Source organism: Pinus tabuliformis, chromosome 4_1 (genome assembly GCF_031772625.1).
Source record: "Pinus tabuliformis cultivar Carrire ecotype Pingquan chromosome 4_1, CPIR1, whole genome shotgun sequence".
NCBI classification, from domain to species: domain Eukaryota; kingdom Viridiplantae; phylum Streptophyta; class Pinopsida; order Pinales; family Pinaceae; genus Pinus; species Pinus tabuliformis.
The window spans coordinates 857,912,648-858,056,826 of NC_142303.1; positions in this window are offsets into that span (position 1 = coordinate 857,912,648).

Sequence of the window (144,179 nt, forward strand, 5' to 3'; positions counted from 1 at the left end):
AGTAGCAGGTACATCAGATGAAGCAACAAAATTGGTTAGAGTTATGGAGGAGATGTCCATACAGGCAACAAAAATGAATAAGATTAAAGAGAAGATGTTAAGCTTGGAATCTGATTACAAGCTTGCCAAGATCATGCACAAGGAAGAAGTTCAAAAGGTTGCCAGAATGATTGAAAGAATAAAAGCCATGGAGAAGGACCTAACACTAAAAGAACCTCTTGGCCAAGCTAAGGAATTGCTATGGGCCAATATCACTGACTCTGTCAATTATATTTTGCCATCTATTCAGGTGATTTTTGAACATATAGATTTAATCAATATGGCTACAGAAGCCATCCAAAAGGTGAAAGAGGAATTGGGAGAGATGCCCGAAGATGCCACCAGAATCATCCAATTCCTTAACAGTAAAAATAGATATGAGCTTCAGGAATTGGAAATTGAGGACAAAACTGAAACAATTTTGGAAGTGAGGAAGGTCCTTTCCAAGAGAAACTTGATGTTAAACTTGGAGGACAAATGTCAGAATATGCAGGTAGCCATTGATAGATTTATGGCTAAGTTTCAAATTTTGAGAGAGAAAGGGTTACCCAGTCCCTTAGTCATAAATGACAAGCTCATGACACAACAAGATTACAATAGCAAACTCAAAGAGCTAGCAAAAGACCAAGTGAACACATCTTCAATGAGGGCATTGCCAATAAGGAAAGTACTATACTAGACATATGAAAACTTGTTTTACCTTCGACATGAGGTAAAGCACTTGTTTGTCAATAAGCCTACTTTTTCCAAGTACATTGAGGCAAATGAAATACACAGAAGGATGCTGAAGATCCAATTACCTGATGTTGAGACATGGGAGAAATTGACTGATTTACTATGAGAAATATGCAGTAAAAAGGTTAGTGTACAGTAAAAGTAAAACACCATGGTGAAAATATGAAGACAGGTCAGCATAGTCAAAGAGTATCAGATGAAAGGAAAAAGCAGATGAAGCTTCCAGAGTAAAAGAACAAAAAACAAAGTAGCATGAAGGGCTAAAATAAAACCATAAAGGCCAACAGTACCACAATAAGAGGGATAGCATGAAAGCAGTTCAATAGTTGTATCTATCTTCTTGCCAGATGATATTTTTATTTCGTAGATTAAATCTCAAAATAGTTTTAAATATTTTGTACTACGTTTTGTATAAATACTTCAAAATTCAAAGTATGTAGGTGTGGATTCTTAGACATTTCTATAGAATTTTGATCAAAATGACTGTAAAGGTATTGGATCATTGACTGAGCTAGCAAGCTGGATTGATGAATGAAGTCAAGATATTTCACAGGATTCATGTGTTGAGCGAAGCGCAGACAAGTATTTTCATATGTTATTGTTATCTTCCTTAAAGTTGTTCCACAAACTTTAATGTATTTCTGAATCTGAATGCTATGACTGGAACAATATCACAGAATTTGTTTAATTACACTTTGTTTTAACGTTTATGCATATCAATGTTTTCAACTAATATCTAAGTTAAGGAATTCTTAATTGCTCCTTAGTTTAGGTTGTTTCTTGCTAATCCAGATCAAAGGACTCTTAGTTTCCCTTTTCTTTCGATTACCCTCTATTCCTTGTTTATATTCGGTCTGAGAACCCTTAATTTCTCTCTCAACCTGATTAAAACCATTCCACCCCACTGTCCCAAAGACCTACACTATACTCTACTAGCTTGCCCTTTGAACATTCCCTTTAGTGAGTTGATCAAGTTCTATTGCCCTTCTGTTGACTCCATAGCCCAATGGTCTAAAGACATCATTCTATCCATCTGTTTCAAGGATTCCACAATCCAATCTTGAATACAAATAAAAAAGCCCTAGAACATTCATAACTGGCCTAAAATCCAAGCAAACAAAGCTAAATCATATAGAGAGAGCCATCTCTAGGTCTAGGTTGGCTAGAGCCTATGCTCCAAAGTTGCTTTCTGGTTACCTCAGTCAGTTTCTTTCCTCTAATAACTTCCAGAGAAATTTCTGACTGATAACAACCCGAAGTGACTATGGGAGGATGTAGAACTGGGATTTTGTAGCCTTGAAGGATTATGAGATGTGGCATTATTATGTTATCTTATTCTTAGAATTTATAAATCACTTCAATGTATTAAATTAATCACTTGAACATTTCATATAAAACCCTAAACCATTACTTTGTTGAAGTAAAATGAAACTATAATAACTACTACTCTATAATAGATAATTAGTAGATATACACGTTAAGATACCAAATTACCATGGTTCACCTGAGTGTGGGGTTACGTCCACAAGAACTGCTTATTAATATAATAACTCTTGGAACAACAAACAGTTCTTGGCCTGCACACTAAGCTACAAGATGTATATGTGCTCAGCAACACAACCTTGCCTTCTTCACCAAATTATAGATCACAATCATTCACCCATAACACTGATTTGGATCTAACTCAAGATGATTCTCTTATTATTTACACTCTATATACTATTACATCAAAGGGTTACATCATAAAAATACCATGGATTCCATAAAACAAGCAACTATGGTCCAAAAACCATTGATCCCTTACAAAATCGCGCACTTTTACAAAAACGAGGGGCTTCGACTCACCCTGAAGCCCTTACAACACCTCATGGTATATTACAAATTCTCCACTGTGTGATCCACTTCATGCTCCATTGTGCACTCCACTACGCACTCCACCCCACAAAATGTGGGGTATTTACCAAAATCTAGGCCAGGTTGGATTGTGCCCAACATGGTGCACAAGTCAAAATTGGACAGGATCCTTGGCTTGGCACTAGGAAAGGATATCGATTTCCACAGGAGTTGGTTGGTTTTTTAAATAAGGGGGGTCATTGCTGTAAACCAAATCATAGACTTACCCTCCTCAAATATCTTGAAATGAGGTTGGTCCTATTGTCACTCAGATTATACAAGCACCATGACAACCACTTAGGGCGGGGGCTATCACTCTGATTCCCACCTACTATGTTCTAGCTATCTCCCAACAGTAGGCTATGGGGGTTAGTCCCTATGGAATGAAGTGCATGAAAACAAGTTGGAAACCATCTTGTTTGGGAGACATAGATGAGTGGCCTAGTTACTAGACTAAATTTAGAAAGATTAATGATTAGATTAGAGTTTAAGTATGAGACCAGTGCCTTAAAGAAGTCAAAATTATTTCTTATAGAAATTTGAAACCAAGTGACCAGATGTACACCCTTTGATTGAATGATTAACTATCCTATATGGTGTGCAAGTCTTGGGATCTATGTGAGATGTAGTAATCTTGGTTTATTTTAATTATATGCATAGTCCAAGTATGGCCTTCCCTTGACTATTTTGAAGCTAGGCTCCAAGGTAGGTTGTGGGAAGGAAGCTAACAAGAAGAAGGCTAGGGCCTGATTAACGATACTTTTTTTGTGCTCTTATCACCTGATGCCTCAGGTGTTGCAGAGACATGGCTCTGATGACTACAAGGTCACCGTGTCAACCACCAAAGCGTTTCCAAGCCTTTCAAGCTGGGCGAGAATGGTTTCCCTAGATTTCTATCAACCTAGCTTATGCTAGGAGGATATTTTTAATGCAAGCTAGATATAGGGTGCTTATGCAAGAGATTATGAGTGAGATTATCTTGAATTAAGATTGTTTAAGTTACTTAAGTAATAAATGTGAATTAGCTTATAGCAAGAGTACTTAACAATGATGAGATGACAATCTTGAACAAGATAAATTTCTTTAGACACACCAGTGCAAAACTTCAACAAATTCTCACAAGATGTAAAATGTCATTTTTTCAACAATGTTTGATACCACTTTAAGATAAACTAATCACCATTCAAGATGGCCAAATGAAAAATTAGATGCCAAGATTTAGAGTGATTACCAAAGACAAATATGCCAATTATATTCCAATTATTACAAGATCATATCTAGAGCTTAAACGTAGGAGTGCTTTAGGTTCCAAATTCCATAAATTTTACAAACATAGAGTAAACCACATGTTGTAGCTTATATTGTGTTTTTAGCTTTATTTATTAGTTATATCGCTATAGGGGTTCAACCTCAATGAAGCTCCCTTATTTTCTTTACATCCGCAAAGTCTAAAAGTAATGAAGTATTTATTTGTTATAATATATCAAAATTTCAAAAGAAACAAGTGTAAGAGAATTGGCCCATGCGATCAAATCAAATTGAAATATAAATAATTATATGGAGTCATAACCAATATTTATATATATGTGTGATAGCAATGCGATTAGATCGCAATCGCAAAACACAATGGGCATTCATATGAAGTACTACGACGCAAATCACCGATTTCTATTTGCAATGAGCAGTTAATGAAACACTGAATAGGCTCACCTGAAAACATATATATATTATATTTAAAATCCCGTCGGGTTTGACGTATCCCATAGCATGCCAGCTTTTGCCAATTGTGATTCGTGATAGCTAGACCTAAAACATATATACATTGTGTTCAAAAATTTCGGCGGGTCTGTTGTATCGAAAAGCCCTTCATATACATGTATATGGGTTCCGCTGATTGCAATTTGCGATGGCGGACCCGAAAAACTATATATTGCATTTTATAATTCCGACAGGTCCACAAGGTGTCTTATGCATATGTGTTAGTTCATTCGCCGATTGCAATCTGTGATAAAGTTTATGGACCCGATAGTCTATACATTATGTTTTATAAGTCCAGCGTGTCCGTTATATCATGGTTTTGTTAAGAATTGGGTCAATACAACGTTTGAAAGCGCCGATTGCAATTTGCGATGCGAAGTCAATGAAACGCTAAACATGCAGATCCAATGGATTTATGAAGCAGAGTTAATTCTTTTTCAGTTCTGCAGTTACCAAAGGTTTGCGTTGATTTTGCTGGGTAAAGGGAAGAATCAATGTTAGAGCCGAATCTGAAGAAAAGGTGACTGGTCAGGTTTATTTATGTTTTGCCAATCACAACACTCCCGACATATAAGCACCCCCCTTTCAAAGCTTCTGGTGTAGTTTTACATTTGTTATGAGTTTCAATATTTTATATGTAATAAAGCTGAATAATCTCAAATAGGAAGTAGTTTTATAACTGTTATAAAGCAGTTTATTAGCTATTTCAAGAAATCAGTTTCCAAAACTGATTTGATAGAAGAGATAAAAGCCTGAAAAGGGAATTGTAAGGGGGGTTCGAATTTTGGAGAACGTGGAGACTAAGCCACTGTATTCCTGATATAGCTGTTGATTAATGAAAGAATCAGAAGTTTCCATGAATTTTTGGGTATAATTTTGTAACTTCTCTGTCATGTGTCATCTTATGTTTTCTTCTTTCAAGTATAGTAATGAAGCTGCAGGTCTTTATTTGCTTATGTAGATAAAGTTAAAATCCCTTAAAAGAGCACTCCTATACTTGAAGTTTTCATCTTCCTTTCTAAGTTATAGATATTAGTTTCTGTGTAAGGCAGCATATCATCTTTAACTTCTCCAAGGGTCGCAAATAATAGTTTTTGTGTCAAGCAGCATATTGTCTATGATTCAGTTCTCATTTTCATAATTATTCTAAGTGACGATAGTAGGTTCTATGTTAAGCAGCATCTTATCTTAAACTTATCCTTCAAGCTTTATTCATTCATCATTTATATCTAGCAACAAATGGCATTCTGAGATTTTCTAGTCACATATGTATTAAGGGTTAAAGACCAAGTTTTCTAGGTTCTTCATTTAATAATACAACAAACAATAAAGTGACAAATAGTTGACAACAAACAATAATCATTAATGTCTTAAGCACATTTTCTCCACAGCCATGAAATTGGTTTCTTAAGGTACAACATTAATTGGCACCGTTGTTGGGGAGAGAAGATAGGAACAATTTTCCCTGTGTTTTCAATATTTTCCTCTAGTTGTTCAGTGAGGAGGAAATATTTGGTTGTTTTGAATAAAAGCAATTGAATAAGAGCACTTTTCCTTAGGTTTATTAAGTTTGAAGCTGATTCTTGAGAATGACAAGTTTCAGCAGTTGGTTGTACATTCACACCTGTGATTTTCACTTACAACATTGATTGGCAACTCCACTGTACTTTGAAGTTTTCTTTTCTAGGTTTTAATGGCTCTCCCTGCATTCTTAGTCCATAAATTTGATCCATTTGATTTTACTAGGATCACCGGCTATCCTCATGATATGCCTGCGTGGAATAAGTATCTTCCAAAATTTAGTAGAATGGAATATGAAGGTTCAGCTCAGCATCTCCAAGAGTTTCATGAATGCATGGAGTAGCAGGGCATCCATCATTCATGAAGATGTGAAGATGAAGTTGTTTTTGTTTTCTTTGGACCAAGAACCTAGGGTTTGGTTCAGGTCTTTGCCTCGTTCAAACATTTCATCTTTGAAAGATTTCCATTCATGATTCAATTGTTATTGTAGATCTTATTATCCACACAAGTTTCTTTTTGAAGGTTGTTGTGAATATTATGATTTTAAAGAAACTTTAAAAGCTCAAGATAATCCTATTGAGGAAACTAATGATCTTGTTGATAATATATCAAGCATTCAGAGAAGTTATAGCTAGATTAACTATGAGCAAGTCTCTGAAAGCGAGGAACTATCATTTTCTCAAAATGATGCGGAGAAGTTTATAAAGCATTTCTCTTCAATAATCTCCCAAGCAGAGAATTGGTTGACTATGTTTCAAGTAGATTGAGCATCACTTTCTCAAAATGATGTGGAGAAGTTTATAAAGCATTTCTCTCCAATAATCTCCAAGGAAAAGAATTGATTGACTTTCTTCCAAGCAAATCAAGAGAGTATTCAGATGGAGGAAAGTTCAAACATGCATCAAGAATTTCTACTCAACAGTCGAGAAGAGGAAGAAATAATTAAGTTGCAAATAAATCCCCAGATTTCCTATTTTGTTAAATTTGATGATCCTCCTATCTATAATGAAAATGGTTTAAATGGGGAACAAGATGAAGCTCTTCAAGTTCATCAGTTGGGTGTTGAACATACAGGAAGAAACCAGCAAGTGGGATATGTTGGAAAGAAATATATTGAGCCATCTATCATAGCAAAAGAGACTATCTTATGTAAAAAGAAAGCTGATAAAGAGATTGTATATCATTGCATTGAAGAACATAATCATGCCCATGGATCAGAGGTAAACAATCTATTTGAGGTTGATAATATGTCGTATAGTAATGTGAAAACATTTCTTTTTGTTCCTGAGGTTAGAATTACAAATTATTTTCAATCAAAGCTTAGAGATGAAACGTGGAGACATGGAAGTGACATAGATCATTTTCTTAAAGATGTTGCTGATTGTTCTTTTGAACATATTATCCCAACAGAAGGTTTAATCGAGTAGGAACCTTCATACATAGAGAATTTCTTTTTTGGAGCTGATCAAGAACATATTTTTTCTTATACTTTTAAAGATCCTGTGAAAGATTACATGGAAGAATTTATCAACAGTCTACACATATCATTTTGTCGATATACTCCTAATTTTTGTTATGAGCTTCTTTTATGCATAATTTATTTTTTGTTCAGGATGAATTGCATTTTCAAGATTCACTGGAAGAATGGTTCTAGATTAAGCACCCAAATGCTAACCTGGTACCATTGGAAGATTGACTTCACTTAATGGAGATCAATCATGTACATATGTAGGAAATTGTACATAAATAAGCTCAGGTGTTGAGCATTTGGTTTCTAGTTGCAGTTCTTCAGTTTAATCATTAGTTGATGAATAAGGGTGACTTTCCCATTTAGAAACCGGGTTGCGGAGGTTTCAGACTTCAAGAATGTCAGGTTTCAGTTTGTCAAATTTCAGGGCTTTCATAGTTTTGGACTCCATGCCCAACTAAAGCTACTGATCTCCAATTCTCAATATTTTGCTATCAAAGCACAAGCATCTTATCACTGCAGATATTGGCGTGGGTTTACTGTATAAATTTTTACACAGTTAAGTTTGGCGAAGCAATGTATGACTCCATGCCCGAGGATAAGGCACTGATCTGTGGTTCTTAGTGCTTCTGTGGCAGAAGCACTATCCCCAGTTGGAGCCAGATGTTGTAGCTTATATTGTGTTTTTAGCTTTATTTATCAGTTATATCACTGCAGGGGTTCAACCTCAATGAAGCTCCCTTATTTTCTTTACATCCGTAAAGTCTAAAAGTAATGAAGTATTTATTTGTTATAATATATCAAAATCGCAAAAGAAACAAGTGTAAAAAAATTGGCCCATGCAATCAAATCAAATCGCAATATAAATAATTATATGGATCCGTAACCAATATGTATATATATGTGTGATAACAATGTGATTAGATCACAATCGCAAAACATAGCGGGAATTGATATGAAGTACTACCATGGGAATCATCGATAGCGATTTGCGATGAGTAGTTAATGAAGCACTAAACAGGCGGACCCGAAAGCATATATATATTATATTTAAAATCCCAGCAGGTCTGACGTATCCCATAGCACCTCACCTTTCGCTGATTGTGATTCACGATAGACGAACCCAAAACATATATACATTGTGTTTAAAAGTCTCGTCTGGTCCGCTGTATCAAAAAGCCTTTCATACACATGTATATGGGTTCTTCCAATTGTGATTTGCGATGGTGGACTCGAAAAACTATATATTTTGTTTTATTATTCTGGCAGGTCCGTAAGGCGTCTTATGCATATGTGTTAGTTCATTCGCCGATTGCGATCTCCAATAAAGTTTCTGGACCCGATAGTCTACAGATTATTTTTTATAGCTCAGGCGCGTTCGTTATATTGTGGTTTTGTTAAGAATTGGGTCAATACAACGTTTGAAAGCGCTGATTGCGATTTGCGATGGGAATTCAATGAAATGCTGAACAAGTGGATCCGATGGATTTATGAAGTAGAGTTAATTCTTTTTCAGTTCTGCAGTTACCAAAGGTTTGCATTAATTTCACTGGGTAAAGGGAAGAATTAGTGTTAGAGCCGAATCTGAAGAAAAGGTGATTGGTCGGGTTTATTTATGTTTTGCCAATCAGAACACTCCTGACATATATGCGGCCCCCTTTCAAAGCTTTTGGCGCAGTTTTACATTTGTTATGAGTTTCAATATTTTATATGTAATAAAGTTGAATAATCTCAAATAGAAAGTAGTTTTATAACTGTTATAAAGCATTTTATTAGTTGTTTCAAGAAATCAGTTTCCAAAATTGATTTGATAGAAGAGATAAAAGCCTAAAAAGGGAATCGTAAGGTGAGTTCGAATTTTGGAGAAACTAGAGACTAAGCCATTGTATTCTTGATATAATTGTTGATTAATGAAAGAATTAGAAGTTTCCATGAATTGTTTAGTATAATTTTGTAACTTCTTTGTCATGTGTCATCTTATGTTTTCTTCTTTCAAGTATAGTAATGAAGCTGCAGGTCTTTATTTGCTTATGTAGATAAAGTTAAAATCCCTTGAAAGAGTGCTCCTATACTTGAAGTTTTCATCTTCCTTTCTAAGTTATAGATAATAGTTTCTGGGTAAGGCAACATATTATCTTTAACTTCTCCAAGGGTCGCAGATAATAGTTTCTGTGTCAAGCAGCATATTGCCTATGATTCAGTTCTCATTTTCATAATTCTTAAAAGTGGAGGATAGTAGGTTCTGTGTTAAGCAGCATATTATCTCAAACTTCACCTTCAAGCTTTCTTCATTCATCATTTATATCTAGCAACAAATGGCATTATGAAATTTTCTGGTCACATATGTATTAAGGGTTAAAGACCAAGTTTTCCAGGTCCTTCATCTAAGAATACAACAAACAATAAAGTGACAAATAAGTGACAACAAACAATAATCATTAATGTCTTAAGCACAATTTGTCCACAGCCAGGAAATTGGTTTCTTAAGGTACAACACCACACAAGCATTAGATATCAATAGTTAAATTAGCAGTAGTACTTCAGAAAAATTCACCACTTATTAATGTTATGACATGAGTAGAGACAACACTCTAAATTATAAAATTTGCCCAACATATGAAGTATGAAACTTTCCAATGACCACCAAAAGTAAATTTATGTGTGTAGCTTACTTTATGAAGATATATTTAGTAATATTTCATACCTATAATAAGTTATTATAGAATTAAATTGACCCGTAGATCAATAAGCTAGAAATGTCAGAAACAATGCCTAATATAACAAAAAATAGTAAATTTCACCCAACTTATTAAAAAAATAAATAAATAAAAAATCAATTTTTAGGGTTTTTATAGAGTGTGATTCAACAAATTTCAGATATGATCTATTTACTACATCAATGAATAATTCACATATCAACAAGCTAATGCAATTGCAATCAATGCCAAAATTGCCTAGAAATAGAAAACTTTACCGAAAACTAAAAATTTCAAGTTTTAGACCCTTATTAAGTGTATGCTTCAGAAATTTCAGATCTGAAATCTTCAGTTATGTAGTAAATTCCAACAAGCATAAAATTTAGATTTGGGCTAGATATGGAATGGCAACTGGCCAAAATTTATGAAACTGAAGATTTTGAAATTTTAAATATTTTTGAACATGTAGCATGTGATTTTAGGGCTTAATTATTATTTCTTTGACTAATGTAATAAATAAGAGATAAATCTAGTGTTTAGAGGTCAAACCCTAGGCCCAAGGCGTTGATGATTACTTGCCCAAATTTGTAAAAATTCGTCCAATGTACTTGGCACTTGAAAACAAAAGATTTGACCCAAAATTATTGCAAAACAAATTGTTAGAGAAAAATGGAAATGCTTTGAAGAAATCCTTGTTTGCAATGAGATATAGCCCTTGTAGGGCTTATGGTCTTCTTAATTCTTGCAAAATATATCCCAAACACTAGCCTTTTAGGTTGGGTAAGGGCTAAGGCCTTCCGAAAATGGGTCAACCTGCAAAAATAGTCTGAAAACCCTAGATGTCTATGGTTTCTGAGGTCTCCAGTGCCAATTTATTCCTTAATCCCAAAACAAATTTAGAATAGAAACCCAACTAACCAATATAAAAAATTTAAATTTCAAAACCCCAAAACCCCAAATACTGTACAAAAGTTCAAAATCACAAATATATACAAAAATACTAAAAATCCCCAAAACCAAAGTTAGAAAATATATTTTACAAGTTAGATTTACAAATATACAAGGGTTTAAAAAAAATATTTCAGAAAAATATTTTTATGGAGTTCTTTCCTTTGAAGAATGGTTAAAAATACTTTAAAAACCCCAATGTATACTACATCCTTAGCAAATATTTAATACACCATATAAGTATTTGGAATCCAAGCAATAGTGATTCTTCCCCAAGTTTGTGAACTTGGAGGCCAAGGACTGAATTACATGCAAGCACTATAAATTTATCTCAAAATAATTTGTTAGATCACATGGGAATCAAACCACCTAAGATTATCCTGAAACTATCAATAGTATGGTTCTATCTCTATCTAATGAAAAAGCAAATCTTACCAATATTCAACACAACATAGAGATGCTCGTAGTTAGCACATACCAAAAATCAATAAGCAAGAACACCTTCAATTGCACCTCAACATCTTTATTATAAGTGAAAAAATAGTTCCTCGTAGCACAATAGTTAAAAAGTTGCTTCAACAGAAATTTTCTAGCTAGAGATCAAGATGCTAGAGACTCAAATGACTCTCTAAGTTATAGATTTATCCTCAAAGTGGAAAAATAACGGCCAGTTTCTTTGATCCTTGTTAAAATAATCTTGGTCGTTGATAAACACTTGAAGATCTTTTCATCTTGGCCCTCGATATTTTATTTTTGAGGAATTTTTGAATTTATCATTTAATTCCATTTTTATTAGCTCAAAATTAATTATTTTGAGCCATATTCCTCAAAAAATTGACTTTGACTTTACCACTAAGTTCCATGGGTCCAAATTTTCTTGAAATATACAATATTCCCTTGGTGGAGGACCTTTAAAAATTGATTCCTTTAGGACCCACGAATTTTTCCACTTGGAGAATTTTTTTTTCCTAAGACAATTTAATTTTGACTCTAAAAAATTAACTTTTTGGCTTAGGATTTAATTTTACTTTACGAGAAAAAATAATTAATTTACACATGAGGGGATTTAATTAATTTTCCACCCTCTAATACATAAGATTTTACATTTTACAACCCTCAAAGGGGGAATACACATTTGGCTTAGACCCTCAAGACACATAACCCATCTCAGAAACAATATGATCTAGTAAACCAAATGATTTGTAATAAAATAATTAAGCCAATTAGCTTAAATTATTCTCAAATCACATTTACATCAAACTCGACTAAAAGCACTAGGACTCACCTAACATTTTAGCAATAAATTTCACCCTAGCTTTGGGATTTAAGCTGGAGGGAAAAACTCTTTTGATTAGTCGTGTTTAGAAACACACATAATCAGTGAGGTAAAAAAATCTCCTAGGATGAAATTCTTCATCAAAATCATAGGCTTACCTAGGTTGTTACATATATTCAAGGCTTTACTAGGATCATTAACATTAGATAACTTGGAGAATGGGTTTACAATGACATATAGATCACTGAAAAATGATCTGATCTTGTTGAAAAAATTTGGCACTTCTGCTTCCTTGGAACTTTGACAAATCTGGTGCAACAGGGCCTTGGTGAGGAAATTAGGCATTTTGAGTGCCTCATTGATAGTTTCAATGACTACATCATTGAGCTCAGGTTATTTCATATTAGGTTGACAGAAGACAAGGATGATCTACGATGGAACTTCTCTCCCTTTTGGGATTATACTCACAAATTTGAATACCGACACGTCATCATTGATTTGGTTAGAGATGAACAAATTTAGTGGTTGAAAGACCTTTGTGAACTCAAGGGTTCAACTAAATATTGCCTTTTGATGTGGTATGTAATGAGGAATAAATTCCCTACATGGAATAATATCAAGAAAAGGAACCTTGAGGAGCTCGACTGGTATACCCAATGCAAGAATGGGGACGCATCTCTGGTACACTTATTTCTTCATTTCCCCTTCTCGAAAGGGGTGTGGAATGAGGTGCACATAAGTTAGGCTTAAAAATATAGTAGTAAGGAGACTCCCTTGTTGTTGTTTGGTAGGCTTGGGCATAAGACAAGACTATCAAAGTATATGTCTCAATCCCCCTCCTTATCTACTGGGGACTTATGATAACAAGGAATAATGTTATCTTTTAGGGAAAAACCACAACTATGGATAGATTTGCAGCTAATGTGATATTTATCTTCTCCCTATTACCACACTCAGCTAAACCTCAAGGCCTTCTAGTTTCATCAATGGAAACCATCGACTTCTCTCAACCATGGGTTGTTTTTTATTGGGCATGTCAAAGCCCTAGTAGGACTTGCATGGGTGGGGTTATTCTATATCTCTCACAACATCATATTGTTACATTATCTATAGGTCTAATATCATGCACTAACAACTATGTAGAGTGTATCGATTTGAAGCTTCTTATGGTATTCTCTATCGAACAAGGATGTAGATCTATTCAAAAATTTTGGGACTCTATGAATGTTGTCAACGACTTCAATGGAACCCAAAGATGCTTAAACATAAATTTGTTGGTGCTAGTGGAAGATATTTTGAAAATCAAACTTAATTATGATAAATGCTCATATTTCCATGTATACAGGAATATGTATATGCAGGAAGATTCATTGTCTAAGGATGTCTTCTAATGGATGATGGGCAATCACTCATAAAAGAAAATAGAGATGGAAATCAAATTGAACTATATCACTTGCCTTTTATCGAAGAGGCTCCACTAGGCCTTATATTCCAACATGTTTTCGCTTGAAATGTGCACCCAAGGTTCAATGCTTAGAGTAGGAGTTCTCACGTTCATCCATACTCACTTTGTTTAAGTTATCACCTAAGCAGGATAAGGGGGTTAATACCTAAAAGTGAAAATGGATGAGGAACTTATTGAGAATCAAGAATTCTAAGAGTTATAGATGAATATATGAGCAACGTGTTTGGAATAAATGACAAGTAAGATTATTGAGCGCAATAAAATAGATTAAATTAGATCCTTAGTAAGACACCAGTTCATTATGGATCCAAATTTTGAAATATCCATGAAAAAATTATCTAATCTTCTTTTTTGATTTATGTACTCGAATGAAGTTTCCATACTCTATATAAGAACAATTATATATTAATACAATTAAATATTGAATCTCAATCAAAATAATCTATAAACTTATACAATAACACATTTGATTGCATCTATAAAATATAATTTTCATTTTATAAATAGAAATTAAAAATTTCCATAAAAATAAAATAAAATTTTATCATAATAAAATTTAATTAATAAATATAATAAACCTTTTTAAATATCAACCTAAAACTTTATTAAAATTTAGTAATAAAACTTATTAATAAAAATAATAAAATAATTCACATCGCTTAAAGTTTGTTAATATTTATTTGAATTTGCAATTATTGTTATCATTGTTTAACCTAACACAATGTAATAGGCATTTGTATTGCCATTAAACTTGTTGACCCCGGATAAATGAACTCATAACGTGTGGGTATGTGTTAAACTTTCTCCATAGTTTCACTTTTGTAAATTTAGTATTTTAATATATATATATATATATATATATATATATAATTAAATAATTATTTTTATTTTTTTAAATAAAGTTTTTAAGTTAATTATTTTTTGTGATTCGTAATGTTTTTATATATTTATCAATTTTAAATTAAATTTCAGAACTAACCAATATGACTTATCATTAGGATAAATCTGATCCAACCCTAATGTATAAAATTAAATAAGGTTGTCAACCTATATAGAGCATATTTTATTAAATTTCAATCAAATTTTTGATATTTTTAATAAAATTTATAAAAATACAAAAATCAGAATTCTAGACAAATATTTTCTAAATCTTATCTAATTCTAGTGAATACGATTGAGTATATTTTATTAAATTTTAAATCAAATTTTTGGTATTTTAAATAAAACTAATAACTAATACAACCACATTAAAAATATTAATATGGTCGATATAGCTAAAAGCTTCATAAATATAACCAAAAAAAAAGAATGCCTTACTAATGTACACATTTCACTGATTAACCATATATAAAAAGGTTATGGGTCAACTTTAAATTAAGAAAAAAAAGGAATTATAAATTAATGTTATAAACAATAATGAGAAACTTATTCAAATTGGAATAATTTCAAATCCCTAGGAAATCGTGAGGAGCCACATAGCATGAATCTAATTTTTAAGATTTATTAGAAGCGATGGACCATTTTGCTAAATAAAATTTGCTTATATATAAAAGAATGTTATAAATAATAATGAGGAACTTATTAGAATTGAAATAATCTCAAATCCATAAGAAACTGGTGGGCAAGAAGTCAAGTGACATGGATTTAATTTTTAAAATTTATTAAAAGTAAAAAAATTTAGTACACTAAAGCCATTAATAAGCATTAGGACTAAGCATATGCTCATTAACATATTCCCTTGAAAATCAATCTAGACTCTCAATTAAAAAAAAATCAACAAGTCGTCATCCATTTAAAATAAAAATCAATCTAAGCTCTCAATTAAAAAAGGTTAAACATAACTTCATCCATTTGAAATAAAAACACTCTAACAAAAATATAAAAATCTAAATCCTAGAACAAAAAAATGCTTTGTTTATTCCCATGAAAATAAAAAAATGCCATCCCTCCAAGATCCTCGCACACTCCTCCAGGTTTATCGCAAGCTGCATCACATTCACCACCACTAATATTAATAATATGATACACATTAAAGAATATAGTAGATATACTAATCGATAATATTACTTAAGACAAGCTACCTTGCATGTCTTGCAATCTGGGTCGTAGTTCTTTTTTTTTCAACCAGGGAAAAAACGACTATCTTTTATTGATAAGAGAGGTAGTTACAATCCCATGCTTCTGAATATCTCATAAAACAGAGCATTTCTTTACATATTGATCGTCTGTGTGCCCCAAGCTTCTTTCTATGCAATCTAAAAACAAATAGTAACTTTCCTACTTTATAGCAATCGATGTCGCAGTTATAGGAACAATTAACAGGGAAATCATATTCATATCCATAGCATCTCTTGTACCATTTATTATTATTGCATACGTTGCGTTCACCGTGAACATGAAGCAAACAACAGCGATGATAGTCATTAATTTATTTGCAGCGATGATCGATCAACCCAGTAATTACAAGGATTTGTGGTCCTTGCCTCGACTCAGTGCATTGTGATAGATTTATGGTTGAAATTATGTAGATGGTTGATTTTGATAATAATTTAGAGGTTTAATAATTAATTTTTCTATTTTAGAATATTTTAAAATTTTGCAATAAAAATCTGCAATAATATAGAGATATCCTTATTTTATAATTGGTTTAGCTTGACTGTTAATTTGCTACGGCTTTCACTAGGACAATTGACTAAGAGATACACAGGCTCTCACCAGCTCCATCTAATGTTCTCGTTTGCATAATAGGCGCCCGACCAACTCCATCCAGAAAATATTGTGGACTTCCAGAATATTCTGAAATCCAAAAGCCATGAGCCAGGTCAAATGAGCGAGATCAAATAATTGACCTCACCATGTTGTTAAAATCCCAGATCCGCATTCGACATAACGATGCTCAGTTCCATCCAATACAATACTCGCTCCCTTGTGGATGGGACGAATTAGAGAGATATTGGCATTTTCGTCTTTTTCTGTTTTCAAGCTCTGCACTGGGTGCCCGGGTATTCTAATCCGAGAGACACAATATTCGTTTGCTGATTCAATTTCCATGATATGAAGTCGTTTGCTGATTCAATTTCCATGATATGAAGTCGTTTGCTGATCATTATTTGCATCGTATTAGAGCTGCATGAATTCGAGTTTTCACCCTAGATTACGGAAACCCTAATCACCAGATAGGCTATGCATTCCACCTGGGCAAACCTGCTCATAAACCCCTGTATTCACGTTCATGAACCTAGGCGAATCTGGGATGAACCTGCAAATCAAAGCCTGCAAAACATTAAATACTGATCTGACATTGCAAGCATTGGGCATTTAACAGCATTTGGAGCATAATATGCAATCGATACGATAAATATCAAATGAAATTGATACATGGATTCCTTATCATTATAAGCCATATGATCAACCGTTCAGTAAAACTGGAATGGAAACGATTCATGCAGATTGAAACAGTAAACCAAAAAACCAAAAGGAATATACTCCAAAAATGGAATTCTGATCATCCACCTATTTTTCTTCAAAAACAAAATTTAAAATCAGAAAGACGGATTCCAATATAACACGCTCTCTTCCAATTAAAAACTATATATTTCGGAATTTAAAAATTATTATTATAAAATATTTATTTATAATGTTGTTTATGAGATTTAACCTATTTTTCATCAAAAATCAAATTTAAAATCAGAAAGATAGATTCCAATATAACACGCTGTCTTCCAATTCAAAACTATATATTTCGGAATTTAAAAATTATTATTATAAAATATATATTTATAACGTTGTTTATGAAATTTAAATTAATGGGAGGATAGATGCATTATTAATTGTATTTATTGCACAATAGTTATTAATTCAAAAGTTATCAGTATGTCCACCATTTAACCTTTATCTATATATATATTAATAAATATTTTTATATCATATAAAACTTATATCTAAATTTTAATAATTATTGTATTTAAAATTATTAATGTGATTAAGATTTTTAGATTAATGGAAAGAAAAAGATTAAAATGTTTATATCATCATGAATTTGGAATTAATTATTTTAAACATTTTCAATTTTTATTAGAAAATAAAAATGAATCTTTAAAATATTTTATTTCAATCCATTTAGCGTCCGTTTAGCTCCAAGGAATATGAGAAGGTTTGATTCACCCATTGATTTTTAAATCTATCAATCTTAATTTACTCCCTTTATTACCACATAAGTGTGAAATTTATTGAGATCACAAATAATATGGAAATATGTTATTGAAGAGAACCCTTCAACTTCTTTCCTAATTCTTTTCATAGGACTTTCTAACATTTTGTCCTTCTAAGAGGAGCCCTTCACCAATTGTTGAATAAGGAGGGAGTCTCCCAAAGCATTGAGAGAGGTTACATGTTTCTCATTGACTAACTAAATCCCCTAGTAGAGGGCATAAGCTTCATCATAGTTGTCATGGATCCTAAAGACCATGAATATTTTGCGACTTTAACTTCCTTGGGACCCTAGAGCACCCCTCCCCCTCCTACCACTGTTTTGCTTACATTTTATAAATAAAAATAATAAAAAATTGTTGTTTTTAATTACATAATTAAAAATAAATAAACTACTAAATAATAAAAAAAGAAATTAAAATGTACATATAAATTGAAAGTGATAAATGATAATTTATATAAACAATTAGAAGGGTGTCTACAAGCTAATTATACTCTCTTATGATATGTTAGGTGCTGGGAATCACGATGGCCGTTAGACCAAAATCTGCAGGTGTTAGTCAATGATTGCATTGTCAGAGTTAAGGATCCACGAGAGGCGGTTAGTCCATGTCGTGAAACACACGAGGAGCATTGGTTTATCCAATGTCCAACAATCTCCCCCTCAGCATGAGCCAAGTGTGTATTGAACTCGTGACCTATTCTTTGGTACTACTTGTTGGGAATCATGATTGTCATTAGACCAAAACCCACAGGTGTTAGTCAACAATTGCATCATCAGAGATAAGGATCCATGGGAAGTGGTTAGTCCATGTGACAAAACACATGGGGAACGTTCGTTTATCCAATGTCCAACATGAGAGGCAATGGAAAACTAGAAAAACAACATTATGTTAACTTGGAAGTGAAATGTGATGAAGATATAGTCCTACCAAGCTTACAAAAAATAAACTTAGAAGTTCAATGAATTTGAAGATGGTGTAAAATAATGAAATGTAGCAAAATGGGTTATCTTTCCAAATATATATTTTTTCTTTATAAAATATGTGTTTAATTATGTGAATTTTGAGTTTTCCTAAGTTGGTGTGCTATTTTCATACAAAATATAATGCATATTTTTCTGTTAGTGTAATCTTCGAGTATACATGATGGAATATTGCTACAAAAACTTGTGGAGTTGTAGATAATAAATCATTCTTGTGCATAGCTATTTTTCCAAAATTTATAATCTTGATTTTATATTTTTTTCAAAATGTAAAATTCATTAAATTCTTGAAATTACAAGGTCTAACATTAGTGCATCCTAAAAAGGTCTTACAATTATCAATTATTGTTTTCTTTTATTCTTCCTAAGAATGTGGGTTGTAATGTCCTCTAGTGTGCCATATAATTGTTTCTCCAAATCGTTAAAGACCCAAAAAGTTATAGTAGAAATATATGAGGGATGTATTTTAAGATTTTGATATATGTTAGGAGAATAGTGTACTAAAAATAGTAAAAACTATTAATTTAAAAAAAAAAATCATATATGTAGAATTTACACAGTCAAACTCTATATGGGTATGTAGTTTCAAGGACAACATATTTCACTGGTTATTGAAAAATAACATCAAATATATAGAGATATACATGTCTTTTCTCAAAAAGCGATATTTTCATGTATTTGTTGCCCAACCACTAGGTTCATGATATGAAAACTATATCCAAAGCAACCACGCCACCATACACGTAGGATTTCCATGGAGAAAAAATTAAATTAAAAAAAAACATGCACATTCCTACTATGTGTACTTTTTTAGTGCCAGCAACACATTCATGTGTCCAAAAACATGTGTGTGTTTCTAGTGCTAGGAATGCACACACATTTATTACAGGTACTGCTTTAAACACATGGGAAAGGATTGGGGTGGATTTAGATGGATGGGGAGGATGAGAGAGGAAAGAATAAAGGGTCCAAGAGAGATAAAGGGAGAAAAAAGGAGAGATATATAGAGAGAGGGGGTCAGGAAAGGATGAGTTGGTGGGAATGGTTGAGGTGGGTTTAGGGAGGTGGGGAGGGTGAGAAAGTGAGGAACAGAGGGGCCGAGAGAGAGAGAGAGAGAGATGTGGATATGAATTGTGACAACCCTCTTAATTTTGTAATTTGAAAATGTGATTGTAATGCCATAGTGGGCACATTATCCATGATTGGTTGATATAATGTGTTTTCAACATTTAAATTTAATTCTTATAACTATTGATTGAAGTAGAGGGAAACCTTTCAAAACCCCAATGTCTGATGGACTTTTCTTTCTTGAAAAGCCATGAAACGAACCCTAAACTAAAATTTTGAAGTTAATGAACCATTGCTTGCAAACCTGATCAAGCTACTTATTGAGTGTTAATTTGGAATATGTGATTAAAGGAAGTGAAAAATTGATTGAGCCACTTACTGATATTCAATATATGAGATATGATTGGAGGTGATAAAGGAGAAAATAGTTCCCTTTCCCCTATTGCATTAAAGAGACAGGTGTGTGGTCTCTCAATGCACAAAAGGACATTGTAAACAAATTTATAAAGACACAACTGAAGAGAAAAAGTGGTTGGATCTCATTGATTGGTTCTCTAGCTCTCACAATATATCTTGTTCATTAAGTTCACTCGAGTTCTCCCCTGGGAAAAAAAAACTCCCTTCTGAGTGCACTCAGTTGATTCATGTAGCATGTAGGAGTTGTTGGGCATTGGCTGTAGAAGAAATCTTGTTATTTGAGCTGGTATATAGAACCCTATGCATGAGGTACACCAAGCCTGTGAATTGAATCAAATTTGTCATGAACATTGTGCACATGCTATGAAGTAGTGGATAAAGTGGTCCCATCCCATGCACATTCACTATTATAGGCCAATATTGAAGAATTGACCTTGTATATTCATGAGTTAATTCCTTGTGAATTATGGATGCATCCCATGTGAACTATGTGTGAGGCCACTAGAGTGCTTTTTCTAAGTTTGTGTAGATTATTGGGAGGCTCAGTGTAATATTGAATCATTGTCTTGCTTGATGTGTAGTTTATAAACCACTTGGACAAGGAATTCTGAGGCACCATAGTGCTTGCTAAGTAGTTGATAAACCACCAAAATAATGGAAACTAGGCCCTTGTGGTGCTTGCTATGAAAAGAAAGATGAGAAATCACTTGGATAGTGGATTTCAACTCTTGAAACTAAGGAATTCTCCATATGAATTTTGGGTGAATACCTGCGAATGAACTTAGTGGAAAGAGTGGATCACTGTGGTGCTTATTGCTAGTAAGTAATTGATAAACCTTACTATTGCTTATTGTATGTACAACTAATAAACCATATTGGTTTTTTTTGTTATAGATTTGATAAATCACTTAGACAATGGGCACTATATTATGAGTGTTAAACCAAGCCTTCGGTGTGAAATTCCCGAAGTAAGTATTTCCTTAGACATTGGATTTGGCTTGGGGGTGATTTGTTGAAACAATGTTTTTTTGTATCTTGTCTATGGGTGGGTGGAGAGTGGAAGTCCATCTTTTCGTTTCCAGCCATTTTAAGATATAAAGATAAATATATTATAATTTCATTTTTAAATCATAATCCATGATGTTCAATGTTATTCCTATAACCTATATGAGATCTTGTGTGTCTATGAATTATAACGGATGTTTGCATTGTGTTGTTCAACATTATATTTATGGTTGATATGTGAAATTATGTGTTTATTCTCTCTTCGATGGGAAAAAAACTCTTCCTGCATAGTTATGATAACTAATGTGATTATGCTTAGTTAATTGATAATCATAGCTCTCTAAGCAAGTTTAATTAGATTGCAAGAGGTGAGTCGTCCTCAATCACCAATTTGCCTCCATCATCTTCCATCATTAGAAACTCGTTTTGGCTACATAACTTGAGTGTTGACCAAAGATATAACAAGATATTCTATCGTTGCAACAAGGAAAAAAAAACTAACAATTTCAACAATGGAGTGGCAATTCAAGAGTTACACCAACTTCATTGGGTCACGGGTCTGTTGCGGCATGGTTATACCTGTGAGTGGCAGTTTTGGAGATGCAACAAAAATTAGAGCTATATAAATTATGTGTTACAGCTAGAGTTGCAACATCTATGTCCTGCAACGGGAGTTTCAACAACATAGGGATGTCATAGCACTTGTGCTCATTCGGTGTCAATGGAGTTGCAACATCTATGTGTTGGCTAACAGCACTTGTTGTAGTGCCGATAGGGAATTGAAACACTTGTTATAGATTTTTAGCTTATTTCCTAAGTTTACAAATAGACTTGCAACAACATGGAGGAGTTTTAGCCACTAACTTTTGCTCTTGTCTGATGATATTAACTTGGGCACCATCATGTAACTATGAAAATTGTATGGGTAAAGGTCCATTTGAATATGAATTCCTTATATAAGTCTATATATTTTCAATGACATATTGCTAAGTTATTGGATCTGACATGCAAAAATTCTCTTTTTCCACCTTACACTGGTAGTTCCAAGCTCCTTGAGTTATGCACACAACAGAGAATTTTGGGATTGTTGTAACCCCATCTTCATAAAAAAACTTGGATATTAGGTCAAAAAGGTAACAATCATATAGCTTGAGATAACATAAGGGGTCGTGAGGTGTTCCAGAGTGGTATTAGAGTGAGTTTGAACACTATATTTAAGGGGCTTACACCGAGAGTATAATTTAATTTTATATGGATGAGTAAATTAATTTGTTAATTGAGTTTTGATTTAAACTAGTAGTTGATGTGATCACTAACTTTGATGGAATTATTACTTGTCCCTTTTCTTTTTGGAATATGTAAGTAGCAATTTTGGTTGTGTGAACAACTTCCAGTCAACATACTTAGCGCTGGTATACCAAGCCTCTGATTAATATGTTTATGCTTGATTTAACTTACAATTGTGAGTGTGTGTGTGTGTGACTTAAAATAAGAAGGCATTATCTACAATAGAAAATAGAGGAATGAGAAGTAGAATGGTGCAATACAACATTGAGAAAACCTTTCCTAACTAGGAAGAATATTTAGTTGGAGAGTTGTCAGAAGAAAATTACCTTGATTGGATGGACCCCCTCAAAAGATTGAAGATGAAGTGAGGAGCTACAAGGATGAAAATGAAAATATTTTTAGATTTAAAAAAGGATAGCAGAAGTGAACGAGGTGATAATGTGAAGTTTATCATATGTGTAAAGAAAAAGGAAACATGAACCTATTGCTAGTTATCAGGATAAACATAAATCCAAGAAAAGCTCATTTGAAATTTAGAAGCATGGATTGGAAACCAATAAGGTAGAAGGTATAAATGACAAGAAGAGGTACAAGCATGAAAGTTGATATATTATGGGAAGATATTAGACATGTCAAAGGCATAAGAGAAAAGGAACTTGGAAATTATTCGATAAATATCTTCGAGAATGGTACCTTTCTAAAAGGTACTATGATAGTAAAATCAAAGACTTTCATGAGCATGAGTTGGAACAACTCACCTTGAATGCGAACACCAAACAATTTTTGGACTACTATGGTATGTGCCCTACAGCAAGGTCACAAAAATTAAGATTTGGAAATATCTCAGTGGTTTATCATAGTCCTACCAAGGCATAATTGAATGTGATGAACCAAATACATTAGATGACACTATTAGGGAAGAAAAGTTTCGGTGTGATCAGTCCAAGCATATGGTTGAATTTCAAACAGATTGGAAGAAGAAAGGAGAAACCATGTTTAAATGGAAATTACCACAACCTTTAAGGTCCAAGAAAATGGGGAAAATTTTCAATTTCAGTACACCTACTAAAGGTGAGTTCCAATAGAACTTACTTAGTGCAAATAGAGATCAGCATATAAAATCAGTAAGGGAAGAGGCAAAGGAACCTAGGAAGAAGTCAGAGTAGTGTTAGGGATTTGGAGAGGGTCACATGTCAAAATATTGTCCTCACAAACAAAAGATAAAAAATAATTTATACAATGTATAAGAGGCAACAACAACGAATGATGTATTGAAGGAACTTTAAGAAAAAACTTGGACTTTTTAGTAAGATGCGAAAGAGAGGTTCTAGGGTTCAACAACAGAGGAGACAGGGTTAACAGGCAACCATGGCAGCGCAGGGAGGAGGGAGCTCCACTCCCTCCTACAAAAATGTGGTTTCAAACAGAGGAAGAGCAGAGAATAGGAACAAGCCTCCACACTCCTTGAGGACAAGACAAGAATTCCTGAAACCCAGAAGGAGGAAGGCAGCAAAACCCATGCAGACCAAGGGACCCATGAGGAAGGCCGACAGGAGGATAAAGCGGAAGACAGTGGTCAGGGAATAGAAAACAGAACCAAGATGGGGCCCTGCAAACCCAAGACCAACACTAAACCGCGGGTTATACTAAATGATCCTGCTCTTCAAGTGCACAGGGATCATATGACAAACTACGCTATCATATGCAAGTTTATGGGAATCTGGTCGACAGAGAAAGCATTATACACTTGGATAAAATACAACTGGAAACCAAAAGGGGAGTTAAATATACATCTTGGATCCAAAGGTTCTTTTACAGTGGTTTTCATGAACATGGAGGATAGAGATAGGATTTTTCAAGGAGGACCATACTTCTATGCGACAGCGAGTCTCTATATGCGCTTGTGGATGATGAACTTTGTGCCGGAGCAAGAAACTTTCACATCGGTATCGGTATGGATTAGACTCTACTCCTTACCCTTAGATTATTGGATGCCAGAGTCTTTAAAAGCAATAGGCAATAAATTAGGTCACTTTTTAGAGATTTCAGAAGCAACCATATGAGGAAAGTATACCTCCTATGCTTGTATATTTGTGGAAATGGACCTTTCTAGAGCTCTTCCAGATGAGGTCATTCTTGAAGTCTATGATGAGGAATGGTTTCAGGCATTTGACTATGAGTACATCCCTTTCAGATGTCGCAAATGTCATGAGCATGGACACCTATTCAGAGATTTCCCTCTTAACAAAAGGGAGGAATACCAAAACACTAATAAAGGGAAAGACCATATGGGTTTAACTAAAGTGGGAGGGAAAGGTAAAGGAAGGGCAAGGAAGACACAAAAGAACCCTAATGATAACAAACCAAACAGTCACAATAGGTTTGAGATCTTAGAAGAACAAGAAGAAGATAAGGGAAATCAAATGCAAACAGAGAATCAAATGGAAAGAGGGAAAGGAAAAGAGACAAGTATGGAGTTCACACAGGAACAGAATGAACACATAAAAGACCCATTGAGTACCATGGAAATAGAAAAATACCATGAAATTACTCAAAGTGAAAGTGGTACAGAGGACCAAGACTTACAGGAGATCCTGGAAAGGGAGTACCTGGAGTTAGAAAAGTTTCTAAAACAAGGAGGAAGCATGTGTATTAACTCCATACCATAGGAGGAAGTTGACAAGGTTCAACGAATATTCCTTAGCAAGTCACACCAAACAACTCTATGAGTAAAAAGAGGACATGACAATCAAAAAAGCAAAGGGGTTTCCTTACCAGGATTAACAGCAAGAAAATTAGCGAAAAACCCAGGCAGAAAGAGAGGAAGAAAGAGATAGAAAGAATTTCTACTAGAATGTGGAAAACTCATGATTGACTAAGGAAGGATGAAAGACCTGTCCAGTTACTCCTTCAGAACCCCACCTTAATGAAAATCACAACCTGGAACATTAGAGGACTAGGGAGTAGAAGGAAACAGAGGAATCTAAGCAATAGGATCAAAGAGGAGAAACCTGACATAGTGTTCATATAGGAAAAAAAATGCTCTATGGAGAAGATCAGAGAAAAACATAACAAATGGTTAAATAGATATGAATATCTTGAGGTCAAGGCAAATAAATCGGCTGGTGGCATTCTTACTCTATGGGATCCTAGGAAATTTGTTATACAAGATGCAGAGGTGTCTAGACATCACCTTTCCTTGATCATCCAACCTATGGGTGACAGGCAGTGTTATATGATCACCAATGTCTATGGTCCCCAACCAGTGGAGGACAAACCTTGGCTCCTTACTACACTGGAGGATATGAAGAAGAGATACCTAGCTTTACCCTGGATTCTAGGGGGAGATTTTAACATGATAAAATCTCTCACGGAGAAAAAAGGGGGAACTAGAACACTTGGTCACGAGTCAGTTGCCTTCCAGAACTTCCTCACCAACATGAAACTGGTGGATATGGACACTAGCAATGGAATTTTCACTTGGAATAACAAAATGGGGGCCTCTAACCAAGTAGCCTCAAATTTAAACAGATTCATTATTTCAGAGGAACTTCTACTCATGGGAAGAGGTCTAGCAGCGTTCATCCTACCTTTTGGTGGTTCTAACCATTGGCCCATCCAATTGGAAGCTTCTCTAATTGGAAAACCTAGGAACAACCCCTTTAGGTTTGAGAATGTATGGCTCATGCACTCAAATTTCCTCAAAAAATTTGAAAGATGGTAGAAAGAAAAGATTCCCCTTCAAGACACAAAGATGTTCCTTGTTCATTACAGGCTCAAGCACGTTAAAGGCAGACTCAGAGACTAGAATAAAAATGAATTTGGTAACATCTTCAAAGCTAAAGGAGAAGTGGAACGGAAACTAAAGGAAATAAACCAAATTCTTATCACAGAAGGCTACATAGAGGAAAGGAAAGTGCTTGTAGATTCACTTCAACATGAATGGGAGAATAAACGTCTACAAGAGGAAATACTCTGGAGATTGAAATCCAGGGTCCAATGGATCAAGGAAGGGGAGAGGAACACCAAATTCTTTCACAGATCTACTATAGATCACAGAAACAACAATAGAATTATCAAACTTATTGACCATCATGGATTTTAAAGAAACACACATGAGGAGATGGAAGAGGTTCTAGTCCATCATTTCCAGAAAATCGCTGAGGAGTCCACTATAGACAGATCTTAGTTTACGAAAAGATTTACACAATACATTCCTAAATTGGTCTCCAAAGAAGAAAATTACAATCTCAACAGACCAGTAACAGAGGAATAGCTTGAGGAAGTCATCACAGAGATGCACAATGGGAAAGCTCCAGGCCCTGATGACTTCAATGTGGACTTTTTCAAAGCTTGATGGAGGATTGTAAAGCATGATATTCAGTAGGTGGTGGAAGACTCATGCAGTTCTAAAACAGTCTTGAGGGCGCTTAATGAATATTTCATTGCCTTAATCCCCAAATAGGAAAAGGCCACCTCTCCGGATAGATTCAGACCTATAGCCTTATGCAATGTGGTGTACAAAATAATATCCAAAGTAATTGCCAACCAACTCAAACCACTCCTCCCTACCCTGGTGTCAGAGGAGAAAATGGGTTATGTGGAAGGAAGACAGATTCTTGATAACATAATTCAAGCTCATGAAGTGGTTCATTCACTTATTACCAATCAGCAGGCAGGGATGATAATTCAGCTGGACATAGCGAAAGCCTGTGACAAACTCAGCTAGACTTACATAAGAGCAATGCTTAAAGCTTATGGCTTTGACTACAACTGGATTAGTTGGGTCATCGCTCTAGTTACTACTGCTAGTTGTTCTATTCTTCTCAATGGCTCTCCCTCCAGAACCTTCAAGCCTACAAGAGGTCTCAGGCAAGGTGATCCTCTTTCCCCTTTCCATTTCATTCTCATGATGGAAGGGTTGGGTAGAGAAATAAGAGTTGCCAAGGGGGAAGGCAGAATTCAAGGTCTGAGACTCACTTGAGGGGGAGACACGGTGACACACCAGCAATTTGTGGATGATACTATGCTTCAAGGCACTCCCACAGTCAAGGAAGCCAAAGCATTTAAGCAAATTCTGTATGAATTTGCAATGGAAGTGGGCACTAAGGTAAGTCTTACTAAATCAAAGATCTTCTTTTTCAATACTAACATTTTGATTCAAAGAAATCTTTCCAGAATTTTGGGCTTTCAAAGAGATTCATTTCCCTCGAAGTATCTGGGAGTTCCCCTCACTGACAAACCATTACATAAGGACATTTGGGAGCCTGTTCTAAATAAATTGAAAGACAAAGTCAGTAAATGGACAAACAGAGCCCTAAATCTAGCTAGGAGACTAACTCTCACTAAGGCTATCCTCCAAACCATCCCTATCTATATGCTATCAGCCATTCTTACACCAACTGGAGTCAGTATTCAAATAAGAAACATTCAAAGAGACTTTCTCTGGGGGAAAGGTGAAGAAAAGAAGAAATGGGCTTTGGTGGCTTGGGAAAAGATTTGCATGCCTAAATCCCATGGCAGCCTAGGTCTCCATGACCCAACTATTCTGAACAGAGTTCTGGGAGCTAAAGTCTGGTGGAGATGGCTAAAGGAAATACAAGCCCCCTGGGAAAAACTCTGGAAACAAAAGTATGCAATGAATTGACCAAATATGAACCTCATAAGAATGACAAGACAAGTAAAAGGTTCACAAGTTTGGAACAGAGCTTGGGCAAACAGGGCCTTAGTTCAAAAACACAGTTTCTGGGAGATCAGAAATGGAAATTTGGCCTGGTTCTGGGAGGAAAATTGGCAACATGAGGGCAATCTTAGCAGAGAGGAATTAGCAAGTATTTAGATGGATACCATCAACAAAGGCTTAAGAAGGGTAAGTGACTATTGGGATCAGTCAAGGACCAATGAAAAATGGAGAATATGGAAGCTTCTAGCCTACAATGAGATGAACATGTTGAATACTCAAGCTAAGGTGCTCCAAGGTATTCTGGAAAAGAGGCAAATCTTAACCTCAACCTCGCATGATCAATTACGATGGGGGAGGAATAAGGTGGGTCTCTTCACCCTTAAAGAGGCCAAAATAATTGCTACAGGGCTTAACTCTCCAAGCACTGACAAGACATGGAAAGAACTCTGGGATAACCCTCACTGGATGAAGGTCAAACTATTTAAATGGTTGGTTCAACAAGGTAAAATTTTGACATGGGATAATCTAAGAAAGAGAGGCTTTATTGGCCCCTCAAGATGTCACCTGTGTGGACAACAGGAAGAAACCACTAATCATCTCCTCAATAGTTGCTCCTTCACTGCCACACTATGGAACTGGGTTGGAGATGTCTTCGGGCAGACAGACAGGCAGGAAAATGACATCATTGCTACGCTGAAAAATTGGAGGAAATTTTTTTTGGATAATGAGACAATAAACTCAGCCTGGGCTTTGAGCCCAAGGTTTTTGATCTGGAATGTATGGAATGAGTGCAACAACAGGATTTTCAAAGATAAATTGGGCCCAGTGAGCAGCATCATTAAGCTAATCCTCAAGCAACTCAAGGAGACTGTCCACATCTTGGGGAGATTTTCCTCAGAGAAACCCAGAGGAAATAGAGAGGCTAGCATCCTAGAAAAACTGGAGCTTCAAGTACATCTCGCTCAGAGTCTTGTGTAGATCACCAAGCATAATGCATAAGGAAAGGCTTTCTGGCGACCCCCTTCCCAAGGTTTTTTAAAATTTAACATAGATGGAGCCTCAAAAGGAAATCCTGGAGACGCAGGGTATCAAGGGGTCATGAGAGATGAGGAGGGCAACATACAAGTAATTTTCCAAGGGAAGGAAACCAACAACATGGCTGAGCTCATGGCGATGGAGCTATGCTTGGAAATACTACGTAAGTACAACACACATAATGTCATCATAGAGGCTGACTCGGAGTTAGTCATTAATTCGGTCAAGAGGCTAAGCACAGGAGCAGCACCAGAGAAAATTTCAGGTCACTGGTGACTTCTGCAAGTCTACCAAAGAATCCAATCACACCTAAGAATTCTAAGAACTTTCAGGTTTGTTCATGTTCGCAGGGAAGCCAACAAAGTGGCAGACTGGCTAGCTAATGAGGGGGTTAGAAGTAAGCTTACTAACATGTGTTGCTGGTGGGAGGAGGTAACAGATGACAAAGTGAGAGATGAATGCTCCTCTCGGGCCCTCATAGACAGACAACACTATCAGAACAGACAGAGAGATAGCATTTCACTTTATGCAAATGAGGAATAAGTTCACTTTAGGCAGATTCTCAGTGGAGGTTCACTTTAGGATTGCTTAGGATTTCAGCAAAGTATACAATAGCCTAGGTGCTACTGGAAGTTAGGATAGAGGAATTCATAGGGAAATAAGCTATCCGTGCAAAAGGAAAAGCTCTGAGGAAATGGGCTACCGAGAAGATCAACAATGGCTGCCAACACAAGTCCTGGTGTTTTCCGTGCAAAAGGGGACCCTTTAAGGCATGTATTCCTTTGGCAACACATTAGGAACCAGGAGAGTTGAGTACCAGAGTCAAAAACTACTTGGGATATACCACCTGCATTGGGCGCCCTTTGACCAGGAAGCTATTTTCCCGGATGGAATGCAATTCCACTCAGCAATCGACGCGTGGCGAAGGAAGAAGAATGAATACCGCCCTCATTGCACGGAAATCCTCGAGCTTATGAGATGTGAGGTATTGATTAGGGTCGTTGGATCAGGATGGGGAAGATCAACGGCCACAAATGGTCATGTAGGTTTTTCGGACTGAAAGGTCAAAACCTATTATGGTTTACCACCTTTATCGGGTGCCCTCAAACCCAAAGATGGTTTTTAGGAAAATCTAGCGATGCCACTCAGAGAGCAACATGTGGTGGGGATCGAGGAAGGAATACCACCCTCATCGCGTGGTATTCATCCTGCTTCTAAGATGTGCGATATGAATACTAGCCGTCAGATTAGAAGGGGAAGATCGACGGCCATAATGGGTCGAGCACTTTAGTGGTTTTTCACGGGCCTCTGCTCCATGTGTTTTTTTTGTGGATCGTCTGATTAAAAGGAGAAAAATCATGAAAGGCTACTTGTGAGTGAACTATATGGTTCTTTTAAAAAGAAAAAAAGTGCGTTTTAGGGCGCATTGTTTAATTCTCCCTCTTCCTGGTGGGGGTTTGCGCTTTTCAGTGCTTGTCGTAACATATGTAAATTATTTTCTTTCTTAAGTCAATAGAAGGACCATCTCTTGCTTCAGAAAAAAAAAAAACAACGAATGATGTGGATTAAAGCATACATCAAATTTATGCAACATTGGATAACAAACAAATGGATCAATAAGCCTCGATGACCAAAATGGAAGATATGGTTACCAACCATTCTATTTAAATTTTAATTAATGTAGGTTCCAATTTAAATTATTCCAACACCAAAATTTTAGACATGTTCCTTGTAGATGAAACGATATGTCAAAATTTTGTTGGTCAATCTAGTCATAGGAGCTAAAAAGAGAGTGATTGATTCAATGGAGTCATGCCACCTAGAAATAAGAATCATGCCCACAAAAGTCACACTTAACATTATACTAAGGGATTCATATGATATCTTGATTATATTGTATTAGCTACTAACCTACAGGAAAAAAGTCAACTATTATGATAAATTGTTGGAATGGCTTTGTGATGAATGAGAGGAAAATATATTGCAGGGAATATGAAATCCTATTTGTATAAGACAAATTGCAATGCTTCAAGTGAATAAATGAAACTAGAAAGGGTGTTCCTTGTTTATGATTCAAGTAACCCATGTAATCTAGGAAAACAAACTCAAAATTTAAGATCACCCAATTTTGAAATAACATGGTGCTGTATTTCTGGAGGAAGTTTCAGGATTTCCACCTAGGAGGGAAATGAATTTCTCCATTGAATTGATTCTAATTTATATGATAGTTTATAGAATACCATATTGCATGAACATCTTAGAGTTGGTGGAATTAAACTTGTAGCTAAAATAAATGTTGGATAAAGAAAACATTAGACCTAGTGTATCACTTTGGGGAACCCCAACATTGTTTGTAAAGAAGAAATATGGTGTACTATGATTATGCATTGATTACAGATAGTTAAATAGAACTACATTGAAGAATAAATACCTGTTTCTCATTATCAATGATATATTTGATTAACTAAGAGGATGTGTTGTGTTCTCAAAGATAGATCTAATATATGGATATCGTCAAGTTAGAATTAAAGATGAATACATTCAGAAGACATCTTTTAGGACAAGATAGAGACATTACAAGTTCATTGTGGTACCATTTGGACTCACAAATGCCCCAACCACATCCATGTTCTGGATGAACAATGTCCTTAGCTAGTATTTGGGCAAGTTATTACTAGTATTTGTTAATAATTTTTTGTTTTACTCAAAAACTAGAGAAGAACAGAACAACACTTGAAGGTGATGCTACAATTACAATGGGAACACAAATTATATGTCAAACATAGTAAATGTGATTTATTCCAATAAAAAGTACAATATTTGAGACATTTAATCACAAAGTAAGGAATATTTATTGATCCAAAAAATATCAAGACAATAATGGAGTGGTCTAATCCATAAAACGTTACAAAATTAAGAACTTTCAAGGGATTGGATGGATATTACAGATGGTTCATTCAAGGTTTTTCAAATATTTGACATCCATTCATATTTTTATATATGAAAGGAGTAAAATTTCATTAGACATTGGAGTACACAACTATCTTTGAGAAAATTAAGCACTTACTCACATATTCACATATTCTCAGGATAAAAAACCTAGAGAAATATTTCCTAGTTTCTACAGATACTTGCGAGGAAGGAATATGTCATTTCCTAACGCAAGAAGGACATGTAATCTGCTATGAAACAAGGAAAATAATGGAGCATGAGAGGAACTATGTTATTAAATAGTAAACTTTGAAATCAAGCACATTAATTGGAAGGAAAACTTTGTATTAGATGCAATTAGTATAAGTCGACAAGTAGCTCACTGGGTAGCCACAAGAACTTGTGAAATAGACACCAAAGAAGATATTAAAGAGGAATTGCACATGACGATAATTTCTATGTGAAGGAATTCTTACAATAATAACTAAAGAGAATAATAAGTAATAATTACAATCTAATTGATGATGATATCCACAATTTGTGATCAAGTTGGAGAAAGTCATAAGTGATGACTTTCACAAATAACCTCATTTAGGTAATCATGGTAATTATAAAATGATAACAAACATAAAAAAATATATTAATGGCCAAGAATGAATATGGATATAATTGAATATATTTCGAGGTGATTGGAATGCCAAAACTTCAAAGTAGCATGTAGAAATCCAACATGATTACTATATATAATTCCAATTCCTAAGTGGAAATGGGAAGTCATATCCATGGATTTCATCATGGGATTTCCAAAGACATCCAAAAATCAGGACGTCGTTACAGTGGTAGTGGACGAATTAAGCAAGGTAGCTCACTTTAAATTTTTTAGTCCACCCACAAAGATATTGACATAACTTAGAAATTTATGAAAGAAATATTTAGATTGCATGGCATACCCAAGAAGATCATTTCATATCATGATGCCAAGTTTACTTCAAAATTTTGGAACACATTATTTGCAGGATTTGGGACTCATTTAACCTTAGCATGGCTTATCATCCTTAGATATATGGTCAAATTGAAAGGGTAAACTAAATTTTAGAAGACACACTAAGGATGTATGTCAAGAATTAATTGAAGAGGTGGGAAGAATTCCTCCCATTAGCTGAATTTGCATAAACTAATGGGTACCAAGAGTCACTGAATATGAGCCCTTTTGAGGCACTGTATCGTAGAAAATAGTCTTGTTAACTTGGATGGACCTTTGAATAGCTTAGTACATGGACGTAATGTGCAGAGATAAATGGAGCAAGAAGTGATTAATATGAAGCAAAACTTGAAAGTAGACTAGGATAAGCAGAAGAGTTACGTAGAGTAGTAGAGAATGCACAAAGAGTTCCAAGTGGGAGATCATTTATATATTTGCATTAGTCCAAGGAAGAGTTCAATAAAAATGGGGTCATGTGCTAAATTAGTGCTAGAAATACTAAGAGGGGGGTGAATAAGTATTTCATTCCCAATCAAATTTTATTTATGATTTTATCTTCTTTAACCATTAACACATTATGTTGTATATCATAAAAAGTATGATAAAGATAAGAGAAGATATTCAACACATACCCAACATATCAACACATAGGGACACCAATCTTTTTAGGTGGAAACCTAGGATGGGAGAAAACCATCATTGTTGTTTATCCTTTGTCTTTTTGTTATTAAATAAATATTCTTTACAATTTTCACTTGTGCATGATTTTTCCATTGTGTGGGCTTGTACCCGCTGAAGGCTCCTACCTTCCCTAAGTTTTCTAGTTGCTACTAGAAGGAAGTAACCACTCCCTCTTACTTCTAGTGATCCACTTTTCACAATGTTTCAAACTGGGACCACCTGCAAGACATCTAAGATATTTATGCTCTCAAAATTTGTTCAAAACAAATTGATAACCTTCAACATCATTACATCAACTCCTAATATGCTTCAAAAACCAATAATCAGTAAAAAAATATAAGCAACACAATAGCATCATGTCATGAGAAATGATTGTCTCCAACTTTTACAAACTTGGAATTTGTCCCTGCATCCATCACCATTAGTTTATTGCCACTAACTTTTGATTTATGCAATATTATACCTCTAATCTTGTTCAGTACAAAAACACTTGTCTTCATACATAGTCATAATCATTTATATTCCTTTTGCAACATAAGAAAGAGAGATATAACGAGATCATCTGCAAATACTAAAACCAAGATTTCATTGTTATGCATATGGAATCAAATTGTCCTCACCAATTTGAAATACCCTTCAGTAGATACTGTAAAATGACTTAAAATACTTCTAGTTTTTTTAGAGAATAAAATCAATTCTCAATTAAAAAACTTCTATGAGTATAACAAGATCTTCCTTTCCACAACAACATGCAACCTCACTGTCAATATGAAAAACCATTAATAATGACAAGTAGTAGTATAAACATCCATGTATTAAAAATTTTATACCCCTAATAGGTATCAATAGTCCTTAGATGAATTACGATCCCCTGTTCAATCTTCTATTCCATGCATAATCAATGTAGATCAATAATAATGCCATCTAGACTCTTTTAAGTTTGTAGTCAATCTAGTAGCATGCATTCAATTTCATATAGGCTCATCAAAAACACCTACTGAAAGTATCAATATGTTGTCTTCATACTACAAACCACTTCATTCATAAGGAAATTCATGGCATACACATTCTTATCTATGCAACAAATATATATTTGTCATAACATCAAAATAATATCTGCATATCACAAATTAGTGAAACAATTATGACCTTTGTTTAGATTTGTGGACGCAAATAAATCAAAACCTCCCTTATTCAATAGCATCAAAAAGTTCTTTCTGTCCTAGAGAAATAGTATTTACTCAAAACCATGTAACATTCAGTTACTAATCTTCTACCAATATCATCAAAAGAACATGTTGTTACTGTGAAGCATAAATCATTGAGCAATGGCCCAACAATTTCTGAACACAAGTGCAATGGAACACATTCCAAACTATAGGAAACATTTAAAGTCATGGATGCAATATGTGCATATATATCTTCATGAAATATGGAATTGATCATTCAAAACATTTATCTTTGTGTATGAGGTCAAGTCAACAGATCACACATTGAACATGTGGCCTTCAAACTTACAACTTTATGATGTGCATGTCCCTCATATTTATGCCTTAAACATTGCTTACCATATGAAGGTTGTGAAATCAATCAACCCTTGTCACGCCCTTCTATAGATTTGTTTGAACCAAAACACACTAAACTCAAGAAAAATGCACATACCAATGCTCTAAATTGACACTCCTTTATATCCATATGATCTCCAAATACCACATGAAAAAAAATGTATTTTTTGTTGGTAATGTGGACCATGTCAATTCCATCTTATGAGCACAAATTCATGCACGAAACCTTGGTTTTTCTCATGGTTTTTATTTTTCATTACCTACAGGTACAAGCACAGGGATGATGAATATATTTCATGGCTATAGACACTTTGTTAATATGACCTTCCTGGCAGTTGGATACCTATAGCCACACTATTGAGGTGTCTTTCCTAATGGTTGTGGCTTTATTTAGGGAAAATTCTTCTTTTATAGTTCCAAAACTTGACATAATTCATCTTCCTAGTTTGCAACACCTATACGAGTGATTGTATCCTCTACAATCATCTTAGAAATCATATGTATACCTCATCCAAACCTATACTTCTTCTGGGACTATAGCTATTGACTATCAAGCAATCCATTCACACATCAAGCAATCATTTTATGATTTATCCATCAAAGAATACATGTATGCATCAAATAACCATATTGCGGTGAGTGTAGGTTAACATTAAGGACAACACACGAGCCCTAACGCAAACAATATCTTCGTTTAGACTTGATTTAAACCACTTGTAAAACACAAAACCCTTCTCTCCCCCTCTTACATCAAGGGAAAAGGGCAGAACCAATGGATTACAAATCTAACATGCTTAATATTACAATTCTGATTTGCTGAGATGAAGCAAGGAGTTGAACTGCAAGATAAGATCATAGGAGCATGATCCTCCTGAGCATATGCACGATAAGAAATTACATAATGGTAAATAAAGACATAGGACTCAAACATATTTGTTCTGTGAGCCCAACATTATTTTGATGACTGAATACTTGCAAGGCATGAGTGCATTGTGACCAAGACATTGTATCTGTTATAGACATTTTTGTGCCTTACAGCATGAAGCATGAAATGTCCATAATCTAAAGGATCCAAAGTCCCTAAACATGTTGTTCCTACCCCTAGAGGAACAAGGTCAGCAAACCACAGCACTGAATAACAGTTCTCCACCTGAAAACACTCAAAAACAAGCAAATTCTGGATCATGTCATCTGCTCCACTGAGCATCTGCGCTGAATGTCAAGTGCTCCACTCTGTACCTGCGCTGAATGTCAACTTCAAAGAAGGCCACCTGCGCTGAGCATACTTGGACAAGTGGCACAGTCATTCCTCAAGGTGTCAGCGCCCAGGAAGCTTCCAAAATGACACTTGGATCAAGGAATTCGACTGGTGATGAGTAAGAGGGTCTAGATCTCCAAGTGGAAGCAAGAACCTCCAAGTGGACTCAAGAACTGAAGAATAACTGAAGTGGGAGAGGACACTAGTCAGCTCTCAAGCTGACTCATCCTTTCTCCAAAAATCCTATATATAGATCTCTCTCATGAGGTCTAGGGAGGCTGGAATCTTGTGAATGTAAGGAAGTGCTGTTGGTTTGAGTTTAGAGCTATTGGGTGATTTGCTTTGAAGGAAGTGAAGAGGAGATTTCTTTTTGCTGGGAAGGTGATGCTGGATTGGGCCTCTTATGGTTGTATCACTTCCTGAACTTTACTTCTTCCATTAATAAAGCATTTGAGGTTCTTCTATATGCATGTGTCTCAATGATATATTGTCATACTTGTGTATTTGATTTATTCTAATCCTTGAATCAATTATGAATGTATGCTTCTTGTAGTTTCCCTCTCTTGCCATTTTGCAGGATCTTGGTGTAGCTGGGCCAGTGAAAGAGCAAGGAGCTGGGAGCAAGCAGCAAGGAGAGAAGATTGGATGAACCATTAGCGAAAGATATCGGTTAGTGGATCTCTTTCTCCCCTATTTTACTTTCATAAAGAAGAAACCTTAGATAGCTTTGCTTCGATTGTTGCTGAGGTACTATCACCCTTAGAGTGGGATAGGGTCATTCCGTGTTGGATACTTTTCCCAACAACAAATTGGCGACTCCACTGGTCATTGGTGTATACCTGTCGCCGGAAGTGAGAAACTTGCCATTGAGACATGCAAGCTTCAAAGTACTGGGGGTTTTGTTCCTAGATCAACTCCTTGGATAATGAGCTGAAGTCGACAAGAAGCGATCCGTCAAAGGAGGGCCTTAATGAATCCCACATCAGTGACACGGAACGGAGCTAATGATTTTAGTGGAGGTGAAAACAATCTGTGACATATGATTCAGGGAGGCGGTCATGGATGGATGAAGGATAATGTATGGCAGTGGATGGGACACGGTTGACTCTTTCTGAACAACATCTCTTGAACATATAACGACACTGATGCGATGGATCGGTAGCATTACCCCAAATGGATGGTTTGGCGAGACCATGGTGATGAGACCAGTGAATGAAACAACCCAACCCGATGTGGTACGGAGGAAAAGTGTCATGTTCAAGAGTGACTTGCTACCATTAAAGCTTTGAGGTTCTCCCAATTTTTCCCCAGTCATTTCTGACCAGTACCTCTTTATTTTTGTCAAGCTTGAGGAGGATAACATATGCTTGTTCTATAACCTGCCCTTCGGGCAAGCCCATCGCTATGTTTTAACGAGCCTAGCGATAGGGAAACTCGTTCTCGTCTAAAGACAAGTTTGTCGCTATTTAATCATTTTAACGAGTCTAACGACAAGGAAAACTCGGTCCTTTTCATTTTTAGAGAGTCTGAAAAGGTACATAAAGTTAACTCCAAAATTCCTTTTTCGTCATCTAATCCCTTAAGTCCGAAAAAGTGTAAAACAATACAGAAGGGATGAGTTTTCGATAACTTTAACGAGCCGAATAAAACAAGCGCTCGACCTTTTTGTGCAATAATCCCTCAGGTCCAAAAAGATTAAAATCTAGAGGAGGGATAGCTCTTCCGGTCACTTTAACGAGCTGGAAGGCCAAAACTCGGCAAAATTTTCATATTTTACGAGTCAGATGAAAAGAGCTTAAAGAAGACTCGGCTTTTGAGGAACGAGTGATAAACAGGGATAACAACTGATTCCAGGTACAGGTTGGAATTTTCCAATCACGGCAGTGTCACAAGGATGGCTAAGTGAAATCACTCTTCGCAGCTGTTCCTCAAAATGGGTAAACAATCATATGGAGGTGAACGATCGGCCAAATGACGGTGGAGGTGGCAGGTGCAAACACGACCAAGGCTTTTATGGCTGATAAATTTACGATCACGGAGGTTATTTACCGGAAAATAGGTTCATTTTTTATTTAAAAATGAGCTTAAACTCTGGGGGAAACATTGCTCACTGCTTTTATTTATTTTTTAACGAGCATGAAGACCGCGTTAAAACTGCTCGGATCTTGCGTTTATTTTTTAACGAGCATGAACTTTATGCTAAAATTGCTCGATTATATGGTCAAATTTTGATTTTTTACCATTACTAGCTTTTCTCTTTTCACGGATAGTACTGCATTCTCAATTGCTGCAACAAACTTTGTTAGAAATGAATAATATTTGTAGGAAAATGAGATTATAACCCTAATATTTCACTTTGAACTACGTAAAATCCATAAAAAGGTGTTTTTACCTCTCATTTTACCATTTCATTTGCATTTGGTTTGTTGGAGCTCTGGAGGTGCCTCTTCCCCCTTGATTTTCACCAGCTGATTCCGGGAGATTCTGCGGACGATTTTCAGCGCCGTCTGGACCAGGTAGGAGCTAAACCCTAGCTCTTTCTTTTCATGGTTTCCTTTTCTTATTCTGTGCCTGTTTCCCAGCTTTTCTGAGCCTCAGGGGTTTTGCCAGGGTGCCCTAACTTCAGCGCAGGTTGCCCATTCGAAACCTGCGTTGAATGTCAAGCTGCCTTAAGGCAGCCTGACCTTCAACGCAGGTAGGACACTGCCTGCCTGCGTTGATCTCAAAAAACTGAGTTTCCAGCACATTTTTTGATGAAATTTCACCAGTGTCTCATCAAATTCAGGATCTTACTCATTCTCTTGTTTGTTTTGAAGGAACCTTTGAGAAAATGTCCCTTACATGGCGAGAACGAGAACATGAAGAAGAAGATATGATTGCTCTCCATGATCCAGTCACGGTGAACGCGTTGCGGAACTGTGGTCTGCTGAAGTTTTTCCGTATCTCTAGCATGAGAGCACAGATTACTTTGCTGCAGTACATGCTTGATGCTTGGGATCCTATTAACCAAGTATTCCAGATTAGGGGAAAGTCCATCCCCTTGACCATAGAGGACATGTACTTCTTGACTGGATTGTCAAGGCGAGGTGCCCCCATTTCCTTGTCAGGTATGGCCCGGGGGACTGATTCCGTGAGAGATTATGTCCGCCAGTATTGCAGGGAAGGTTCCCAGCCGAGCAGAGACGGCAAGGTTGTTATCCGTGAGATTACTAACAGGTCTCTCAGGTCCATTCTATATACCATTGGTAGGATGGCCAGTAGCGCAGCTCTACATGTTGCCAACAGATCTTATGTGCAGCATGCCTTGGAGTGTCTCCAACCGAAAGTATTCAACTGGTGTGATGCAGTACTTGTTCAGATGAAAAGTCAGTTGACCAAGGTGAAGGACGGGAAGCTAAAGAACTTTGGATCCTCCTGATAAACCATTTCACCCGATAAACGACCTCATACTTTAGGGGGCAACTGTTATAGACATTTTTGTGTCTTACAGCATGAAGCATGAAATGTCCATAATCTAAGGGATCCAAAGTCCCTAAACATGTTGTTCCTACCCCTAGAGGAACAAGGTCAGCAAACCACAGCACTGAATAATAGTTCTCCACCTGAAAACACTCAAAAACAAGCAAATTCTGGATCATGTCAACTGCTCCACTGAGCATCTGCGCTGAATGTCAAGTGCTCCACTCTGTACCTCCACTGAATGTCAACTGCAAAGAAGGCCACCTGCGCTGAGCGTACTTGGACAAGTGGCACAGTCATTCCTCAAGGTGTCAGCGCCCAGGAAGCTTCCAAAATGACACTTGGATCAAGGAATTCGACTGGTGATGAGTAAGAGGGTCTAGATCTCCAAGTGGAAGCAAGAACCTCCAAGTGGACTCAAGAACTGAAGAATAACTAAAGTGGGAGGGGACACTAGTCAGCTCTCAAGCTGACTCATCCTTTCTCCAAAAATCCTATATATAGATCTCTCTCATGAGGTCTAGGGAGGCTGGAATCTTGTGAATGTAAGGAAGTGCTGTTGGTTTGAGTTTAGAGCTATTGGGTGATTTGCTTTGAAGGAGGTGAAGAGGAGATTTCTTTTTGCTGGGAAGGTGATGCTGGATTGGGCCTCTTATGGTTGTATCACTTCCTGAACTTTACTTCTTCCATTAATAAAGCATTTGAGGTTCTTCTATATGCATGTGTCTCAATGATATATTGTCATACTTGTGTATTTGATTTATTCTAATCCTTGAATCAATTATGAATGTATGCTTCTTGTAGTTTCCCTCTCTTGCCATTTTGTAGGATCTTGGTGTAGCTGGGCCAGTGAAAGAGCAAGGAGCTGGGAGCAAGCAGCAAGGAGAGAAGATTGGATGAACCATTAGCGAAAGATATCGGTTAGTGGATCTCTTTCTCCCCTATTTTACTTTCATAAAGAAGAAACCTTAGATAGCTTTGCTTCGATTGTTGCTGAGGTACTATCACCCTTAGAGTGGGATAGGGTCATTCCATATTGGATACTTTTCCCAACAACAGTATCCATAAAAAAATAGAAGGAAAATACATCACCAGCAATAAGAAAGACATCCAAATTAGGACAGAGTGAGAAAAACATAGATATCTTCAAATAGGAAGAAATGCATAAATCAATAGCAATTAAAAGTCCTAATGAAAACAATAAACCATGGGAAGTGTAGAATATTCTCCCCCTAAATTTGTACCAATTCTGATAATAATAGTTGTACCAAATGCAGTATCGAGCAACATATGAAATCACCCTGCATGGCTCCCACTAAGAGCCTACATCTATTTAAATTAGGACATTGAATAGGTAGATATCATCCCTAACCTTTGGTGAATATATTCAAATGAACCATGGGGAAGAGGTTTGGTGAAAAGATCTACAACTTGTTCCTTTGAAGGAATATATTCCAACTTGATTTTATTTTCTAAAACTTTCTCTCTAAGAAAATGGTATTTAACTAGAATGTGTTTAGTTTTTGAGTGCATGACAGGGGTTTTAGAAATAGTAATGGCACTTGGCTATTCACAAATAATAGGCACAAGTTGATAACAAGTGACTTGGATACCTTATAGTGTTTGAATCATCCAGAGTAGTAGAGTACAATAGGTTGCAACTACAATATATTGTTCTTCAATAGTTGATAAGGCTATACAACTATGTTTCTTACCAAACCAAGAGACTAAACAATGTCCCATGAAGAAGGCTCTTCCACTTATACTTCTATGGTGACCATCAATACTACATGTCCAATGCACATTAGTATAGGCTTGAAGCGAAAAATATGTGTTTTTAGGATACCATAGTCTAATATCTTGAGTGCCCTACAAATACTTGAATATTCTTTTGATAGCTTTGAGATGTGTCTCTTTAGGATTTGTTTGGAATCATCGAACTATGCAAATTACATGCATAATTACTGGTCTAGTACCTATAAGATAAAGTAAGTTACCAATCATAGACCTATATTCAGATTGATCAATTGTCAAGGAGTCATCACCTTGGATGATATTACATCCTATTACCATAGGTGTGCATGCAGGTTTACAATTTTCTACTACATATTTCTTCGTGATCTACTTGAGATATTTAGTTTGAGAAAGGAAAATATCATCCTGAGTTTGATGTACATATACACCAAGAAACAATGTCATCTCACCAAGTATAGATATTGTAAATTCATGGTGCATGGTTGAAGAAATCCCTTGGCTCATTCAATCAACAGTCTTCCCAAATATGATGTCATAAACATAGACAACTATTACCAAGAGTTTTTCGTTGTGTGTTTTGATATATAGATTACTATTTGCAAAACCTTTCTTGAAACACTATCGCTGAAGATACCTATCAAGACGATAATACAAAGTTGGGAGGAGTTTGCTATAGCTCATATAAATCCTTATTAAGGTTACAAAAAATATTCTTATCATTTATAAGCATAAATCCTTAAGGTTCCTCAATATAGACTTGTTCTTCTAAATCCCCATTTCAATAAGAAAATCTAATATCGATTTGATATACCTTAAAATTACGAAAATTGGAAAATACAGTGAATATTTTAATGGCTTCATGTCAAGGTACATGTTCAAATGTTTCTTCAAAATATATTCCTTCTTGTTGAGCATAGTCTTTGCAAACAAGTTGTGCTTTGTTTCTAACTGCTACTCCATTTTCATTTAGTTTGTTCTTAAACACCTATTTGATCCTAATTACATTTTATTTTGAGGCCTTGGAACTAGCTCCCATGTATGATTCTTTTCTATTTGGTTAAGCTCTTCATTGATTTCCTTAATCCAGCATTCATCTTTTCTTTCTTGATTCACATGTTTTCATTTAATAGTGGATAATAAAGCTAAGTGGCTAGATGATCCAAAAAATGTTCTTCTAGTTTTTATTCCAGCCTCTTTGTCACCTAGAATTTGGGACTTAGGATGATTTTTCTCCATGTACCTGGATGGAGTCTTTCCTGGAAAAATTACATTATGATTTTCTTCTTCTTATCCTTCTTCTTCTTCTACACCTACAATTTATTGGACGTTAATGAGGATTTGTTCATTATCTAATTGTATCTCTTATTTGGTACCAACAAATCCTTCATTAACTACTACATCTACACATTCAAAAATATTTTGAAGCCTTTTATTATAACATTTGTACCCTTTACTTCTGGAAGAGTATCCAAGAAGAATTCCTTCATCAGCTCTAGGTTCAAATTTTCCAAGATTATCATCATGTATTTTGATAAAACATATGCTTCCAATGATTTTAAAGTATTTAATAGCTACATGTTCACCATACAAGAGTTCATGAGGTGTTTCTTCACTGTTGAATCGTATATGACCCTTGTTGAGGATATCAACTGTTGTTTGTATTTATTCTCTCCAAAAGGTATGGGATACTCTATATTCATCAAGCATAACACATGCCATCTATTGAATTGTCCTATTCATTCTTTCTTCTACTCCATTTTTTTGAGGAATTTTAGCTATGGAGAATTGTATTTTCATACCATGTTGCTCATAAAAATTGAAGAATTCATCTGATGTAAACTCCCCTCCTCTATCATGCCTAAGAAATTTCATTTTCAATTCCAAATCATTTTCAACCATAGCCTTGAATATTTTAAACTTTTCATAGGCCTCGTCTTCAAACTTCTGTAAGCTAACCTAACACATTCTAGTGAAATCATCAATTAATAACATGTTGAATCCTCAAATTTCACTGCAACAACATCAAGAATAATCACCCGATCTAGACTTTAAAAGCATCTCCTTTTCTATTTGGTATAGTGGCTCTGACTGGGGATAATGGGACTAGTTTCCCAAAGAGAATTGATTTGATAATGTTGATGGGATGATACAGGATGTAACGGGAAATGATTCAACTAAGTGTAATCTAATCTAGCTACTAAACATATTCATATACCTTAATCTAACATTATCTAACTATAAATTTACCCGGGAATAAAATAATACATGCGATCTACAATGATGTCTTACAGCAATTGGTAATAAAGATCATTCAATTGCCATTAGAAATGATATCGTTTAAAAATAATTGTTTTGGATAAATAGTTAGACAAAACAATTGAGAGAAATATATTACATATAAAAATTGTTCATGTATTCAAAACGGAATCAGACTAACATCATATAGAAATGAGATAATGTAGAACTATAATCCTGACTTTCATACCTACAACAATCGAGAGAAGGAATATTGGTTAATACATAAATAAAACATAATCATACGATAAAAGTACCATATATGATAAGCCCTTCTTATGTGCTTCAGCAATATTGACCCAATTTCATTTAATCAAACACATTATAAGAGTACAAAATTTCATTTGAGTAGAGCATTCTAGATATTCAATGAAAAATAGATCATGTTCTATTCATTTCATCCAAACCTTCTCCAAAGTGTAGAAGTGTAATGTGTTGAAAAGTGTTTTTGATAAACTTTTTGGACCCCTCTCTAAATGCATGATAGTGGTTTAAATACTAGAAATACTTGCCTCAAAATATATTATTACAAAAATAGCCGAGGATGTTTCAAACAACCTTCCTCAGAACAGGAAAAAATAAAACTTAAGAGTAAAATAAATTAATGACTAGCTCCTTTGAACTTGATCTCTGAGGTCGTAAATATCAATCATTGGCTTGAGCTGAGGTGGTTGGCTGATTGTAGATATTAATTTCCCAGCAAGTATGGCATCTATCAATGCTGGTACCATATTTTGTGTAGAGGTTGTTAAACACCTCAAACTCATCCACTGGCTGTGTGGTTTTACTAGAAACTTCCAGTATGTCTCCCAATTTAGCCTGTTTAGCTGTTTAATTGCCTCTTCCTCTTCCTACACTGTATGTTTCCTCTGTTGCTTTAGTTGGTTGACATTCGGTAGAAACCCTGGTACACACTCCTTAACAAGGTTTGCACCATGAAGGTTTTCTTTTATGACTTCTATTATGCTGCTTGTTGTGCCTGCTGCTATTGTTGTTTCCCTTTCTGTTTGTTTCAACTGAGAATCCCAATTTGTGACCAAAATATCTTTGTGGGACTCTTCCACTTTTGGTAGGTTAGCCCTCCTTCCATCCTCCGATTCTTTCCAGGTCATGAATTCACAAACCTTTTGTGGATTTCTTTGTACTCAAACCTCATATCAATTACTTGGTTTATTAATTTATCATTCGTCTCACAGTAAGGATTTATTTGCGAGATTTTCTAGAAGAATATTTTTTCTTGTTGCATTAATAAGGAATTGAGGTTGGATGCTTCTTTGATGAATTCGTCAATTTGCAGGTTATCTCTGAATTTATCCACTATAGCTTACATTTGATGAATTTTCAAATCCATTTATAATACACTAGCCTAGTGTTGCACTCTCATTTGCTGTAATTCCATTTTAAGTTGGGCTACTTGTTGCTCTACATTCTGATTAGTTTTTTCTTGTGCAAATTGTTATTCGAGTAACAAAATTTTCTGTTCCTTTTCCTTCAGCAGCATTCAGACTTCTGTTTCCTTATCGATGGTTGTTGTGGCATAAGTTCCTGCGAATTATGACAACTTTGCGAGATTATTTGCTGGGTCGACAAGCATGTCCTTCTAGACAACATCCATTGGTTCATTTTCTAGAGCTAAAATAGTAGTAGTGTCCAGTTTCCTTTTCTTCCATTGTCTTTTAACTACAACCTTATGAGTAAGAGTGTACAATATATCTAATGGAGGTATCTCCTCAATTCTTAGGGCAGTTTCAAAAGTAGGAATAGCATGAATAATCTCAATATCCTAAGTACATGTAGCTCCTGCCCCTGTTGTTTCTGGATTTTATTTATGTTGGGTTTTCTTGGGGGTTTTTAGTTCATATGTTTGCTCAATATTTGTGTCTATATGGAGCTTCTAATTGAATTTTTCCCATTCTTTTTCAAAGTCAATGACTTGAGCTTTACCTGACTGCGCTGAAGTAGAAGAAACCTTTGCCTGGTTTTTTGCCAAGCCCTGTTTGGCCATCTCCTCTGTTCTCCCAGTTGTGTCTTTCTGAGACTCTTTATTCGTGGTTCCTCCTCCCTTTTGATATTTTCCTTTTGAGCGCTCTGACTCATGAGTCGAATTTTCTTTGGAACTTCCCTCCAAGATTACAGTAGGATTTTCCTCTCTTATTGGTTCAATCTGCAATAGGTCCAATGGGAATTTTAATAGTCTCTTATTCCTATATACATGGAAAGCATTAATATCTTCTGGGGTCAATAATAATGATGCGATAGGTAGAACTTGTGAAAATGTTTCTACTTGTAAGAAGAGGTCATCAAAGACATCCTCTTCATGGGTGAACTATTTGACTTTTAACATAGTAGTAAATTCTTTAGCAACGTGATTCAAGTCGTATTTCCTTCATAGAACTGTAGCCAATTTCAGAGACATAATAATCTTTGCTTCCTTTACTGCATGCCCATAATTTTGTTGTGCGAAAGCACCACATTGTAATGGGAAGGTTTACCAAATAGCATTCTTCTGTTCTTTCAGTCCTCTGGTTAAACCACCCTCCCCTACTGTCTAGTAATCTATTTCTCTGGCTAATGGCTTGTTGGGGACATAATATGGGAGGACATGCGGAGAAGAAATGCTCCCAAAAACTCTCATATAGGTGAATGTCTGTTACCCAAATCATCTGGCTATTGGGAAGATATCTATTGAACCTCTTTAGAAAACCTAGGGGTTGTTCTATGAAAAACTGATTTATGAATAGGTAGCATAACACCCTGATGGATTTTATAAAAATGGCAGTGGAATTGAGATTCCCACAAAATTTTATGGTATATATGGATGGGGAGTGGGTTCTGTATAGTCCACTTCCATCCCATATTTAGAAACCGAAGACAAAAGAAATCATAAAGAAGGGGGGGGGAGTCCTTAAAGAAACACTTCACTTCTTTCTATATTCCATAATGGCCCTTTGCTAAATTTTCTAATAAAATCTAACCCCAATTGATAATTTTTTCATTAATTGTTGCATTTATTAACGGGAGCCATTCCATAGAAAATTTGGTGCTATCGGGTATATTGAATAACCTAGACATCATTGTTGCTGCGAAACTATGAGAGGGATAAATGGCTGCTATTAACTACATAGTAGTTTTATGTTGTTCAAGTTTTCCTCTGCTTGACCTCCAGGTCTATGTAACATCCAACGAGTCTTCATTTTCTTTGGAAAAATTCTCAAGGAACTCTTTGTTATAGAGCTTTTGAGGCTCTGGTAGTTGGTACATTAGGCATAAATTGTTTGGTGAGAAAGACCCCATGACCTGTTGCCTTTTATTCTTGAAAGTTCTGTCTGAGATGTCTACCTCGTCAATTACCCATTTTACCATATCCATGTATGGTATTATCTTTGATATCGCAGCTATTCAGTGTAAGAATGAACATGTTGTCTCAAAATAGGAGGCGAAAAATGACTCCTGAGCATCAGTCGTGGCCTTTGTTACTAGTGGCCTGGGCTTCTCTTCTTCTAATAGGTTATACATGGCTTCCCATGTCATGGTTCCCCTATCCTTGCTGCATGTGGTATATGAGAAAAGCAGTACCATGTCTGATTTCCCAGATGCAGTCGCCTTTCCCTTCTTCATCATTCTTTCTAATGATTTTTTCTATAGAGGTTTCCTGAAATGGAGCAAATGGAAGTTTTCGGATAAACAAAAATCAAGAATGACAGTGAGAATTAAATGATACAGTTAACCTCAAAAGGTGACAAGAAAGGAGCTTTTATTCAAAACGCAGATGAAAAGACATCAAATCACGATGAGCCGCTCTTAACATAAATGGCATTAAACTTATTAAATATGCACTAAGATCTTTTATCATTTCTTTTATTACTCATTTAAACTATCGCATCACAATCGGGAAGGGAAAAATTTTAAGGTGGCGAGTTTAAAGTGCAAAATGTTGATTATGCAATTGTGATAAGATTATTGATATATGTTATGAAACAAGCTCACAAAAAGATAGAGAAGATAGATCAACGACTTAGAAATCAACCTCTTTGAGGGGTCAACCTCCTATACATTACACAAATGAACAATTCTTGGATGATACAAATAACAAAACCTCCTTTCTATATATAGGAGTCTAAGGGGTCACAATAAAACCAAAGCCGACCTAAAAATAATAATATAAAGGTGTAAAAATAATAATAGTGGGCTTCTATGTGGCACAATAATAACAATATGGGAACAATAGGGGCACAACAATAACAATAAGGCATACAATGACAATAGTAATGGGGAATCACTAGTATTATAGGGACCTAACATGCCCCTCTCCTTCAAAAAGTGTTGTCATCAATGTTTGAGTAGTTCTAGATGCTTCTATATACAATTCTCATCCTCCCATGTGGAATCTTCAACGAGTAAGTTCTTCCACTTTTGAGATACTCTGGAATTGATCAATTTTGTAGCTGTCGAGTTCTTAGTTCTTTGACTGCTTCAGGTTCCAATATGATTTTTCCTTCCTCATCAAGTTCTGGCAATATTGTTTGAACTGGGATTTTTTCACCTATAACCTTCTTTAATCATGAAACATGGAAAACTGGGTGCACTCTGGAAGCTGCAGCAAGCTCCAATTTGTATGTCATAGTACCTATCTTTTGCAACATCTTGTCCAGACCATAATACTTTGGTGATAATTTATTATCCTTATTACCTTGCTTGAGAGACATTTGTTTATATGGTTGTAGCCGTAGGAATACCCAATCACCTACATCAAAACTTCTTTCGCTGTGATGTTGATCTGCATGTTGTTTCATTCTATTCTGCACCAACGTGAGGTTATCCTTTAAGAGTTGGAGAACTTGTTGTTGATGCTCGGTGTGATCTTGCACTGCTTGAACCTTATAATTTTCTCTTAAATATGATGTGATGGATGGTGGATGATATCGATAAAGTTCCATAAATGGTGCCATTTTTGTTGCAGTATGGAAGGAAGTGTTACACCACCATTCAGCCAGAGGCAACCATTTGACTCATTGTGCCTGTTTATCAGACACAAAGCAACAAAGATATCCTTCCAAACAGTTGTTTACTATCTCAGTTTTCCCATCAAATTGAGGATGATAAGATGAGCTATGAGCTAATTGAGTACCAAGACAAGAAAATAATTTTGTCCAAAAATTTCCAGTGAAAATTGGATCTCTATTGCTTACAATAATCTTTGGGTTTCCATGTAGGTTTTGAAATGTTTCCATAAATGCAATAGAAACTATAATCGCTTTAAATGGATGAGATAATGCACAAAAGTGTGCATACTTGTGTTATAGACATTTTTGGGCCCTACAATCCCAAGCATGAAATGTCCATAAACCAACGGCTCCTAAGTCCCTAAAAGTGTTGTTCTAACCCCTAAAGGAACAAGGTCAACAAATTACAGCTTCTCCCAGAAGTTCTCCATGAGAAACTGCTCAAAATTTGTCAAAACGGGATCATTGCAGCTGCTCCACTGGCTAAGTGCGTTGCATCCCACCTAAATACACTATGTGGGTGCATTGAATTTCAAAAATCCCTTTTGTGGGGTGCGATGGGCGAGAAATGACAAATGGCAGTGTCATTCCGTAAGGTGGAGAGGTAATGGAAGCTTCCAGAATCTTCTCCTGTGACACTTGCCTCACTGAATTCGACCAAGGATGAGTAAGAGACCATCAGTCTCCAAGTGGAAGCAAGAACTATCAGAGAGAAGACACTAATCAAATCATAAGCTGACTCATCCCCCTTACAGATATCTATATATGGATCCCTCATCCCAGAGATCCAGAGGCTGAAATTTTGCATATTGTAAGGAATTGTTGTTGGTTTCTTGAGACAAACATCAGATTGTTGGGTGATCTAAGGTTTGTTTGAGGTGAAGAGGGGCTTCTCTGCTGGGATGTTGATGCCGGATCAGAATAACTGGTTGTAACTCCTCTTGGCTCTTTTCTTGTTTATCAATAAAAGCTATTTGAGTTTTCCTCCATGCTTTTGTGTCATTGATGCTTGCTACATTTGTATGGTCAATTTACATCTGATCCTAGATTGTTTATGATTATAGATCCATGTCTTTGTATAGTGCTATGCTTCTGTGATCTTACAGGTACTTTGTGAAGCTGGGCGTGCAAGGGAGCAGGTAGCTGAGGACTATCAAAGAAAAGAGGGATCAAATCAGGAGATTAGCGCAAGAGAGAGGTTGGTCTTTCTGTTCCTCTTTATCTATAATTCATAAAGAAAAAACGAAAGTTGCTTTTCTCTATTTGTTTCTAAGGCATCTGTCACACCTTAGTGGGATAGAGCAGTTCTATATAGACACTTTTCCCTGTAACAAAATGGTGACTCCGGTGGGGAGCTAATTAGTTTGTTTGTTTATCATTCTTTGTTGTTTGTTTCATAAACTTACAAGTAGCGTTCGAACTGCATTTGCCATAACAGATGCAAAGTAGATAACTGCTACTTCAATCCATCTACTGGATCTGTTTATGATTTAAACAACTGATTCACAAACTATTTGATTGCCCTTGTGATAGCTCTTAGATCCTCCTTAGATCTACCCCTGATTGTTGCATTACTGATTGCTTTTTGCTCGGCCAAAACCCAAGAACTGAACTGCAAACAGTGACTTGGAACCCGAACAGAGTCTCATTTCTGGCCCAGCGTAGCTACTGTTTAGTGTTTCTGAATTTCAGCGCACTTCCCGAGTGGACAAGCTGCATTGCATTTCAGATTCTCTGTGTTACAGGTGCGCTGATCAGACTAGCTCTGTGCAGTTGTGGTTTCTGTGATTCATTCTTTCAAGTTCTATTCCTGAATTTTGCTACCTGTGATTAGTATATGTCTGTTTGAAACCCCTTTTCCTTGTTGTTATTCTGCCTCCTTTGTACAAAAGAACTGTAGATGTTTTTGTGTGTTTGTTGAGTCATTTACAGTTCTCCTTTGCAAAAGTAGCATAATCGTACTGTCGTCCTTTGATTTGAAACTGTCGCAAGTGTCGATTTCAATCGTAGGAAAGAGTTTGATTGTTGTTGATGGTCGACTATCCTATTACTATTGCTTTTGGTTTGAATTTGTAATTTTCTAGTGTCGAGAACAAGTATTCATTTCAAAATCGTAAAGTGTTGTGATCGTCTCCATTTTTTGATTTCGAAAAGAAACTTGTTTATATTTATCGCTTGAAAAGAAATTCAGATTTGTGCATCAACTTTCTTTTTACCATTCATATACTAAGAAAGTCGAAAACAAATACATGCATGTGCATTTTCATATAGACAGTCTGATTGGCTTGATTTAGGAAAGTGCATTTAGAGTGCGCTCTTTTCTCTTTGTGAAAAGATTCTGTCTTTCTTTTCCTTAGTAGCTAGGATTTTCATTGCACAAAGAAGATAAAAAGTTTGTTTATCATCTTAGATTGCATTTTAGGAATTACATCTACATCTCGTGGTGAACATGAAAGGCAAACTTCATAGACAAGATCAACTTAAAATAAGTTCAATGAATCTAACAATGCTTTGGAACTTAATGCACAACATTTAGAAGTCTAGGCTAGAGACGTATTCCGGCGTCGTAAAGCCTGGTAACTGTTGTTCTCACTGATGGTTGGGTGATTCCTCCACTTTGAGATGATAAGTGCCAGTACGGACTTGTGCTCCCACGTACCGTCGAGTATATTTTGGGAGACCCCAATAGGCTTAATCCTTTATCCATAGGAAGCCGTGTCTGTCACCCTATCGATCGCAATGCACTGAACACAACATTCGGGAAGATTGACTGTCGTACCATAAAAAGTATTTTGCAGTTTTGTGATTGGTTTGGTAATCCCTCTACCTAGATTTCCAGAGCAGTCCCTTTCGTTCCTTTTCAGACTCCTTAACGAAAAAGGTCCATCTGAGCACTTGTCACTTCAGGCTCATTAAAAATCGAAGGAGACTAGAGTCATCTTTTGTTTTTTCTCGACTCTTAAAAATTGAAAAAACAAGTTGTGTCAAAGCGTCTAAAATTTATTTTAAAACGGAATATTCATTACCCTTTCCTACGTTGATCTTGGGTTGAGAAAAATGGAATCCACCAACCAAGGAATTCCCCTTGGAGGAAATCCTAGTCCCTTCTCCTCTTGGGGAGATGTTGGTGCACCCCATATGGCCACATTGTCGCTTCCAGGACTGACAATTGGTTTGCCTGTATGGCTCTTCTCAACCTCTGTCGTTCAGAACACCACTATTCCTGAACAATCGAATCAGCAACTAGACGAGTCCAGAGTTACCCACCAACCTTCTACTTCCTCTAATTCTTCCTCTCCTCCTTCCTCTTCGCTTGATGGGGCTGGTAAAGCCAAAATTCAAGTACCTAAGGAGAAGAAGGAAAAGAAGAAGAAAGAGAAGAAGAAGAAGGAGCCAAAAGTGAATGGGGGCAAACGAGTGTCGTCTAGCGAAAATCCACACACTGCACTGACCAGGCCTAAATCGCCATGTGTCATTTGCAAAGGAGACCACTATCACAGAGATTTTCCTGGCATCCCTCGGATATTAAGGGACTGGTCTCCTCGTTTGCACAACCCGGTGTCATCAACCTCTGATGGTCATGTTGAAAACACACCGTCAACTACTGAAAGTGAAGCGCCAGGACAAAAAGGAAAATATAGATTTCCTTGTAAGTTGTGCGAAGGCGATCATGCCATCCACCATTGTCCCTTCTTAGATGAAGCTAAAAGAGTTTTGGATGATCATCCGGTTTCACCGTTACGACTTCCTCCTGGATATAAAAAACTCTTGCCGAGTCCGTCACTAGTTGAAAATCCGGCTGGCCCACTCAGGTGGTCGGCCGAAGCATCTATCATTGAAGATAAACCATCTGAATCCATACTAGACGAAAGTCAAAAGGTCGAGGCAGCAGTTGACCCGGTCTTGCCTTCAGAGGTTCCATCTCTAGATGATACAATCACTAAAGAGAACAAGGATGACAACATCCAAATTCTTTTCATAAGCACAGACTCCAATGAACATGGGGGCAATTTACCCATTCCTTTACCACAGGAAGGAAGTTCGTCAGAGTCGTACCCGGCTGTCTATTCGGTCCCACCTCCAAGCAACCTAGTTGTCTCCTTCGACTGGAATCAACTAGGCAGACCCCGTTTACCAGCTAGTATACCATTCTGAATCATTGTTCAAATATATAGAATGGTTATGGCTGGTACCATCATAGATGAGGGGGATTCTGTGAGTATCCTTTCCTCAACTGCTTGGAAAGCGCTCGGTTCGCCATCGCTTTTGCCTGAGATGAGAAATCTAACAGGCTTTGATAAAAGAACCAGTCGACCATTAGGGATCCTTCCCAATGTGCCCATAAAATTGAGGGGGAAAACCGTTCACATGAACGTAATGGTAGTCCAAGGACCCCTGGATTACAATCTACTCCTTGGACGAGACTATATTTATTGCATGGGAGCAATTGTCTCCTCACTCTTTAGAGTAATGTGTTTTCCGCACGAAGGAAGAGTGGTCAAGCTCGTAGACCAGCTTTCATTTCCCAGATCATACAGAACAAATAGTCATATACCATCCCTGAATGGTCTTTTCACGCAAGAAATGTCTCAATCTCCAATCCGTCCACCTGATGATGCGAGTGATTCGGGGGGACATGACTGAAATCGAGGGGGCTTGCACCCTGGTCTGCTTCGGCAGGAAAACTTTGGGTATAGGATAGGTTTCCGTGAGAGAATATGACTAGTCTGTACTCCTGTCCGTGATTGGAAGAGGGGGTTATTCTAGAACAAGATTCTCTTGTCAAAGTTATGTGAGTGGAGTAGCCTCCTTCACTCACCTTTGTTTATCTCGGTATACATCGCCGAAGAAGTGTTTTGTTTGCACTATGAATAGAACAATCTTTGGGTAACCTGTAAGAGGTAGGCCTCTCTTGGTAAAACAAATGTTTTAACGGACTAAAGAAGGGGTAACCTTGAAACTTTTTTTTATACTTGGGGGCATGCAAACCTTTTGGAGTGCAAGCGAAGAGCGACTATTTATTTTTTAAATTTGTAGGACCTCTAACCCTTTAAACGCGTAGGATTGGTCGTTTCCTAACTTGCATAAAGAAAGGATGTGGGGCAAAACTCTAAAAATTGCCGTTTTATATGAGACATTCTTATCACACGACTGGATTAATCGAGTAGTTTTAGCACATAGTTCAAGCTCATTAAAAAATAAACATAAGCCATGAGCAAATGTTCCCCCCGCGTTTAAGCTCGTTAAAAAATGAACTACTCCCCAGTAAATAACCATTGTGAATGTAGTACTTCAGCCATTAAAGCCTTGGTCGTGTTTGCACCGTCACCTCCACTTTTTCGTTGGCCGATCATTCACCTCCATTTGATTGTTTACCCATTTTTGAGGAACAGCTACGAAGAGTGATCTCACTAGCCATCCTTGTGACACTGCCATGATTGGAAAATTCCAAACCTTACCTGGAATCAGCTGCTACCCATTTTATCACTCATTCCTCAAAAGACGAGTCTCCTTTAAGATCTTTTCAACTGACTCGTAAAATATGAAAAGATTGCCGAGCCATTGGCCTCTCCAGCTCGTTAAAGGGACAGGAAGTGCTATCCCTCCTCTAGATTTTAATCTTTTTGGACCTGAGGGATTATTACACAAAAAGATCGAGCGCTTGTTTTGTTCGGCTCATTAAAAGTATCGAAAATTCATCCCTTCTGTATTGTTTTATACTTTTTCGGACTTAAGGGATTAGATGATGAAAAAGGAATTTTGGGGTTACCTTTACGTTCCTTTTCAGACTCTCTAAAATTGAAAAGGACCGAGTTATCTTTGTCGTTAAACTCGTTAAAAGTATAATAGCGACAAACTTGTCTATAGACGAGAATGAGTTTCACTATCGCTAGGCTCATTAAAACATAGCGATGGGTTTGCACGAAGGGAAAATTATAGAACAAGCATATGTTATCCTCCTCAAGCTTGACAAAAATAAAGAGGTACTGGTCAGCAATGACTGCGGAAAATTGGGAAGAAAACTTGAAGAAACTTTGTTGGTAGCAAGTCGCTCTTGAACATGACACTTCCACTCCACGTCCGAGTCGAGTTGGGTTGTTTCATTCACCGGTCACATCACCATGGTCACATCATACCATCCATATTTGGGGTTAATGCTACCAATCCATCACATCAGTGTCGCCGATATGTTCAAGAGAAGTCATTCAGAGAATTCACCTGTGTCTCACCCACTACCATACATTTATGCTCCATTCTTTCATGACCGCCACCCTGAACCTTATATCACCAGATCGTTTTCACCTCCATTAAAATCATTTACTCCATTCCGTGTCATTGATGTGGGATTCATTAAGGCCCTCCTGTGACAGATCACTTCTTGTCGACATCAGCTCATTATCCAAGAAGTTGATCTAGGAACACCCCATTTAGTACTTTGAAGCTTGCATGCCTCAATGGAAAGTTTCTCACTTCCGGCGATAGGTTTACATCAATGGCCTTCGACCGAAATATTTTGCGTGGTGTTCGACGCCAAGTCCTTTATTCACACCACGTGAATTGTACTGTAGTACCTTGAGGGTCATTATCATTATCGGTGATTCCTCTCGCGCTTGTTAACAGTTTACATCATTGGCTGGTAATCAAGCGATGTCTTTCCATGTTCGACTTCAGAACATTTCTCACATGGATCGACTTGTACTTCGAGTGAAGATCGGATGAGATTGAAGACCCCGGATCTAGTTTCATCCATCCGAGCTGCGATATATATTCAGGGAAATAAAGACATTAAATGTACATCATTGCTGCACAGATAATCATCCACTCAAAAGGATGATGGCTCTATCAGAATCATCAGTCTACACTCAGACGATTGTCTGTCCTATGTACATGAAAATGAATTTATAATGCTGAGCATGGGAATGCCTGCCTCAGCAAGATCATGAAAATATTATGAAGATAATGTATTGTATTGTATCTTATTACAGGTCTCCTCTCAGCATTGAAAGAACTTCGGATCCTCATAATAAAGCATTTCACCCGACATCAAAAGATTAACGACCTCATTCTTTAGGAGGCAACTGTTATAGACATTTTTGGGCCCTACAACCCCAAGCATGAAATGTCCATAAACCAAGTGCTCCTAAGTCCCTAAAAGTGTTGTTCTAACCCCTAAAGGAACAAGGTCAACAAATTACAACTTCTCCCAGAAGTTCTCCATGAGAAACTGCTCAGAATTGGTCAAAACAGGATCATTGCAGCTGCTCCACTGGCTAAGTGCGTTGCATCCCACCTAAATACACTGTGTGGGTGCGTTGCATTTCAAAAATCCCTTCTGTGGGGTGCGATGGGCGAGAAATGACAAATGGCAGTGTCATTCCGCAAGGTGGAGAGGCAATGGAAGCTTCCAGAATCTTCTCCTGTGACACTTGCCTCACTGAATTCGACCAAGGATGAGTAAGAGACCATCAGTCTCCAAGTGGAAGCAAGAACTATCAGAGAGAAGACAATAATCAAATCATAAGCTGACTCATCCCCCTTACAGATATCTATATATGGATCCCTCATCCCAGAGATCCAGAGGCTGGAATTTTGCATATTGTAAGGAATTGCTGTTGGTTTCTTGAGACAAACATCAGATTGTTGGATGATCTAAGCTTTGTTTGAGGTGAAGAGGGGCTTCTTTGCTGGGAGGTTGATGCTGGGTCAGAACAACTGGTTGTAACTCCTCTTGGCTCTTTTCTTGTTTATCAATAAAAGCTATTTGAGTTTTCCTCCATGCTTTTGTGTCATTGATGCTTGCTACATTTGTATGGTCAATTTACATATGATCCTAGATTGTTTATTATTATAGATCCATGTCTTTGTATAGTGCTATGCTTCTGTGATCTTACAAGTACTTTGTGAAGCTGGGCTTGCAAGGGAGCAGGTAGCTGAGGACTATCAAAGAAAAGAGGGATCAAATCAGGAGATTAGCGCAAGACAGAGGTTGGCCTTTTTGTTCCTCTTTATCTATAATTCATAAAGGAAAAACGAAAGTAGCTTTTCTCTGTTTGTTTCTAAGGCAGCTGTCACACCTTAGTGGGATAGAGCAGTTCTATATAGACACTTTTCCCTGTAACAACATGGTAAGTCTGTCAAATACCATCATGATAACACTCTTTCCTTTGGAGTTGGGTAAACCTATGATAAAATCCATTGAAACCTCCTCCCAACATTGGCTTGGAATGGATAAGGGTTATAACAGACCTGGGGTCTTAATTATTTCAACTTTATTTTGTTGGAAAACCAAACATTCCGCAACAAACTTTTGAATATCTAATTTAAGACCATCCCTATTTTGGGAAGTTTTACTGTCTACGGATAAATGCTTAAACCCCTAGACTAGTAGCTAAGTCTAGAATAACAGTGCAAAGCATCCTCTACTTTTTCTATGACCAATAGATTAAATAAGTGGTAAAGAAGCCTGCATGTAACTTTCACTTACTCCTTATCTCCCGTGACCAATTCTGTCACTCCTCTCCGTACTTAATCCACTTGAAGAGTACTTGCACATCGACAAAAGACAAAAACTAATCAAAGCATATGATATTGATCTATTAATTAAACATAGCATGGAATCAAGTACATAATACACATATGAAAGCATCAATGAATAACACAAGCATATGGAAAAAGCTTTCAACACTTTATTAGTAAAAGGAAGAGTTACAACTCAATTTTCTTGATTCAACATCACTCCTCCAGTTCAATTCCATCCTCTCCTCATAACAAGCAACACATTTTGACATCATTACAATACTTGAAATCTACTCAAGTCTCATACTAACAACATCTCCTTATAATTCAATGATTTTCAACCCCTGATCACTTAGATGAGTGGTCTTTTTATAGGTGAATGAAAAAAGTTAAGCCATAAATGGTGATAATGAGTGCCCTCCCAAACTTAGGATTTAGTTCCATGGACAAACGGATAAAGGGATTGATGTTCCTTAACTCCCTACCTCATCCAAATACAAGCTCAAAGGAGTAGATAAATTTGGGAAACTTCTAGATGCATCCAATGGATAAGAATATTCCCAAACCCCAATGCAATTTCACTCAAATTCGCCCATCGCGGGCAAAAGAGGGCTCAAGTGCACTGCATAGCACCCTATCAATGTATGGTCTACATTGCAGCGCACCCTAATGAAGGCCTGCCTCCGCTGATCTTTTTCGAGGCAATTTTTGGATGATTTCAGTCATGGAACTTCTTGGAAGCTAGGAATTCTAATGGTTGACTTCTTTAGGGCATGTAACTACTGAATTAGGGTTTGATGGGCCCTGATAGTACTGATCTATAGGTTTATGTTGATGTGCCCAAATGGATCTGTAACAATCCCAAAAAAATCCTTCTTAACCTTGTGGTAAGTTTTTAGAAATCCTAAGTGCCCTCTTAAGAGAGAGGTGTGCAATTCCCTAAGAATATTTTGTTTGAGTTGGGAATTCTTACATAGGTATAATCAACCTTTGTAGCATAACGAATCATTTTTCCAGCTAAATGTATCAGATGTTCTGGGATCTTGTTGTATCTTTTGAATGAGTTCCCACACTTCTTCATCATTCTTCCATTCATTCGTTGCTTCATTTATCCAATTTGGTTGGATAATAGAAATGGCACAAAGAAATGCTTCCACATCCTCATCCTTTCTTGAGAGTGCATCTGCCAAAACCTTTTGCTTCCCTCTTTGATTTCACAGTCATAACCCAACATCTTTGTGACCCATTTTTGCTGCTCTTCTGAAAATAATCTTTGTTCTAAAAAGTATTTAAGACTATCATGAACTATTTTTACCATGAAGTGTCTTCCCATTAGGCAGGGTCGCCATTTCTTAAGTGCATATAGTATTGCCAACGTTTCCTTCTCATAAATAGCTTTGTGTAAATTCTTTCCTTTCATTGGATGACTTTCAAAAGAAATGGGTCTTTCTTCTTGCATTAAAAAAACACCAATTCCATTTCCTGAGGTATCACATTCCACAATAAAGGTTTTTTTTAAGTCCGATGTAGCTAAGACTGGTGCTTGGCACATTGCCCCTTTAAGATGTTCAAAGGCCTTCGCTGCTTCTGGAGTCCATGAAAATGCATCTTTCTTCAATAATGTTGATAGAGGTGCTTCTATTCTCCCATAATTCTTAAAAAATTTCCAATAATACCCTGTCAATCTAAGAAATCCTCGCAGATGCTTTATGGATGTGGGCGTTTTCCATTCCTTAATGGTTTTAATTTTTCCAAGGTTTACCTTAACACCTTCATGAGAAACAATATGACCCAGATATTCCACTTCTTGTAATCCAAAGAAACATTTGGAGGTTTTTTCATATAATTGTTTCTCCTCCAATAATTTGGGCACCATGTCAACATGTTGAACATTATCCTTCCAATACTTCTTGTAGATTAGTATATCATCAAAAAATACTAACACAAATTTTCTAAGGAATGGTTTTAAAATGGAATTCATCAAAACATGAAATGTAGAAGGTGGATTGGTAAGGCCAAAAGGCATGACCAAAAACTCATAAAGACCCTCATGGCTTCTAAATGCTGTTTTCAGAATATCTTGAATCTTCATTTTAATTTGATGATATCCTGAACGAAGATCCAACTTGGTGAAATAATCCATGAAATTCATCCAATAATTCATAAATGACAGGAATGGGAAATTTATCTTTAATAGTGAGCTTATTGAGCTGCCTATAATCTGGACACATGCGCCATGATCCATCCTTCTTGTGGAACATTACTACTGGAGCAGAGAAAGAACTTTGACTAGGTTGAATTATACCAACCTCTAGCATTTCTACAACCATACATTCAATTTCACTCTTTTTGGCATAGGGATATCTGTAAGGCCTAATGTTTGGAGGAAAACTTCTTGGAATCAAATGAATAGCATGATCATGATCATGAAGAGGTGGGAGGCCTTTGGGAGTCTCAAATACGTTGGAATGATTGTCCAAGACATTTCAGAGATCAGTAGAAATAGACGATTTCGATGTGGAAAACTCTAGTGAACATAATTGTGCAATTATGCCTCATTCTACTTTCTTTAGAAGCTTTGTCATTCCATTAGAGATGATTATGTTGGGTCCCTATAATACTAGTGATTACCCCATTAATATTGTAGTTGCATCCCTTATTAATATTGTTGTGCCCCTATTATCCCCATATTGTTATTATTGTGCCCCATAGAATCCATCTATTGTTATTTTTGTGGCTTTATATTATTATTGTTAGGTCGGCTGGTTTATATTGTGACTCCTTAGACTCCTATATATAGAAAGGAGGTTTTGTCATTTGAATCATCCAAGAATTGTTCATTTATGTAATGCAAAGGAGGTTTCCCCCTCGAAGAGGCTGAATTCTAAGGCGTTGATCTATCTTTTCTATCTTTTCTTGAGCTAGTTTCATAACATTTGGTATCAGAGCTTTGGATTCTAGGGTTTCGCCGCTCCAAACAGGTCATCGTTGCATTTTCACTATAAATTTTTTCTGTGATGTTTCAGAAGCTAAACAGAAAACCCATTTGAGAAGAAATCGCATTGAATCGCGGGTCCAAATTTCAGAGATGTTCGCACTATATTTGCAGAGATATGATATGAGGAATTTGGTCTTCTTGCAAACTCCTGAATTTCATTCCAAATAGGTGACCTGGGGAAAATCATCATAAATTTCTCTCTGAGCATCTCAAAGAAATTTCATTAGAAGGTACAAAAAGAGGACGGACTATAGTTTCTTGTATACATTTTTTAGAGCCAAAGGCTGAAACAATGACTCGTGGCACGTCATACAAGTTCGCTCTACTGAACTAGTCTATAATTAGGTCATTGTGGGAGATTTTGCATAACTTTTCCTTGGAGAATCCAATTTGGATCAGATTGGTGGCATTGGAAAGAGGACACAGAGGGCTACTTTAGGTCGCAATTTTAGAATTGGATGATCTGAAAGTACAGAGATACATCAGAGGCAATATCGAGCTCCTAAGAAGTGAAAAAAGGTGTGTAGATTCTTTTAAGTTTTTGCTTAAGATTGGTTTGAAAATTTATTTTGAAGGAATTCAAAGGGCATAGTAGAGCATTATTATCGGTAACGGATGCCCCGAGGAAAGAAAATGCAAACATCTAGTAAACAACCTGAAAGCCCTAGAATGACTCATGAAGAAGAGGAAGAAATGCTACATGATATATCAAAATTACAAGAACAACTGGAATAAATGTCACGCTCACAAAAGCTAACAGAAGCTAAGATAAATGGCGTGGAATCTAACATAAAGGGCATGGAAGCTAAGATGGATGATTTGAAGATAGATTTGAAGATAGATTTGAAGAGAGACATGGCAGATTTGAAGACAAAATTGAAGACAGACATGGCAGATTTGAAGACAAATTTGACAAATTTTCTACAAGAAATACTTACTAATGGTGAAAAGGTTGTAAAGGAAACTCATGATGCGAACAAAAGAAATGTTAATCATGATTTCATAGACTCTAATGTGGGATCTAAGACCCACCATATTCCCAAAAATCGATATGAGGAAGTTTGATGGCAAGGATCCTGCAACATGGATATTATAGATGGAGAAATTTTTCGATCTCAATAATGTGCAAAACACACAAAAGTTACATATTGCAACTTTATATTTGGAACCAAATCATTTTGTATGGTATCAATTGCTTTGTTCTCATGAACAAATTATCACTTAGGCAATTTTTACGGAAGAATTGACAACACATTATAAGGATACAAAAAGCAACACTTTTTTTAGCCAATTGATAAGTCTCAAATAAAAGGGTTCAATAATGGAGCACAGTGAGGAGTTCCAAAAATTGAACATAAGGGTAAGAAATATTCCAGAGGAGCATAGGATTGATGTTTTCATAGGGTCTTTAAAGGATAATATCCAACATGATATTCACCTTTGGGAACCTGATTCATTAGAGAATACATTCAGGTTAGCAAGAAAAATGGAAAGAAAAATAATGGCAACCAGGAAGCATACCACTCACAACTATAAAGATGGAAGTGTTGTTGCCCCTAGTCTCCCACAACCTATAAGGTTGACACCACAACAATTGGAAGAAAAAAGAGCAAAAGTGCTTTGTTACAGTTGTGATAGCAAGTACACTAAAGGTCATAAGTGTGCTGAGAAGAAATTATTCTGCATAGATTGCAAAGAGGAAGAAGAAAAGGAGCAAGAAAGGTCAAAAGAAGAGGATATACTCTAGGAACAAAGCCTAGATAAAGAAGAAATGAATCCAACCATATCTTTTAATGCATTGGCTGGAATTACCACTCCTCAAACCATCAAGATAGAAGCACAAACCAAGAAGAAAAATGTAATAGTGTTGATTGATTCAGGAAGTACCCACAATTTTATTGATTGTAAGGTAGCAAAAGAATTGAATTGCTTCTTATATCCAGCACCAGAGTGTCAAGTGATGGTTGCCAATGGAGGAAAAATAAATTGCTCTGGAAAGTGCTATAATATCAAGCTATTGATGGGAGAATATGTATTGATTAACCCAATGCTTTCCATTCCAATGGAAGGTGCTGATGTTGTACTAGGAGTCCAATGGCTACAGTCCTTGGGTACAATAGCTTTTAATTTTCAAGAACTTTTCATGAAATTTTCTGTGGAAGGAAAGGAAGTTGAATTAAGGGGTATTGAGGAAAACTAGGAAAGATAATCAACTCTAACGGTATGACAAAGCTTCTAAAAAAGGAAAAAAGGGGTGTAATTGCACAATTATGTTCGCTAGATGTTTCCACATTGGAATCATCTATTTCTCCATATCTCCAAAAAGCCTTGAACAATCATTCTAAGGTATTTGAGACTTCCAAAGGTCTCCCACATATTCGTGATCATGATCATGCTATTCATCTGATTCCAGGAAGTGTTCCTCCAAACATCAGGCCGTACAGATATCCCTATGCCCAAAAGAGTGAAATTGAAGGTATGGTTGCATAAATGCTAGAGGCTAGTATAATTCAACCGAGTCAAAGTTCTTTCTTTGCTCCAGTAGTATTAGTGCACAAGAAGGATGGATCATGGCGCATGTGTCCGAATTATAGGGAGCTCAACAAGCTCACTATTAAAGATAAGTTTCCCATTCCTGTCATTGATGAATTACTGGATGAATTGCATGGATCAGTTTACTTCACCAAGTTGGATCTTCGTTCAGGATATCATCAAATCAGAATGAAGACTGAAGACATTTTGAAAACATCATTTAGAACTCATGAGGGTCATTATGAATTTTTGGTCATGCCTTTTGGCCTTACCAATGCACCTTCAACATTTCAAGGTTTGATGAATTCCATTTTCAAATAATTCCTTAGAAAATTTGTGTTAGTATTTTTTGATGATATACTAATCTACCGCAAGTCTTGGAAGGATCATGTTGAACATGTTGACAAGGTGCTACAACTATTGGAGGAGAAACAATTATATGCAAAAAGATCCAAATGTTTCTTTGGAGTACAAGAGGTGGAATATCTGGGTCATATTGTATCTCATGAAGGAGTTAAGATAGACCCTAGCAAAATTAAAGCCATTAAGGAATGGAAAATCCCCACATCCATAAAGCATCTGCGAGGATTTCTTGGGTTGACAGGGTATTATCGCAAGTTTGTTAAAAATTATGGGAGAATACCAGCACCACTAACAACATTATTGAAGAAAGATGCATTTTCATGGACTCCAGAAGCAACAAAGGCCTTTGAACATCTTAAAGAGGCAATGTGCCAAGCACTGGTCTTAGCTACACCAAACTTCACAAAACCCTTTATTGTGGAATGTGATGCTTCAGGAAATGGAATTGGTGATGTTTTAATGCAAGATGAAAGACCCATTGCTTTTGAAATTCATCCAATCAAGGGAAAGTTTTTACACAAAGCTATTTATGAGAAGGAAATGTTGGCAATACTCCATTCACTTAAGAAATGGCGACCCTACCTAATGGGAAGACACTTCAAGGTAAAAACCGATCATGATAGCCTTAAATACTTTTTAGAACAAATATTATCCTCTGAAGAGCAACAAAAGTGGGTCAAAAAGATGTTGGGTTATGACTTTGAAATCATCTACAAAAAAGCGAAGCAAAATGTGGTGGCAAATGCACTCTCAAGAAAGGATGAGGATGTGGAAGCATTGTTGAGCTCCATTTGTATTATCCAACCGGATTGGATAAACGAAGCAAGGGAGGAACGGAAGAATGACGAAGAAGTGTGGGCACTTATTCGAAAGTTACAACAAGATTCTAGTACGTCTGATACATTTAGCTGGCAAAATGATTCTTTATGGTACAAAGATCGCTTATACCTCTGTAAGAATTCCCAACTAAAACCAAAGATTCTTATGTACTTGCACACTTCTCCCTTAGGAGGGTACGTAGGATTTTTAAAAACTTACCACAGGGTTAAGAAGGAATTTTTTGGGATGGCCTTAAATTGGATATTCAAAAGTTTGTGGCGAGTTGAAACAATTAAGACCCCGGGTCTATTACAAACATTATCCATTCCAAGCCAACATTTGGAGGAGGTTGCAATGGATTTTATCACAGGTTTTCCCAAGTCTAAGGGACAAAATGTCATCATGGTGGTAGTTGACAGACTTACCAAGTATGCACACTTTTGTGCATTATCATATCCATTTAAAGCCAGTACAGTATCTACTGCATTTACGGAAACAATTCAAAAGCTACATGGAAACCCAAACATTATTGTAAGTTATAGAGATCCCATTTTCACTGGAAATTTTTGGACAGAATTATTTTCTTGTCTTGTTACTCAGTTAGCTCATAGCTCATCTTATCATCCTCAATCTGAAGGGAAAACTGAGATAGTAAACAAATGTTTGGAAGGATATCTTCGTTGATTTGTCTCTGATAAACAGACACAATGGGTCAAATGGTTGCCTCTGGCTGGATGGTGGTATAACACTTCCTTCCTTATAGCAACAAAAATGACCCCATTTATGGCACTTTATGGATATCAGCCACCATCCATCACATCATACTTAAGAGAAAATTCTAAGGTTCAAGTAGTGGAACATCACATCGAACATCAACAACAAGTCCTCCAACTCTTGAAGGATAACCTCGTGTTGGCACAAAATAGAATGAAACAACAAGCAGATCAACATCGCAGCGAAAGAAGTTTTGATGTAGGTGATTAGGTATTCCTACAGCTACAACCATATAAGCAAATGTCCCTCAAGCAAGTTAAGAAGGATAATAAATTATCACCAAAGTATTATGGTCCGTACAAGGTGTTGCAAAAGATTGGTACTATGGCATGCAAATTGGAGCTTCCCTTAGCTTCTCGATTGCACCCATTTTTCCATGTTTCATGTCTAAAGAAGGTTATAGGCGACAAGCTCCTAGTTCAAACAATATTGCCAGAGCTTGACGAGGAAGGAAAAATTATATTGGAACAGGAAGCAGTTACTGAAACAAGAACTCGACAAACTACGAAATCGATCAATTTCGGAGTATCTTATCAAGTGGAAGAGCTTATCCGTTGAATATTCCACATGGGAGGATGAGAATTTTATATAGAAGCATCCAGAACTACTCAAGCGTTGAGGACAACACTTTTTTTGAAGGAGAGGGGCATGTTGGGTCCCTATAATACTAGAGATTACCCCATTAATATTGTAGTTGTATCCCTTATTAATATTGTTGTGCCCCTATTATCCCCATATTGTTATTACTGTGCCCCATAGAATCCCTCTATTGTTATTTTTGTGGCTTTATATTATTATTGTTAGGTCGGCTGGGTTATATTGTGACTCCTTAGACTCCTATATAGAAAGGAGGTTTTGTCATTTGAATCATCCAAGAATTGTTCATTTATGTAATTTAAAGGAGGTTGCCCCCTCGAAGAGGCTCAATTCTAAGGCGTTGATCTATATTTTCTATATTTTCTTGAGTTGGTTTCATAACATATTATATTTCTCGGTTTCCGTGCAATACCCATTTATTCAATTTCCTTTCCTTTTGAAGAAAATTTCATGAAAAGTTCATGAAAATTAAAATCTATTGTACCCAAGGATTGTAGCCATTGTACTTCTAGTACAACATCAACACCACCCACTGGAATGGAAAGCATTGGGCTATTCAATGCATATTCTCCCATGGATATCTTGATATTATGGCACTTTCCTGAGCAATTTATGGTTCCTCCACTTGTAATCATCACTTGACACTCTAGTGCTGGATATAGGAAGCACTTCAATTCCTTAGCTATCTTACAATGAATAAAATTATGCATACTGCCTGAATCAATAAGCACTATTACCTTTTTCTTCTTGATATGCCCTTCTATCTTGATAGTTTTAGGAGTGGTAATTCCATCCAATGCATTACAAGATATGGTCGGATTCATTTCTTCTTTCTCTAGGGTTTGTTCTTGGTGCATATCCTTTACTTTTGATGTTTCTTCTTCCTTTTCTTTCTCCTCTTCACAATATATGTAAAATAATTTCTTCTCAGCACACTTATGAACTTTAGTGTATTTGCTATCACAACTATAACAAAGCCCTTTTCCTCTTTTTCCTTCCAATTGTTGTGGTGTCAACCTTTTAGGTTGTGGATGGCTAGGGGAAACAACACTTCCATCTTTATGATTTTGAGTGGTAGGCTTCCTTGTTGCCATAATTTTTCTTTCCATTTTTCTTGTCAACCTGAGTGCCTTCTCTAATGAATCGAGTTCCCAAAGGCGAACCTCATGTTGGATGCTATTCTTTAAAGTCCCTATGAACACATCAATCCTATGCTCCTATGGAATATCTTTTACCCTTATATTCAATTTTTGGAATTCCTTAATTTGCTCCATCATTAAACCCTTTTGTTTGAGATTTATCAATTGTCTAAAAAAATTGTTTATTTTTGTATCCTCATAATGTGCTATCATTTCATGCATAAAAATAGCCCAAGTGACAATTTGTTTACGAGAGAAAAGTCATCGATACCATACAAATTGATTTTTTCCAAATATGAAGTTGCAATGCGTACCTTTTCTGTGTTTTTCACATTATGGAGATCGAAAAATTGCTCCATCTGTAGTATCCATGTTACGGGATCCTTGCCATCGAACTTCCTCATATCGATCTTTGAAACATGGTGGGTCTTCGATCCAACGTTACAGTCTATGAAATCAGGATTAACATTTATTTTGTTCTCCACATGAGTTTCCTTTACTACCCTTTCGCCATTAGTAAGCATATCTTGTAGAAGATTTGTCAAATCTATTTTCAAATCTTCCATCTTAGCTTCCACACATTTCTTTAAATCATCCATCTTAGCTTCCACACTATCCATATTAGCTTCCACATCCTTCATCTTAGTTTCTAAGCCTTTCTTTACAGCATCCATATTAGCTTTCATGCCATACATCCTAACTTCTACGCCTTTCTTTAAATCATCCATATTAACTTTCATGCCATACATCCTAACTTCTACGTCTTTCTTTAAACCACCCATATTATCTTCTGTTACTTTCATGCGTTAAAGTAATAGAAAATTGTAATAGAAACGATTCATGCATATTGAAACAATAAACCAAAAAACAAAAAGGAATATACTCCAAAAATAGAATTCTGATCATCCACCTATTTTTCTTCAAAAACAAAATTTAAAATCAGAAAGACATATTCCAATATAACACGCTCTCTTCCAATTAAAATCTATATAATTCCGAATTTAAAAATTATTATTATAAAATATATATTTATAATGTTGTTTATGAGATTTAACCTATTTTTCTTAAAAATAAAATTTAAAATCAGAAAGATAGATTCCAATATAACACGCTGTCTTCCAATTCAAAACCATATATTTCGGAATTTAAAAATTATTATTATAAAATATATATTTATAACGTTGTTTATGAAATTTAAATTAATGGGAGGATAAATGCATTATTTATTGTATTTATTGCACAATAGTTATTAATTCAAAAGTTATCAGTGTGTCCACCATTTAACCTTTATATATATATATATATATATATATATATATATATATATATATATATATATCATATAAAATTTATATATAAATTTTAATAATTATTATATTTAAAATTATTAATGTGATTAAGGTTTTGAGATTAATGGAAAGAAAAAGATTAAAATGTTTTTATCATCATGAATTTGGAATTAATTATTTTAAATATTTTCAATTTTTATTAGAAAATAAAAATGAATCTTTAAAATATTTTATTTTGTTTTTTTAACTGTAATGAGAATTTTTAATTTATATACAAGTGTGTTTTCAGATAAGAGAAAATACATCAGGTAGTATATAGCTATTTTTTCAAAAAAAAAAAAAAAAAAACCTACAAACTTTTGAGACAAACTCAAACTGGAGAATAAAAAAGGGGGTTTCATAGGTATAGACCTTACAAAACTTACCCACCGAAAAACTAAATTTACATATCATACTATAATTGATTGATAATATAGTCCTTCATACTTGTGTAATGGCAATCCATTTAGCATCTGTTTAGCTCCAACGAATATGAGAAGGTTTGATTCACTCATTGATTTTTAAATCTATCAATCTTAACTTACCCCCTTTATTACCACACAAGTATGAACTTTATTGAGATCACAAAGAATATGGAAATATGTTATTGAAGAGAACCCTTCAACTTCTTTCCTAATTCTTTTCATAGGACATTCTAATGTTTTGTCCTTCTAAGAGGAGCCCTTCACGAATTGTTGAATAAGGAGGGAGTCTCCCAAAACATTTAGAGAGGTTACATGTTTCTCATTGGCAAACTAAATCCCCTAGTAGAGGGCATAAGCTTCATCTTGGTTGTTGTCATGGATCCTAAAGAGCATGAATACATTGTGACTTTAACTTCCTTGGGACCATAGAGCACCCCTCCCCCTCCTACCACCGTTTTTCTTACATTTTATAAAGAAAAATAAATATAAATAATAAAAAATTGTTGTTTTTAATTACATAATTAAAAATAAATAAATTACTAAATAATAAAAAAAGAAGTAGTTCACCGATACTATATATATTACGTGAGCGCACAGTTCATGTGGTCAGGGCAGTGGACTTTCTCGCTCCCCACCCGTGATCGAATCCCATTGTATGTCGTGCTGCACGACATCATATGTGTTTCATCGAGCATCTATAAAATGCATTTTACATTTAAAAGTAACAAATAGTGTTCTCAAATGCGCACACCTGCTCTGCTCCCCGACTACTGCAGCTCGCCCTAGCTCCCTGCGCCCCTCATTCCACTTTGCCGCTCCAATGGAGGGAAACGGGGACCCCGATCCCCCACCTACACTGCCTTCGGAGGTGACAGCCTTCCGTTCAATGATCGCAACAGGTCCAAAGCGCCCCCCTACAGCTTCACAGCAGAAGTTCGTTAAAAAGCTGGATACGATTCCATTGGTAGCGCTACCAGAAGAAAAAACTTGCAAAGCTGCGTTGAACCTTGTGGAGAGAGGCCTTATAGGCCAGTTCATAGGCCTCTGGCCATCTCCCAAGTCGGTGGATGAATGGATCCAAAGGAACTGGAAGCCCCTGATCAAAGAAGGAGTTAAAAGCTATTTCGTCGGTAAGGGTTTCTTTGTTTTTGTCTTTGAAAACCTAGATGATAGAGGTTTAATCTTTAGAAATGGACCGTATTTCATGGGGCCCCAGGGCCTTTATCTGAACAAATGGTCCCCAGATTTCGATCCCACCCAGGACATCCCTTCTGTTGTTCCGGTCTGGGTTAGGCTCCCACATTTTCCTCTACACTGCTGGAACCAAAAATCTCTACAGATCATAGGTAACGCCATGGGAAAATATATAGATTAGGCAGCGAGAAAGGACCAGTATTCATGTGCTCGTATCTGCGTAGAAGTGGACCTAGAGGAGGGGTTAACGGAAGCCATCAAACTCACTGTAGTTGGGTGGACACATGTCTAGGAGTTGGACTACGAACAGTTACCCTTTAAATGCAGACATTGCCATGGTCATGGCCACTTTGCAAAGAATTGTAAAAAGAGAGTAGAGGAGCAAGCAGACAAACAGAATGGGGAACAATGGACCCTAGTCCAGAAGAACGCATCCACAAAAAAAGGAACTAGCAAAGGTAACACGGACGGAGGCCCTAGCAGCAGCAAAGCCAACCAGGAAATGGAAGTAAATCCAAAAGGGACAGAAAGGGCTCAGAATAATCAAGCCATCCCATCTCAGGAGAATGAAGAACAGGCGGACATTCCACCTTTAAACAAGGAGGTAGGGGAAGCAATCCAGATCGAGGCCAACTAAGGCAGCCCCTCCAATCCCTCATATGCAGAGATAGCAAGAAAAAACCAGTTGAAAGCTCTGGTTCCTTGAAGGATGAAACCTATGAGCGAGAAACGAAAAAAGCTGGAACGAAATCCCGCAAAGAAAAAAGGGAGGAGCAGGCAGAAAGACTCAAAACACAAGGAAGCCAAGCTACCATATAAATGACTATTGGGCGAAACATCAGACCAAGGCCCTCCAAGGGAGGGCTCAATACCCCCTCAAGTAAATAATGAATCTCGTCTCTTGGAACTGTAGAGGACTAGGGAACCCCTCTAAAGTAGAAGCAGTCAAGGATCTTATGAAAGCGGAGCCCTCAGATATCCTCATGCTCCAAGAGACCAAAATAGAAGGCCATGCCCTTCTAGAGATCAGCAACTCAAAGTGGAATAAAAGAGCAGGCAAAGCTGTCAGCTCAAGGGGTACTCCTAGAGGACTGGCAACACTTTGGAACGATGACCTTTTTTAGCTGAAAAACTACAAGGAAACAGAACACTAGATCCACACGGAATTGATGCATAAAGCAAGTAAGTTGTCTATTTCCATTTTCAATATTTATGTCCCTATTTCTTATTATGAAAAGAGAGAATGCTAGAACTCCCTCTCAGCAATTCTAGAGCAGACATCCCCCAACAATATTATCATAGCAGGGGACCTCAAAATCATTATGAAAGAAAAAGAAAAGAGGGGAGGGACATGTAACAAAGACCCCATGCTAGACGAGGTGGAGGAACTCTTTCAGCGCTGGGACTTGCTGGACATCAATCCTATAAGAGGAATTTACACCTGGTCCAATAATAGAGTGGGAATTGATCATATCTCAGCACAATTAGACAGATTCATGGTACAAAGCTCCATAATGATGAATAAAAAGATAATCATCACTAGAATTCTGCCCAAACTAGCTTTGGATCATAAACCTATTCAGCTTCCCCTGGAAGATGAAGAAGATCTAGGGCCCATTCCATTCCGATTCAGCCCCCTATGGATCGAGAAGGAAGGCTACATAGAGACAGTAAAGGTAGCTTGGGACAAAACATTCACGGGATCCCCAAGCTATGTCTGGGAGAAAAAGCTAAAAGCAACTAAGTAGGTGCTAAAGAACTGGATAAAGAAACCAGGACCCACTCCTACTGAGCAAAGAAAGGAGTCAGTTCATGCATTGCAGACTTTGCAAACAGAGATGGAAAACAAAGACATCACAACAGGGCTGCTGGAAAAGGAAACAAAAGCCCAACGTTCTGCACACCAAACTTTCAGAAAGGAGGAAGAATACTAGCGACTAAAATCTAGGAGTTTGTGGTTGAAGGCTGGAGACTGAAACACCTCCTTCTTCCACTGGCAATACAGAGCAAGATTGACTAGGAATCACATAGCAGAAATCAAAACATCAGAGGGTATCATTTGCAAAGGTTTTAATCAGGTCAAAGCAATTGCAGAAACCCACTTTAGGAATATCTATAGAGACGAAACTCAGAGCAATGATGAGGAAGTCGCTGATTTCATTTCCAATATCCCCATTCTTATTAGCCCCGAAGAAAACGTAGCCCTCTGCAGGCCAACCACGGAGGAGGAAATTATAAAAGTCATCTGGTCCATGGACGCAGATAAGGCCCTCGAGCCTGATGGATTTACAATCCATTTCTACAAGTCTTGTTGGCACATCATTAAAGCTGATCTCTGCAAAATAATATGCTGGTTCATGGGAAAAGCCAAGGTAGGCGGAGGAAAAAACTCCACTTATCTCGCTCTAATTCCCAAAGACACCAATCCGGAGACATTCGCAAGGTTCAGGCCAATATCGTTGTGCAATGCTTCATACAAAATACTGGCAAAACTGATAGCAAACAGGATTAAGCCGCTGTTAAAAAAACTGATCTCTCCCCCACAAGGCGGTTTCGTTGAAGGCAGGCATATTCTATACAATGTAATCTAGGTACAGGAGATCATCCATTCTAGCAAGCAGCGGAATGAAAAAGGCATGCTAGTCAAGTTAGATATGGCAAACGCCTTCGACAGAGTGGATCGCTCATTCCTCTGCAAGGTCCTGCTCTCATTTGGCTTTTCGTATCAATTTTTCAACCTCATCAAAGCCTACATAGAACAACCATGGATCACCCCTTTAGTCAATGGCCGCCCCACAAATTTCTTCCAAAGTCAGAGGGGCAGCAGACAGGGATGTCCCCTCTCCCCATTCCTGTACATCATAATGGCGGAATCTCTCAGCCGAAAACTTACTGCAGAAAAAATAAAAGGTAACATCCCGGGTCTTAAGCCTTTCCACGGAGCTGAAGCCCAGAATCACGCATTATTTGCTGATGATTCACTTCTTCTATGCGGAGCCTCCATCAGAATTGCCAGAGCCATAAACGCAGTCCTCATTAATTATTGTAGTGCCTCTGGGGAATTAATAAATGAGAACAAAAGCAAAGTTTATAGCTAGAACATAGAACAGAGGGAGCTCTCTGACATAACCACTCTCCTCGGTTTCAAAGGACAAGCAAACTGGGATAGATTCAAGTATCTGGGCCTTCCCATTATATCAAGAGCAAATAAAAGATTGCTTTGGAGTGAAATAATCTCTAAAATCAAAACTAAAATTGTAGCGTGGGGAGGCTATTGGTTGATGAAGGGAGGGAAAGTAATTTTAATCAAAGCAATGCTGTCGGCGCTACCAATCTACTAGGCAGCATTTCTCTTAGCACCAAGAAATGTGGCGGAGCAAATATCCAAACTACTCAGAGACATCTTGTGGCAGGGAGGAAAGGGAAACGAAAATAAAATGCATCTGGTGAACTGGGACGTGGTTAAAAAAATAAAGGCAGATGGAGGGCTGCAAATCAGAGATCCAACTCTTGTAAATTTAGCGTTGGGAGGAAAGATCTTATGGAAGCTGATCCATGAACCCACCCATCTAGTTAGTGTAGTGCTGAGCTCTAAGTATAGACCCAACAAATCGCTTAGCAATCGTTAGAATGCAAATGTAGTCAACAGCACGCAGGTGTGGAAACTATGATGCAGGAGCAGTAAGTTCTTTAACAAACAGGCCTACAGTATTTCGGGCAATGGCAAGCGCACCCATCTCTGGCTTGACAGAATTATGGGGAAAGAACCCCTGAAGGATAATGTGGACATAGCTGATCTCAGGGACTGCTGAAGCAGGTAGGAGTTAACACCATATTCGAATTTTCAAAGTGGGATCATCGTGGAGATTGGGCAAGATGGGATTTCCATGGAGTCCCAGAGCGGTTAACTCACTGACAAATTTTGCTTGAATATTTGCTGGAGGAAGCAGTGCTTATCAACAGAACCATGAAAGACAAATGGGGATGGGGTCAGTCCGGAGTCTACATGATAGCAGCAGGATATAGAGCATTGCAGGCTTCAAGAAATAGCAGTCAAACCCCGTCTTTTTGGAAGAATGTCTAGGAACCACTAGCCCTTCCAAAAGTGAATTTCTTTTTCTGGACCCTGGCTCATAACAAACTTTTAACTGGCGACAATCTGGAAAAAAGGAATATAGCAGGGCCACACAGATGTGTACTATGCAGCAACAACTTCGAAACAGCCCAACACCTTTTCTTGGAGTGCAATTTTGCAAAAGAGGTATGGAGTATTATTTTACATGGTTTTCAGATTATTCTGCCTTCACAAATCTCTGTTGCAGATCTATATGCCACTTGGAATAGTTTCTATCCTCAGTGCATCCCCTCCAAATCATTATGGAATAAAATATGGATAGCTATCCAAAAGTATGTTTGCTGGCAGCTTTGGCTAGCTCGAAATCAGCAGATCTTCATAGAGATGAGGCACAATCCACTGTAAGTCGCAGCAAAATCTAAATCTTTCCTACTGGAAGCAGCCCAACAACAGTATTTTAAAGAAGATCCATTGTTATTGCCTGAAGAAAAAAGATGGCTTGGCCCGCTAGAGCCTTGTCCGCACAAGCAACTCCTCTCCCCACAAAAGGCAAATCAAGAATGGCACATAAGAGATGAAGATGACAAATTCCAACTATGGTGGCGGTCACAAAACTTAACTACAATTTTCTTCGATGGAGCATCTAAAGGTAATCCCAGAGATGTAGGTGCGGGGGGGGGGGGTCATATACTCTACTGACGAGACTTCAAAAGACTGTTTCAGTTGGGGATTAGGCCAGAAATCTAACAATCAAGCAGAGATTCTTGGGCTTCTCAAAGCCTGCCACATTGCAAGAGACAAAGGTGCCAAAGACCTCCAAGTTTTTGGAGTTTCAGAGTTAATAATAAAGAGCCTAAAGCTAGGAAATCTATTTAGCAATGCCAGCCTCAACAAAATTTTGGACAGATTGAAGAGAGTTCTTCTAGACTTTGACACATGTAAGTTTTATCATATTCTCAGAAAGTCAAATGGTGAAGCAGACCAGCTGGCAAACAAAGGCAGCTCTCTAGTGAAAGGACTACTAATTGTAAACAGTGAAAGCACTGTACAAATGCCCTGAAAATCAAACAGATCTAAACCAGCAACAGATAGAAATCTGTAATGTAATTGGAGCTGCTTGGGCCAAGACCCAAGGTTTTTCAAATAAATAAAATCATAACCGTTTTAGTTAACAAAAAAAGAAATTAAAACGTACATATAATTGAAAGTGATAAATGATAATTTATATAAAAAATTAGAAGGGTGTCTACAAGCTAATTATACTCTCTTATGATATGTTAGGTGTTGGGAATCACGATGGCCGTTAGACCAAAACCTGCAAGTGTTAATCAATGATTGCATCGTCAGAGTTAAGGATCCACGAGAGGCGGTTAGTCCATGTCGTGAAACACACGAGGAGCATTGGTTTATCCAATGTCCAACAATCACCCCTCAGCACGAGCCAAGTGTGTATTGAACTCGTGACCTATGCTTTGGTACTACTTGTTGGGAATCATGATTGTCATTAGACCAAAACCCACAGGTGTTAGTCAACAATCTCATCATTAGAGATAAGGATCCATGAGAGGTGGTTAGTCCATGTGAAAAAACACATGGGGAATGTTCATTTATCCAATATCCAACATGAGAGGCAATGCAAAACTGGAAAAATAACATTATGTTAACTTGGAAGTGAAATGTGATGAAGATGTAGTCCTACCAAGCTTACAAAAAATAAACTTAGAAGTGCAATGAATTTGAAGATGGTGTAAAATGATGAAATGTAGCGAAATGGGTTATATTTCCAAATATATATTTTATCTTTATAAAATATGTGTTTAATTATGTGAATTTTGAGTTTTCCTAACTTGGTGTGCTATTTTCATACAAAATATAATGCATATGTTTCTGTTAGTTTAATATTCGAGTATACATGATGGAATATTGCTACAAATGCTTGTGGAGTTGTAGATAACAAATTGTTCTTGTGCATAGCTATTTTTCCAAAATTTATATCTTAATTTTATATTTTTTCAAAATGTAAAATTCATTAAATTCTTGAAATTACAAGGTCTAACATTAGTGCATCCTAAAAAGGTCTTACAATTATCAATTATTGGTTTCTTTTCTTTTTCCTTAGAATGTGAGTTGTAATGTCCTCTAGTGTGCCATATAATTATTTCTCCAAATGGTTAAAGACCCAAAAATTTATAGTAGAAGTATATGAGGGATGTAATTTAAGATTTTGATATATGTTAGGAGAATAGTGTACTAAAAAAATTAAAAACTATTAATTAAAAAAAAAAAAAAAAATCATATATGTAGAATTTACACTGTCAAACTCTATATGGGTATGTAGTTTCAAGGACAACATATTTAACTAGGTATTGAAAAATAACATCAAATATATAGAGATATACATGTATTTTCTCAAAAAGTGATATTTTCATGTATTTGTTGTCCAACGACTAGGTTCATGATCTGAAAACTATATTCAAAGCAAGCACACTACCATACACGTAGGATTCCCATCAAGAAAAAAATAAATTAAAAAGAAAAAAAATGCACATTCCTACTATGTGCACATTTTTAGTGCCAGCAACACATTCATGTGTCCAAAAACAGGTGTGTGTTTCTAGTGCTAGGAATGCACACACATTTATTATAGGTACTACTTTTAACACATGGGAAAGGATTGGGGTGGATTTAGATGGATGGGGAGAATGAGAGAGGAAAGGATAAATAGAGATAAAGGGAGAAAAAAGGAGAGATATATAGACAGAGTGGGGGTCAGGAAAGGATGAGTTGGTGGGAATGGTCGAGTTGGGTTTAGGGGGGTGGTGACGGTGAGAAAGTGAGGAATAGAGGGGCCGCGAGAGAGAGAGAGAGAGAGAGAGAGAGAGAGAGAGAGAGAGAGAGAGAGAGAGGGAGGTGGATATGAATTGTGACAACCCGTCCAAAAACACGTGTGTGTTTCTAGTGCTAGGAATGCACACACATTTATTACAGGTACTGCTTTTAACACATGGGAAAGGATTGGGGTGGATTTAGATGGATGGGGAGGATGAGAGAGGAAAGGATAAAGGGTCCAATAGAGATAAAGGGAGAAAAAGGAGAGATATATAGATAGAGTGGGGGTCAGGAAAGGATGAGTTGGTGGGAATGGTCGAGTTGGGTTTAGGGGGGTGGTGACGATGAGAAAGTGAGGAATAGAGGGGCCGAGAGAGAGAGAGAGAGAGAGAGAGAGAGAGAGAGAGAGAGAGAGAGAGAGAGAGAGAGAGAGAGAGAGAGAGAGAGAGAGAGAGAGAGAGAGAGAGAGGGATATGAATTGTGACAACCCTCTCAATTTTGCAATTTGAAAATCTGATTGTAATGCCATAGTGGGCACATGATCCATGATTGGTTGATATAATGTGTTTTCAAAATTTAAATTTAAATTTAATTCTTATAATTATCGTTTGAAGTAGAGGGAAACCTTTCAAAACCCCAATGTCTAATGGAGTTTTCTTGCTTGGAAAGCCATGAAATGAACCCTAAACTAAAATTTTGAAGTTAATGAACCATTGCTTGCAGACCTGATCAAGCCACTTATTGAGTGTTAATTTGGAAGATGTGATTAAAGGAAGTGAAAAACTAATTGAACCACTTACTTATATTCAATATATGAGATATGATTGGAGGTGATAAAGGAGAAAACTGTTCCCTTTCCCCTATTGCATTGAAGAGATAGTGTGTGGTCTCTCAATGCATAAAAGGACATTGTAAACAAATTTATAAAGACACAACTGAAGAGAAAAAGTGGGTGGATCTCGTTGATTGGTTCTCTAGCTCTCACAATATATCTTGTTCATTAAGTTCACTCGATTTCTCCCCTAGGAAAAAAAATCTCCCTTCTGAGTGCACTCAGTTGATTCATGTAGCATGTAGGAGTTATTGGGCATTGGTTGTAGAAGAAATCTTGTTATTCGAGCTGGTATATAGAGCCCTGTGCATGAGGTACACCAAGCCTATGAATTGAATCAAATTTTTCGTGAACATTGTGCACATGCTATGAAGTAGTGGATAAAGTGATCCCATCCCATGTGCATTCAATATTATAGGCAAATATTGAAGAATTGACCTTGTATATTCATGAGTTAAATCCTTGTGAATTGTGGGTGCATCCCATGTGAACTGTGTGTGAGGTCACTAGAGTGCTTTTTCTAAGTTTGTGTGGATTACTGGGAGGCTCAGTGTAATATTGAATCATTGTGGTGCTTGTTGTATAGTTTGTAAACCAATTGGACAAGGAATTCTGAGGCACCATGGTGCTTGCTATGAAAAGAAAGATGAGAAATCACTTGGATAGTGGATTTCAACTCTTGAAACTAAGGAATTCCCCATATGAAATTTGGGTGAATACTTGCGAATGAACTTAGAGGAAAGAGTGGATCACTATGGTGCTTATTGCTAGTAAATAATTGATAAACCTCACTATTACTTATTGTATGTACAACTAATAAACCATATTGGTTCTTTTTGTTAGAGATTTGATAAATCACTTAGACAGTGGGCCCTATATTATGAGTGTTAAACCAAGCCTTCGGTGTGAAATTTGCCACGCAAGTATTTCCTTAGACATTCGATTTGGCTTGGGGGTGATTTGTTGAAACAGCTTTTTCTTGTATCTAGCCTATGGGTGGGTGGAGAGTGGAAGTCCATCTTTTATTTTCTAGCCATTTTAAGATATAAAGATAAATATATTATAATTTCATTTTTAAATCATAATCCACGATGTTCAATGTTATTCCTATAACCTATATGAGATCTTGTGTGTCTATGAATTATAACGGATGTTTGCATTGTGTTGTTCAACATTATATTTATGGTTGATATATGAAATTATGTGTTTATTCTCTCTTAGATGGGAAAAAACTCTTCTTGCATAGTTATGAGAACTAATGTGATTATGCTTAGTTAATTGATAATCATAGCTCTCTAAGCAAGTTTAATTAGATTGTAAGAGGTGAGTCGTCCTCAATCACCCATTTGCCTCCATCATCTTCCATCATGAGAAACTCATTTTGGCTACATAACTTGAGTGTTGACCAAAGATATAACAAGATATTCTATCGTTGCAACAATGAAAAAAACTAACAATTTCAACAATGGAGTGGCAATTCAAGAGTTACACCAACTTCATTGGGTCATGGGTTTGTTGCAGCATGGTTATACTTGTGAGTGGAAGTTTTGGAGATGCAAAAACCATTAGATCTATAGAAATTATTTGTTACAGCTAGAGTTGCAACATCTATGTCCTACAACAGGAGTTGCAACAACACAGGGATGTCATAGCACTTGTGCTCATTTACCGTCAATGGAGTTGCAACATCTATGTGTTGGCTAACAACACTTGTTGTAGTGTCGATATGGAATTGAAACACTTGTTATAGTTTTTTAGCTTATTTTGTAAGTTTACAAATAGACTTGCAACAACATGGAGGAGTTTTAGCCACAAACTTTTGCTCTTGTCTGATGATATTAACTTGGGCACCATCATGTAACTATGAAATTTGTATGGGTAAAGGTCCATTTGGATATGAATTCCTTATATAATTCTATATATTTTTAATGACATATTGCTAAGTTATTTGATCTGACATGCAAAACTTCTCTTTTTCGACCTTGCACTGGTAGTTCCAAGCTCCTTGAGTTATGCACACAACAGAGAATTTTGGGATTGTTGTAACCCCATCTTCATAAAAAACCTTGGATATTAGGTCAAAAATGTAATAATCATATAGCTTTAGATAACATAAGGGGTTGGGAGGTGTTACAAAGTGGTATTAGAGTGAGGTTGAACACTATATATTAAGGGGCTTACACTGAGAGTATAATTTAATATTATATGGATGAGTAAATTAATTTTTTAAGTGAGTTTTGATTTAAACTAGTAGTTGATGTGATCACTAACATTGATGGAATTATTACTTGTCCCTTTGCTTTTCGGAATATGTAACTAGCATGGATTTTAGTTGTGTGAACAACTTCAGGTCAACATGCTTAGCGCTGGCATACCAAGCCTATGATTAATGTGCTTATGCTTGATTTAACTTACTGTTGTGGGTGTGTGTGTGTGTGATTTAAAATAAGAAGACATTATCTACAATATAAAATAGAGGAATGAGAAGTACAATGGTGCAATAAAACATTGAGAAAACCCTTCCTAACTAGGAATAATATTTAGTTGGAGAGTTGTCAGAAGAAAATTACCTTGATTGGATGGACCCCCTCAGAAGATTGAAGATGAAGTGAGGAGTTACAAGGATGAAAATGAGAATATTCTTATATTTAAAAAAAGGATAGTAGAAGTGAACGAGGTGATAATGTGAAGCTTATCATATGTGTAAAGAAAAAGGAAACATGAACCTGTTGCTAGTTATCAGGATAAACAGAAATCCAAGAAAAGCTCATTTGAAATCTAGAAGCATGCATTGGAAACCAATAAGGCAGAAGGTATAAAATGCAAGAAGAGGTGCAAGCATGAAATTCGACATATTATGGGAAGATATTAGACATGTCAAAGGTATAAGAGAAAGGGAACTTCGAAATTATTCGATAAATATATTCGAGAATGGTACCTTTCTAAAAGGTACTATGTTAGTAAAATCAAAGACATTCATGAGCATGAGTTGGAACAACTCACCTTGAATGCGAACACCAAACAATTTTTGGACTACTATGGTATGTGCCCTACATCAAGGTCACGAAAATTCAGATTTGGAGATATCTTAGTAGTTTATCACAGTCCTACCAAGACATAATTGAATGTGATGAACCAAATACATTAGATGACACTATTAGGGAAGAAAAGTGTCAGTGTGATCAGTCCAAGCATATGGTTGAATTTCAAACAGATTGGAAGAAGAAAGGATAAACCATGTTCAAATGGAAATTACCACAAGCTTTGAGGTCCAAGAAAATGGGGAAAATTTTCAATTTCAATACACCTACTAAAGGTGAGTTCCAATAGAACTTACTTAGTGCAAATGGAGATCAGCATATAAAATTAGTAGGGGAAGAGCCAAAGGAACCTAGGAAGAAGTCATTGTAGTGCTAGGGATTTGGAGAGGATCGCATGCCAAAATATTGTCCTCACAAACAAGAAAGAAACAATAATTTATACAATGTATAAGAGGCAACAACAACGAATGATGTGGATTAAAGCATACCTCATATTTATGCAACATTTGATAACAAACAAATGGATCAATAAGCCTCGATGATCGAAATTGAAGATATGGTTGCCAACCATTGTATTTAAATTTTAATTAATGTAGGTTCTAATTTAAATTATTCCAACACCAAAATTTTAGACATGTTCCTTGTAGAAGAAACCATATGTCAAAATTTTGTTGGTCAATCTAGTCATAGGAGCTAAAAAGAGAGTGATTGATTCAGTGGAGTCATGCCACCTAGAAATAAGAAGCATGCCCACAAAAGTCACACTTAACATTATACTAATGGATTCATATAATATCTTGATTAGCTTGTATTAGCTACTAACCCACAGGAAAAAAGTCAACTGTTATGATAAATTGTTGGAATGCCTTTGTGATTAACAAGAGGAAAATGTATTGCAGGGAATACAAAATCCTATTTGTATAAGACAAATTGCAATGCTTCAAGTGAATAAATGAAACTAGAAAGGGTGTTCCTTGTTTATGATTCAAGTAACCCATGTAATAGAGGAAAACAAACTAAAAATTTAAGATCACTAATTTTTAAATAACATGGTGATGTATTTCTGGAGGAAGTTTCAGGATTTCCACCTAGCAGGGAAACAAATTTCTCCATTGAATTGATTCTAATTTATGTGATATTTTATAGAATCCCAAATTGCATGAACATGTTAGAGTTGGTGGAATTAAATTTGTAGATAAAATAAATGTTGGATAAAGAAAACATTAGGCCTAGTGTATCACTTTGGGGAACCCCAACATTGTTTGTAAAGAAGAAATATGGTGTACTATGATTATGCATTGATTACAGATAGTTAAATAAAACTACATTGAAGAATAAATACCCGTTTCTCATTAGCAATGATATATTTGATCAACTAAGAGGATGTGTTGTGTTCTCCAAGATAGATCTAATATATGGATATCATCAAGTTAGAATTAAAGATGAATACATTCACAAGACATCTTTTAGGGCAAGAGAGAGACATTACAAGTTCATTGTGGTACCATTTGGATTCACAAATGCCTCAACCACATCCATGTTCTGGATGAAATATTTCCTTAGCTAGTATTTTGGCAAGTTATTGCTAGTATTTGTTAATAACTTTTTGTTTTAATAAAAAACTAGAGAAGAATAGAACAACACTTGAAGGTGGTGGGAACACAAATTATATGTCAAACATAGTAAATGTGATTTATTCCAATCAAAAGTACAATATTTGAGACATTTCATCCCAAAGGAAGGAATATTTACTGATCCAAAAAGGATCAACACCATAATGGAGTGGTCTAATCCATAAAAGGTTACAAAATTCAGAATTTTTAAGGGATTGGATGGATATTATAGATGGTTCTTTCAAATATTGGACATCCATTCATATTTTTATATATGAAAGTACTAAAATTTCATTAGAAATTGGAGTACACAGCTATCTTTGAGAAAACTAAGCACTTGCTCATAGATTCACTTATTCTCAGGATAAAAAACCTAGAGAAATATTTCCTAGTTTCTACAGATACTTGAAAGGAAGGAATATGTCATTTCCTAATGCAAGAAGGACATCTAATCTGCTATGAAACAAGGAAAATAATGGAGCATGAGAGGAACTATGTTACTAAATAGTAAACTTTGAAATCAAGCATATTAATGGGAAGGAAAACTCAGTATCAGATGCAATTAGTATAATTCTACAAGTAGCTCACCAGGTAGCCAAAAGAACTTGTGAAATAGACACCAAAGAAAATATTAAAAGGAATTTTACATGATGATAATTTCTATGTGAAGGAATTCTTACAATAAGAACTAAAGATAATAATAAGTAATAATTACAATCTAATTGATGATGATATCCACAATTTGTGATCAAGTTGGAGAAACTCATAAGTGATGACTTTCACAAATAACCTTATTTAGGTAAGCATGGTTATTAGAAAATGATAACAAACATAAAAAAATATATTAATGGCCAAGAATTAATAAGGATAGAATTGAATATATTTCGAGGTGGCTGGAATGCCAAAACTTCAAAGTAGCATGCACAAATCCAACATGATTACTATATCTAATTCCAATTCCTAAGTGGAAATGGGAAGTCATATCTATGGATTTCATCATGGGATTTCCAAAGACATCCAAAAATCATGATGCCATTACAGTGGTAGTGGACGAATTAAGCAAGGTAGCTCACTTTATAGTTTTTTAGTGCACCCACAAAGATATTGACATAGCTTAGAAATTTATGAAAGAAATATTTAGATTGCATGGCATACCCAAGAAGATCATTTCATATTGTGATGCCAAGTTTACTTCAAAATTTTGGAACACATTATTTGTAGGATTCGGGACTCATTTAACTTTTAGCATGGCTTATCATCCTTAGATATATGGTCAAACTGAAAGGGTAAACTAAATTTTAGAAGAAATGCTAAGGATGTATGTCAAGGATTAATTGAAGAGGTGGGAAGAATTCCTCCCATTAGTTGAATTTGTGTAAACTAATGAGTACCAAGAGTCACTAAATATGAGCCCTTTTGAGGCACCGTATGGTAGAAAATAGTCTCGTTAACTTGGATGAACATGTGAATAGCCTAGTACATGGACCTAATGTGCTGAGATAAATGGAGCAAGAAGTGATTAATATTAAGCAAAAGTTGAAAGTAGACTAGGATAGGAAAAAGAGTTATGTAGACTGGTAGAGAATGCACAAAGATTTCCAAGTGGGAGAGCATTTATATATTTGCATCAGTCCAAGGAACAATTCAATAAAAATGGGGTCATGTGCTAAATTAGTGTTAGAAATAGTAGTAGGGGGGTGACTCAGTATTTCATTCCTAATCAAATTTTACTTATGATTTTATCTTCTTTAACCAGTAACAAATTATGTTGTATATCATAAAAAGTATGATAAACATAAGAGAAGATATTCAACACATAACCAACATATCAAGACATAGGGACACCAATATTTTTAGGTGGAAACTCAAGATGGGAGAAAACCATCATTGTCGTTTATAATTTATCTTTTTATTATTAAAGAAAGATTCTTTACAATTTTCACTTGTGCATGATTTTTCCATTGTGTAGGCTTGTGCCCGTCGAAGGCTCCTATCTTCACTAAGTTTTCTAGTTGCTACTAGAAGGAAGTAACCACTCCCTCTTACTTCTAGTGATCCACTTTTCACAATGTTTCAAACTGGTACCACCCACAAGACATCCAAGACATTTATCCTCTCAAAATTTGTTCAAAACACATTGATAACCTTCAACATCATTACATCAACTCCTAATATGCTTCAAAAACCAATAATCAGTAAAAAAATATAAGCAAAACAATAGCATCATGTCACGAGAAATGACTGTCTCCAACTTTTACAAACTTGGAATTTGTCCCTGCATCCATCACCATTAGTTTATTGCCACTGACTTTTGATTTATGCAATATTGTACCTCTAATCTTGTTAAGTACAAAAACACTTGTCTTCATACATAGTCATAATCATTTATATTCCTTTTACAACATAAGAAAGAGAGATATAACGAGATCATCTGCAAATACTAAAACCAAGATTTCATTGTTATGCATATGGAATCAAATTGTCCTCACCAATTTGAAATACCCTTCAGTAGCTACTGTAAAATGACTTAAAATACTTATAATTTGCTTAGAGACTAAAATCATTTATCAATAAAAAAACTTTTGTGATTATAACGAGATCTTCCTTTCCTCACTGTCAATATGAGCAACCATTAACAATGACAAGTAGTAGTATAAAAATCCATGTATTAAAATTTGTATACCCCTAATAGTTATCAATGGTCCTTAGATGAATTACAATCCCCTGTTCAATCTTCTATTCCATGCATAATTAATGTAGATCAATAATAATGCCATCTAGACTCTTTTCACTTTGTAATCAATCTAGTAGCATGCATTCAGTTTCATATAGGCTCATCAAAAACACCTACTGAAAGTATCAATATGTTGTCTTCATACTACAGACCACTTCATTCATAAGGAAATTCATGGCATCCACATTCTTATCTATGCAACAAATATATATTTGCCATAACATCAAAATAATATCTACATATCACAAATCAGTGAAACAATTATTACCTTTGTTTAGATTTGTGCACGCAAATAAATCAAAACCTCCCTTATTCAGTAGCATCAAAAAGTTCTTTCTGTCCTAGAGAAGCAACATTTACTCAAAACCGTGTAACATTCAGTTACTAATCTTCTACCAATATCATCAAAAGAACATGTTGTTACTGTGAAGCATAAATCATTGAGCAATGGCCCAACAATTTCTGAAGCAACGGACAACAATTTCATAAAGGGTTTTGATCTGAGTGTATGTGAGGATCTTTAGCAAATAAATATTTTCAAGTGAACTTAGTTGAATTACATAATAGAATTCATGTGGTCGTAGGAAAACCAAGGTAAATTCAATCACTAGTACATACGAGCACGTAGATCTTAGTAGATAAGATCCTTTGGTCAATACTCTATCTAAAAAATATACAAAATGAATAATCAAACTCATCAAAGAATTTTCCTACATAAGCTTGTAAACCCTGGAACAAATCAATTCAAAACACTTTCAGAGATTTGATTCCTTTACTACAACACACACAAGTGCAATGGAACACATACCAAACTATAGGAAACGTTTAAAGTCATGGATGTGATAAGTGCATATATATCTTCATGAAATATGGAATTGATCATTCAAAACATTTATCTTTGTGTATGAGGTCAAGTCAACAGATCACACATTGAACATGTGGCCTTCAAACTTACAACTTTATGATGTGCATGTCCCTCATATTTATGCCTCAAGCATTGCTTACCATATGAAGGTTTTGAAATCAATCAACCCTTGTCACGCCCTTCTATAGACTTGTTTGAACCAAAACACAGTAAACTCAAGAAAAATGCACATACCAATGCTTTAAATTGATGCTCCTTTATATCCATATGATCTCCAAATACCACATGAAAAAAAAGGTATTTTTGTCGGTAATGTGGACCATGTCAATTCCATCCTATGAGCACAAATTCATGGGCAAAACCTTGGTTTTGCTCATGATTTTTATTTTTCATTACCTGCAGGTACAAGCACAGGGACGATGAATATATTTCATGGCTATAGACACTTTGTTAATATGATCTTCCTAGTGATTGGATACCTATAGCCACACTATTGAGGTGTCTTTCCCAATGGTTGTGGCTTTATTTAGGGAAAATTCTTCTTTTATAATTCCAAAACTTGACATAATTCATCTTCCTAGTTTGCAACACCTATACGAGTGATTGTATCCTCTACAATCATCTTAGAAATCATATGTATACCTCAATGCATAAATCAATAGCAATTGAAAGTCCTAATGACAAAAATAAACCATGGGAAGTAGAGAATATTCTCCCCCTATATTTGTACCAATTCTGATAATAATAGTTGTCCCAAATGCAGTATCAAGCAACGTATGAAGTCACCCTTCATGGCTCCCACTAAGAGCATACATCTATTTAATTTAGGAGATGGAATAGGTAGATATCATCCCTAACCTTTGGTGAATATATTCAAATGAACCATGGGGAAGAGGTTTGGTGAAAAGATCTGCAACTTGTTCCTTTGAAGGAATATATTGCAACTTGATTTTATTTTCTAAAACTTTCTCTCTAAGAAAATGGCATTTAATTGGAATGTATTTAGTTTTTGAGTGCATGACAGAGCTTTTATAAATACTAATGGCACTTGGGTGTTGATAAATAATAGGCACAAGTTGAGAACAAGTGACTTGGATGCCTTATAGCGTTTCAATCATCCAAAGTAGTAGAGTACAATAGGTTGCAACCACAACATATTCTTCTTCAATAGTTGATAAGGCTATACAACTATGTTTCTTACCAAACCAAGAGACTAAACAATGTCCCAAAAAACTTGAATATTCTTCTGATAGCTTTGAGATGTGTCTCTTTAGGATTTGTTTGGAATCATCCAACTATGCCAACTACATGCATAATTACTGATCTAGTACCTATAAGATGAAGTAAGTTACCAATCATAGACCTATATTCAGATTGATTAATTGTCAAGGAGTCATCACCTTGGATGATATTACATCCTATTACCATAGGTGTGCATGTAGGTTTACAATCTTCTACTACATATTTCTTTGTGATCTACTTGAGATATTTAGTTTGAGAAAGGAAAATATCATCCTGCGTATGATGTACCTATACACCAAGAAACAATTTCATCTCACCAAGTATAGATATTGTAAATTCATGGTGCATGGTTGAAGCAATCCCTTGGCTCATTCAATCAATAGTCTTCCCAGATATGATGTCATAAACATAGACAACTACTACCAAGAGTTTTTCTTTGTATGTTTTGATATATAGATTACTATCTGCAAAACCTTTCTTGAAACTCTATTACTGAAGATACCTATCAAGAAGATAATACCATGTTGGGAGGAGTTTGTTGTAGCCCATATAAATTCTTATTAAGTTTACAAACAATATTCTTATCATTTATAAGCATAAATCCTTTAGGTTGTTCAATATAGACTTGTTCTTCTAAATCCCCATTTAAATAAGAAAATTTAACATCGATTTGATATACCTTAAAATTACAAAAATTGGAAAATGTAGTGAATATTTTAATGGCTTCATGTCAAGGTACATGTTCAAATGTTTCTTCAAAATATATTCCTTCTTGTTGATCATAGTCTTTGCAAACAAGTTGTGCTTTGTTTCTAACTGCTACTCCATTTTCATTTAGTTTGTTCTTAAGAACCTATTTGATCCTAATTACATTTTATTTTGAGGTCTTGGAACTAGCTCTCATGTATGATTCTTGTCTATTTGGTTAAGCCCTTCATTCATTTCCTTAATCCAGCATTCATATTTTCTTGCTTGATTCACATGTTTTCGTTTAATAGTGGATAGTAAAGCTAAGTGGCTAAATGATCCAAAAAATGTTCTTCTAGTTTGTGTTCCGCCCTCTTTGTCACCCAGAATTTGGGACTTAGGATGATTTTTCTCCACATACCTAGATGGAGTCTTTCCTGGAAAAATTACATTATGATTTTCTTCTTCTTATCCTTCTTCTTCTTCTACACCTACAATTTATTGGATGTTAGGGAGGATTTTTTCATTATCTAATTGCATCTCTTATTTGGTACCAACAAATCCTTCATCAACTACTACATCTACACATTCAAAAATATTTTGAAGCCTTTTATTATAACATTTGTACCCTTTACTTCTGGAATAGTATCCAAGAATAATTCCTTCATTAGCTCTAGGCTCAAATTTTCCAAGATTATCATCATTTATTTTGATAAAACATTTGCTTCCAAAGATTTTAAAGTATTTAATAGCTACAGGTTCACCATACAAGAGTTCATGAAGTGTTTTTTCACTGTTGAATTGTATATGACCCTTGTTGAGGATATCAACTATTGTTTGTATTTATTCTCTCCAAAAGGTATGGGATACTCTATATTCATCAAGCATAACATGTGCCATCTATTGAATTGTCCTATTCATTCTTTCTTCTACTCCATTTTTTTGAGGAATTTTAGCTATGGAGAATTGTATTTTCATACCATATTGCTCATAAAAATTGAAGAATTCATCTAATGTGAACTCCCCTCTTCTATCATGCCTAAGAAATTTCATTTTCAATTCCAAATCATTTTCAACCATAGCCTTGAATATTTTAAACTTTTCATAGGCCTCGTCTTCAAACTTTTGTAAGCTAACCCAACACATTCTAGTGAAATCATCAATTAATAACATGTTGAAGCCTTGAATTTCATTGCAACAACATCAAGAATAATCACCCGTTATGGACCTTAAAAGCATCTCCTTTTCTATTTGGTATAGTGGCTCCAATTGGCGATAATGGGACTCGTTTCCCAAAGAGAATTGATTTGATAATGTTAATGGGATGATACAGGATGTAATAGGAAATGATTCAACTAAGTGTAATCTAATCTAGCTACTAAACATATGCATATACCTTAATCTAACATTATCTAACTATAAATATACCCGGGAATAAAATAATACATGCGATCTACAATGATGTCTTACAGTAATTGGTAATAAAGATCATTCAACTACCATTAGAAATGAAATCGTTTAAAGATAATTGTTTTGGATAAATAGTTAAACAAAACAATTGAGAGAAATATATCACATATAAAAATTGTTCATGTATTCAAAATGGAGTCAAAGCTAACATCATACAGAAATAAAATAATGCAGAACTATAATCCTAACTTTCATATATAAAACAATCCAGAGAAGCAATATTGCTTAATACATAAATAAAACATAATCATACGATAAAAGTACCATATATGATAAGTCCTTCTTATGTGCTTCAGAAATATTGACCCAATTTCATTTAATCAAACACATTCTAAGAGTACAAAATTTCATTTCAGTGGAACATGCTAGAGATTCAAAGAAAAATAGACCATGTTCCATTCATTTCATGAAAACCTTCTCAAAAGTATAGAAGTGTGATGTCTTGAAAAGTTTTTTTGATAAACTTTCTGGACCCCTCTCTAAATGCACGAGAAGGGTTTAAATACTAAAAATACTTACCTCAAAATATATTATTACAAAAATAGCTGAGGAGGTTTCAAACAACCTTCCTCAGAACAGGAAAAATTAAAACTTAAAAGTAAAATAAATTAATAACTAGCTCCATTGAACTTTATCTCTGAGGTCGTAAATATCAATCATTAGCTTGAGCTAAGGCGGTTGGCTAATTGTAGATATTAATTTCCCAGCAAATATGGCATCTGTCAATGTTGGCACCATATTTTGTGTAGAGGTTGTTAAACACCTCAAAGTCATCCACTGGTTGTGTGGTTTTACTAGAAACTTCTAGTATGTCTCCCAATTTAGCCTGTTTAGTTGTTTAATTACTTCTTCCTTTTCATGCACTGTATGTTTCCACTGCTGCTCTAGTTGTTTGACATTCAGTAGAAACCCTGGTACACACTCCTTAACAAGGTTGGCACAATGAAGGTTTTCATTTATGACTTCTATTATGCTGCTTGTTGCTCCTGCTGCTATTGTTGTTTCCCTTTCTGCCTGTTTCAACTGAGAATCCCAATTTGTGAACAAAATATCTTTGTGGGACTCTTCCACTTTTGGTAGGTTAGCCCTCCTTCCATCCTCTGATTCTTTCCAGGTGATCAATTCACAAAACTTTTGTGGATTTCTTCGTACTCAAACCTCATATCAATTACTTGGTTTGTTAATTTATCATTGGTCTCACAGTAAGAATTTATTTGTGAGATTTTCTGGCAGAATATTTCTTCTTGTTGCATTAATAAGGAATTGAGGTTGAATGCTTCTTTGATGAATTCGTCAATTTGCGGGTTATCTCTGAATTTATCCACTATATATTACATTTGACGAATTTGCAAATCCTTTTATGATACGCTAGCCTGGTGCTACACTCTCATCTGTTCGAATTCCATTTTAAGTTGGGCTACTTGTTGCTCTGTGTGTTGAATAGTTTTTTCTTGTGCCAATTGTTGTTCGAGCAACAAAATTTTCTATTCCTTTTCCTTCAGCAGCTTTCAAAATTTTGTCGCCTTATCGATGGTTGTTGTGGCATAAGTTCCTGTGAACTATGAGAACTTTGTGAGATTATTTGCTAGGTCGATAGGCATGTCCTTCTAGACAACATCCATTGGTTCATTTTCTAGCATCGAAACAGTAGTAGTTTCCAGTTTCCTTCTCTTCCATTGTCTTTTAACTACAACCTTATGAGTAGGAGTGTACAATATATCTAATGGAGGTATCTCCTCAATTCTTAAGACAATTTCAGAAGTAGGAATAACAAGAATAATCTCAATATCCTGAGTAAATGTAGCTCCTCCCCTTGTTGTTTCTGGATTTTCTTTATGTTGTGTTTTCTTAGGGGTTTGTAGTTCATATGTTTGCTCAATATTTGTGTTTGTATGGAGCTTCTTATTGAATTGTTCCCATTCTTGTTCTAAGTCAATGACTGGAGCTTTACCTAACTGAGCTGAAGTAGAAGAAACCTCTACCTGATTTTTTGCCAAGGCTTGTTAGGTCATCTCCTCTATACTCCCAGTTGTGTCTTTCTCAGACTCTTTATTTGTGTTTCCTCCTCCATTTTGATATTTTCCTTCTGAGTGCCCTAACTCATGAGTCAAATATTCTTTGGAACTTCCCTCCAAGATTACAGTAGGAGTTTCCTCTCTTATTGGTTGAATCTAAAATAGGTCCAATGGTAACTTTAATAGTCTCTTATTCATATATAGATGGAAAGCATTAATATCTTCTGGGGTCAACAATAATGATGGCATATGTAGAACTTGTGAAAATGTTTCTACTTGTAGGAAGAGGTCATCAAAGGCATCCTCTTCATGGGTGAACTGTTTGACTTTTAACATAGTAGTAAATTCTTTAGCAACGTGATTCAGGTCGTATTGCCTTCCTGGAACTGTAGCCAATTTTAGAGACATAATAATCTCTACTTCATTTACTGCATGTCCATAATTGTGTAGTGTGAAAGCACCGCATTGTAATGGTAAGGTTTTCCAAATGGATTTCTTTTATTCTTTTAGTCCTCTGGTTAAACCGCCCTCCCCTGTTGTCTGGTAAGCTATTTCTCTGGCTAATGGCTTGTCGGGGACATAATATGGGAGGACATACGGAGAAGAATTGCTACCAAAAACTCTAATGTAGGTGAATGTCTCTTACCCAAACCATCTGGCTATTGGGAAGATATCTACTTGAGCCTCTTTAGAAAACCTAGGGGTTGTTCTATGAAAAACTGATTTATGAATAGACAACATAACAACCTGACGGATTTTATGAAAATGGCAGTGGAATTGAGATTCCCACAAAATTTATGGTATATATGGGTGGGGAGTGGAATATGTACAGTCCACTTCCATCCCATATTCAGAAACTGAGCACAAAAACAAATTGCGTCCATAACAAAAGCAATCATAAATAAAGGGGGGGAAGTCCTTGAAGAAACACTTCCCTTCTTTGTATATTCCATAATGGCCCTTTGCTAAATTGTCTGATAAAATCTAACCCCAATTCATAATTTTTTCATTAATTGCTGCATCTATTAACGGGAGCCATTCCATAGAAAATTTGGTGCTATCGGGTCTATCGAATTACCTACACATCATTGTTGTTGCAAAACTATGAGGGGGAGAAATGGATGCTATTGAGTACATAGCAATTTTATGTTGTTTGAGGTTTCCTTCACTTGACCTCCAGGTCTATGTAACATCCAACGAGTCTTTGTTTCCTTTGGAAAAATTCTCAAGGAACTCTTTTTTATAGAGCTTTTGAGGCTCTGGTAGCTGGTACATTAGGTGTAAATTGTCTAGTGAGAAAGACCCCATGACCTGTTGCCTTTTATTCTTGAAAGTTCTGTCTGAGATGTCTACCTCATCAATTACCCATTTTACCATATTCGTGTATGGTATTATATTTGGTCTCGTATCTATTCAGTGTAAGAATGAACATGTTGTCTCAAAATAGGAGGCGTTAGATGATTCCTGAGCATCAATCATGGCCTTTGTTACCAATGGCTTAGGCTTCTCTTCTTCTAACAGGTTATACATGGCTTCCCATGTCATGGTTCCCCTATCCTTGCTGCATGTGGTATCTAAGAAAAGTGGTACCATGTTTGATTTCTTAGATGCAGTCACCTTTCCCTTCTTCGTCATTCTGTCTAACGATTTTTTCTGTAGAGGTTTCCTGAAATGGAGCAAATGGAAGTTTTCAGATAAACAAAAATCAAGAATGACAGTGAGAATTAAATGATACAGTTAACTGTGAAAGGTGACAAGTAAGGATATTTTATTCAAAATGCAGATAAATCATGATGAGCCGCTCTTAACATAAATGGCATTAAACTTATTAAATATGCACTAAGATCTTTTATCATTGCTTTTATTACTCATTTAAACTATCGCATTGCAAACCGGAAGGGGAAAATTTTAAGGTGGTGAGTTTAAAGTGCGAAATGTTGATTATGTGATTGTGAGAAGATTATTGCAATATGTTATGAAACCAGCTCACCAAAACATAGAGAAGATAGATCAACGACTTAGAAATCAACCTCTTTGAGGGGTCAACCTCCTTTACATTACACAAATGAACAATTCTTGGATGATACAAATGACAAAACCTCCTTTCTATATATAGGAGTCTAAGGGGTCACAATATAACTAAAGCTGATGTAACAATAATAATATAAGGGCATAAAAATAACAATAGTGGGCTTCTATGTGGCACAATAATAACAATATGGGAACAATAGGGGCACAATAATAACAATAAGGCATACAATGACAATAGTAATGGGGGAATCACTAGTATTATAGGGACCTAACATGCCCCTCTCCTTCAAAAAATTGTTGTCCTCAACGTTTGTGTAGTTTAGGATGCTTCTATATAAAATTCCCATCCTCCCATGTGGAATCTTCAACAGGTAAATTCTTCCACTTGACGAGATACTCTGAAATTGATCGATTTCATAGTTGTCAAGTTCTTAGTTCTTTGACTGCTTCAAGCTCCAATATGATTTTTCCTTCCTCATCAAGTTCTAGAAATATTGTTTGAACAGGGAGCTTTTCACCTATAACCTTCTTTAATCATGAAACATGGAAAACTGGGTGCACTCTGGAAGCTGTAGCAAGCTCCAATTTGTATGCCATACTACCTATATTTTGCAACACCTTGTATGGACCATAATACTTTGGTGATAATTTATGATTCTTCTTACCTTGCTTGAGGGACATTTGTTTATATGGTTGTAGCCATAGGAATACCCAATCACCTACGTCAAAACTTCTTTCGCTGCGATGTTGATCTGCATGTTGTTTCATTCTATTCTGCGCTAATGTGAGGTTATCCTTTAAGAGTTAGAGAACTTGTTGTTGATGCTTGATGTGATCATCCACTGCTTGAACCTTATAATTTTCTCTAAAATATGATGTGATGGATGGTGGATGATATCGATAAAGTTCCATAAATGGGGTCATTTTTGTTGCAGTATGGAAGGAAGTGTTACACCACCATTCAGCCAGAGGCAACCATTTGACCGGTTGTGTCTATTTATCAGATACAAATCAATAAAGATATCCTTCCAAACATTTGTTTACTATCTCAGTTTTCCCATCAGATTGAGGATGATAAGATGAGCTATGAGCTAACTGAGTACCAAGACAAGAAAATAATTATGTCCAAAAATTTCCAGTGAAAATGGGATCTCTATCACTTATAATAATCTTTGGGTTTCCATGTACATCTTCAATTGTTTCCATAAATGCAATAGAAACTATAATCACTTTAAATAGATGAGATAATGCACAAAAGTGTGCATACTTGGTAAGTCTGTCAAATACCACCATGATAACACTCTTTCCTTCAGACTTGGGCAAACCTATGATAAAATACATTGAAACCTCCTCCCAATGTTGGCTTGGAATGGATAAAGGTTATAATAGACCTGGGGTATTAATTATTTCAACTTTATTTTGTTCGAAAACCAAACATTCTGCCAAAAAATTTTGAATATCTGATTTAAAAGCCATCCCTGTTTTGGGAAGTTTTGGTGTCTACGGATAAATGCTTAAACCCCTAGACTAGTAGCTAAGTCTAGAACAATAGTGCAAAACATCGTCTACTTTTTCTATGACCAATAGATTAAATAAGAGGTAAAGAAGCCGACATGTAGCTTTCACTTACTCCTTATCTCCCTTAACCAATTATGTGCTTCTCTCTATTCCTTAACTCCCTACCTCATCTAAATATGAGCTCAAAGGAGTAGATAAACTTGGGAAACTTCTATATGCATCCAATGGATTAGAATATTCCCAAATGCCAATGCAATTTCATTCAAATTCGCCCAGTACAGGCCAAAGAGGGCTCAAGTGCGCTACACAACACCCTATCAGTGTATGGTCTACATTGCAGCGCACCCTAATAAAGACCTGCATGCGCTGATCTTCTTGGAGGAAATTTTTGGATGACTTCAGTCATGGAACTTCTTGGAAGCTAGGCATTCTGATGGTTAACTTCTTAGGGCATGTAACAACTGAATTAGAGTTTGATGGGCCCTAATATTATTGATCTGTAGGTTGGGGTTGATGTGCCCAAATGGATCTGTAACAATCCCAAAAAAAATCCTTCTTAACCCTATTGTAAGTTTTTATAAATCCTGAGTGCCCTCCTAAGGGACAGGTGTGCAATTCCCTAAGAATCTTCTGTTTCAGTTGGGAATTCTTACATAGGTATAACTGACCTTTGTACCACAACGAATCATTTTTCCAAGTAAATGTATCAGATGTTCTGGGATCCTGTTGTATCTTTTGAATGAGTTCCCACACTTCTTCGTCATTCTTCCATTCATTCGTTGCTTCATTTACCCAATCTGGTTGGATAATAGAAATGGCGCAAAGAAATGCTTCCACATCCTCATCCTTTCTTGAGAGTGCATATGCCAAAACCTTTTGCTTCCCTTTTTTGTAGATGATTACAAAGTCATAACCCAACATCTTTGTGACCCATTTTTGCTTCTCTTCTAAAAATAATCTTTGTTCCAAAAAGTATTTAAGACTATCATGATTTGTTTTTACCTTGAAGTGTCTTCCCATTAGGCAGGGTCGCCATTTCTTAAGTGCATGTAGTATTGCCAACATTTCCTTCTCATAAATAGCTTTGCGTGAATACTTTCCTTTGATTGGATGACTTTCAAAAGAAATGGGTCTTTCTTCTTGCATTAAAATAGCACCAATTCCATTTCTTGAGGTATCACATTCCACAATAAAGGTTTTTTTGATGTCTGGTGTAGCTAAGACCAGTGCTTGGCACATTGCCCCTTTAAGATGTTCAAAGGCCTTTTTTGCTTCTGGAGTCCATGAAAATGCATCTTTCTTCAATAATGTTGTTAGAGGTGCTTCTATTCTCCCATAATTCTTAACAAACTTGCAATAATACCCTGCCAATCTAAGAAATCCTGGCAGATGCTTTATGGATGTGGGGGTTTTCCATTCCTTAATGGTTTTAATTTTTCTAGGGTCTGCCTTAACACCTTCATTAGAAACAATATGACTTAGATATTCCACTTCTTGTACTCCAAAGAAACAATTGGAGGTTTTTGCATATAATTGTTTCTCCTCCAATAGTTTGAGCACCATGTCAACATGTTGAACATGATCCTTCCAATACTTGTTGTAGATTAGTATATCATCAAAAAATACTAACACAAATTTTCTAAGGAAAGGTTTTAAAATGGAATTTATCAAACCTTGAAATGTACAAGGTGCATTGGTAAGGCCAAAAGGAATGACCAAAAATTCATAATGACCCTCATGACTTCTAAATGTTGTTTTCAAAATGTCTTCAATCTTCATTCTGATTTGATGATATCCTGAACGAAGATCCAACTTGGTGAAGTAAATTGATCCATGAAATTCATCCAATAATTCATCAATGATAGAAATGGGAAATTTATCTTTAATAGTGAGCTTATTGAGCTCCCTAGAATTTGGACACATGCGCCATGATCCATCCTTCTTGTGGAACAATACTACTGGTGCAGAGAAAGAACTTTGACTAGGTTGAATTATACCAACCTCTAGCATTTCGACAACCATACGTTCAATTTCACTATTTTTGGCATAGGGATATCTGTAAGGCCTAATATTTGGAGGAAAACTTCCTGGAATCAAATGAATAGCATGATTATGATCACGAATAGGTGGGAGGCCTTTCAGAGTCTCAAATACCTTGGAATTATTGTCCAAGACATTTTGGAGATCAGTAGAAATAGATGTGGGAAACTCTAGTGAACATAATTGTGCAATTATACCTCATTGTACTTTCTTAAGAAGCATTGTCATTCCATTAGAGCTGATTATATTTCTCAGATTCCCTGCGATACCCCTTTATTCAACTTCATTTCCTTCTGAAGAAAATTTCATGAAAAGTTCTTGAAAATTAAAATCTATTGTACCCAAGGATTGTAGCCATTGGACGCCTAGTACAACATCAACACCACCCATTGGAATGTAAAGCATTGGGCTATTCAATACATATTCTACCATGGATAGCTTGATATTATGGCACTTTCCAGAGCAATTTATGGTTCCTCCACTTGCAATCATTACTTGACACTCTATTGCTAGATATGGGAAGTACTTCAATTCCTTAGCTATCTTATAATGAATAAAATTATGGGTATTGCCGAAATCAATCAGCACTGTTACCTTTTTCTTCTTGATATGCCCTTCTATCTTGATAGTTTTAGGAGTGGTAATTCTAGCCAATGCATTACAAGATATGGTCGGATACATTTCTTCTTTCTCTAGGGTTTGTTCCTGGTGTATATCCTCTTCTTTTGACGTTTCTTGTTCCTTTTCTTCCTCCTCTTCATAATATATGTAAAATAATTTATTCTCAGCACACTTATGAACTTTAATGTATTTTCTATCACAACTATAACAAAACCCTTTTCCTCTTTTTTCTTCCAATTGTTGTGGTGTCAACCTTTTAGGATTTGGATGGCTAGGGGAAACAACACTTCCATCTTTATGATTGTGAGTGGTAGGCTTCCTTGTTGCCATAATTTTTCTTTCCATTTTTCTTGCTAACCTGAGTGCCTTCTCCAATGAACCAGGTTCCCAAAGGCAAACCTCATGTTAGATGCTATCCTTTAAAGTCCCTATGAACACATCAATCCTATGCTCCTATGGAATATCTTTTACCCTTATATTCAATTTTTGGAATTCCTTAATGTGCTCCATCATTAAACCCTTTTTTTTGAGATTTATTAATTGTCTAAAAAAAGTGTTTCTTTTTGTATCCTCATAATGTGCTATCATTTCATCCATAAAAATAGCCGAAGTGACGATTTGTTTATGAGAGAAAAGTCATCGATACCATACAAACTTTTTGCTCCAAATATAAAGTTGCAATGCGTACCTTTTCTGTGTTTTTCACATTATGGAGATCGAAAAATTACTCCATCTGTAGTATCCATGTTACGGGATCCTTGCCATCAAACTTCCTCATATCGATCATTGGAACATGGTGGGTCTTCAATCCAATGTTAGAGTCTATGAAATCATGATTAACATTTATTTTGTTCTCATCATAAGTTTTCTTTACTACCCTTTCACCATTAGTAAGCATATCTTGTAGAAGCTTTGTCAAATCTATTTTCAAATCTTCCATCTTAGCTTCCACACCATCCATCTTAGCTTCCACAACATTCATCTTAGCTTCTAAGCCTTTCTTTAAACCATCAATATTAGCTTTCATGCCATACATCCTAACTTCTACACCTTTCTTTAAACCATCCATATTAGCTTTCATGCCATACATCCTAACTTCTACGTCTTTCTTTAAACCATCGATCTTATTTTCTGTTATTTTCATGCATTAAAGTAACAGAAAACTGGAATGGAAACGATTCATGCAGATTGAAACAATAAACCAAAAAACAAAAGGAATATACTCCAAAAATAGAATTCTAATCATCCACCTATGTTTCTTCAAAAACAAAATTTAAAATCAGAAAGGCAGATTCCAATATAACAGTCTCTCTTCCAATTAAAAACTATATATTTCGGAATTTAAAAACTACTATTATAAAATATATATTTATAATGTTGTTTATGAGATTTAACCTACTTTTCTTCAAAAATAAAATTTAAAATCAGAAAGATAGATTCCAATATAACACACTCTCTTCCAATTAAAAACTATATATTTCGGAATTTAAAAATTATTATTATAAAATATATGTTTATAATGTTGTTTATGAAATTTAAATTAATGGGAGGATAGATGCATTATTTATTGTATTTATTGCACAATGGTTATTAATTCAAAAGTTATCAGTATGTCCACCATTTAACCTTTATATATATATATATATATATATATATATATATATATATATATATATCATATAAAACTTATATCTAAATTTTAATAATTATTATATTTAAAATTATTAATGTGATTAAGGTTTTGAGATTAAAGGAAAGAAAAATATTAAAATTTTTATATCATCATGAATTTGGAATTAATTATTTTAAACATTTTCAATTTCTATTAGAAAATAAAAATGAATCTTTAAAATATTTTATTTTGTTTTTTTAACTGTAATGAGAATTTTGAATTTATATACAAGTGTGTTTTTGGATAAGAGAAAATACATCAGGTTATAGCTATTTTTTCAAAAAAAAAAAACTACAAACTTTTGAGTCAAACTCAAACTGGAGAACAAAAGAGGGGGTTTCATAGGTATAGACCTTACAAAACTTACCCACCGAAAAACTAAATTTACATATCATACTATAATTGATTGATAATATAGTCCTTCATAATTGTGTAATGGCAATCCATTTAGCATCTGTTTAGCTCCAAGGAATATGAGAAGGTTTGATTCACCCATTGATTTTTAAATCTATCAATCTTAATTTACCCCCTTTATTACCACATAAGTCTGAACTTTATTGAGATCACAAAGAATATGGAAATATGTTATTGAAGAGAACCCTTCAACTTCTTTCCTAATTCTTTTCATAGGACTTTCTAATGTTTTGTCCTTCTGAGAGGAGCCCTTCACCAATTGTTGAATAAGAAGGAGGGAGTCTCCCAAAACATTGAGAGAGGTTACATGTTTCTCATTGGCTAACTAAATGCCCTAGTAGAGGGCATAAGATTCATCTTAGTTGTTATCATGCATCCTAAAGACAATGAATACTTTGCAAGTTTAAGTTCCTTGGGACCATAGAGCACCCCTCCCCCTCCTACCACCATTTTGCTTACATTTTATAAAGAAAAATAAATATAAATAATAAAAAATTGTTGTTTTTAATTACATAATTAAAAATAAATAAATTACTAAATAATAAAAAAAGAAATTAAAATGTACATATAAATTGAAAGTTATAAATGATAATTTATATAAAAAATTAGAAGAGTGTCTACAAGCTAATTATACTCTCTTATAATAAGTTAGGTGCTAGGAATCACAATGGCCATTATACTAAAACCCACAGGTGTTAGTCAATGATTTCATTGTCAGAGTTAAGGATCCACGAGAGGCGGTTAGTCCATGTCGAGAAGCACACGAGGAGCATTGGTTTATCCAATGTCCAACAATCTCCCCCTCAGTGTGAGCCAAGTGTGTATCGAACTCGTGACCTATGCTTTGGTACTACTTGTTAGGAATCATGATTGTCATTAGACCAAAACCCGCAGGTGTTAGTCAACAATCACACTATCAGAGATAAGGATCCATGAGAGGTAGTTAGTCCATGTGACAAAACACATGGGGAATGTTTGTTTATCCAATGTCCAACATGAGAGGCAATGCGAAACTGGAAAAATAACATTATGTTAACCTGGAAGTGAAATGTGATGAAGATATAGTCCTACCAAGCTTACAAAAAATAAATTTAGAAGTGCAATGAATTTGAAGATGGTGTAAAATGATGAAATGTAGCAAAATGGGTTATCTTTCCAAAGACATATTTTTTCTTTATAAAATATGTGTTTAATTATGTGAATTTTGAGTTTTCCTAAGTTGGTGTGTTATTTTCATACAAAATATAATGTATATGTTTCTGTTAGTGTAATCTTCGAGTATACATGATGGAATATTGCTACAAAAACTTGTGGAGTTGTAGATAACAAATTGTTCTTGTGCATAGCTATTTTTCAAAAATTTATAATCTTAATTTTATATTTTTTTTCAAAATGTAAAATTCATTAAATTCTTGAAATTACAAGGTCTAACATTAGTGCATCCTAAAAAGGTCTTACAATTATCAATTATTGGTTTCTTTTCTTTTTCCTTAGAATGTGGGTTGTAATGTCCTTTAGTGTGCCATATAATTATTTCTCTAAATGGTTAAAGACCCAAAAAGTTATAGTAGAAATATATGAGGGATGTATTTTAAGATTTTGATATATGATAGGAGAAAAGTGTACTAAAAATAGTAAAAACTGTTAATTAAAAAAAAAAAAAAAATCATATATGTAGAATTTACACAGTGAAACTCTATGTGGGTATGTAGTTTCAAGGACAACATATTTCACTAGTTATCGAAAAATAACATCAAATATATAGAGATATATATGTCTTTTATCAAAAAGCGATATTTTCATGTATTTGTTGCCCAACCACTAGGTTCATGATCTAAAAACTATATCCAAAGCAACCATGCCACCATACATGTAGGATTCCCATCGAGAAATAATTAAATTAAAAAAAAACATGCACGTTCCTACTATGTGCACATTTTTAGTACCAGCAACACATTCATGTGTCCAAAAACACGTGTGTGTTTCTAGTGCTAGGAATGCACACACATTTAGTACAGGTACTGCTTTTAACACATGGGAAAGGATTGGGATGGATTTAGATGGATGGGAAGCATGAGAGAGGAAAGGATAAAGGGTCCAAGAGAGATAAAGGGAGAAAAAAAGAGATATATAGAGAGAGTGGGGGTCACGAAAGGAACCCTAAATTAAAATTTTGAAGTTAATCAACCATTGCTTGTAGACCTGATCAAGCCACTTATTGAGTGTTAATTTGGAAGATGTGATTAAAGGAAGTGAAAATTTGATTGAACCACTTACCAATATTCAATATATAAGATATGATTGGAGGTGATAAAGGAGAAAACCATTCCCTTTCCCCTATTGCATTTAAAAGACAGGTGTGTGGTGTCTCATTGCACAAAAGGACATTGTAAACAAATTTATAAAGACACAACTAAAGAGAAAAAGTGGTTGGATCTCGTTGACTGGTTCTCTAGCTCTCATAATATATCTTGTTCATTAAGTTCACTCGAGTTCTCCCATTAGAAAAAAACCTCCCTTCTGAGTGCACTAAGTTGATTCATGTAGCATGTAGGAGTTATTGGGCACTTGTTGTAGAAGAAATCTTGTTATTCGAGCTGGTATATAGGGCCCTATGCATGAGGTACACCAAGCCTATGAATTGAATCAAATTTTTCGTGAACGTTGTGCACATGCTATGAAGTAGTGGATAAAGTGGTCCCATCCCATGTGCATTCAATATTATCGGCCAATATTGAAGAATTGACCTTGTATATTCATTAGTTAAATCCTTGTGAATTGTGGGTGCATCCCATGTGAACTGTGTGTGAGGCCACTAGAGTGCTTTTTCTAAGTTTGTGTGGATTACTGGGAGGCTTAGTGTAATATTGAATCATTGTGGTGCTTGTTGTATAGTTTATAAACCACATGGACAAGGATTTCTGAGGCACCATGGTTCTTGCTAAGTAGTTGATAAACCACCAAAACAGTGGAAACTAGGCCCTTGTGGTGCTTGCTATGAAAATAAAGATGAGAAATCACTTAGATATTGGATTTCAACTCTTGAAACTAAGGAATTCCCCATATGAACTTACAGGAAAGAGTGGATCACTGTGGTGCTTATTGCTAGTAAATAATTGATAAACCTCACTATTGCTTATTGTATGTACAACTAATAAACCATATTGGTTCTTTTTGTTAGAGATTTGATAAATCACTTAGACAATGGGCCCTATATTATGAGTGTTAAACCAAGCCGTTGGTGTGAAATTCACCAAGCAAGTATTTCCTTAGACATTGGATTTGGCTTGGGGGTGATTTGTTGAAGCAAAGTTTTTTTGTATCTAGCCTATGGGTGGGTGGAGAGGGGAAGTCCATCTTTTAGTTTCCAGCCATTTTAATAAATAAAGATAGATATATTATAATTTCATTTTTTAAATCATAATCCATGATGCTCAATGTTATTCCTATAACCTATATGAGATCTTGTGTGTCTATGAATTATAAAAGATGTTTGCATTGTGTTGTTCAACATTATATTTATGGTTGATATGTGAAATTATGTGTTTATTCTCTCTTAGATGGGAAAAAAATCTTCTTGCATAGTTATGAGAACTAATGTGATTATGCTTAGTTAATTGATAATCATAGCTCTCTAAGCAAGTTTAACTAGATTGCAAGAGGTGAGTCGTCCTCAATCACCCATTTGCTTCCATCATCTTCCATCATTAGAAACTCGTTTTGACTACATAACTTGAGTGTCGGCCAAAGGTATAATAAGATATTCTACCGTTGCAACAAGGAAAAAAACTAACAATTTCAACAATGGAGTGGCAATTCAAGAGTTACACCAACTTCATTGGGTCACGGGTCTATTGCGGCATGGTTATACCTATGAGTGGTAGTTTTGTAGATGCAACAACAATTAGAGCTATAGAAATTATGTGTTACAGCTAGAGTTGCAACATCTATGTCCTACAATGGGAGTTGCACCAACACAGGCGAGTCATAGCACTTGTGCTCATTCAGCGTCAATGGAGTTGCAACATCTATGTGTTGGCTAAGATCACTTGTTGTAGTGCCGATAGGGAATTGAAACACTTGTTACAATTTTTTAGCTTATTTCGTAAGTTTACGAATAGATTTGCAACAACATGGAGGAGTTTTAGCCACTAACTTTTGCTCTTGTCTGATGATATTAACTTGGGCACCATCATGTAACTATGAAAATTGTATGGGTAAAGGTCCATTTGAATATGAATTCCTTAGATAAGTCTATATATTTTTAAGGACATATTGCTAAGTTATTTGACGTGACGTGCAAAACTTCTCTTTTTCCACCTTACACTGGTAGTTCCAAGCTCCTTGAGTTATGCACACAACAGAGAATTTTGGGATTGTTGTAACCCCATCTTCATAAAAACCCTTGGATATTAGGTCAAAAAGGTAACAATCCTATAGCTTGAGATAAAATAAGGGGTTGGGAGGTGTTACAGAGTGGTATTAGAGTGAGGTTGAACACTATGTTCTAAGGGGCTTACACCGAGAGTATAATTTAATTTTATATGGCTGAGTAAATTTATTTGTTAAGTGTGTTTTGATTCAAACTAGTAGTTGATGTGATCACTAGCTTTGATGAAATTATTACTTGTACCTTTTCTTTTTGGAATATGTAACTAGCATGGATTTTGGTTGTGTGAACAACTTCGGGTCAACATGCTTAGTGCTGGCATACCAAGCCTATGATTAATATGTTTATGCTTGATTTAACTTACAGTTATGAGTGTGTGTGTGTGATTTAAAATAAGAATACATTATCTACAATAGAAAATAGAGGAATGAGAAATAGAATGGTGCAATACAACATTGAGAAAACCCTTCCTAACTAGGAAGAATATTTAGTTGGAGAGTTGTCAGAAGAAAATTACCTTGATTGGATGGACCCCCTCAGAAGATTTAAGATGAAGTGAGGAGCTAGAAGGATGAAAATGAAAATAATTTTAGATTTAAAGAAAATATAGTAGAAGTGAACGAGGTCATAATGTGAAGCTTATCATATGTATAAAGAAAAAGGAAACATGAACCTGTTTCTAGTTATCAAGATAAACAGAAATCCAAGAAAAGCTCATTTGAAATACAGAAGCATGGATTGGAAACCAATAAGGCAGAAGGTATAAACTAAAAGAAGAAGCACAAGCATGAAAGTCGACATATTATGGGAAGATATTAGAGATGTCAAAGGCATAAGAGAAAAGGAACTTGGAAATTATTCGATAAATATCTTCGAGAATGGTACCTTTCTAAAAGGTACTATGATAGTAAAATCAAAGACTTTCATCAGCATGAGTTGGAACAACTCACCTTGAATGCGAACACCAAACAATTTTTGGACTACTATGTTATGTGCCCTACATCAAGGTCATGAAATTAAGATTTGGAGATATCTCAGTGGTTTATCATAGTCCTACCAAGGCATAATTGAATGTGATGAACCAAATACATTAGATGACACTATTAGGGAAGAAAAGTGTCAGTGTGATCAGTCCAAGCATATGGTTGAATTACGAACAGATTGGAAGAAGAAAGGAGAAACCATGTTCAAATGGAAATTACCACAACCTTTAAGGTCCAAGAAAATGGGGAAAATTTTCAATTTCAATGAGTTCGAATAGAACTTAGTGCAAATAGAGATCATCATATAAAATCAGTAAGGGAAGAGGCAAAGGAACCTAGGAAGAAGTCATTGTAGTGTTAGGGATTTGGAGAGGATCACATGTCAAAATATTGTCCTCACAAACAAAAAAGAAACAATAATTTATACAATGTATAAGAGGCAACAACAACGAATGATGTGGATTAAAGCATACCTCATATTTATGCAACAATGGATAACAAACAAATGGATCAATAAGCCTCGATGATCAAAATGGAAGATATGGTTGCCAACCATTCTATTTAAATTTTAATTAATGTAGGTTCTAATTTAAATTATTCCAACACCAAAATTTTAGACATGTTCCTTGTAGAAGAAACCATATGTCAAAATTTTGTTGGTCAATCTAGTCATAGGAGCTAAAAAGAAAGTGATTGATTCGGTGGTCATGCCACCTAGAAATAAGAAGCATGCCCACAAAAGTCACACTTAACATTATACTAATGGATTCATATGATATATTGATTAGCTTGTATTAGCTTCTAACCCATAGGACAAAAGTCAATTGTTATGATAAATTGTTGGAATGCCTTTGTGATGAACGAGAGGAAAATGTATTGCAGGGAATATGAAATCATGTTTGTATAAGACAAATTGCATTGCTTCAAGTGAATAAATGAAACTAGAAAGAGTGTTCCTTGTTTATGATTCAAGTAACCCATGTAATAGAGGAAAACAAACTCAAAATTTAAGATCACCCAATTTTGAAATACCATGGTGATGTATTTTTGGAGGAAGTTTCAAGATTTCCACCTAGGAGGGAAATGAATTTCTCCATTGAATTGATTCTAATTTATATGATAGTTTATAGAATCCCATATTGCATGAACACGGTAGAGTTGGTGGAATTAATTTTGTAGCTAAAATAAATGTTGGATAAAGAAAACATTAGACCTAGTGTATCACTTTTTGGAACCCCAACATTATTTGTAAAGAAGAAATATGGTGTACTATGATTATGCATTGATTACAGATAGTTAAATAAAACTACATTGAAGAATAAATACTCGTTTCTCATTATCAATAACATATTTGATCAAGTAACAGGATGTGTTTTGTTCTCCAAGATAGATATAATATATGGATATCATCAAGTTAGAATTAAAGATGAATACATTCACAAAACATCTTTTAGGACAAGATAGAGACATTACAAGTTCATTGTGGTAACATTTGGACTCACAAATGCCCCAACCACATCCATTTTCTAGATGAACAATGTCCTTAGCTAGTATTTGGGCAAGTTATTGCTAGTATTTGTTAATAATTTTTTGTTTTACTCAAAAACTAGAGAAGAACAGAACAACACTTGAAGGTGGTGCTACAATTACAATGGGAACACAAATTATATGTCAAACATAGTAAATGTGATTTATTCCAATCAAAAGTACAATATTTGAGACATTTCATCCCAAAGGAAGGAATATTTATTGATCCAAAAAATATCAAGACCATATTGGAGTGGTCTAATCCATAAAATGTTACAAAATTCAGAATTTTCAAGGGATTGGATGGATATTATAGATGGTTCATTCAAGGTTTTTCAAATATTGGACATCCATTCATATTTTTATATACGAAAGGAGTAAAATTTCATTAGACATTGGAGTACACAAATATCTTTGAGAAAATTAAGCACTTTCTCACACATTCACATATTCTCAGGATAAAAAACCTAGAGAAGTATTTCCTAGTTTCTACAGATACTTGCGAGGAAGGAACATGTCATTTCCTAATGCAAGAAGGACATGTAATCTTCTATGAAGCAAGGAAATTAATGGAGCATGAGGGGAACTATCTTACTAAATAGTAAACTTTGAAATCAAGCATATTAATGGGAAGGAAAACTCTATATCAGATGCAATTAGTATAAGTCTACAAGTAGCTCACTGGGTATCCATAAGAACTTGTGAAATAGACACCAAAGAAAATATTAAAGAGTAATTGTACATGATGATAATTTCTATGTGAAGGAATTCTTACAATAAGAACTAAAGAGAATAATAAGTAATAATTACAATCTAATTGATGATGATATCCACAATTTGTGATCAAGTTTGAGAAACTCATAACTAATGACTCTCACAAATAACCTTATTTAGGTAATCATGGTTATTAGAAAATGATAACAAACATAAAAAAAAAAATATTAATGGCCAAGAATGAATAAGGATATAATTGAATATATTTTGAGGTGGCTAGAATGCCAAAACTTCAAAGTAGCATGTAGAAATCCAACATGATTACTATATCTAATTCCAATTCCTAAGTGGAAATGGGAAGTCATATCCATGGATTTCATCACGGGATTTCCAAAGACATCCAAAAATCATGATGCCATTACAGTGGTAGTGGATGAATTAAGAAAGGTAGCTCACTTTATAGTTTTTTATTCCACCCACAAAGATATTGACATAGCTTAGAAATTTATGAAAGAAATATTTAGATTACATGGCATACCCAAGAAAATCATTTCATATTGTGATGCCAAGTTTACTTCAAAATTTTGGAACACATTATTTGTAGGATTTGGGACTCATTTAACTTTTATCATGGCTTATCATCCTTAGATATATGGTCAAACTGAAAGGGTAAAATAAATTTTAGAAGACATGCTAAGGATGTATGTTAGGCATTAACTGAAGAGGTGGGAAGAATTCCTCCCATTAGTTGAATTTGCGTAAACTAATGGGTACCAAGAGTCACTGAATATGAGCCCTTTTGAGGCACCGTATGGTAGAAAATAGTCTCGTTAACTTGGATGAACCTGTGAATAGCTTAGTACATGGACCTAATGTGCTAAGATAAATGGAGCAAGAAGTGATTAATATTAATCAAAAGTTGAAAGTAGACTAGGATAAGAAAAAGAGTTATGCAGACTAGTAGAGAATGCATAAGAGTTCCAAGTGGTAGAGCATTTATATATTTGCATCAGTCCAAGGAAGAGTTCAATAAAAATGGGGTCATGTGCTAAATTAGTGTTAGAAATACTAATAGGGGGGTGAATTAGTATTTCATTCCCAAATCAAATTTTACTTATGATTTTATCTTCTTTAACCAGTAACAGATTATGTTATATATCATAAAAAGTATGATAAACATAAGAGAAGATATTCAATACATAACCAACATATCAACACATAGGGACACCAATATTGTTAGGTGGAAACCTAGGATGGGAGAAAACCATCGTTGTTGTCTATGCTTTGTCTTTTTATTATTAAAGAAAGATTCTTTACAATTTGCACTTGTGCATGATTTTTCCATTGTGCAGGCTTGTGGCTGCTGAAAGCTCCTACCTTCCCTAAGTTTTCTAGTTGCTACTAGAAGGAAGTAACCACTCCCTCTTACTTCTAGTGATCCACTTTTCACAATGTTTCAAACTGGGACCACCTGCAAGACATCCAAGATATTTATGCTCTCAAAATTTGTTCAAAACACATTGATAACCTTCAACATCATTACATCAACTCCTAATATGCTTCAAAAACCAATAATTAGTAAAAAAAATGTAAGCAACACAATAGCATCATGTCATGAGAAATGACTGTCTCCAACTTTTACAAACTTGGAATTTGTCCCTGCATCCATCACCATTAGTTTATTGCCACGAACTTTTGATTTATGCAATATTGTACCTCTAATCTTGTTCAGTACAAAAACACTTGTCTTCATACATAGTCATAATAATTTATATTCCTTTTGCAACATAAGAAAGAGAGATATAACGAGATCATCTGCAAATACTAAAACAAAGATTTCATTGTTATGCATATGGAATCAAATTGTCCTCACAAATTTGAAATACCCTTCAGTAGCTACTGTAAAATGACTTAAAAGACTTCTAATTTTTTAGAGAATAAAATCAATTCTCAATTAAAAAACTTCTGTGAGTATAACAAGATCTTCCTTTCCACAACAACATGCAACCTCACTGTTAATATGAGCAACCATTAATAATGACAAGTAGTAGTATAAACATCCTTGTATTAAAAATTTTATACCTCTAATACATATCAATAGTGCTTAGATGAATTACGATCCCCTGTTCAATCTTCTATTCCATGCATAATCAATGTAGATCAATAATAATGCCATCTAGACTCTTTTCACTTTGTAATCAATCTATTAGCATGCATTCAGTTGCACATAGGCTCATCAAAAACACCTACTGAAAGTATCAATATGTTGTCTTCATACTACATACCACTTCATTCATAAGGAAATTCATGGCATCCACATTCTTATCTATGCAACAAATATATATTTGTCATAACATCAAAATAATATCTGCATATCACAAATCAGTGAAACAATTATGACCTTTGTTTAGATTTGTGCATGCAAATAAATCAAAACCTCCCTTATTCAGTGGCATCAAAAAGTTCTTTCTATCCTAGAGAAACAGTATTTACTCAAAACCATGTAACATTTAGTTACTAATCTTCTATCAATATCATCAAAAGAACATGTTGTTACTATGAAGCATAAATCATTGAGCAATGGCCCAACAATTTCTGAAGCAACAGACAAGAATTTCATAAAGGGATTTTATCTGAGTGTATTTGAGGATCTTTAGCAAATAAATCTCTTCAAGTGAACTTAGATGAATTACATAATAGAACTCATGTGGTAGTAGGAAAACCAAGGTAAATTCAGTCGCTAGTACATACGATCGTGTAGATCTTAGTAGATAAGATCCTTTGGTCAATACTATATCTAAAAATATATAGAGAAGGAATAATAAAACTCATCAAATAATTTTCCTACATAAGCTTGTAAAGCTCGAAACAAATCAATGCAAAACGCTTTCAGAGATTTGATGCCTTTTCTACAACACACACAAGTGCAATGGAACACATACCAAGCTTCAGGAAATGTTTAAAGTCATGGATGTGATATGTGCACATATATCTTCATGAAATATGGAATTGATCATTCAAAACATTTATCTTTGTATATGAGGTCAAGTTAATAGATCACACATTGAACATGTGGCCTTCAAACTTACAACTTTATGATGTGCATGTCCCTCATATTTATGCCTCAAACATTGCTTACCATATGAGGTTTTGAAATCAATCAACCCTTGTCACGCCCTTCTATAGACTTGTTTGAACCAAAACACACTAAACTCAAGAAAAATTCACATACCAATGCTCTAAATTGACGCTCCTTTATATCGATATGATCTCCAAATACCACATGAAAAAAAGGTATTTTTTGTTCATAACGTGGACCATGTCAATTCCATCCTATGAGCACAAATTCATGGGCGAAACCTTGGGTTTGCTCATGGTTTTTATTTTTCATTACCTACAGGTACAAGCACAGGGACGATGAATATATTTCATCGCTATAGACACTTTGTTAATATGACCTTCCTAGCGGTCGGATACCTATAGCCACACAATTGAGGTGTCTTTCCCAATTGTTGCGGCTTTATTTAGGGAAAATTCTTCTTTTATAATTCCAAAACATGACATAATTCATCTTCCTAGTTTGCAACACCTGTACGAGTGATTGTATCCTCTACAATCATCTTAGAAATCATATGTATAGCTCATCCAAACCTATACCACTTCTGGAACTATAGCTATTGACTATCAAGAAATCCATTTACACATCAAGCAATCATTTTGTGATTTATCCATCAAAAAATAAATGTATGCATCAAATAACCATATTGTGGTGAGTGTAGGTTAACATTAGGGACAACACACAAGCCCTAATGCAAACAATATCTCCCTTTAGACTTGATTTCAACCACCTATAAAACACAAAACCCTTCTCTCCCCTCTTACATCAAGGGAAAGGGGTAGAACCAATGGATTACAAGTCTAATATCCTTAATATTACAAGTCTGATTTGCTGAGATGAAGCAAGGAGCTGAACTGCAAGATAACATCATAGGAGCATGATCCTCCTGAGGATATGGATGATAAGAAATTACATAATGGTAAAAAAAGACATAGGACTCGAACATATTTGTTCTGTGAGCCCAACATTACTATGATGACCAAATACTTGCAAGGCATGAGTGCATTGTGACGAAGACATTGTACCCATCAACAAAATAGAAGGAAAATATATGACCAGCAATAAGAAAGACCTCCAAATTAGGACAGAGTGAAAAAAACATAGATATCTTCCAACAGGAAGAAATGCATAAATCAATAGCAATTGAAAGTCCTAATGACAACAATAAACCATAGGAAGTAGACAATATTCTCCCCCTAAATTTGTATCAATTCTGATAATAATAGTTGTACCAAATGCAGTATCAAGCAACATATGAAATCACCCAACATGGCTCCCACTAAGAGCATATATCTATTTAAATTAGGAGATGGAATAGGTAGAGATCATCCCTAACCTTTGGTGAATATATTCAAATGAACCATGGGGAAGAGGTTTGGTGAAAAGATCTCCAACTTTTTCCTTTGAAGGAATATATTCCAACTTGATTTTATTTTCTAAAACTTTCACTCTAAGAAAATGGTATTTAATTGGAACGTGTTTAGTTTTTGAGAGCATGACAGGGGTTTAAGAAATACTAATGGCACTTGGGTGTTCACAAATAATAGGCACAAGTTGAGAACAAGTGACTTGGATACCTTATAGTGTTTGAATCATCTAGAGTAGTAGAGTAAAATAGGTTGCAACTACAACATATTCTTCTTCAATAGTTGATAAGGCTATACAACTATGTTTCTTACCCAACCAAGAGACTAAACAATGTCCCAAGAAGAAGGTTCTTCCACTTATACTTTTGTGGTGACCATCAATACTACCTACCCAATGTGCATTAGTATAGGCTTGAAGCGAAAATATGTGTTTTTAGGATACCATAGTCTAATACCTTGAGTGCCCTACAAATACTTGAATATTCTTTTGATAGCTTTGAGATGTGTCTCTTTAGGATTTCTTTGGAATCATCCAACTATGCAAAATACATGCATAATTACTGGTCTAGTACCTATAAGATAAAGTAAGCTGCCAATCATAGATCTATATTCATATTGATTAATTGTCAAGGATTCATCACCTTGGATGATATCCTATTACCATAGGTGTGCATGCAGGTTTACAATCTTCTACTACATATTTCTTCATGATCTACTTGAGATATTTAGTTTGAGAAAGGAAACTATCATCATGAGTTTGATGTACCTATAGACCAAGAAACAATCTCATCTCACCAAGTATAGAGATTGTAAATTCATGGTGCATGGCTGAAGCAGTCCCTTCACTCATTCAATCAACAGTCTTCCAAAATATGATGTCATAAACATAGACAACTACTACCAAGAGCTTTTCTTTGTAGGTTTTGATATATAGATTACTATCCACAAAACCTTTCTTGAAACACTATTACTGAAGATACCTATCAAGACGATAATACCAAGCTGGGAGGAGTTTGTTATAGCCCATATAAATCCTTATTAAGTCTACAAACAATATTCTTATCATTTATAAGCATAAATCCTTCAGGTTGTTCAATATAGACTTGTTCTTCTAAATCCCCATTTAAATAAGCAAATTTAACATTGATTTGATATACCTTAAAATTATGAAAATTGGAAAATGCAGTGAATATTTTAATGGCTTCATGTCAAGGTAAACGTGCAAATGTTTCTTCAAAATATATTCCTTCTTGTTGAGAATAGTCTTTGCAAACAAGTTGTGCTTTGTTTCTAACTGCTACTCCATTATCATTTAGTTTGTTCTTAAACACCTATTTGATCCTAATTACCTTTTATTTTGAGGCCTTGGAACTAGCTCCCATGTATGATTCTTGTCTATTTGGTTAAGCTCTTCATTCATTTCCTTAATCTAGCATTCATCTTTTCTTGCTTGATTCACATGTTTTCGTTTAATAGTGGATAATAAAGCTAACTGGCTAGATGATCCAAAAAATGTTCTTCTAGTTTGTATTCTGGCCTCCTTGTCACCTATAATTTGGGACTTAGGATGATTTTTCTCCACGTACCTAGATGGAGTCTTTCCTAGAAAAATTACATTCTGATTTTCTTCTTCTACACCTACAATTTATTGGATGTTACGGAGGATTTGTTCATTATCTAATTGTATCTCTTATTTGGTACCAACAGATCCTTCATCAACTACTACATCTACACATTCAAAAATATTTTGAAGCCTTTTATTATAACATTTGTACCCTTTACTTCTGGAAGAGTATCCAAGAAGAATTCCTTCATCAACTCTAGGTTCAAATTTTCCAAGATTATCATCATTTATTTTGATAAAACATTTTCTTCCAAAGATTTTAAAGTATTTAATAGCTACAGGTTCGCCATACAAGAGTTCATGAGGTGCTTTTTCACTGTTGAATCACATATGACCCTTGTTGAGGATATCAATGGTTGTTTGTATTTATTCTCTCCAAAAGGTATGGGATACTCTATACTCATCAAGCATAACACATGCCATCTATTGAATTATCCTATTCATTCTTTCTTCTACTCCATTTTTTTGAGGAATTTTAGCTATGGAGAATTGTATTTTCATACCATGTTGCTCATAAAAATTGAAGAATTCATCTGATGTGAACTCCCCTCCTCTATCATGCCTAAGAAATTTCATTTTCCATTCCAAATCATTTTCAACCATAGCCTTGAATATTTTAAACTTTTCATAGGCCTCGTCTTCAAACTTCTGTAAGCTAACCCAACACATTCTAGTGAAATGATCAATTAATAACATGTTGAAGCCTCGAATTTCACTGCAACAACATTAGGAATAATGACCCGGTTTGGACCTTAAAAGCAACTCCTTTTCTATTTGGTATAGTGGCTCCAACTGGGGATAATGGGACTAGTTTCCCAAAGAGAATTGATTTGATAATGTTGATGGGATGATACAGGATGTAATGGGAAATGATTCACTAAGTGTAATCTAATATAGCTACTAAACATATGCATATACCTTAATCTAACATTATCTAACTATAAATATACCCGACAATAAAATAATACATGCGATCTACAATGATGTCTTATAGCAATTGGTAATAAAGATTAGTCAACTACCATTAGAAATGAAATCATTTAAAGATAATTGTTTTGGATAAATAATTAGACAAAACAATTAAGAGAAATATATCACATATAAAAATTGTTCATGTATTCAAAATAGAATCAGAGCTAACATCATACAGAAATGCAATAATGCAGAACTACAATCCTGACTTTCATACATAAAACAATCGAGAGAAGGAATATTGCTTAATACATAAATAAAACATAATCATATGATAAAAATACCATATATGATAACTCCTTATGTGCTTCAGAAATATTGACCCAATTTCATTCAATCAAACACATTCTAAGAGTACAAAATTTCATTTTAGTAGAGCATGCTAGATATTCAAAGAAAAATAGATCATGTTCCATTCATTTCATCAAAACCTTCTCAAAAGTACAAAAGTGTAATGTCTTGAAAAGTGTTTTTGATAAAATTTTTGGACCCCTCTCTAAATGCATGAGAGGGGTTTAAATACTAAAAATACTTGCCTCAAAATATATTATTACAAAAATAGTTGAGGAGGTTTCAAACAACCTTCCTTAGAACAACAAAAAATAAAAATTAAAAGTAAAATAAATTAATGACTAGCTCCTTTAAACTTTATCTCTAAGGTCGTAAATATCAATCATTGGCTTGAGCTAAGGCGGTTGGCTGATTGTAGATATTAATTGCCCAGCAAATATGGCATCTGTCAATGTTGGCACCATATTTTGTGTAGAGGTTGTTAAACACCTCAAATTCATCCACTGGCTGTGTGGTTTTACTAGAAACTTCCAGTATGTCTCCAAATTTAGCCTGTTTAGCTATTTAATTGCCTCTTCCTTTTCCTGTGATGTATGTTCCACTGTTGCTTCAGTTGTTTGACATTCGGTAGAAACCCTAGTACACATTCCTTAAAAAGGTTGGCACCATGAAGGTTTTCATTTACGACTTCTATTATGCTTCTTGTTGCACCTGCTTCTATTGTTGTTTCCCTCTCTGCCTATTTCAATCGAGAATCCCAATTTGTGAACAAAATATCTTTGTGGGACTCTTCCACTTTTGGTAGATTAGCCCTCCTTCCATCCTCTGATTCTTGCCAGGTGATAAATTCACAAACCTTTTGTGCATTTCTTCGTACTCAAACCTCATATCAATTACTTGGTTTGTTAATTTATCATTGGTCTCATAGTAAGGAATTATTTGCGAGATTTTCTAGCAGAATATTTCTTCTTGTTGCATTAATAAGCAATTGAGGTTGAATGCTTCTTTGATGAATTCGTCAATTTGTGGGTTATCTCTGAATTTATCCACCATAGCTTACATTTGATGAATTTGCAAATCCTTTTCTGATATGCTGGCCTGGTGCTGCACTCTCATCTACTCGAATTCCATTTTAAGTTGGGCTACTTGTTGCTCTACGTGCTGATTAGTTTTTTCTTGTGCCAATTGTTGTTTGAGCAACAAAATTTTTTGTTCCTTTTCCTTCAGCAGCATTCAGACTTTTGTCACCTTATTGATGGTTGTTGTGGCATAAGTTCCTGCAAACTGTGACAACTTTGTGAGATTATTTGATGGGTCGACAGGCGTGTCCTTCCAGACAAAATCCATTGGTTCATTTTCTAGAGCCAAAATAGTAGTAGTGTCCACTTTCCTTTTCTTCCATTGTCTTTTAACTACAACCTTATGAGGAGTGTACAATATATCTAATGGAGGTATCTCCTCAATTCTTAGGACAATCTTAGAAGTAGGAATAGCAGGAATAATCTCAATATCCTGAGTACATGTAGCTCCCCCCCCCCGTTGTTTCTGGATTTTCTTTATGTTGGGTTTGCTTGAGGGTTTGTAGTTCATATGTTTGCTCAATATTTGTGTATGTATGGAGCTTGTTATTGAATTGTTCCCATTCTTGTTCTAAGTCAATGACTGGAGCTTTACCTGACTGAGCTGAAGTAGAAGAAACCTTTGCCTGCTTTTCTGCCAAGGCCTGTTCGGTCATCTCCTCTGTACTCCCAGTTGTGTCATTCTCAGACTATTTATTTGTGCTTCCTCATCCATTTTGATATTTTCCTTTTGAGTGCCCTGACTCATGAGTCAAATTTTCTTTGGAAAATCCCTCCAAGATTACGGTAGGAGTTTCCTCTCTTATTGGTTCAATCTACAATAGGTCCAATGGGAACTTTAATAGTCTCTTATTCGCATATACATGGAAAGCACTGTTGGGTCCCTATAATACTAGTGATTACCCCATTACTATTGTAGTTATACCCCTTCTTAATATTTTTGTGCCCCTATTGCCCCCATATTGTTATTACTGTGCTCCATAGAATCCCTCTATTGTTATTTTGTGGCATTATATTATTATTGTTAGGTCGGCTGGATTATATTGTGACTCCTTAGACTCCTATATATAGAAAGGAGGTTTTGTCATTTGAATCATCCAAGAATTGTTCATTTATGTAATGTAAATGAGTTTTCCCCCTTGAAGAGGCTGAATTCTAAGGCGTTGATCTATCTTTTCTATCTTTTCTTGAGCTGGTTTCATAACATTTGGTATCAGAGCTTTGGATTCTAGGGTTTCGCTGCTCCAAACAGGTCATCGTGGAATTTTCGCTATAACTCTTTTTCTGCGATGTTTCAAAAGTTTCAAAAAAAACCCATTTGAGAAGAAATCACGCTGAACCACAAATCCAAATTTCAGAGCTTTTCGCGCTATATTTGTGGAGATATGATCTGAGGAAGTTGGTCTTTTTGCAGACTCCTGAATTACATTCCAAACAGGTGACCTGGGGAAAATCGTCATAACTTTCTCTCTGGGGATCGGATTGAAATTTCGTAAGAAGGTACAGAAAGAGGACGGACTCTAGTTTCTTTTATGCATTTTTTAGATCCAAAGGTTGAAACTGTGACTCGTGCCACGTCGTACAAGTTCGCTCTACTGAACTAGTCTATAATCAAGTCACTGTGGGAGATTTCACATAACTCTTCCATGGAGAATCCAATTTGGGTCAGACTTGTGGCATTGGAAGGAGGACACAGAGGGCTACTACAAGTCGCAAATTTAGAAATAGATGATCAAAAAGTACAGAGATACATCAGAGGAAATATCGAGCTCCTACAAAGTGAAAAAAGGTGTGTATATTTTCTTAAATTTTTGCTTAAGATCGGTTTGAAAATTATTTTGAAGGAATTATTGTCGGTAACTGATGCCCCGAGGAAAGAAAATGCAAACACCTAGTAAGGAACCTGAAAGCTCTAGCATGACTCATGAAGAAGAGGAAGAAATGCTACATGATATATCAAAATTACAAGAACAAGTGCAACAAATGTCACGCTCACAAAAGCTAACAGAAGCTAAGATAAATGGCATGGAATCTAAGATAAAGGGCATGGAAGATAAGATGGATGATTGGAAGAAATATTTGAAGATAGACATGGAAGAATTGAAGATAGATTTGAACACAAACTTGAAGACAGGCATGACAGAGATGAAGACAGATTTGACAAATTTTCTACAAGAAATACTTACTAATGGTGAAAAGGTAGTAAAGGAAACTCATGATGCGAACAAAAGAAATGTTAATCATGATATCATAGACTCTAATGTTGGATCGAAGACTCACCATATTTCAAAAATCGATATGAGGAAGTTTGATGGCAAGGATCCCGCCACATGGATATTACAGATGGAGCAATTCTTCGATCTCAATAATGTGCAAAACACACAAAAGGTACGTATGGCAACTTTATATTTGGAACCAAATCAGTTTGTATGGTATCAATGGCTTTTCTCTCGTAAACAATTTATCACTTGGGCAATTTTTACGAAAGAATTGATAGCACATTATGAGGATACAAAAAGCAACACTTTTTTTAGCCAATTGATAAGTCTCAAACAAAAGGGTTCAATAATGGAGCACATTGAGGAGTTCCAAAAATTGAACATAAGGGTAAAAGATATTCCAGAGGAGCATAGGATTGATGTGTTCATAGGGTCTTTAAAGGATAATATCCAACATGATGTTCGCCTTTGGGAACCTGATTCATTAGAGAAGGCATTCAGGTTAGCAAGAAAAATGGAAAGCAAAATTATGGCAACCAGGAAGCATACCACTCACAACTATAAAGACGGAAGTGTTGTTGCCCCTAGTCTTCCACAACCTATAAGGTTGACACCACAACAATTGGAAGAAAAAAGAGCAAAAGGGCTTTGTTACAGTTGTGATAGCAAATACACTAAAGGTCATAAGTGTGCTGAGAAGAAATTATTCTACATAGATTGTGAAGAGGAAGAAGAAAAGGAGCAAGAAAGGTCAAAAGAAGAGGATATACTCCAGGAACAAAGCCTAGATGAAGAACAAATAAATCCGACCATATCTTGTAATGCATTGGCGGGAATTACCACTCCTCAAACCATCAAGATAGAAGGACAAATCAAGAAGAAAAAGGTAATAGTGTTGATTGATTCAGGAAGCACCCACAATTTTATTCATTGTAGGGTAGCAAAAGAATTGAATTGCTTCCTATATCCAGCACCAGAGTGTCAAGTGATGATTGCAAATGGAGGAACAATAAATTGCTCTGGAAAGTGCCATAATATCAAGCTATCCATGGGAGAATATGTATTGACTAGCCCAATGCTTTCCATTCCAATGGGAGGTGTTGATGTTGTACTAGGAGTCCAATGGCTACAATCCTTGGGTACAATAGCTTTTAATTTTCAAGAACTTTTCATCAAATTTTCTATGGAAGGAAAGGAAGTTGAATTAAGGGGTATTGCAGGGAAACCAGGAAAGATAATCAGCTCTAATGGTATGACAAAGCTTCTAAAAAAGGAGCAAAGAGGTGTAATTGCACAATTATGTTCGCTAGATGTTTCCACATCGGAATCATCTATTTCTCCAGATCTCCAAAAAGTCCTGGACAATCATTCCAAGGTATTTGAGACTCCCAAAGGTCTCCCACCTATGCGTGATCATGATCATGCTATTCATCTGATTCCAGGAAGTGTTCCTCCAAACATCAGGCCGTACAGATATCCCTATGTCCAAAAGAGTGAAATTGAACGTATGGTTGCAGAAATGCTAGAGGCTGGTATAATTCAACCGAGTCAAAGTTCTTTCTCTGCTCCAGTAGTATTGGTGCACAAGAAGGATGGATCATGGCGCATGTGTCCGGATTATAGGGAGCTCAACAAGCTCACTATTAAAGATAAGTTCCCCATTCCTGTCATTGATGAATTACTGGATGAATTGCATGGATCAATTTACTTCACCAAGTTGGATCTTCGTTCAGGATATCATCAAATCAGAATGAAGATTGAAGACATTCCAAAAACAACATTTAGAACTCATGAGGGTCATTATGAATTTTTGGTCATGCCTTTTTGCCTTACCAATGCACCTTCAACATTTCAAGGTTTGATGAATTCAATTTTCAAACCATTCCTTAGAAAATTTGTGTTAGTATTTTTTGATGATATACTAATCTACAGCAAGTCTTGGAAGGATCATGTTGAACATGTTGACAGGGTGCTACAACTATTGGAGGAGAAACAATTATATGCAAAAAGATCCAAATGTTTCTTTGGAGTCCAGGAGGTGGAATATTTGGGTCATATTGTATCTCATGAAGGAGTTAAGGTAGACCCTAGCAAAATTAAAGCCATTAAGGAATGGAAAATCCCCACATCCATAAAGCATCTGCGAGGATTTCTTGGGTTGACAGGGTATTATCGCAAGTTTGTTAAGAATTATGGGAGAATAGCAGCACCTCTAACAACATTATTGAAGAAAGATGCATTTTCATGGACTCCGGAAGCAACAAAGGCCTTTGAACATCTTAAAGAGGCAATGTGCCAAGCACCGGTCTTAGCTACACCAGACTTCACAAAAACCTTTATTGTGGAATGTGATGCTTCAGGAAATGGAATTGGTGTTGTTCTAATGCAAGATGAAAGACCCATTGCTTTTGAAAGTCGTCCAATCAAGGGAAAGTTTTTAAGCAAAGCTATTTATGAGAAGGAAATGTTGGCAATACTCCATGCACTTAAGAAATGGCGACCCTACCTAATGGGAAGACACTTCAAGGTAAAAACGGATCATGATAGCCTTAAATACTTTTTAGAACAAAGATTATCCTCTGAAGAGCAACAAAAGTGGGTCACAAAGATGTTGGGTTATGACTTTGAAATCATCTACAAAAAAGGGAAGCAAAATGTGGTGGCAGATGCACTCTCAAGAAAGGATGAGGATGTGGAAGCATTGTTGTGCGCCATTTCTATTATCCAACCAGATTGGATAAACGAAGCAAGGGAGGAATGGAAGAATGACGAAGAAGTGTGGGCACTTATTCGAAAGCTACAAAAAGATTCTAGTACGTCTGATACATTTAGCTAGAAAAATGATTCGTTATGGTACAAAGATCGCTTATACCTCTGTAAGAATTCCCAGCTAAAACAAAAGATTCTTATGGAATTGCACACTTCTCCCTTAGGAGGGCACTCAGGATTTTTAAAAACTTACCATAGGGTTAAGAAGGAATTTTTTTGGGATGGCCTTAAATCAGATATTCAAAAGTTTGTGGTGGAATGTTTAGTTTGCCAACAAAATAAAGTTGAAACAATTAAGACACCGGGTCTATTACAACCTTTATCCATTCCAAGCCAACATTGAGAGGAGGTTTCAATGGATTTTATCACAGGTTTACCCAAGTCTGAGGGAAAGAGTGTCATCATGGTGGTAGTTGACAGACTTACCAAGTATGCACACTTTTGTGCATTATCACATCCATTTAAAGCCAGTACAGTTTCTACTGCATTTATGGAAACAATTCAAAAGCTACATGGAAACCCAAAGATTATTGTAAGTGACAGAGATCCCATTTTCATTGGAAATTTTTGGACATAATTATTTTCTTGTCTTGGTACTCAGTTAGCTCATAGCTCATCTTATCATCCTCAATCTGATGGGCAAACTGAGATAGTAAACAAATTTTTGGAAGGATATCTTCGTTGCTTTGTATCTGATAAACAGACACAATGGGTCAAATGGTTGCCTCTGGCTGAATGGTGGTATAACACTTCCTTCCATACAGCAACAAAAATGACCCCATTTATGGCACTTTATGGGTATCAACCACCATCCATCACATCATATTTAAGAGAAAATTCTAAGGTTCAGGCAGTGGAACATCACATCGAACATCAACAACAAGTCCTCCAACTCTTAAAGGATAACCTCGTGTTGGCACAGAATAGAATGAAACAACAGGCAGATCAACATCGCAGTGAAAGAAGTTTTGATGTAGGTGATTGGGTATTCCTACGGCTACAACCATATAAGCAAATGTCCCTCAAGCAAGCTAAGAAGGATAATAAATTATCACCAAAGTATTATGGTCCGTATAAGGTGTTGCAAAAGATTGGTACTATGGCATACAAATTGGAGCTTCCTGTAGCTTCTCGATTGCACCCAGTTTTCCATGTTTCATGTTTAAAGAAGGTTATAGGCAACAAGCTCCCAGTTCAAACAATATTGCCAGAACTTGACGAGGAAGGAAAAATTATATTGGAACCGGAAGCAGTCATAGAAACAAGAATTCGGCAGCTACGAAATCGATCAATTTCAGAGTATCTTATCAAGTGGAAGAACTTATCCGTTGAAGATTCCACATGGGAGGATGAGAATTTTATGCAGAAGTATCCAAAACTACTCAAGCATTGAGGACAACACTTTTTTTAAGGCGAGAGGCATGTTGGGTCCCTATAATACTAGTGATTACCCCATTACTATTGTAGTTATACCCCTTATTAATATTGTTGTGCCCCTATTGCCCCCATATTGTTATTACTGTGCCCCATAGAATCCCTCTATTGTTATTTTGTGGCTTTATATTATTATTGTTAGTTCGACTAGATTATATTGTGACTCCTTAGACTCCTATATATAGAAAGGAGGTTTTGCCATTTGAATCATCAAGAATTATTCATTTATGTAATGTAAATGAGGTTGCCCCCTCGAAGAGGCTCAATTCTAAGGCGTTGATCTATCTTTTCTATCTTTTCTTGAGTTGGTTTCATAACAAGCACTAATATCTTCTCGGGTCAACAATAATGATGGCATATGTAGAACTTGTGAAAACTTTTCTGCTTGTAGGAAGAGGTCATCAAACGCATCCTCTTCATGGGTGAACTGTTTGACTTTTAACATAGTAGTAAATTCTTTAGCAATGTGATTCAGGTCGTATTGCCTTCCTATAACTTTAGCCAATTTCAAAGACATAATAATCTCTACTTCCTTTACTGCATGTTCATAATGGTGTAGTGCGAAAGCACCGCATTGTAGTGGGAAGGTTTGCCAAATGGCTTTCTTCTGTTCTTTCAGTCCTTTGGTTAAACTGCCCTCCCCTACTGTTTGGTAAGCTATTTCTTTGGCTAATGGCTTGTCGAGGACATAATATGGGAGGACATGCGGAGAAGAAATGCTCCCAAAAACTCTAATGTAGGTGAATGTCTCTTACCCAAACCATCTGGCTATTGGCAAGATATCTACTTGAGCCTCTTTAGAAAACCTAGGGGTTGTTCTATGAAAAACTGATTTATGAATAGGCAGCATAACACCCTGACGGATTTTATAAAATGGTAGTGGAATAGATATTCCCACAAAATTTTATGGTATATATGGATGGGGAGTGGGTTCTATATAGTTAACTTCCATCCCATACTCAGAAACTGAGAAAAAAAACAAATTGTGTCCAAAACAAAAGCAATCATAAAGAAAGGGGGGGAAGTCCTTAAAGAAACACTTCTCTTCTTTCTATATTCCATAATGGCCCTTCGCTAAATTGTGGGATAAAATCTAACCCCAATTCATATTTTTTTCATTAATTGCTGCATCTATTTACGAGAGCCATTCCATAGAAAATTTGGCGCTATCGGGTCTATCGAATAACCTACACATCATTGTTGCTGCGAAACTATGAGGGGGAGAAATGGATGCTATTGAGTACATAGCAGTTTTATGTTGTTTGAATTTTCCTCCGCTTGACCTCCAAGACTATGTAACATCCAATGAGTCTTCGTTTTCTTTGGTGAAATGCTCATGTAACTCTTTGATATAGAGCTTTTGAGGCTCTGGTAGCTAGTACATTAGGCGTAAATTGTCTGGTGAGAAAGACCCCATGACCTGTTGCCTTTTATTCTTGAAAGTTCCATCTGAGATGTCTACCTCATCAATTACCCATTTTACCATATCCGTGTATGGTATTATCTTTGGTCTCGCAACTATTCAGTGTAATAATGAACATGTTGTCTCAAAATAGGAGGCGTTAGATGACTCATGAGCATTAGTCGTGGCCTTTGTTACCAGTGGCCTAGGCTTCTCTTCTTCTAACCGATTATACATGGGTTCCCATGTCATGGTTCCCCTATCCTTGCTGCATGTGGTATCTAACAAAAGCGATACAATGTCTGATTTCTCAGATGCATTCACCTCTCCCTTCTTTTTCATTCTTTCTAACGATTTTTTCTGTAGAGGTTTCCTGAAATGGAGAAAATGGAAGTTTTCGGATAAACAAAAATCAAGAATGATAGTGAGAATTAAATGATACAGTTAACCTCGAAAGGTGACAAGAAAAGAGCTTTTATTCAAAATGTAGATGAAAAGATATCAAATCACGACGAGCCACTCTTAACATAAATGGCATTAAACTTATTAAATATGCACTAAGATCTTTTATCATTGCTTTTATTACTCATTTAAACTACCGCATCGCAAACGGGAAGGGGAAAATTTTAAGGTAGCGAGTTTAAAGTGTGAAATGCTAATTATGCAATTGTGATAATATTATTGCAATATGTTATGAAACCAACTCACAAAAAGATAGAGAAGATAGATCAACAACTTAGAAATCAACCTCTTTGAGGGGTCAAGCTCCTTTACATTACACAAATGAACAATTCTTGGATGATACAAATGACAAAACCTCCTTTCTATATATAGGAGTCTAAGGGGTCACAATATAACCAAACCCAACCTAACAATAATAATATAAGGGCATAAAAATAACAATAGTGGGCTTCTATGTGGCATAATAATAACAATATGGGAACAATAGGGGCACAACAATAATAATAAGGCATACAATGATAATAGTAATGGGGGAATCACTAGTATTATAGGGACCTAACATGCCCCTCTCCTTCAAAAAAGTGTTTTCCTCAATGTTTTATTAGTTTTGGATGCTTCTATATAAAATTCTCATCCTCCCATGTGGAATCTTCAACAGATAAGTTCTTCCACTTGATGAGATACTCTGAAATTGATAGATTTCATAGCTATCGAGTTCTTAGTTCTTTGACTGCTTCAGGTTCCAATATGATTTTTCCTTCCTCATCAAGTTTTGGCAATATTGTTTGAAATGGGAGCTTTTCACCTATAACTTTCTTTAATCATGAAACATGGAAAACTGGGTGCACTCTAGAAGCTGCAGGAAGCTCCAACTTGTATGCCATAGTACCTATCTTTTGCAACACCTTGTATGGACCATAATACTTTCGTGATAATTTATTATCCTTATTACCTTGCTTGAGGGACATTTATTTATATGGTTGTAGCGGTAGGAATACCCAATCACTACATCAAAACTTCTTTCACTGTGATGTTGATCTGCATGTTGTTTCATTCTATTCTGTGGCAACATGAGGTTATCCTTTAAGAGTTAGAGAACTTGTTGTTGATGCTCGATGTGATCTTCCACTACTTGAACCTTATAAGTTTCTCTTAAATATGATGTGATGGATGGTGGATGATATCCATAAAGTTCCATAAATGGGCTCATTTTTGTTACAGTATGGAAGGAAGTGTTACACCACCATTCAGCCAAAGGCAACCATTTGACCCATTGTGTCTGTTTATCATATACAAAGCAACAAAGATATCCTTCCAAGCATTTGTTTACTATCTCAGTTTTCTAATCATATTGAGGATGATAAGATGAGCTATGAGCTAACTGAGTACCATGACAAGAAAATAATTCTGTCCAAAAAATTCCAGTGAAAATTGGATCTCTATCCCTTACAATAATCTTTGGGTTTCCATGTACATTTTGAATTGTTTCCATAAATGCAATAGAAACTGTAATCGCTTTAATTGGATGAGATAATGCACAAAAGTGTGCATAATTGGTATGTCTGTCAAATACCACCATGATAACACTCTTTCCTTCGGACTTGGGTAAACCTATGATAAAATCCATTGAAACCTCCTCCCAACATTGGCTTGGAATGGATAAAGGTTATAATAGACCTGGGTCTTAATTATTTCAACTTTATTTTGTTGGAAAACCAAACGTTCTACCACAAACTTTTGAATATCTGATTTAAGGCCATCCCTGTTTTGGGAAGTTTTAGTGTCTACGGATAAATGCTTAAACCCCTAGACTAGTAGCTAAGTCTAGAACAACAGCGCAAAGCATCCACTACTTTTTCTATGACCAATAGATTAAATAAGAGGTAAAGAAGCCTACATGTAGCTTTCACTTACTCCTTATGTCCCTTGACCAATTTTGTCACTCCTCTCCATACTTAATCCGCTTGAAGAGTACTTGCACAACGACAGAAGACAAAAACCGATTAAAGCATATGATAATGATCTATTGATTAAACATAGAATGGAATCAAGTACATAGTAAACATATGAAAGCATCAATGAATAACACAAGCGTATGGAAAAAGCTTTGAACACTTTATTAGTAAAAGGAAGAGTTCCAACCCAATTTGCTTGATTCAACATCACTCCTCCAGTTCAATCCCATCCTCTGCTCATAACAAGCAAGACATTTTGACATCATTACAATACTTGAAATCTACTCAAGTCTCATACTAACAACATCTCCCTATAATTCAATGATTTCCAGCCCCTGATCACTGAGATGAGTGGTCCTTTTATAAGTGAATGAAGGAAGTTAATCCATAAATGGTGATAATGAGTGCCCTCCCAAATATAGGATTTAGTTCCATGGAGGAAGGGTTAAAGGGATTGATGTTCCTTAACTCCCTACATCATCCAAATATGAGCTCAAAGGAGTAGATAAACTTGGGAAACTTCTAGATGCATCCAATGGACTAGAATATTCCCAAACCCCAATGCAATTTTACTCAAATTCGCCCAATGCAGGCCAAAGAGGGCTCAAGTGCGCTACATAGCACCCTATCAGTGTATGTTCTGCATTGCAATGCACCCTAACAAAGACCTGCCTGTGCTGATCTTCTTGGAGGAAATTTTTGGATGATTTCAGTCATGGAACTTCTTGGAAGCTAGGCATTCTGATGGTTGACTTATTAGGGCATGTCACAACTGAATTAGAGTTTGATGGGCCCTAATATTACTGATCTGTAGGTTGGCGTTGATGTGCCCAAATGGATCTGTAACAATCCCAAAAAAAATCCTTCTTAAACCTATGGTAAGTTTTTATAAATCCTGAGTGCCCTCCTAAGGGACAGGTGTGCAATTCCCTAAGAATCTTTTGTTTCAGTTGGGAATTCTTACATAGGTATAACCGACCTTTGTACCACAATGAATCATTTTTCCAAGTAAATGTATTAGATGTTCTGGGATCATGTTGTATCTTTTGAATGAGTTCCCGCACTTCTTCATCATTCTTCCATTCATCCGTTGCTTCATTTACCCAATCTGGTTGGATAATAGAAATGGCGCAAAGAAATGCTTCCACATCCTCATCCTTTCTTGAGAGTGCATCTGCCAAAACCTTTTGCTTCCCTTTTTTGTAGATGATTACAAAGTCATAACCCAACATCTTCGTGAACTAGTTTTGCTTCTCTTCTGAAAATAATCTTTGTTCTAAAAAGTATTTAAGACTATCATGATCTGTTTTTACCTTGAAGTGTCTTCCCATTAGGCAGGGTCACCATTTCTTAAGTGCATGTAGTATTGCCAACATTTCCTTCTCATAAATAGCTTTGCGTAAATACTTTCCTTTGATTGGACGACTTTCAAAAGAAATGGGTCTTTCTTCTTGCATTAAAATAGCATCAATTCCATTTCTTGAGGTATCACATTCCACAATAAAGATTTTTTTGAAGTCTCGTGTAGCTAAGACCGGTGCTTGGCACATTGCCCATTTAAGATGTTCAAAGGCCTTTTTTGCTTCTGGAGTCCATGGAAATGCATCTTTCTTCAATAATGTTGTTAGAGGTGCTTCTATTCTCCCATAATTCTTAACAAACTTGCAATAATACCCTGTCAATCTAAGAAATCCTCGCAGATGCTTTATGGATGTGGGGGTTTTCCATTCCTTAATGGTTTTAATTTTTCTAGGGTCTACCTTAACACCTTCATTAGAAACAATATGACCCAGATATTCCACTTCTTGTACTCCAAAGAAACATTTGGAGGTTTTTGCATATAATTGTTTCTCCTCCAATAGTTTGAGCACCATGTCAACATGTTGAATATGATCCTTCCAATACTTGTTGTAGATTAGTATATCATCAAAAAATACTAACACAAATTTTCTAAGGAAAGGTTTTAAAATGGAATTCATCAAACCTTGAAATGTACAAGGTGCATTGGTAATGCCAAAAGGCATGACCAAAAATTCATAATGACCCTCATGACATCTAAATTTTGTTTTCAGAATGTCTTCAATCTTCATTCTGATTTGATGATATCCTAAACGAAGATCCAACTTGGTGAAGTAAATTGATCCATGAAATTCATCCAATAATTCATCAATGACAGGAATGGGAAATTTATCTTTAATAGTGAGCTTATTGAGCTCCCTAGAATTTGGACACATGCGCCATGATCCATCCTTCTTGTGAAACAATACTACTGGAGCAGAGAAAGAACTTTGACTAGGTTGAATTATACCAACCTCTAGCATTTCGACAACCATACGTTCAATTTCACTCTTTTTGGCATAGGGATATCTGTAAGGCCTAATGTTTGGAGGAAAACTTCCTGGAATCAAATGAATAGCATGATTATGATCATGAATAGGTGGGAGGCCTTTGGGAGGCTCAAATACCTTGGAATGATTGTCCAAGACATTTTGGAGATTAGTAGAAATAGATGATTTCGATGTGGGAAACTCTAGTGAACATAATTTTGCAATTATGCCTCATTATAATTTCTTTAGAAGCTTTCTCATTCCATTAGAGCTGATTATATTTCTCAGTTTCCCTGCGATACCCCTTTATTCAACTTCCTTTCCTTCTGAAGAAAATTTCATGAAAAGTTCTTGAAAATTAAAATCTATTGTACCCAAGGATTGTAGCCATTGGACTCCTAGTACAACATCAACACCACCCATTGGAATGGAAAGCATTGGGCTATTCAATACATATTCTCCCATGGATAGCTTGATATTATGGCACTTTCCTAAGCAATTTATGGTTCCTCCACTTGCAATCATCACTTGACACTCTGGTGCTAGATATAGGAAGCACTTCAATTCGTTAGCTATCTTACAATGAATAAACTTATGGGTACTGCCCGAATCAATCAGCACTGTTACCTTTTTCTTCTTGATATGCCCTTCTATCTTGATAGTTTTAGGAGTGGTAATTCCAACCAATGCATTACAAGATATGGTCGGATTCATTTCTTCCTTCTCTAGGGTTTGTTCCTAGTGTATATCCTCTTCTTTTGACATTTCTTGTTCCTTTTCTTCCTCCTCTTCACAATCTATGTAAAATAATTTCTTCTCAGCACACTTATGAACTTTAGTGTATTTTCTATCACAACTGTAACAAAGCCCTTTTCCTCTTTTTTCTTCCAATTGTTGTGGTTTCAACCTTTTAGGTTGTGTATGGCTAGGGGAAACAACACTTCCATCTTTATGATTGTGAGTGGTAGGCTTCCTTGTTGCCATAATTTTTCTTTCCATTTTTCTTGCCAACCTAAGTGCCTTCTCCAATGAATTAGGTTCCCAAAGGTGAACCTCATGTTGGATTTTATCCTTTAAAGTCCCTATGAACACATAAATCCTATGCTCCTATGGAATATCTTTTACCCTTATATTCAATTTTTGGAATTCCTTAATGTGCTCCATCATTAAACCCTTTTGTTTGAGATTTACCAATTGTCTAAAAAAAGTGTTTGTTTTTGTATCCTCATAATGTGCTATCATTTCATCCATAAAAATAGCCCAAGTGACAATTTGTTTACAAGAGCAAAGTCATCGATACCATACAAACTTATTTTTTCCAAATATAAAGTTGAAATGTGTACCTTTTCTGTGTTTTTCACATTATGGAGATCGAAAAATTTCTCCATCTATAGTATCCATGTTACGGGACCCTTGCCATCAAACTTCCTCATATCAATTTGTGGAACATGGTAGGTCTTTGATCCAACATTAGAGTCTATGAAATCATGATTAAAATTTATTTTGTTCTCATCATGAGTTTCCTTTACTACCCTTTCGCCATTATTAAGCATATGTTGTAGAAGCTTTGTCAAATCTACTTTGAAATCTTCCATCTTAGCTTCCACACCTTTCTCTAAATCATCCATCCTATCTTAAACATCATCCATCTTATCTTCCACATCATTCATCTTAGCTTCTAAGCCTTTCTTTAAACCATCCATATTATCTTTCATGCCATACATCCTAACTTCTACGCCTTTCTTTAAACCATCCATATTAGCTTTCATGCCATAGATCCTAACTTCTACGTCTTTCTTTAAACCATCCATATTATCTTCTATTACTTTCATGCTAGTGAATTTTGTTGCACTTGGTCTCATGATTTTGATATATCATGTTGTATTTCTTCCTCTTCTTCATGAGTCATGCTAGATATTTTAGGTTGCTTTCTAGGTGTTTCCATTTTCTCTCTTCAAGGCCTCAATTATTGATAATAATTCTTCACTATTCCCTTTGAATTCCTTCAAACTTATTTTTCAAACCAAACTTATGAAATTTTTTTAAAAAAACTACACACCTTTCTTCACTTTGTAGGAGCTCAATATTGAATATGTTGTATCTCTGTGACTTTGGATCTCTAAGGTCAGAAATTTCTTCCTGTGGTAACCCTCTGAGTCCTCTTTCTAACCCCACAAGTCTGATCAATATTGGATTCTCCATTGAAGAGTTATGCCAAATATCCAATGCTGACGTGATTATAGATTGCTTCAGCAGAGCAAACTTGTACGATGTACCACGTGTTATTGTTTTGACCTTAGCTTCTGAAAATGATACCCAAAAAATTACAGTATGTCTTATTTCTGTCACTTCATAAAAAATTTGAATCAGATGCTCTGAGAGAGAGCTATGACGACTTTTCAAAGCTCACCTATTTGGGATGTAATTCGAGGGCCTACCGAAACCCTAAACGTCTTGGAGAGTATCTCTGAACATATAGCGAAACAAAATCTAAAATTTGAGCCCAAGCTTCACAAAGATCTTAGCTCAAATGGATTTTAATTTTAGAATCTAAAACTTTGAAGAAAACGAATTATAGCGAAAATTCCACCGTTACCTGTTTGAGATGGAATTGTGGAGCTTGCAAAAACCCTAAGTTCCTTAGGTCATATCTCTGAAAATATAGAGAGACAAGATCTGAAATTTGGACCAGAGGTTCAAAACATGTTTGTCTCAAATGGTTTTTTTTTTATCTTGTGAAACTCGCAGCAAAAATGTTATAGTGGAAATTCCACGAAGGCCTGTTTGGAGCAGCGAAACCCTAAAATCCAATGCTCTGATACCAAATGTTATCAGACCAGCTCACAAAAATATAGAGAAGATAGATCAATGACTTAGAAATCAGCCTCTTCGAGGGGGAAACCTCCTTTAAATTACACAAATGAACAATTATTGGATCATACAAATGACAAAACCTCCTTTCTATATATAAGAGCCTAAGGGGTCACAATATAACCAAAGCCGACCTAACAATAATAATATAAGTGCATAAAAATCACAATAGTGGGCTTCAACAACAATAAAAATAAGGGATACAATGGCAATAGTAATGAGCGAATCACTAGTATTATAGGGACCTAACACAATATCGCAAATCACATTATCACATTTTCAGTTGTGCGTTTTCCCAGAGTTGTTTATAATTCTACGAGATGTGAGACAAGCAGCATACATTTTATTGTTTTGGAGTGTACTTTGCCTAAATGAATAATTACCTCGTAAAGTTTCTTTTTGTTAAGTGTTAGACTTATCTTATAGTTTATAACATTTGTTTTTATTGGGTCCAAGTTCTATCGCACTTCGCAAACTTTTGTAGTTCACAAGATTGGCTTTTAAGTAAAGTGTCGTGATGCAATAAGTATTGGCTTGTTCTACCGCAATATCACAGTTTTCATATTACAACAGGCTTTGTGAGTTGTATCTTTTGTGAAATCCGATATGCGATTGCGATAAGCGCTTCATTTTACAAGAAATTCCTTTAGTCTTAGCTTTTAAATGGAAAGTCTAATGATATTCTAAGTTTATTACGGTGATCCCTTCCATCACAATTTGTGGATCCTGGTTGTTATTTAACCTTTGACACACTTGGTCCAATGATATGTGGTAAAAGAGATAATTGTTGGTCTTAAATGGATTTGACTTGATACCTTAATTTATTTCTAAAAATTTAAAAAGAAATCCCTAAAGTGCTCAGTTTTTCTTAGAGGATTTTTTATAAAGGGTCCACATTTATTAATAGAATATTAACTATTTAATCAATAAATGGGGGGATTGTTGAACAGCACAACAATTGGTGCTTCACTGGAAGAACTAGTTATCTATGATAGTCTTTTGAAGCTTCTAAAACTTCTAAAATAAAGATAGTTTAGAAAATAGGAATTACATGAAATCTAAGATAAGTAACATTTCTCATAATAAGCAAACAAAATCCACCTAATTACCATCCACTTGATATCCTCTTCAAAATGAAAATTCCTTTGTCTACTTCAGTCTTTACTTAGTTTTGAAGATAAAGCAGGGGGCTCTTGCAGATTATCTTTTTAGATGTACTCATTTGTCACAGGTAGAACCTCTTTTGCTAGCAGGCATCCATAGCCTAGATAGGGTTACCTTTCAACCATCAATGATTGAGTATCATGTCTAGATAAGAGTGCAATTTTTTAGAGATAAATCCAGATTCATATACTTACTCTTTTTTCTTTCTTTTCCAAATAGTTTATTTTTTCTTCTAAAAATTTTCATTTTTTCTACTTAAAGGTCATTGTCTTAATTTGGTGGCCAAAATTGACAATGTCATTCACTGGTTGTAACTCAACTGAAGAATCTAGTTCGTGATGAGACCCCTTATCTTTTGATTAAAATAATCTCAAGCCATTACCCTGTTTTGATATGCAATATTGTTAATGTCCTTTTATTATTTCCCTATGAACATGGTAAGTCAGCTCTTAATGATACCTCTTATCCTTTAAGTTTAATTATATTTTAAAATTACACTCTAAAAATAGAAAGGTTTAATAGCTGGGGAGAATCATTGACTCCTTAAGAGTTTCCAAATGACAATTCTAGAGTTAAAGATGCTTATCTGCAGAGAGTCTTTTCTTTGTTAAAGATGCATTTTCTTGACTAATGGTAGAACAAAGGTCTCTTTATAAAGTTGAGGTTTTACAAAGGAAAAATGATTTTGGTGGAAAACAAGCAAGTTTCGTAGAAATAGAACTTGGCTTATATGTCAATTGTGAAAATTATCTTCTCAACAATCTCTACTTATACAAGCGAAAAATCAAAATATAGAAGAGAATTTTGTTGAAAAGCCAAAAGTAAATACTATTTAACTTTTATTTTCGCAAAAAAAGTAAAGGCAATAGTGTACAAGGGATAGAAGACGTTATCTTCTATGAAAAATATTTCTTAAAAATCTACCCATTAACAGGTAGACAGTCTCTCTTACCTGATAAATCTTGCAATAAAAAGGCTGATGGGCCTATTTGTTCTGCATTCTGAAATAGGCCAAGCCACATACTTTGGAATTTGATATGCTTACCTTTTTCCTCGTGTGCTTTATCCCACTTCAATACAAGGTCTCTAAGCTGAAAGGATTTAGGACTTATAAAATTTTCATCAAATGAAGATTTGACTAATTGTTGATGATGTGCATGTATCATTTTGGCTTTGTCTCTTTCTTCTTCGAGCTTAAGGATTTGTGATTGCCTTAATTGCATAGAAGAGGAAGGAGTTTCTTCAATAAATTGAACCAGGGAAAAAGAGGGAATAACTAGATTTGTAGGAAGAACAACCTCTTTCCCATAGACCAAATTAAAAGGAGAAGTGCCTATGGAGGCCTTCTGTGTTATTCAATCTATCCATAGAGAAAATGTTAAAGATTTATGCCATTTTTTCTAACTTTGATCAATAGTTTGTTTGATGATCCTTATGAGATTTTTATTTGTAGATTCGGCCAAACCATTTCCCTAAGGATAATAGTTAGCAAAATGTTTAAGTTTAAAACATCTTTTAAGATCAAATTCTATGAGAGCATTGCTTGTGAAATAAGATGCATTTTCAAACATGAGGATAGTTGGTAGACCATCTAGTAATAATAAACTGCTCAACAAATTCAATGATGTTTTCAGAATTGGCTACCTTAAGTGGAATTGATTCCACCCATTTTGTGAAGTATTCAGTTGATGTAAGGATATATATATGCTTCTTTGAAGAGTGAGGAATAATCTCACCTATTATGTCCAGTCCCCATTCTTCAAATGGTTGTTCAATATTGAACGAATACAATGGAAATTTGGGTTTCCTCTGTCTTCTAGTAGCTGTTTGACAAATTTTACATTTCCTTACATATTCATGTCCATCTTAGAAAAAGGTTGGCCAATAATAGCCAACATGCAGGATTTTATGTGTTGTTGTGTCTCCTCCAAAATGTCCACTAGCTAGTCCATCATGGAGTTCCTGCAAAACCATTTCCACCTCAGATTTTTCAAGGCATCTAAGTAAAAAATATTCATAATTATTCCTAAACACAACATCATTGATGATTTCATATTTCTTACCTTTTATCCTCAAAGCCATTTTTCTTTTGTAACTGAGTTGCATAGGGGCATATCCATTTTTCAAATAAAATATGATATCAACATATTTAGATTCAGTATCGTTGAGGCTTACCTCACATATTTGAATATCATAACCTGAATCTTGTAGTGTTGGTAAGTTGGATGCCCCTGCTAGCATTCTGCAAAATCCTTGGCCTTTAACAATTTTAGCTCGTCTGATCTCAATGTCATATTCTTGCAGTGTTGTTACCCAATTTTCTCTTTAGACTTGATTTCAACCACCTATAAAACATAAAACCCTTCTCTCCCCCTCTTACATCAAGGGAAAAGGGCAGAACCAATGGATTACAAGTCTAACATGCTTAATATTACAAGTCTGATTTGCTGAGATGAATCAAGGAGCTGCGCTGCAAGATAAGATCATAGGAGCATGATCCTCCTGAGCATATGCACGATAAGAAATTACATAATGGTAAATAAAGACATAGGACTCAAACATATTTTTTATGTGAACCCAGCATTAATGTGATGACCAAATACTTGCAATGAATGAGTGCATTGTGACCAAGACATTGTATCCATCAACAAAATAGAAGGAAAGTACATGACGAGCAATAAGCAAGACATCCAGATTAGGATAGAGTGAAAAAAACATAGATATATTCTAACAGGAAGTAATGCATAAATCAATAGCAATTGAAATTCCTAATGACAACAATAAACCATGGGAAGTAGAGAATATTCTCCCCCTAAATTTGTACCAATTAAGATAATAATAGTTGTACCAAATGCCGTATCAAGCAACATATGAAATCACCCTACATGGCTCCCACTAAGAGCATACATCTATTTAAATTAGGAGGTGGAATAGGTAGACATCATCCCTAACCTTTGGTGAATATATTCAATTGAACCATGGGGAAGAGATTTGGTGAAAAGATATGCAACTTGTTCCTTTGAAGGAATGTATTCCAACTTGATTTTATTTTCTAAAACTTTCTCTCTAAGAAAATGGTATTTAATTGGAATGTGTTTGGTTTTTGAGTGCATGACAGGGTTTTTGGAAATACTAACAGCACTTGGGTGTTCACAAATAATAGGCACAAGTTGAGAAAAAGTGACTTGGATACCTTATAGTGTTTGAATCATCCATAGTAGTAGAGTACAATAGGTTGCAACTACAACATATTCTTCTTCAACAGTTGATAAGGCTATACAACTATGTTTCTTACGGAACCAAGAGACTGAACAATGTCCCAAGAATAAGGCTCTTGCACTTATACTTTTGTGGTGACCATCAGTACTACCTGCCCAATGTGCATTAGTATAGGCTTGAAGTGAAAAAAATGTGTTTTTAGGTTACCATAGTCTAATATCTTGAGTGCCCTACAAATACTTGAATATTCTTTTGATAGCTTTGAGATGTGTCTCTTTAGGATTTGTTTGGAATGATCCAACTATGCCAACTACATGCATAATTACTGGTCTAGTACCTGTAAGATAAAGTAAGTTACCAATCATAGACCTATATTTAGATTGATTAATTTTCAAGGAGTCGTCACCTTGGATGATATTACATCTTATTACCGTAGGTGTGCATGCAGGTTTACAATCTTCTACTACATATTTCTTCATGATCTACTCGAGATATTTAGTTTGAGAGAGTAAAATATCATCGTGAGTTTGATGTACCTATAGAACAAGAAAGAATGTCATCTCACCAAGTATAGATATTTTAAATTCATGGTGCATGGCTGAAGCAAACCCTTGGCTCATTCAATCAACAGTCTTCCCAAATATGATGTCATAAACATAGACCACTACTACCAAGAGTTTTTCTTTGTATGTTTTGATATATAGATTACTATCTGCAAAACCTTTCTTGAAACACTATTGCTGAAGATACCAATCAAGACAACAATACCAAGTTGGGAGGAGTTTGTTATAGCCCATATAAATCCTTATTAAGTTTACAAACAATATTATTATCATTTATAAGCATAAATGCTTCAGGTTGTTCAATATAGACTTGTTCTTCTAAATCCCCATTTAAGTAAGAAAATTTAACATCGATTTGATATACCGTAAAATTACGAAAAATAGAAAATGCAATGAATATTTTAATGGATTCATGTCAAGCTACATGTGCAAATGTTTCTTCAAAATATATTCCTTCTTGTTGACATAGTCTTTGAAAACAGGTTGTGCTTTGTTTCTAACTGCTACTCCATTTTCATTTACTTTGTTCTTAAACACCTATGTGATCCTAATTACATCTTATTTTGAGGCCTTGGAACTAGCTCACATGTATGATTCTTGTCTATTTGGTTAAGTTCTTCATTCATTTCCTTAATCCAGCATTCATCTTTTCTTGTTTGATTCACATGTTTTGGTTTAATAGTGGATAATAAAGCTAAGTGGCTAGATGATCCAAAAAATGTTCTTCTAGTTTGTATTCCAGCCTCTTTGTCACCTAGAATTTGGGATTTAGGATGATTTTTCTCCACATACCTGGATGGAGTCTTTCCTGGAAAAATTACATTATGATTTTATTCTTCTTATCCTTCTTATCCTTCTTCTTCTTCTACACCTATAATTTATTAGATCTTAGGGAGGATTTGTTTATTATCTAATTGTATCTCTTATTTGGTACCAACAGATCCTTCATGAACTACTACATCTACACATTCAAAAATATTTTGAAGCCTTTTATTATAACATTTGTACCCTTTACTTCTGGAAGAGTGTCCAAGAAGAATTCCTTCATCCACTCTAGGTTCAAATTTTCCAAGATTATCATCATTTATTTTTATAAAACATTTGCTTCCAAAGATTTTAAAGTATTTAACAGCTACCTGTTTGCCATACTAGAGTTCATGAGGTGTTTTTTCACTGTTGAATCGTATATGAGCCTTGTTGAGGATATCAATTGTTTTTTGTATTTCTTCTCCCCAAAAGGTATGGGATACTCTATATTCATCAAGCATAACACCTTCCATCTATTGAACTGTCCTATTCATTCCTTCTTCTACTCCATTTTTTTTAGGAATTTTAGCTATGGAGAATTGTATTTTCATACCATGTTGCTCACAAAAATTGAAGAATTCTTCTGATGTGAACTCCCCTCCTCTATCATGCCTAAGAAATTTCATTTTCAATTCTAAATCATTTTCAACCATAGCCTTGAATATTTTAAACTTTTCATAGGCCTTGTCTTCAAACTTCAGTAAGCTAACCCAACACATTCTAGTGAAATCATCAATTAATAACACGTTGAAGCCTCGAATTTCACTATAACCACATAGGGAATAACCACCCGGTCTGAACCTTAAAAGTAGCTCCTTTTCTTTTTGGTATAATGGCTCCGACTCGGGATAATGGGACTAGTTTCCCAAAGAGAATTGATTTGATAATGTTGATGGGATGATACAGGATGTAATAGGAAATGATTCAACTAAACTGTGTAATCTAATCTAGCTACTGAACATATGCATATACCTTAATCTAACATTATCTAACTATAAATATACCTGGGAATAAAATAAGGCATGCGATCTACAATGATGTCTTACAGCAATTGGTAATAAAGATCATTCACCTGCCATTAGAAATGAAATCGTTTAAAGATAATTGTTTTGGATAAATAGTTAGACAAAACAATTGAGATAAATATATCACATATAAAAATCGTTCATGTATTCAAAATGGAATCAGAGCTAACATCATATAGAAATGAAATAATGCAGAACTATAATATTGACTTTCATACATAAAACAATCAAGAGAAGGAATATTGCTTAATACATAAATAAAACATAATAATACGATAAAAGTACCATATATGATAAGTCCTTCTTATGTGCTTCAGCAATATTGACCCAATTTCATTGAATCAAACACATTCTAAGAGTACAAAATTTCATTTCAGTAGAGCATGCTAGATATTCAAAGAAAAATATATCACGTTCCATTCATTTCATCAAAACCTTCTCAAAAGTACAAAAGTGTAATGTCTTGAAAAGTGTTTTTGATAAACTTTCTGGACCCCTCTCCAAATGCATGAGAGGGGTTTAAATACTAAAAATACTTGCCTCAAAATATATTATCACACAAATGGTTAAGGAGGTTTCAAACAACCTTCCTCAGAACGAGAAAAGATAAAACTTAAAAGTAAAATAAATTAATGACTAGCTCCTTTGAACTTGATCTCTGAGGTCACAAATATTAATCATTGGCTTGATTTTAAGCAGCTAGCTTATTGTAGATATTAATTTCCCAACAAATATGGCATCTATCAATGCTGGCACCATATTTTGTGTATAGGTTGTTAAACACCTCAAAGTCATCCATTGGATGTGTGGTTTTACTAGAAACTACCAGTATGTCTCCCAATTTATCTTATTTAGCTATTTAATTGCCTCTTCCTTTTCCTGTGCTATCTGTTTCCACTGCTACTCTAGTTGTTTGACATTCGGTAGAAACCCTGGTACACACTCCTTAACAAGGTTGGCACCATGAAGGTTTTCGTTTACGGCTTCTATTATGCTGCTTGTTGTGCCTACTGCTATTGTTGTTTCTCTTTCTGCCTATTTCAACCGAGAATGCCAATTTGTGAGCAAAATATCTTTGTGGGACTCTTCCACTTTTGGTAGGTCTGCCCTCCTTCCATCCTCTGATTCTTGAAAGGCGATAAATTCACAAACCTTTTGTGGATTTTTGTTGGCATTATGATGTATGTGTTGTACTTGTATGATGTGTTTATTGTACTTGATGGAAACCCACTTATAGCATAACAACTCACTTGTATATGGTAACTATATGAATCTACATAAGAGATATCAGATGTGACAGAATGCATGACAGTATTGTTTACAGATGTGATGAAATGCAGGGCAGCTTCAAGGAATTAGTTCAGAAGGCAACTCACTCAGATGAAAGATCACAGTATACCAGGTTAACAACATAGAGTTACAGATCAGACTGCACAGAATGAAGAAAGAGCGGTATACACAAGTTCACCATTGGCCAAGCCGTGTATACACGTGGGTTCACTATATACAAGTAGCGTATATGTACACATGCACTTTCACAAAATGAAAATCACATATACCTTAGAAAACTAAGTTTTTGGTCCGAAGTATGTGGTCCATGGTATTTTGATCCATGGTATTTGGTCTGAGGTATTGGTCCTAAGTGGTTGTGGTCCATGGTATTGAGAAAGGCCTAAAACTATAAAAGGAGGAGAAGATCATTAGGCCAAGATACACAAGCATTGAATATCTGATGAAGTGTGAGATCTAGTATGCAAGTTATTGGGTTATGGTGCATTGTTGTATCTGAACCAAGGAGGAACCTTAGCGTTTGATGAAATATAAGATCTAATGATGTATCAGGATCTCAAGGCTTGAAGTGAATTATCTTTATCTGATCTGATCATGTATATGAATAACTGGCACATGTTGTAGTCTATAATATGATGATCTAGGTATGACTGAAGTCTGGAATAGTTGTAATGTTTAAATCATCATTTACAGATCTATACACAGGTTCACTTTAGAAAACGAGCATATACATGTTGGTTCTACATATCAAAGCAACATATACATCATAAATTTGATTTGCAGATCTGTACACTGGTTCGCTTTGAGGAAAGTGCATATGCACGCAGGTTTGACACATGGAAGTAGCGTATACCTTATAAAATATGTTTTAGTTGCTTCTGTTTGTTGTTGCAGTGTTCTGGGTTCTGGCTTGGGTTCTAGTTACTATATTCTGGTGACAGTATTCTGAATAATTAGATTGATGGGTTGTCAAAGTGATTGATTGATTCGGTTGTGGTTGGTTCAAAAGGTGATTGATTGATGCAGATATATTTGATATGATGTTGTTGATGGATCCAGTCTAAAAATTTATGAAACATGGTCCCTGGAAGAAAAAGGAGAAGGTCGTAGCCTTCTGTAGGTCGGCGCCTACATACTAGTAAACACATCAGCTAGTACATGAGCTAGGGGGTCGTATCTCCCTTCCAGTAGAAGCTGGATAATGAGAGAAGGTTGTAGCGTTCTACAGGTAGAAGCCTGCATACTGGTATAAGACTGCACTAGTACAAAAACTGTAAACAAAATTTTCTTATTAAAACAACAGAGAGATGATTGCAATAGGTGGTTTTCACCCACATTGGGTTTCCACCTTATATCTTGGTGTTCATGTGTGTTGCTTATGTGTGATGCTTTAATTTTTTTTTACTACACTATCCAATGAATTCCTGATATACTGATTAAAGTTCAATACATGACAATTTGGGTAAATCAAAAGATCTCTGCATATACACTGGTTGCATTAAGTACAGTCGCATATACACACTAGTTCACTGAGCTGAAGTAGCGTATACAAATCAGTTTTGAAAATTAAATTATTGATCTGATAATACTGATTCATCCCTCCTTCAGTATTATTTCCAACAATTTCTTCGTACTCAAACCTCATATCAATTACTTGGTTCGTCAATTTATCATTGGTCTCACAGTAAGGATTTATTTGTGAGATTTTTTGGCAAAATATTTCTTCTTGTTGCATTAATAAGGAATTGAGGCTGAATTCTTCAATTTGCAAGTTATCTCTGAATTTATCCATTATAGCTTCCATTTGACGAATTTTTGAATCCTTTTCTGATACACTAGTCCGGTGCTGCACTCTCATCTACTCGAATTCCATTTTAAGTTGGGCTACTTGTTGCTCTGTATGCTAATTAGTTTTTTCTTGTGCCAATTGTTGCTCGAGAAAAAGAATTTTATGTTCCTTTTCCTTCAGCTATATTCAGACTTCTGTCACCTTGTCGATGGTTGTTGTGGCATAAGTTCCTATGAACTGTGACACCTTTGTGAGATTCTTTAATGGGTCGACAGGCGTGTCCTTCCAGACAACATCCATTGGTTCATTTTCTAGAGCCAAAACAACAATAGTGTCTAGCTTCCTTTTCTTCCATTGTCTTTTAACTACAACCCTATGAGTAGGAGTGTACACTATATCTAATGGAGGTATCTCCTCAATTCTTATGACAATTTCGGAAGTAGGAATTGCGGGAATAATGTCAATATCTTGAGTACCTGTAGCTCCTACCCTTGTTGTTTCTAGATTTTCTTTATGCTGGGTTTGCTTGGGGTTTGTAGTTCATATGTTTGCTCAAGATTTGTGTCTGTATGGAGCTTCTTATTGAATTATTCCCATTCTTGTTCTAAGTCAATGACTAGAGCTTTACCTGACTGAGGTGAAGTAGAAGAAACCTCTGCCTGCTTTTTTGCCAAGGCATGTTAGGCCGTCTCCTCTGTACTCCCATTTGTGTCTTTCTCAAACTCTTTATTTATGTTCCCTCCTCCATTTTGATAGTTTCCTTCTGAGTTCTCTAACTCATGAGTTGACTTTTCTTAGGTTTCTTCTTCAGAAATTTATTTGGAACTTCCCTTGAAGATTACGCTAGGAGTTGCCTCTCTTATTGGTTCAATCTGCATTAGGTCCAATGGGGCCTTTAACGGTCTCTTATTCCTATATACATGGAACACATTAATATCTTATGGGGTCAACAATAATGATGCCATATTAGAAATTGTGAAAATGTTTCTTCTTGTAGGAATAGGTCATTAAAGGAATCCTCTTCATGGGTGAATTGTTTGGCTTTTAACATAGTAGTAAATACTTTAGCAATGTGATTCGGGTCATATTGCCTTCCTGGAGCTGTAGCCAATTTCAAAGAAATAATAATCTCTACTTCCTTTGTTGTATGTCCATAATCATGTAGTGCGAAAGCACCACATTCTAATGGGAAGGTTTTCCAAATGGCTTTCTTCTGTTCTCTCAATCCTCTAGTTAAACTGCCCTCCCTTGCTGTATGGTGAGCTATTTCTCTGGCTAATGGCTTGTCAAGGACATAATATGGGAGGACATGCGGAGAATAAATTCTCCCAAAAACTCTAATATAGGTGAATGTCTCTTCCCCAAACCATCTGGCTACTGGCAAGATATCTACTTTGGCCTCTTTAGAAAACCTAGGGGTTGTTCTATGAAAAATTGCTTTATGAATAGGCAGCATAACACCCTGACGGATATTATAAAAATGGAGGTGGAATTGAGATTCCCACAAAATTTTATGGTACATATGGATGGGGAGTGGGTTCTGTACAGTCCACTTCCATCCCATATTTAGAAACTGAGAACAAAAAGAAATTGCGTCCATAACAAAAGAAATCATAAAGAAAGGTGGGGAAATCCTTGAAGAAACACTTCTCTTCTTTCTATATTCCATAATGGCCCTTGCTAAATTGTCTGATAAAATCTAACCCCAATTCATAATTTTTGCATTAATTGTTGCATCTATTAACAAGATCCATTCCATAGAAAATTTGGTGCTATCGGGTCTACCAAATAACCTACACATCATTGCTGCTGTGAAACTATGAGGGGGAGAAATGGATGCTATTGAGTACATAGCAGTTTTATCCTGTTTGAGTTTGCCTCCGCTTGATCTCCAGGTTTATGTAACATCCAATTAGTCTTTGTTTTCTTTGGCAAAATGGTCAAGGAACTCTTTATGATAGAGCTTTTGAGGCTCTGGTAGCTAGAACATTAGGTGTAGATTGTCTGGTGAGAAAGACCCCATGACCTGTTGCCTTTTATTCTTGAAAGTTCTGTCTGAGATGTCTACCTCATCAATTACCCATTTTACCATATTCGTGTATGGTATTATCTTTGGTCTCGCAGCTATTTAGTGTAAGAATGAACATGTTGTCTCAAAATAGGAGGTGTTAGATAACTCCTGAGCATCATTCGTGGCCTTTGTTACTAGTGGCTTGGGCTTCTCTTCTTCTAACAGGTTATACATGGCTTCCCATGTCATGGTTCCTCTATCCTTGTTGCATGTGGTATCTGAGAAAGGCGATACCATGTCTGATTTCTCAGATGTAGTCACCTTTCCCTTCTTCATCATTCTTTCTAACAAATTTTTCTGCGAAGGTTTCCTAAAATGGAGCAAATGGAAGTTTTTGGATAAACAAAAATCAAGAATGACAATGAGAATTAAATGATACAGTTAACCTCAAAAGGTGACAAGAAAGGAGATTTTATTCAAAACGTAGATGAAAAGATATCAAATCACGTTGAGCCGCACTTAACATAAAAGTCATTAAACTTATTAAATGTGCACTAAGATCTTTTATCATCGCTTTTATTACTCATTTAAACTACCGCATCGCGAACAGGAAGGGGAAAATTTTAAGGTGGCGAGTTTAAAGTGCGAAATGTTGATTATGCGATTGTGATAAGATTATTGCAATATGTTATGAAACAAGCTCACAAAAGGATAGAGAAGATAGATCAATGACCTATAAATCAACCTCTTTGAAGGGGCAACCTACTTTACATTAGACAAATGAACAATTCTTGGATGATACAAATGAAAAAACCTCCTTTCTATATATAAGAGTCTAAGGGGTCACAATATAACCAAAGCCGACCTAACAATAATAATATAAGGGCATAAAAATAACAATAGTGGGCTTCTATGTGGCACAATAATAACAATATGGGAACAATAGGGGCACAACAATAACAATAAGGGATACATGACAATAGTAATAGGGGAATCACTAGTATT